The sequence below is a fragment of the Drosophila novamexicana genome, unplaced genomic scaffold (assembly GCF_003285875.2).
Source record: "Drosophila novamexicana strain 15010-1031.04,08,12 unplaced genomic scaffold, DnovRS2.1 tig00000009-arrow-pilon, whole genome shotgun sequence".
Lineage (NCBI taxonomy): Eukaryota > Metazoa > Arthropoda > Insecta > Diptera > Drosophilidae > Drosophila > Drosophila novamexicana.
Genome location: NW_020824766.1, coordinates 1,080,301 through 1,222,157, shown reverse-complemented (window position 1 = coordinate 1,222,157; position 141,857 = coordinate 1,080,301). Strand labels below are relative to the sequence as shown.

Sequence of the window (141,857 nt, the reverse complement as noted above, 5' to 3'; positions counted from 1 at the left end):
CCGCCAGGCGCGACTCTGTCCAACGGTCCGGGGTCTACGCCACGGTCATGACTCATCCAGCGCAGGGCGCTTGGCTCTGGCCGTTGTTGTCAGCATTGGGTTACACGACGGCGACGGCGGGCAACCCAATTTTGTATTTATTTTTTAACATTTGCGGCTTCTTCTGCTGTTTTTTAATGCGAAACTTGTGTTACTGTTGCATTCTTTTATTTGTGTGTTCGGGCTGGAACCGATCACTGATCAGCATTTTGCTTGCCGTCTTTAGTCGGAAATCGACAAATTATGAGCTCAATTGCTTTGTGGTTAAGAATTTAATATAATAATCCATTTTAATGGCATGTCGTGAATCTTGCATCTAAATTTCTTAATTAAAAACCGCTAAAAGCTGATACTAGAGTAGCTTTAGCCACAGATCGGCTGTGATCTTTGATTAAATATGACATTAATTGCGAATATTTTCAAAGCATTGAAACAATTCAATACGATACGATTACTGCAATTGCCTTGGCTTTCCCAATTGTGATGTGGGGGTAATTAATTTAAATTATTCTTCAAAGTTTTACCCAATTTAATGGTAGCTGTAATAAAAAGCACACAAAGTGCTTTAAAATTGCACAAAAATTAAAAGAATTGTTGAAAAGCTGAAACGCCGCTGCTGGCACATTGGCCTGGCCAAGTCGCGCCGAGGGGCTGGCAATCGGTCAACTTGTTTACACTTTGCCAAAAAAAAATATATATATATAACCAAAGCAATTGACATACAGTTTCCCTCCACACCACATCGATTATGAGCTGTGCCTGAGACCGTGCCGCTGTCCAAGAAGTTGACATCCTTGGCACGAGTATCGTTTTCAGCTGATTCAGCTGGTCCCCCACTCGGCGTTCGGGGCTTGGAGCAGTCGAAAATTAAGTATTGACAAATATGCCGCGACGGGCTGTCGATCAAGTGGTACAATTTTTGTGGAATGGGTTCTCCAGTTACTGCGATATCGCTTTGAATTATGTATGATATCACATGATCGAAGGTTACATGTCTAATTACAAGACTTGCAGTTGCTATAATTAATTTGCACAGGGTATAATAAAGTATTATTCCATTCATAAGCGATATCTTTCAATAATTCGCACTAAAACACGCTTCCGGATTAAGTTGGCATTTAATTTAAATTTACTATTCTGTGTTTGTAGATTTTAAATTCTAGTGTATCACCTGACCTGATGTGTTTACAATCTGTTGCTAAAAATTTAATCAAAAGCAAAATGTGCAGACACACGGCACAGTGGACAAGTCGCCGCATAACGCCCATGATCCAAAGTGTTGGGCAATATTTTTCAAAAGAACCGCCCCGTTGTCCCCGCCTATTTTTCGCTTTGAATGCTGTTTTGTTTATTTAGAAATACCCTGCGGGAAAACTTAAAAGGGGGATAATGGTTATCGCAGAAGTATAACTCGCATTTGACATTTGTTATATATTTTAATATATGTTTAAAAAGTCTGTGCAAGATTTTCTTTGAATTCCCATTGAAGTTTTGGTTCTGTTTAACTTCTTAATTTCAAATTTCTTTCCCCAATCATCTACTGGGTATGTTGCATTTGAATGAAAACTTTCAGTCTCTCTGAGAGAATTCTCGCTTTTTTTTATTTTCCTGCTCGCATGTCTCTGTTGCATGTTGGGGCTGCAGTGCAAACATTTCACACCTCAAATTCATTGAAAAATATATTGCAATATATTTGAGTTGTGTGCACAAAATGCGCGCTGTAGCTGGAGCTGGAGCTAACCATTCATGTGAGCGACACAAACGAACTGGAAAAATCTTTAAAAATAGATGTGTGTTTGAAAATAACGGCAAACAGTAAAAGCGGCGCGTGGAAATCTAATGTTGAAAATTTAATTTGGCAGATGGCGGCAAAGTGCAGAAATTGCAATTGCTCTATGAATCTATCAACAGCTATGCAATAAATTCTATAAATAACCAAAGTGGAAGATGTCATGCCCCAACAAAATGCTTTCAATTTCATTACAAATATCATTGTGAATACACAGCGAATAATATGACTTATGTACTTTATTACCTTTCCAAAAAACGTACTTCCTAATGTTGCCTTATAATGCGATTTTCATCAGTTCAAGTAATTTCGGTTGAAGATGACGGTTTGATTATAAGCGGTGTGTATGATCTATATGTGTTGCCAGTCTTAACTAACTTAATTATTGTATTTAAAAAAGTATGTAGTGTGCAACACATATATGAATCTATGCATGTATGTATGTGGGATTATTTATAAGCAGACGCTTGAATGCAATTCGCTGCAAATTTAGTATTGCCCTACTAAGTGATTCTCATGAATTCAAGTAAGCCCAGTGGATTATGATGTTTTGATTATATGCGTTAATTGTATTAGGTAGAAATGTATATATGCATGTGTGCAAGACCGACCGTGTATGCATATCTGTATGGGTGTATACATATATGTATGTAGGGGTGTGTATGCCGATGTATAAGATGTATGCATGTATGTACCCTATTAACTTTCTGATGCGCAGCAAATTTAAAATAAACGTTCTCTTTAATGTTGCCCTTCTATGCGATTCTCGTAAACTCAAGTCAGTCTTTCTTGTTTTCATGCTTTTATAGTAAGTGAAGTGTTACATGTGTGTTGCTGATTTGCTAAAGTTTATTGGTGCATGTGTATATTTAATTTAAGCTCTCTCTCTCTCTCTCCGTCTCTCTCTCTTTCTTTCCCTATTTTTTTTTTCACTTTCTTTTGCTTTTACTCTTAACTAACTCTCTTCTCTTTTCTTTTCTTTCAGTAATTTGGGAACATAAAACACTGTAATTTTTCTTCCAATAGATGGCAATTTAATAACCATGAGTGTCTGCATGTCAATTTCTGGGTAAGTACATATTTACACTTGCACATATATTTGTGTATAGAAAAGTGTATGTGACGCCTCTCATGCCATCCATTCGGGCAATTTGTTGACACCACACACTAAAATTGGGCATACAGCCAAATCGCCAATTCATGAAACGGGTATTTATAGTTGCTGCAGGCAATTTAGCCGACTGCCTGATTAGTTTAGCAGTTGACTAAGTACTGAAAAACAAAATGATTTTAATTAAAACCTAATGAAAAATTAATATGCCACACTCGTTACGCAAAATAACTTGTGACACACAAATCGCTGCGGAGAGATAAACAAAATTTGACATACTTTCGGTTGAGTTTTGAGGAGCGCTGCGCCGCCCACATAAAAGAATAAACCATTATGAATAAGAAACTCTTTTGTGGGGCCTGAACTTTGTTAATTACTTGCTCCCAGGCTGCTGCTGCTGCTGCGCTTACAAAACATTAAAATATTTTATCAGTTCCTGCGGTCGCTTACAAAATATGCAATGCCTCCGTTCTCTCTCTCTCTTCTGGAGTTCTTCGAATTTTGAAACATGTTTCCAAATGCGTCGCGTTGGCCTTGTCTCGTTAATCAGCTGCCAAGTTTGTGTTTGTTGGCAACAAAGCTCTTTGCTCAGCTTTTACGTCTGTGTGTGTGTGTGTTTGTGTGTGGGCGTTCGAATGCTGTCTGCCAGGTCTCCAAGCGGAAGCGTTGCCCGTTTCGCCTTTTGTTTTCACTGTCCCATGCGTCGTATGAGTGATGTATGTGACATCTGTGACGCGCCCGGCTCGGCCGCCTGCCCTCTGTCTCTGGCCCAATATCTCGCTCAAGGGTTGTCCACTTTGTTCAATATTTCACAATGTGTCATCGAAAGTAGGCTTGTTGCTGTCTCGCCTGGGCAGCTGCTCGCACTTTGTGTGCAGTGAAAGTGGGTCATTTAGCTTAGGCACTTTTAATGGCCTTGTTGGGGTAGGTGGCCCCAGAAGTTTCTGGGTCGCATGAAAATCACTAAACACATTTTAACGAGCTTTTGAAGGCTACTTTTTAAGTAACTACACAACGAGTTTGTGCAACATCAGCTGTTCAGGAGCCCATAAAAACACTATTCTGTTTTTCACAGTACGCCCTCGGTCAATGCAACCCATTAAAATCAGATAAATTATGAATATTGGGTTTTTGTAAAAAATGTTAAATATTTCTAGTAGAATTAAAAGAGAATCCTTTCGCTGGAACTGAAATTAAAGTAAATCAATTTAAACTGTATATTTGAATCATAATTTTGTTTTATTAAATTTGTTTATTCAATAATCTGCATAATAAAAGTAGCGTGTATCAAGGGGCTGTGTTTACCAAGGGCGTACTGTATCTTTAGGAGATGGTTATGATGAATTTTATTTGTTTCCAAAATAAAAATCTTATTTAGTGATGCTGGCCTGATGGCGGTGATGGCATTTATTATTATTATTATTATTATTATTATTATTATTATTATTATTATTATTATTATTATTATTATCATCATCATCATCATCATCATCATCATCATCATTTTTATCATTATCTTTATCATTATCATTATTATTATTGCAATTATTAATTATTATTAGTATTATTACTATTTCTTATATTATTTTATTATCATTATCATTATTATTATTATTTATATTTGTATCATTATTGGTATTATTATAACTTACCCTCGACTAAGATTGGAACATGCTTTGCCTTTTTTAGCATTTTTCTATCACAACTTTTTATATTTTGCATATTCCAGTTAAAGTTCTACTACATTAGAAGATATCTGTAAGACTCATTATTTATATGTAGAGCGTAGTTTTTTCTTATTTTTTTGTTGGGCGCAATTCAATTTGGCTTTCAGTTATTGAACCTTCTCACTCGCTGCCTTCTCAGTTGTCCAGGCGTCAGCGCACTCCACTCATCTGCTTAGTCTTTAAGTCCACTCATCGGCGCACTGGAGTTCTGACTGACTTCCTCAAGCACCAATACGTTATCGCCTCTGAAGATCTTTGCTGGCATTGGCTCTTGCCCCTGTCAGACTCTCTGGATGGACGGGGGACGTCTATCAGCAGTACTCCCAGAGTCCGACTCATTCAACTGGGATGGACGCAGCGGGGCGATGTTTCGATTGTTTTACGATTCGCAACTGTTGTTGTTGTTGTGATTGTTGTTTTTGCTGCTGCTTTTGCGGTGGCTGTCAATAATGTGTAAGGATAATTTTTATTTTAGTCATAAGACAAGCTGCAAGCGACTTTTATCGCTGCAATCTGGGGCCGCGTCTTCGTTTGCATGCGAGGCAATTTATTAATTATGCATAAATGCCACACTCGGTCTGGTCTAAAGAGGGCGGAGGGAGGCATCAGTAGCAAGGGGGGGGTTCTTACGTCGGAAAGTTCAAAAAGCAATCAACGGCAGCGTCTCGAGTGGCGACAGCCAACAGTTCTCATTTCGCAGTACTCTGTATCTCTGAAGTTCTCGTTCGAGTGTACAGTTATATGTGTATATATATATGCACATAAACAGATCTGAACGAGGAGGCGCTGAGTTGAGCGCCTTATGGCCTCATATTGGCCGCTTTTGGCCAGTTAAGCCTGACAAATACAATTTGACTACACAGCGCGTTAAATTGATTTACCTAAAATGGAAGTCGAGTCTTTTGTCATTTCATTTCAGAGATTTTAATGTGCGATTTCTTGGCGAATATTCTGCAGAAACAATTTCGCTGGACCGCTTTTAAATTGCACGCCTCGTCAGATACCTATATAATAGGTTTCTCTTTTTCGATTTATAGATGCTGCACCATAAATTATACGAAAATGTCTAGTCCGCATCCTCTGTCTGCAAAAGCCGCTGCCAAAAAAATTGAATTTCAAAAAACCTTTGAGTCAAACAATAAACCTAAACTAATGCCGAGTCCCATTCCGTGGGCTGGTGGACGACAGACACACACAGGGTCAGAGCTACCCGGTACCAGTTACCATTTACCATTTAACATTTACCAGCTACCTGCTAGCTGTCTACATTTATCTAAACTGCCCAGCGATCCTCAAGCAGCAGTGTACCATGTGTTCTTAAGTGGCTCCGGCTCGTCGTCTACACCCTAACACCATTTTTTTTCTTTGGTTTTCGTAAAGTTTTAAATTTCTTGGAAATAAAAGCCTGGCCATTAGTTTTCGTCCTTCTTCTTTTCCATCGTATACGCTCGGCTGCCTTTTTATTCTTTCGATACAGGACAGGCAAAATTTTGCAGCTACATATGGAGTACCTAGACGAAAAATCTAAGACGCGTCACGCCTGCATCGTTTTTTTTTCTCCCGATGTACTCTCATTGTGACGTAGGGCATTCTGAATTGTCTATGCACTTTGCAGTTGATGGCAATGGATCTCTTGAGCCTGATAATGAAACGATACTTGTTCGCTTAGAGCAGGACACCCTCTCAGTGGTGGGAGCATAATGTCTATCTGTATGATCTATTGGTGGACTATTTATCTATATATATTTTGTGATTTTTCTTCATTGAGCGTATTTACGCTTCGACTTGAGCGTTCTGTTCTCCTCTCCAGTTATCGCTCTCGCGCTTATCCCCACGTAACCGTCGTTGAGCCGTTCGCATCCGTCCCGCCGTCCAACTGTCGGGTTTTTGGGCTTCACTTGTCCCTCATACGCCACGTTGTTGTTGTTGTTGTATTTGTTGCTATTGCTGTGATACGAAACCGTGCAGGTGTCCAATATTTTCTTTTATAACGCGTCATTGGGTTGAAGAGAAATACGTACATGCATACATATATATGTACATATGTATACACATCCATACTATATATGTGTAAGAAAAAACAAGAAAGAACGGCTGTCACCGGCTCGCCGAATGTTAGATACCCTTGCAAGTATTTGGCTTTTCAAAAAAGAAAAGTATAGCTCGTGAGTATCTTGTATCTTTTCAGTCACATTTGGTATAGGTTTTTTAGCATAGAGCTATATGTTATTTTGGTACGATCCTGATAAGAATTGGCTCATACGTAAATGCTCTAGTTTTCTTGATAAACAAAAAGTTATTTATACAAGTACATACTCTCATTTCGAACGATCGTTCCTATGGCAACTAAATTATATAGTTATGTTCATTGAGTTTCCCCATTATAACTAGATATCCTAATAAGCAAAAAAGTTGTTAATACATTAACATAGTTATCGACTGATCGTTCCTATGGCGGCTTTATATAGTGGCCTGATGTTGATAAGGTTTTGCATGTATCTAATTCTAATCTTCAACCTTATTAATGTCAAGCTTAGACAAGATATCTTGAAAGACAAACAGGGTTTTAACACAAGAACTAAGTTTTGGACTAATGAAAGTTACTATATAGTGATCATCTTTAACTACAGTCAACATACATATGCATGGCGTGATCATGTTGACTGGGCTGTTGATAATCAAGAGTATATATGTATATATACTTTCTGGGCGTTACATAATTGATGAAAAAATTATAATACCCTCTACAAGGGCATAAAAAGCAAAACTAGTTCTAGATTTACAGCCGCAACCCGTCGACTACTTCGGCTTTCGTCGTTGACGTCGACGTCGCCGTCGCGGTTGCCCCCTTTTCCTCCTCCTAACCCCAAAGCCAACGTCTCTGAGCGTCGCTTTATTTCGCCCATATTTTCGATTCGATTGCGTATAACAAGTTTAGCTGTTCGGTTCTCGTTCCCGCGACTGCGCCCGCGCCCCCTCTCCCTTTACCGAACCCTCCACGATCCGTTCTTTAACTTTATAAAGTGCTTTGCATCCATGCAACGTTTGCTGTGTGTATGTCTGTCTGTCTATCTGTCGCCCCCTTCCACCCGCCCGCCACACCTTCCTAATGCTTTTTCTCCACTGCGCTTTCTTGTTGTTATTATTGTTGTTGCTGCTCTTGGATTTTTAATTTTTGTTTTGATTCTTCGTTTTTGTGCTTGTTCTTTTGTGATTTTGATTAATATTTTATACATGTGGCTGGGTTATGGTCCCATGCGGTGACGCGGTCGCGGCCGTGGCCGTAGCCGGAGTGTGGTGCGGTTGGCCGTCCGTCCGACTCCTCGTCTGTCCCATGTAATTACCCAAATTTGGCGTCACTTGCCGTTAAAGGTTTTTGGGCTTGGAGAAATAGACAACGGTATACTGGACTTAAATTTTATTTATGGACTTGCGTTACGTTACAAAAAAGGCATTAGCTATTGGCTTCTAAGAAGGGGTGGAACCTCGCAGCGAGTTTTCTAATCGACTGGGCCTAATATGAGCCAAACGATCAGTTCTCAACTTCGTTGTAACCCTTGTGTTGCAACTCGACTGCTTGCCAAAAGGTGTGCGATCCGAGGAGCTCCAGTGGCTCGACAAACCTTTCGAAGGGATAACCGTGGGGCAACTCATCCCAGCTGCTGATGCCGTCACCAAAGTCACAGTACATCTCTTGGCCCTGCCTCGCCTTATAGGTATAGGGCGTGGCCAGTATCAGGAGTCGCATGGAGAGCGGTTTTGCCGTGCCGCCTCGGGGCAAGATCAGACGTCTGGGAAAGCCGCAACTTGGTGTGGTTATGTTCAGAGGAAAGTCATATTGTTCCTGTTCCGCCAAGCTCAGGTAATGATAGAGCTCTGTAAAGCTAATGTGATCGCCGATGTTGCCTAGAAAGTCTCTAGACGCTCGCCGTATTGTATTATTGCCCTTATAAAGTATAGTTAGAAAAGAATCCAACTGGTAAAAGGGCTCCTCATTGATGGCGCCCCCGGATGTGGTGAGATACGTTCGCAGAATAACTGACTGCGTCCTATTGCTTTCCAAGTGGAAAGTGATCGCAAAAGGTTGCTGCTGCAATCGATGTCTTCGAGCTTGCAGACTGTGTGGCCACATAAAATGCTTCTCATAGAAAAAGTTTCTTGCATGCAGTACGTTGCTGAGATCCACATCAACGGGCTCGTCAAATGTGATCAGCGGATCAACTAAAACCTCCTGAATGCTCATACCGATAGGTCTCACGGACTGATGGTAGCTCGGTTGAAACTCAGTGCGATAGGATCGATAGGCACGGATTAATCGATCGGCATATGAGTAAAAGTTGGGCTCCCGTAGCATTGTGTGCAGCTCCAATAGCTGCTGCGACTGTCCAGCGAATGGCAGCTGCAGTTGACTCAAATCGTATGGAAAGAGCTCATCTAGACCCAAAAGCCAGTTCTGATCCTTGCGCAGATCGAGCACTGTGCCGTTGGATAGACGATAACTTTGTGTGGCAATCGATTGCTCCACGTCCAGCTGCAGTTGGTGCAGCAAATCTGTAAGATGCTGCCGCGTGGCCTCACTCTCTGGCTGATAGCGTTGACTCTGCCAAGTCAGCCAGTGATATTTCCCTTGCTCCTGCATGGACAAGCGTTTGTATTCCATTCGCTGTCCGTAGCGTTCCAGCTTGTAGCGAGCCAGTATCTGACCCAAACGCCAGTACCACCAATCCCGAATTCGCGCAGTTTCCGGCTGTTGCTGCTGTAGAGTCACGCCCATGTTGATGTAGTACCAATATGCCAACCAGCCGTGGTCTTCGATTAGGTGGCCAAGTTTTTGTTCAGCTAAGTTTGTTGCCGTCAAGCTTAAAACCTGCACTTCAGACATTGCTTCGGACCACTTGCTCGTACTACCGCGCAGGTCTCCTGTCATGTTTGTGGGCAGCAGCCTCTTGGGCAGCACCAGTTGTACGTGACTCTCGTTCCCACTGCCCATCAGATGTTGCCTGATCCAATTGATATAGTTAAACTTGCTCGCTTCCCGCACTACCCGCTCACTATGATAGGGCGCCGGCAGCAGCTCATAGATCTTGGGCATAATCAGAGGTTGGTAATCCTCTCGCTTGAGCATGGTTTGCATCAGAGCGTGCAGAAAGAGAGCCGGATTCACATGCAGCCTAGCCCAGCATATGTTCTGCATGAGAGTGCTCCATTCGCGCGTGTTGTAGAAGAAGTGAAAGAGACCCAAGGTTTCCCGATAATGCTCCGGCTGCTGTGGATTATAGTATACGTCCCTGGGCAATAGACGTCCCGTGCTTAGGTACTGATAGAACTGCCGCATATGATCGTTGTAGTGCTGTCAAGCAAAGCAAGTTATACATCTGATCTAGTTTCTTATTTTATTATTAGCTTATCACTTACCACATATTGACTTTTATCGCTGACAATTTGCTGACCCAATGCTATCCACTGCTCGTGTAGCAGAGGCTCTTGCACATGATGCAGAATCTCCAGCATGAAACGCTGCTTGTTCAGATAATATTGGTTGGCTGTCGATGATAAAAATTGTAATCATATTTTACACGCAGCCACGCCGTTAGCTACCCACCTATGTTGCCCGGAAAAATCGCCTCATTGTGGCTCAGCTGGTGCAAAATATTGATAAGTGATAACACAAAGGCAAATCTCATGGCACTTGCTTGCGTTTGACAGCCCCAAAATATACTGAGCTTGGAATTTGTTGACAAACAACTGGCAAGTCAGACTGCAGTGGACTAATCGCAATGAACTATTGACTTTTCGCGGCATCAGAATTTCTTGAGGGGGCATCCGAGAGTCGTCACGTGAATCCAGGTCCATTTCAGGCGATAATTTGGGCCTTATTTTGAATAAAAATCTTAATTAGTTGATTCAAGGTATTATATATATTAGTATCATTTAGCTTCCATAGAAACGATCGGTCGAACAGGAGGTTCTTGCATTTTTTAGTTTCACTATGTTATATTATATATACGAAATCTACTTAACATCGGAGTACTATTTCGCATTTTTGTTTATTAACTTATCTTGATCAAACTCGACATTTATTAGTTTACCTACCCGTATATATGCGAAATCGGATCACTATATCGTATGACTGCCATCAGAACGACCGGTCGAACAGTAAATTCTTATATTGCAAAATATTATATTTTCCAAGGAATTAGAAGTGTTAGTGTGAAATCTTATTAAATAGTTGTTTACCTTATAATAGTTAATCTATTTTGTGTGGTTTGATAATCTTAATAATCGTACAGTTCCCACGCTTTACGCTCATCTGTAAGCATACGTTAGCAGCCACTGTACTGACAACATCGCGAATTTCTGCAACAGACATTGCCATTTGTTTATTAGTCATCAAGAGTGGAAATGAAATGTGAAAACATTTTTGTTATGATTTTTATTTTATTTTTTTTACTGTGTTGCTGCTGTTAACTACCTCGGATTGTCTCCACATCCGTTGCCACCGCCTCCTGCTGTCTCGGATCACTCGTGTTGCTGCCTCACAAATGTGCGCACATTAAAGTCCAGCTCAGCTGGGCTGAACTCCAGTGGATAGCGGAAGAAAGGGGCAAATTATAATGCGAAAAATGTTAATTACAGTCACTTGGCAGTCGGCTCGACTTGGCTGGGCCCAGATATGGGCATTGTGTATGGGCCTTTTGTAACGAAAAATTGGCGTATTAATGTAAAACGGCGGCCAGGCGTAACGGATAATAGGAACTCGTCCGATGCGTCGAGCAAATTAACGGTCACTTACGAATATATATACAAGTATATATTATTACACATGCGCTGGGGCTCTTTGTTTGGTCTTCTTCTTTTTCTGCTGCCTGATAGGTGACATAGTCGTATGACAAGCGCTTGGCTTGGATAAGCTTAATGACTCGGAACTGTCAATGCAGAATTGCCTAATAGGGTGCACAAAAGAAAATGTTTAATTTTATTGTTAGCCCCCTTAATTTTCAGTTTCTTTGTTTTTTAATTGATTCTTATTATTTTTTTTTTAATTTTAACGATAACCAATTACATAAACAAATATTGAAATTGACAATTGCTTTAGATTTGAGCCGGCGACTTCATATTTCTTAGTTCAACGCTTAGACAGCAAAGCCACACGGCTCATAAAGGGAAGCTACAGCTTATTTTTATTTGATTCATTTTCATTTTTCTTATGTCGATAATAACAAATTGACTAGAACAAACCTAAAAATTGACAACTGCCGTTCGATTCGAACTGGTGCCTTCACTTTTCTTAGTTCAACTCTTAGACAGCCAAGTCTCACTGTTGTGTTGTTTATGAAGGTTTTCATATTTGGTAGGATAAACTTAATGGCTCGGAACCGAATCGCCTAATAGGTTGGACAATGGGAAAACTCTTTATTGATATTCGGCTATGCTTTAAAAACAATTTTCGCTTTGACTCATGACAAAGAGCCCAACAAGCTCGTTAACTCAAAAGACCGTTACGGCTGAGACCAACTGCAGCCTCATGAAAACTGATTACAAAATGTTGCCCCCCTGCTTGGGCCTCTTTTTTTTAGTTAAGAACATACCCTTTCCATTGGCCGTGGCCAAGTGTTAACTAAACGTGACAAAAGTCATGGCAAATGTTGTCTAATCATCGCAGAAGGCCTTCGCCATGTGCGCAACATGAATATAAAGTGGATGAGGCTGATGACAAGAGACAAACGCTCTCTGTTCAGCCCATAACTGATCGCACAATGATTGCAAATGCAACAGCAGCAACAGCAACAACAACAACAATCTGGAATTATACAAAGAACTTGCATTTATCGAGCGCCGCACGTGCAAAGGGCCAGGCAAATGATTTTGCATTTTTTTTCTGGTTTTTTTCTTTTCTAAAGAGCCAGCGCCTGGGTCTACGGAACTCTTGTCTTCGATCACGAGTACTTTGCATAGTATTAGCGCTGAACTCTGTTTTGCTGCAGCGAGAGGGCGCAGAGAGGGGCCAGTGACAATCTTATCACATAATTTCCATAGTTTTGCAATCATCAAAAACGCATAAATCGTTTTTTGTCTCAAGCCCTCGAGGCGTGCCGCGCTCGGGTTTCTCTAATGTCATCATTGGGCGCACTTTTTTTTGTTCCTTGCTCAGAAGCTTATAAAATGCAAATTACTATTCAATAGGCATTTTTTTCTGGCTAGTAGAGAACTGGCTTACCCCTTGGCCCGTCGATCGGCGACTTTTTCTCACCTTGTCGCGCCTCCCTTTGTCATCGCTCGATTGCCCCCTTTTAGCGCATTAGAATTGTATTTAAAAAGTCATTATCAGTCCCCTTGGCGAGTGTGTGGCACATTAATCATTTGCGCCTTTGTCAAAGTTTTTATTTATTCATATATAGGTATGCATAAATATTATTTTTTGTTAATACAAAAGTATAAGAGAACATATAAATTGTATCTTGACAATGTTGATTTTACTAAAAAGTGCAAATTATTGTACGGTGAACGCTCGTTAATTAGAAATATATTAGATAATATCGGTCAATAGAAATATTTCTTATTATTATGTTTAATTTTATATTTATCTTTATTTATCTATTAAATGTTTTGTAAGTTCGCTTTTGGCTTATGCGCTACTTGTGTTTCTTTGGATACAAATTTATGGGAAAAACAACAAAACACCCTCTTTGTAAACTTATAGACTCCAAAATTTAAGAGCATTGTAGAATACAACTGTCAATTGCGTTCATAATTAAATAACTTTATTTTAATAAACGATAGTATAGTCAAGAAGAATGATATTTTTGAGCTTATTATTATTATTATTATTATCATAATCATTATTATAATTATCATTAATATTATTATTACTATTACTATTATCTTTATTAACATAATTTTTATTGTTAATATGATTATTTTTATCATAATATTCATTATTATAATTATCAATATTATTATTTAGATTACTTTCATTATTATTATTAATATGATTATTATTAATATTATTATTATCATTATCAATTACACTAATATCATTATTATTATTACACATTATAGTGTATTAAATATATTATTAAACTATTTACAAAAACAAAAACATTCTAAATGATAAAATTATGAACATTATAAATACCTCTGGAGCCTAATTAAGCTTATTAACGAGTGCTCACTGTACAAAACCTTATTTAATGATGAAAACGTATGTCGCAGAATATGTTTATTTAAGAGTTCAAGTTTGGAAATTCACAATAAGTGTGCTTATCAGATGTTGATTTATTAACAAAAAATTTAGATAATAATTATTCAAAATAAAATAAACTTTAATAAAATTTTACAAAGTGTAAAAACAAAAAATATGTATAAGTTGCATTGCCGTCCATTATTGAAAACTAGCAAGTAATTTTCCACGAGTTAGCTTTTTCAAATACTTTGTTGGCAATGAGCTAAAAAAATAATAGAAGAAAACTAAGATATTGTCTGCCTACTGCTATGCTCCGGCATCTAGTTTCCGCAACTGCTGAGCTCAGTTACTCACATTTCTCATCGATGCTCAGACAACATTGTCAGAGCCAATGCTCGTGTCCGGAGACTCGCGTTCTTGAAATGGCTAAGGTCTGACGCATAGAGGCCCCAACGGGCAGTCAGTGGTGCATACTTTCGCATACCCCAAACGAGCGGCCAATGCGACCGACAGCCGGTGGCGAAATGTAACCAAAATGAATCATCGATGAAGTCGCAAGTTTTTAAGCAGCCGCTGAGCCATTCCAGCGGCCTGGGTGGCGATTGGTAGTCGCCCTGCCCGCGTTTAATAAGCCATGCGACACACACCAAAAATTGGGTCAAGTGAGATAAATGCATAAACACCATATTTACAAAAAAAAAAAAAACAGAAGGTGGGGGAGAAAAAAAGTAAGAAAAGCACTGCACACAAAGAAAGAAAATTTTTGCTGCCCGTCTGAGCCTCGGAAATTTAATACACAGACAGTTGCTCCAAGTTGGCCGGGAACAATGGATGGGCTTTCATGCGAACTGTCAACTTGTCACGACAATTAAGCAACCCGATGACTATCTGGCTATCTATCGTTAAACGTATTTTCCCCCATACTCCATACCCCATGCCCCATGCCCGCAGTCACTGTCACTCTTCAACTTTGACGCCCACGCGCGCAGGCATTAAACAAATTAAAGTGGAGAATTATTGAAATATGATATTGAAAGACGACAGAACCGAATCTGATTTCTGGACAGGTAGCCCGACCCAATTCGCGTTGCACTTGCGTGTCACTTGATTAAACAGAGTTAAGTTTTTTGTTGGATCCCAAACCCTCGCCATTGCCCCACACATCAAATTGTTTGGTGGCCGTGGGGCCGCCTTGTCACCTTACAAAGAATCAAAATTTAAAGCTCTTCTTCACCCAAAATTCTCAACGTTCCGTTTACCAATATTTGTTTACCATTTAGTTTATTATGCTGCGTACGCCGCGGCACTGTGTTTTGTTTGATTGCCCTTATTGGGGGCCTCCTCGGAGTTCGAAGTACTACATAATTTCCAATTCGAGTTATGATTATTCTGCTTATGTTGGGAAAGTCAAATAACGGACGCTAAGGTGCACGCCAGGGGCATTACGTATACACAAATTGTCGTGCATAATTTCGGATTGATGAGTTTTCAATCAGCCTGTACGATGGGTTTATTGATCTTATTCTTTATGCAGGTGTTGGGAAAATTGATATTACACCAAATGCTTTACAAATATTATACACAAAATTTCTTTGTCAATGCCTGGGAACAAATCTCAAGTTTTGTAAATACCAATAAATTAATGACCATTATGCCCTTAATTTATGCAGCCCATTAGATGTGAGGTGCCGAAATTAAGTAAAACATAAACATGGCACATTTCAGAGCAGGCTAAACATGTCAAATAAGTGGCAGAAGCATAACAAAATAATGTGAAGAAGCCGACACTTAGCCTAAAAAAAGTACAAAGTGAATATCTGGCGGAGGGAGGGAAAAACTATGCTAAAGCTAAAAATGTGTGGATCAAGCGACACAATGTTTTTGTCTCAATTGATTATAGCTTCGGGCTGGTAAAAAATGCTTGCAAATCTTTTGGCGGTAGCAATGTCTGTTGACGATAGATCCGGGAATACATAAAGAGCTATACAGGCATTCTGATTAATCTAACTCCAAATGTAGTAAAACCATTCAACTCTAACTAGATTTTGTATAATTCTTCTCTTTCTATCTGCCAGATCCAACAAAAATACATGCTTACAATTTCAATCGCAAATCAAATCGCAAATCCTGTATAGTAAAAATCACATAGTAATAAAATCAGCCAATGATTGGAAGCTGGGGGAGTTGTCTACGAATATGTCCTAGGAGACTACCCACATTGGCTTTAGTTATTAGATATTTTCATTTATATATGTACGATCTGTTACAGTGAAATTTGATTACCAGTTTCGATACAGTATTCATACCAAGTCGTATTATACAAATTGCGCGCTGAAAGCGTCAAATCATCGCGAGGATTAAGTCCCGAGTTTCAGTTCAAGATTCTCTTGCTCCCATCTCTGAAGGCAGCTAAGATTCATTAGCTGCCATGTCAACGGCAGAAAAGTTCTCAGGACGGAGAGCTGAAAAGCAGTTCACATTTTGTGTTGCGTCATTTTTTTGGTTAGCTGGTTGACAAATTTCGTTGCATTTTCTTTTTTTATTCTTTATCAAATGTGATATATGCCGCGTCATGTCAGGGCTTATGGCCAACCGAATCAGGCATTGATAAATGATCGCGTACAGAAGTCGTTCTGGATCCATTAGGCCGCTTCTTATGTAAATCTAGCTGCTGTGCGATTCTAATGAGCCAGACAAAGAAAAGCACAATCAATGCACAATTGTCAAGATCTCGGTCATAAAGCCTGCTTAGAAGTCCGCGAGCAACGCGTGTCGCAGCGGAAGTGAGGCTCTGCCCCTGGGGCCAGCAAAGCCCGTGTCTGCCCATTAGTCGGAGGTCTTCCAGTGAAAAGAGGGGCCCGCAAAAAGTGTTAATGGCTGCATTTTAATGAAAGACAGTGCAGGTGCGGCGCTTGGGCGGTCCCTTCATGCATTAGACATTCCGTTAGCTGCGCGGCCGCGCCTGATGTCAGCAGCCAAGAATAAACAACCGGCAGCGGCAGTCGCAACGCGTGCCAAAGCCAAAGTCTCCCCGATGTCTGCCAGCGCTGAAGAGAGCCAAAAATAAATATGCCAATTTCCAGATACGAGACGAGTTGAGCTCCAGCAGCAGATCCCTTCGCCAATTGAGCAAAATTCCATTGTGCACCCATTTAGTTTATAAATAAAACTGCCGCTTCACTGTCAAAGTTGACAATTTATTTTTAATCAACAATGTGCCAGCAAGCCGGGCGCGTTCCGCTCACTCGCTCGCTCGCCCGCCTTATCGCGCAAATGTATCTCACAGATACAATCGCCAGAGCTCACGCTATGCGCGAGCTACTCGCATCTGACAACTGCACAACAACTCGCACACACACCGTTTTTGCCATTTATGAAACGCTAAATGCATGTCGCGTACGCTGTCCAGGCTTATAAATACCAGCTATGTTCTTCGCAAGTGTATTCCAGTCGAGGGTCTATGATTAGTCGCGAGTTACGGGTGTAATACATAGAGTGTTATGCAAATTGGTTGCATAATTATTCACGTAATGTTGTTAAACTGATTGCGACTTAATTTTTATAATGCTTAAAATTTAAATAATGCTTATCATCCAGCCGTTTACATTTTCAGAAAACTTGTATAGTTTTATATTGGATATTCAAATGCGCCTTTTCTTTGTGTGCTCGATTTTTTATCTAAATATTAAAAGATTGCATGGTAGAGAGATTGCTGAGATATATCAGAATATAGTTTAACTTTATACAATATACTTACATTATGCTCAAAATTATATGTACATATGTATTTATGTTTATTTATATTTATATATGAACCTGACTTTGGTCTAATACAACATAGACGTATTAGACCAAAGTCAGGTTCATTTTGCTTTTTGCTGCGCTGAAAATTTAGAAGAAACCCATTTTTAATTATCGCCTTACTATGCGATTCTCATGAATTAACGTAAGCCCTGGCCAGTTTTGTAGACAATCTAAAATAATTGATTCTTGAATGAATTTCCGCTTGTGTGTATATTTATGGTTTATATTCATATATATCTAACTTCTATATTTGAATGATTCATAATTGTAACAAAAATACGTATTACGGTTCCATTTTGTGGCTTATACTTTTATCAGCAGTTGCAGACATTTTATCATTGCCTTGCAGTTGCAAAGTACGCACCAAATAGACAGTCAGCGTTTGTATCCTCCAGCAACAACAACAACAACATCAATTAATAAGAAATAAAACCCGGAAAAACAATTTTTAAATACTAATTATAGGGGTTTCTCCAGCAGCAGCAGCAGCAACAGCACCAAGAGCAACAGATGCCTGGATACAGATACTAATACAGCTATAGATACAGATACAAATGGTGCTGGGCCACAAGCAGCAGAGTGACTGAATCCGCAATGCAACTGCATTTATCACTCAAAACAGAAAACATAAGAAGAAGAAAAAATAAGAGTAAGAGCTGATTTTTTGTTGCTGCTGCTGCCTTAATCGAAATGTATCTGCGAAGTCTTCCTTTTTAGCCAAAGATACTTCGAAAAAAAAACGCAGCGCCTGCAGTTATTAGAATTGTATGGTAAAAGTTGCATAGAATGCCTGTTGCAGCTTCCGCTGCAGCAACTGCTGTGGCAGTAACTGCAACTCACATTTGTTGCTGCTGCAGCAGCACGTTGATTTCCCCCCGAGGGCAATTACCAGCTCCATGTGCCAGCAGCTACTGCAGCTCCAACTTCAGTTAGCTAGCAGTCCGCAGTCCGCACTCTTTGCAATTTATAATTGTAGCCCCGAATCTAGAGTTGGATGCAGCCTACACCCAACCTGCTACTGGTTGCCAGCAATCGCCCCTACCCTCTACCAGAGGGGGAGAGGGGACAGTTGTTTAGATTTATCATTTCAGCTGGCAAAGCATCTAGATATAATAATTTTGCGTTTTCTGCCGTGTCAGTGGCGTGCTGTTGCCTTTCGTATCTTATGGATACTTTTTACGCTTTCATGCTAATTTGCGTGTGTGCGTGTGTGTTTGTGTGTACAGCACACTCACTCAGCAGAGCAGAGCCTCGTTGAGTTTAAGATTTGTGGCATGCAACACGCGCCACAAATTAGAAAAAATAAGTGCCTACCGAGCGGTACAAGCAGCAGGGCTGTGGCAGAGGGATAGGCGACGACTGCTGCGTATTAATTGGAATTACTGTAATTGCTGACAAACTGGCCGAGGTGTGAGTCGGTCCACTTGCTGCTGCAGCTTCTGCTGCTTCTTCTTCCAGCCACTGGGCATCCAGCTGGGCAGCGCCTGTCAATGGGTAGGCGGCTGGCGCTGCTCTTGGTATCTTATCAGCGTGCTTCTCAGCTCATCAAGCGGCATGATTGTCTCTCTTTCTTGGATTTCTAGCGAAATCTTTACGAACGAAAGCGAAAAATGAAGCCGCCCCACGTCCACGTCCTCTATGCTCCAATAAATCTTGACCTCAAAGACTGGCGACTGGGATCAAAGCATATGCAACCGCTTACAGACTCTGGAGCAAGCGCTGCGCTTGGCCAATTTACTGTATCTCTGGGTCAAATGGGCAAAACTGAGCCTTGTCACAGTGAAGCTATCAACTTTCATTACAAGCTGACCTGAAAATAATTGCACACATTCGCATTTATTACTTTCAAGACAATTCTGAATGCGCGCTAATGTATGTTAGCATATCGTTCTATATATCATATATATAAATGATTTTGTTATAACTGAATGCTGAAACTTTCTTGTTGAGTTGAACCAGCAAAAGTAAAGTCGCGGGTTCGAATCAAGAATAATGTTTCAATACTTCAATAAATAATATATAATTTGCTATACATTCTCAACAATCGAACCAAAATCAATGCATCCCACATGCGAGCCCCTCGCCTGGCCCTAATCGAACGCACCAATTTTAGTATGGCTTCGCACTGGCTGCCTGCCCCGCCAGCTGCGCAGCCCTCGCCCTTTTGCAAGCTCAGGCATATAATTTGGTTGACGCGCAGAATAAATGATAAATGCAATCATTATAAAAAGCACGGCAACAATCTACAACAACAACAGCAACAAGTTGGCTAAAATCCACAAAAAAATAAAGAGAAGACAAACCTAAAACTTGGCGAACACGAACGCATGATTAAAACTTTGCTGCGCCTCGCAGCCCGCAGTTTGAGGCGTTGATGCAACAGTCAAGATCGAGAACTAGCTGGCCGGTCAATGGTAACTGGTCGGTCCCTGGTACTGGGTTTCAGGTCCCAGCTTCCAGGTCCCTGTTGTCCAGCTCTCGATGCGTGTGCCCGAGTCTCGCCCCTGACACGCCCCCTCCCCCCTCCTCCTTGTTCCCCTTGCGCAGGCGATCGTGATACGCAGGCTGCTCGCACCGAGGAGCCTGCCAGAGCTCTTGGGCTAACACAAATGTTTTATGGCCGGGCGAAGCATAATTTGTTAGCCTGCTTGAGCAGTTGGCCTGGACGGAGGCAGTGTATCTCTGTGGAGGATGTGCTCGCCTGTCCGCCTTCTCTCAATGCAGCTTTCGTTTTTTTTTGTTGTTTTTATTTTTTTTGGCTGCTGCACAGAAGCTGCTCGCTGGCTTCGATTGCGTATAATTTCAGCTGTAGCTGGTGCCTGCTTTCAGGTTTATTTTTCATGCCATCATTTGCCTGCGGGGCATAATTTTTGATGAGCTTTTGTCTGCTTCTCTGGAACAAAAGATGCTGTACCCGGGAACCTGAAGGGTCGCACAGTTTTAGAAAACTTGAACTAAATGCTCGAACCACACTTGACGATGTCATTTAAATAATGATATAAAATGGTAAATTAGTGCATTCAGAGTAAAACCTACTTTTCTTTTTGCTACCGATCGCAGGGCATGGGCTGTGCCTTTAAGGCCTGCCCTCTACACGCCCATGCATACGAAGTATCATCAAAATATATGCTACACATTTTCACTTTATGAAGTTCTCCTCGCTGATTGTACCGGCAGACCCTCCCCTCAGCCCAGCAGCTGTGGCCCCATCACCAGCGGTTGCCCCAGGTCTCAAGCCGAGCTCAGCATGCATATTTTATTGGCGAAAGGCTCGAGGGCAGGCCAGGCTTCAAGTGGGGACTGGCTCCGAGAGTGAGACCGGGACCGGGACCGAGACTGGGCCTGGGCCTGGGCCTGGGCCTGGGCCTGGGCCTGGGCCTGGGCCTGGAACTCGGCCTGTGCTCAACTGTGGGCAGTCTGTCAGGCAGTCAGCAGGGTCGCCGCTGATGAACGCCAGTCGACGACGTGTTTCGTGTCTGGCATCTCAAAGATACTTTTTTTGTATATTTATTTTCTTTTTTTGTTGGTTCGGTTCGACTCTTTTTCGCTACACGCGGTTCGACGTTTGCTGCGCTGTATTTTATGCTCATTTAATCTCGCTGCGCGTTTTTTAACACATTTACGGCAGAGCCGAGCGTGGCGGAGCTGAGTGGGGGGGCAGGGTGGCTACAACTACAACCACATCATCGATTATGTTGATCTTTTTCTGTCTGTGGGTTGCTCCGGCGACCGATTTTTTAACTGCGCACTTTTCAGTGCCAGTGCCAGCTCCGAGCCCGAGCCCGGACCGAGATCCGAGGACCGAGCGGCAGACAATGGCCGGAGTCGAGCGGCGACTCGCCAGCTACCTGTCTTACACAAAATAAACGCACGTCCCGTTCCCCAGCCCCCAGCGACCCCTTGGCCGGACTCTGTTCTTGGCAGTTGCCCAGTTTCTTAGCCAGTTTCAGTTTTTTTTTCCGCTTCTTCTACCATTTTGAATGTTTTCTTTACTCTGTCTTTGTAACATAGTTTTTGTTTTTTTCTCATTCGATTTTCCGTCCGTCCCACTGTCCGTCCATCCATCTGTTGGCCTGTTTGTATTTGTGTGCGCTGCGTGAAGTTTGCGGATCGGCTGGAGTAGGGGCGGGGTGGGGCGTCCAGTTTGTTGTTTTTTAAGACCAGATAAAAAAATAAGTAATACAAAAAAATAAATAAAAGAGCAGCAAACCAAGTGCGACGACGAGATATATGATTTCTTATTGTAAATCATGACATTTTGTTGCTTTTGACTCGGCTGCTTGTCCGGCTACTGTTTCAATGTTACGGCGGGGCACGGAGGTGGGGCCGAGACGAAGGGGCGGACAGGCAGACAGTCGAACGGCCTTAAGCCCATGTGGATTTTACATCTTTGAAACGTTTAAGCTTACGAGAAGTCATCGATCTTTAAATGCAGAAATTAATTAAAAATATTTTCAAGACTTCGATTTTTTATAATTTAACCTACTTTTATATTTGACTGGTCCACTTATTTTTTAAAAATAAAGATATAATATTCAACCCAATTCTTTTTAGTGGGGAAATTACAACTTAGTTGTATCACCTACTGTAAAAATGTGTGAAAAAAAAAATATTTGAGGTAAAATATTATGTTGTATTTCAAGTTTTCGGTCCAGTTTTCCCCTTTCTATGTTTTTAACTTGACTGTTTTCGGGGTTTCCAAACGTAACCCGGAAAACTTATTAAAAACAGCTAAATGAAACAACTTTTTAACATCCAACCCAATCATCTTCAAACTTTCTTTCAAAGATCTTTGTACACATTTTTTATTCACACAGAAGTCGATATATTTTTTATTTTGGACTATATATTGGAATATGTATGTTGTATGGGCGTCTGTTAAGCTTCAAACTGTTTTAAAGATCTTTACGTATAAAATTAATAAATACGTGCTATGATTTAGAGTAAAGGTAGGTAATTCCGTGGAAAACTTTAGGCAGATATTAAAAATTTTCCACTCTTGGAAAATGAGTGGAAATGAAAGGGTCTGAAAAAAGCCCATCTGTATGTTATCTTAGGATGTGACAATATAAGTGTGAAATAATAGATTTAACTAATAGACTAATAGATTTTTTCTCTCCCGATACTCTTACGGTCATCTACAGTTTTCCATTTTGTATAAATATGAATCTTCATTAATCTCTTTCTCTCCTAGTCTATCTCTCACACTATACTTGGTCTTGCTCGAACTCTAATTACTTTCTTCTTTTTTTCAGGGAAAGTCTGCCACCCACCCACTTAATAAAACCCAGTAAATAATCGTGCCAGTGTATGCGGAAGTATGGGTAATTACAAATTTTAAAAATATTTGTATATTTATAATATATATTTTAAGTTAGTTTAGATGATGTGCGTTGTATCTTAACATCCCCTGGTAATCTCTAAGCTTCGATTGTAGCTCATTTCTTTCTTTCTCTTGTAGAAGTTGAGCCCATTTACTGGTGAACCCTTTTTTGTGGACTTGTCCCCTGTCGGTGCTACAGCAAAGTGGCTGCAAAAAGCTCAAGAAATATATAAAAGCTAACTAACTTTGAAGCGACCCGTTGCCAGCTTGTTGCAAAGTTAGTAAAAATAAAGAATTACCCTAATTCAGGGGCCTACTTTTGATGTGACCTGACCCTGCAGCATTGGGCAACCTGCCAAAGTCAAAAGGCGCTGGGCAAATGTAAATAAAATTGCCACATTTATTCTCAACACACACACACACACACACACACACACATAGAGAGAGAGAGGCGCGCACATACATTAAAATCTTGAGCTGTTCGCTGGCCCCTTCGCATTCGCACGCTTTGACACCTAAAGTGTGCGCCCATACGCCTCCACAGCCCATGGTTGCCTAGCCCCAACCCCGCCACTCCTCTATGCCGCCAACGAACCCTTCGCTCGGCTGGCAACACTTTTCGCTGGGCTAAACTCTCCGCAGCAGCAAACGGCAACTGCAACTGCAACGGCAACGGCAACGGGCGCCCCCTTCGTTTATTTTAATTTTTTGTTTCGCCTGCGCTTTCGTTTTTATGTATTGGAGAGGAGCATTTTTTCAGCGTTTTTCCCGAGTTTTTCTGTGGCGCTGCCCCTCGGCAACATTTGCTGCCACATTTGCCACAGCCGGCACACAACCCTCTCGCCAGCTCTCTGGGCTCTCCCATTTGCCTGGCGTGCTGCTCAATAGGTCTTGCACTTGATAGGTCAGTGACCCAGTTGATGTGGATGTGGACGTGGATGTGGATGTGGATGCGGATTTTCTGATGTGCTCTGCTCTGCTCAGCTCTGCTCAGCTCTGTTGTGGCAGGGCAGTGCCACGCGGCAGCCAGGCGAGGGCTGACACTCAGCTTTTGTCGTTGCCAGATCGGGATACGATTGAATGTTTTGTCGTTAGTTATGACTGTGAAAAATCAAAACGAAAAGGTGTGGCAACCCCAACCACTATTAGCAATTGTCAACGGTCCAGTAGATAACTGTATGTGCAGACTGCGGTTGCCCCCGCCCAACCACCCACTGCGCCCTGCTCTAAGTACACAGAGCATCGAGTTGCATAAGCCTGCGCGTTCCCTTCCTTTTATTCCAACTCATTTCGTAATTATCATCATCATCATCATCAGCCTCTTCATCATCATTACTTCTATCATTATCTTCATCATCTTCATCATCATCATCATCATCGTCTTATGCCTTTTCTATATCGCCTCGTGTTGCTTTTATTGCTGACTTCTTTTGCGCTTTCCACAAAGTCAACGTTCTTGGCGTTTTCGCAGCTGCCTCGCCAATGCCAGAGTGCTGCCCGTGTCCCTAGATAGGGCGTTGGGCCAAGGGGGCGCAATGTGTGGTGAAGGGGGCAGCAACATTGGGGGCTGGGCTGTGCAAGACTGCGGCACATGTGACGCTGTGGTCGCGTGCTGCTGCCTCTCTTCATGTTGGCTGACTTGATGCCTGGCTGCCGCCTGGCCCTTAGCCCTTGGCCCCTTGCCCTAGGCAGAGCCCACCGAGTTCGACTGAAGGCAACTTTTGCCGCTTGCGCTTCATTTGAGTTTGTTGCTGCAATTGGCTTGGGCGAGGGCAACTGCTGCTGCAGCCTGCTCTTATCAAGAGCAGGTCATCAAGTTGCGGGGTAAAAATGGCAGCAGGGAGGCCATAGAAAGTGTAATATTTATTTTTATGGCCAAAGTTTGTCAGCAGAGTTTCATGGCGATAGCATTTTATCGATAACAAACTGAGCTGTTGATTGCCCTGCGATTATTCAATACTACTGCCCCAATGACATAAGCTCTGCTATAATCCAGCCTATCCCCCCTCTCTCTCTCTCTCTCTCTCTCTCTCTCTCTCTCTCTCTCTCTTTCTCACTCTAGCGTGTTTAAGTGACTGAAGGCGAGCTCTTAATTTAACGGTAATTTGTGTCGAACAGACAGCTCAGCTCGCATCTTTGTCATGCCCAGCCCCCGCGCTGCTGTCCCCCGTTTCACTCTACTGCGTTTGTTCTCCGTTTGCATTGCGACTGCGCAGCCGCTGCGCAGGCTTTTCTGCAGCAGGCGCACAATTTACAGTTGTTTAGCCACAGCAGCGGCAACGCCTAATTGGTTCTTGTTGTTGTTGCTGCTGCCGCCGCTGCTGCTGCTGCTGCTGCTACTTATAGTAAATATGAATTATTATTTATTTTTATTGAAGCGGGCAGCGGCGTTTTCGTCACATTTTGCGTGGCTGCTGCCAAATGCAAAAATTTATTTGTTTTCATTGTTGTTGCTGCTGTTCGTTGTTGTCGTTATTGTTGTTGTTGCGAAATTGTGTAATAAATAATTTACGCTCGCTTTTGCAGCGTGCCACATAATCATATTCAATAAAAACAACAACAACAACTGCAGCAGCAACAACTGCCATAAACTTGGGTTGGGCATTGGACACTACTTCGCATACTCCTCGATCCCCTTCTACCCGCTGCCTGCCCCCCGGTTCACTCAGTTACTCTGTTTACTGCGGCCGCCTCGTTTAACTCTTTGGGTCGCTGACCCAGAAATGTCAACGGGGAAGTCTTTTAATTTGTATACATCGTTTATATACACACATGCATGCATGCATACATGCATACATGCATACATGCATACATGCATACATGCGTATGTATATGTTATTATTATTTGCTTTCATTTTATCATGTGAGCCTTAAAAAGTGATTTAAATTTATTTTTGACATTATTATTTTATTATTACTGTTCATCATAATTGATATCCATACATAATTGATGTACATACAAAGTGTTGCATATTTAGAGCATAAAGGATTGTGTCGTCATTTTTTCAGCTTGCTTACAGTGAAAACTCTCCTAACGAACACTCCTGTCAAGCGAACACCCCTCTTGAGCGGACATTTTCTGACATACTATCAGGCTATACCTATTGCCCCTCTATAGGATTGACAACAATCCTCTTGAGCGGGAAAAGAGTTGTCACTGTATATGCATGCACATACAGACATTTGTATCTTTTAATCCGATGGATTCATTACATTGTCTCTAAGCCAGTTGTGAATAAGAACTTACATTTGTACATAGTACATACATATGTACGTACATAGCTTCAAATATCTGAATACTATTTTGTCCATTATGTACTATCTACATACTGACATATGTATGTACATATACTTATACATGTATTTTGGTAATATGTACATACATATGCACATGTGTATGTAAATATTATAAAGTTATTCGACTAAATCCTGCCACATAGTCCTACCTGTACCTGTCTTTGTCAAATGCCCTTATCAATTCGAACGGTGATGCATCAGATCGTTCGTATAGGCTTGCCGCTTGACACCAAAAGAGCTACAGGGTAACCCTACATACATGTACACACATGCATACATATACATACATGCGCATGAAAGACAGCGCAATTCAAGTTCTAACTCTAGATAAGATCCTAGAAGAGGCTTTCATGCCATCTCCCCCTCGTGAGGTAATACTTAGCGGTCGTTCCGCGAAAGGGAAACGGAGAGTAGGTGGTGGTTTTAGTGGGTGAAAGTCCCACACTTTTCGGCTTTAAATGCTTTCCCCCCTATTAAAAAAAAAAAAAAAAAAAAACATACATGCGCATGAAATAAAAATAATAATAATTTAGTGGGAAAAAAACGTAAATCTCTGAGGCAATTTGCGACCGCATTGCTCTCACATTACGCTTAATCAGTTTCATTGCAAAAACAAAAGAAATCAACAGGCAGCTGCAACAACAGACCCGGCCCATACATACATACATATACATACATATATGTAACACCAGTTCTCCAGGCCATACACCGATACAACTCCCCCCGCCAAGAATCGTAGTCAAGTAATTGGAATCCCTAATGAAAAAGCTTTGTGATAAAGCCAGCAAAAACCAAACGAAAAAAAAAAAACAAATCAAACTAAAGCAAAACGAGGCAGAGTATAAATTATAACAAGTAGGAATGTTACAGTCGGGTGTAGCCGACTGCACAATACTCGTTATCAGTTCAATAACAGCTTTAAAGGCGTTAACTGTCAAATTGATGCGGCGTTTCCGATTTGCCACGCCCAATCGCTAGCTGCTGCAGCACCCGGACATAAGGACAGCAGGGCAGAAGGACTGCTAGACGAACATGGCGTATAACTAATATACCCCACTCACTTTGGCATAGAGTACAAAAAGCGAGCCCCTTTTTCTGTGTGCTGCTGCCCTCTCCTCTTCTCGTCCTCTTTGAACCTCTTCGCTTGTTGCATGCGCATTCATGTTCATGTTTTTTTTGAATTTCATCATATTGGGCAATCCTTGCATCACGCGATACGTTATGTGTGTCTCTTATCTTTATCTGTTGTTACGGCTTTATCGGCATTTTCTTTACCGACCTTCTCCAAGTTGTGCAGTAGAAAAAGTTGTAGAAACTTTGTCGCATGACTTTTCGCTGTGAATTTCAGTTAAGTCAAGATTAGACGAATTATTTTAGATATACAGCATATAACTGTTAGATCGAGTTCTTTAACAGATCTATCTATACATAACACAGACATGTGCATAAATACATACATATGTATGTATCAATATAAAGATATTTATCCGCAATAAAAAAAAAACACAAGTTTCGAACAAAGAAAGTTATTATATATTATTTAAAATACATATGTACATATACATATGTACATATGAACTTATAACATTCATGTGCAGAATTATTATTATTAGAATTATTAGAACCTTAGCTAAATAAAACCCATTTCGTATTATTTTGTATTTTCTTTCGCATGAAGTTTCGCGCGCGCAACAAAAATGTAAGAGCGCAGAGAGAATGATTTAGCATAATTTGAGAGCCTGTTATGGAAGGTTACGATTGTGGCTCAATGAAACAGGTTTGGAGCGCTTTAAGGATATGGTGAAATTGTTCAGATTGTGACAGTATAGAGCAAATGGGGCTTAAGAACTAGGAATAATAGTCGATATATTCCACTGATCTGAGAATATGTACATTAAGTTAGGTCAATAGGTCAATAAAGAAACATATCAAGAAATAACTATATTAACATAAAATAAAACCTATGCCTGCATATGTACATATACTGTAAGTTCGTCAGGCCAAAATATTATTGCCAAGTTGAACTGCCTTTTAACTACCTTTTTCTACTACCTTTTTCAGTTCGCGTACTCTGCTACACTTTTTGGCGCGTAAACTGAGCTCAATCGCTTCCAACCTCACACGTTATACCACGTACTTGCAGCATATTGGGATACTTGAAATACAATCTTGTCTAATTGAAACATATATTTGACCAACAAATCTTTCGGATAATTAAAAACAGGGAAATTTGGAATGTATACATGTGCCCAGGTATATTCATTTAAATTATGTTTATAGCATGTCTAACGGTCGAGCCAGCGCGTACTCGATTTATTTCTAAGAGCAAAACCTTTACTCTCGCTCGTTTCGTGTTCCTTTCTTTTTGTTGTTGCTCCATGACAAAACGCCAACAACAACAACCACAAGCGACGCAGACTTTGTGCCTGCAATCGCACTTTTTGTTTTGCTTCGACGTTCGCTGCTCTGCCGCGTCGCTGTTTGTTGTTGCTGAGTTACCTGCTCAACAAGATCTTTGTGCTGCCTCGCACTCGCACTCGCACTCGAACGAACAGACACACACACACACAGACGCACGCTCAAGCAGACACAGACACGCCGCCTACTCACTCGCTCTCATAGTGAAGAGCGTAACGCTCGCGCTGAATTTTTATTTTGTTTTTGTTGTTTCTTTTTTACTCCGCTCTTTGCATTGTATATGCTGCGGCGTTGGCGTTGTCGTTGTCGTTGTCGTTGTCGTTGATGTCGACGTCGACATCGACGTCGACGCTGGGTGCCCCGCTGCGTCCCCACAGCCATAACTACTCACTACTACCTGCAGCAACATGCATGTGCATAAGCATAAAGCCTAGGCAGTCCGGCTGCACTCTGGAAGTGTGGCAGCGACGCCGCCGCTGCAGAGGCTCTCCCTCTGCTCCCATGCTCGATGCGGTGCTCTCTTAATTTGAGTCGTTTTTTAAACGCGCGTATCTTGCAGATACGCTGCCTCGCATTGCGCCGCACAGCGCATTCAGTTTAGTTCAGTTCAGCCGCGAAGCGAGTAAAGACGTGTTTTCTCCTCAAACCCAGCCAAGTGGAAATCAAATCGCAGTTTGAGTTTGCGACACGTTTTAAGTGCTTCGTGTGTTCTTTCTACGCGACTTGAGAGTTTTGAGAATTGTTTGTGTTTTTAAATAAGTTGCGCGAGCTTTATGAAAAATGCGAAAAAATCGAAAAACTAACTAAACATAAATAACAAAACAAAAAGAAAATTAAAACAAACTTAAGTGTACAAAATAAATACTAAACAAAGATCTTACGATACGACAAATGAAAATAAATAAACAAAGCAAAGAATTGAAATACTTTGAGTGTTTGTGCTGCAAAACATTTCTGAAGTTTAACAACCTAAAATGCTGCAATTTTTAATGTTCAAAATATTGCACAAGAAATACAAAATCAATTGAGTGCACGCCCTGAAAAGTGTCACTGAGAGACAGCAGAACAATACGAAAAGCCAGGTCAGAGCAGGACAAAAGTCCCAAATTGAAAATCCAAATCAAACGCCGAAGCACCGCACAACAAATTTACGAACTTAGCCAGCCCATACACAAATATTCACACACGCACACCCACCCACACACACACACACACACATACACAATGGCCGTGCCCTTTTATCTGCCCGAGGGCGGCACCGATGACATTGCCTCGAGCTCATCGGGCACCTCGGGCGTCTCCTCCTCCTCGTCGGCATCCTCCTCGTCAGGCGCATCCTCATCGTCGGGCGTCTCCTCCTCGTCGGGGGCATCGGATGGCGCCAGCAGCGTCGCCTCACAGTCACCCAACACAACCACCTCGGCCACGCAGACGCCGATGCAGTCGCCGCTGCCAATGCAAACGGACCAGGTGCTAATCGCCCTCTGCGAATGGTATCAGCAGCATCAGCGACATTACATCGGTCAGGCGAATACCTCGGGTAAGTTAATGGCTAGCAAACCCTTTGAATACACTGACTCCCTAAATGGGTCAGTTTTTTTTTTTTTGTTATTTTTTTTTACAGCTCTAATTAGCCAAGTTGCTGTCGCTGGCCACTTGACTGCATTTCCTTCTGTAGGTTTCACTTTTCAAGGTTGTTGACTCATTCCAAGTTTTATGCCCCCGACTATTGTCGTAGCTGCTCAGTTTGTTTAGCCACGTTCGCGATTGTTTTGTTTTTGTTTTTCTTTTTTTTTTTGCGTATGGTCAGCACATTCAGTAGGGCATCATGTTACCCCAAATTCTGTATTAGGGTTGAGGGGAGGGTTGGACTTGACAAATTTGCTTTAAGAAATTAAGATATTAGGCTAGTTCTTAGCTTCAGAACATACTTAGGATATACTCATTGCTCTGCTCAAATGTGAATACTATAAAGTAATTCCGACTAGAAAATATCCTATATTTTAGACCCATAAAAAACGTATAGTATTTGCCTATTTGTCAACCTTTTTGCTGACTCAGTTCCTTTTCATAATATGCTTAGGACATTATTGCAATATTAGATAGAAATTATATATGAATCATCTAAAAGTCAGGGATTCCTTTGAGAAATATTACTAAGAATGTTGTAGTATTTCCTTTCTTTAATATTATTTGTATTCCCCAATGGATCATCTCAAAATCGATGCTTCAAATAGGGATTCCTTTAAAATATCTAATATGCATGGTTCTTAAAGTAATTCCCTTTTTTAAACCGCAGCATAATCCTTTCTTTAATTGGGTTTTCATTCTCCAATGGATTCATTCAATATAAATGAGTATGTCCTTAATTCCTGGCTTGTTTCTTGTTCTTGAATCATAGATTCTTTCTATTCATATATTCCCCAATAGATCATCTGCAAATCATTGGATCATCTCCAAATCAATGCTTTAAAAAGGAGTTCTAGATGGAACTTGTAGTAGTTCCCAACCGCAGCGCTGACTAATTATAGTCTCTATATATATATGAATCAGCTGTAGAGGCGGTAAAAAACGAACACGCCCCTGATTAGGCTCAAGCAGTCGCGATAAGTCAGTTCTATTGCCAATTTAACGAAATCCAAGTTGATTTTCAAGTGGTAAGCCACAAACTTGTGCTAGAAAAAAAAGCGAAATAAACAAAATACAAGAGACAAAAGGTGGGCGTGTGCTGCCTGTTGCTGGAGTGTCCATAAAAAAGAGCTCGGCACGTTTAATTGGCACGCGCCAAAAATACAAAAATACTAAAGCGCCAGCTCCAGTTAGATACGTCGATTGCAGTCGAATGTCTTATTCGAATTGTGTATCCATGAGATATGTATCTTTGTAACTGCTTGTGTGTGGCACGTTTCTAGCTGCGGCCAGTTGCTGCGAGCCACTAACCCAAATTATTAAACGCCATTTGACCTTAGGCGCACGTCTGGCCCAGGCAGCAGTTGCAGCAGTTGCAGTTGCAGTTGCAGCTAGTTTCGGCTGTGTTTACAAAGCATTTGACTTAACGGTAGTTTAAGTAGCCTTTGACTGCGGTCAAAGCATTGTTGCATGTTGGCTTTTGCGGTCTCTCTGTCTCTCTCTGTCTCTCTCTCTCTGTTGTCGCGGCTTTTGCGTAATGGACCCGGCCCCTTGTCGTCGCCTGTCAGCTGCGGTTTGTTACGCCGGACATTGAGAATGGCGAGAAAAACAATTTTCAGTGTTTGCTGGTTTTTTCTTTAATATATTTTTGGAATTGTGTTTTTCTTAGCTCAGCTTCAGCTGCGACGCCCCGCGCTGATTATTATTTATGGCCGAGCTAGGCAAAACCCTCGAGAGCTCCCTACCTCGAACGGCGGGCGAGTCATGAGTCACATTTTTGCTGTTGTTTATTAACTGCAATATACAATATATATAAAATAGATATGCACTCTTACATATATATTGATTATAGCAGCAAAAAGCAATTTTTTTGGCCTGTCCAAAACGCGTTGGCAGTCGCCACCCGTTTGCCTAATTGCCCTGGTCGTCGGTGCTGCAAGGGGAGGGGGCGGTAGCTTGGAGGCCTGCCTCTCGGGCCAGCCAGCCTGTCTATCTGTGTGTTGCAATGCGACTTGGCTTACGAGTTTTTGATCGAGCTATCCAGGCACTTGCGTTTTCTATCAGTCCATACACTTGGCTGACGCAACTCGCTTAGCCACACGAATTGCATTTTCGCTAAGCCTTAAAGCTGCTATTAAATGGCATTTCAGGCCAATACTAATACATAGTAGACTCTTCCCAAGTAAGTTAGATTCCATTTACATAGCTTAGCTAAGGCCAACCCTGCACACAATTTGGCTTAGCCCTTGTTTGCACTCGCTGGGCCTCAAGTGCATAATTTATCTAATAGTAACACATTTGAACAACTAGGCAACACTGCTTTGGGCACTTGACAACACTAAGCTAAGCTCGAGCTTAGCCTAACCCTATGCCGTTATGCATTTAGCTTGATGACGAAACCCTTTCGCACACATCGTTTTTTTTTTGTTTTTTATTTTCATTTTTTGCCGCAGCATCTTCAACGCGCACCCAACTCCAGCTCGGGAGAGTCCCCACAGTCGCCACGTTTGGGGCAACGCTTAGTCATCAAACTACCAACCCCAAAGCCTAAAATATGTGTGTGTATATAAAAAGTACCAATTCTCTGCCCCGCAAGCCGCGCAAAAGCTTCAAGTTCGTCAGCAGCGACAGCAGCAGCAGCGTTTGGGCGCCTTTTGTGCTGCCTCTGCTTCTGCCTCTGCTGCTGCTGCGGCTGATGGGCGGCTGTGCGCCTAAGTTGCTTAAGCGGCTCCAAAAACCCACCCTTAAAATTGGGGCCTAACAAAAGGTGCAATGACAGTGCGGATAGTCCCCCCCTCCCCCCAAATGCCCCGCTACAGCGAGGCACAATCAGGGTAAAAGCGACGCCGTTTTGGCAGTTCCCTTTTGGTCTGGCCATTCGCGTCATTCGACGATTCCTTTCGGCTTGTTGCCAACAGCTGTTGCTGCTAGGCGTTGTTTTTGCTGCCGCTGTCGACGTCGCCGTCGGCTTTGGCTGCGCTGTCGCTCTTGACATTTTCCACCATTTTGTTTTGCTCAGCAACTTCGCAGTTGAGCTAGCGGAAATCAGCGAAGCGCCGCACATATAAAAAAAATGGCGGCAAACATGGCGACCTTTTGGCGTTGCTTTTCCTGTTCCTGTTCTATTGCTGCTGTTGCTGACCTGGCAACAGCTGACGGCGCATTGGATTTTGCGCAGAGAGTGATGACGCGAGGGGGGGAGAGGGGGTTGGTAAGAGAGAGAGAGAGAGAGAGCTAGCTGTTGATAGATAAAGAGAGCTGATTCTGCTGCTGCGGCTGCTTATTATCTCATTGCCAGGCTCGCTTCACTCATTTTGTACAGCCTACACAGCGACTTGTGTGCTTCAGCACCAACTTCATAATCATCTACATCATCACAGCTTCATCATCATCATCATCATCTGCATTTAGATTTCCTTTCTGCACTTTGCGGCTGAACAAATGCAAATTTACTCGGCCCTGTTGCCAGGCCAGTCTCCGATTTATATATGTGCATATACACGTGTGTATATGCATGTGTGTGTACATGTGTGTGTATGTGTGTGTGTGTTTTAGCCATGGCTTTGAGTTGCGGCTGCCAATGCTCGGCTTCACTTTGTGCATTGTTTTCTTGCTTTTGTTGCTGTTGTTGTTCGTGATTTGGTTTTACATTGACCGTGAATTTATTTGCCGCTGTTTTATGCAAATCTGAAATGTTGCTTGTCGCTGCGGCAGTTGCTTCATTAATTGCTTCATTCAATTTGAGGATTGCGTTTCCACTGCGGATGTTGCCTGTGGTGCCAGCCAGCCTCCTCTCCCCTCCCCGCCTCCCGCCTCCCTGTGCTCCTCTCTGTGCATCCTTGTGCTATGCTTTTATATGCAGCCAGTTGCCATAAACATTTTGATGACCGAAAAATCTATCAACGCAGCTGCTCAGCTGTGGCATGCCGCTTGGTCTAGCTGATACACAAAAATAATATTTCTACTTCCCATTTTCTGGTGCTCAAGTTTTTTATGACATATTTTTTGTGGGCATGATAGCTGCAGGGTCTGCGATGATAGCCCAGCTGTGCTGCACATTTGGGCTGAGTTTAATGCGGGTAACACAATATCCAATACCCTTTAAGAGAGTATCGCATTTCTAGTACCCTTTCAGAGAGTAGCACATTTATAATACTGTTACAGAGAGAAGCATATTTCTAATACCCTTTCAGAGAGTAATACATTTCCAATTCCCTTTCAGAGAGTAGCTCATTTCCAAAGCCCTTTCAGAGAGTATACGACTTTAAATATACAATTATAAATTTTAAAATTATTTTATATGCAACACAAGCCAATTACGAGAAGGTAATTAAATGATGAAGTAGAGGCTATGATCATAAATATCCATATTATTGCAATAAATGCGAACGATCGTAAGTTGAAAGTTGTTCTATAAACAAAAGATTTGCTTAACAATTATCATTCGTAAAGTGAAGGGTATTTAATTTTCGACTTAGATTGCGGTTCTCTGCTTTATGTTTATCTTTTGATTTGAAAACTATGCATCTTTAAAGCAGCCCGGGTTTTGTTTATTATTCACACCATTCAGCGCAATGAACTTTTCACATTTCAAGTTTAAATGCCCGCCAGGCACTTTGCTTAATAAGTAAAGCACGAAAGCAGCAGCAGCAGAAAAAAAATGAATAAAAATAACAAAAATTACCGTTAGCTAGGTGCATAAACTTGACACTAGGAATGAGCTACCTATAGGCTCTAACACTAAGTAGTAGTATGTATCCAAGTGCCTGACTGTCTGGTCTTGCCCGTGTGCATGTGTGTGTGTGTGTTGTGTGTGTCTAGTTGGCTTTTGATTAAGTCTCACACGTCTGAGGCCGTGCTAAATTGTTTGCATTGAAGCATTGCACTGAACTGAACAGACTTTGTGCTGGGCTGGGCTAGTGGTCTCGACTTGGCTATATCTATGTGGAGGAACGTGCTCAAGTTTTTGTTATGAAATTGAGCCTAGACACAGCCGGCGCTGGGCCTGCCGCTCGAGCGCTTGAGCGTCAGACAAAAGAAATGCGCCCGGCAGCCGCTCAAGGCAAAGTGGAAAAGGATATATGTATCAAAAGGAAGAAAACTAAGAACAGGATATGCCAGCAGACTAAAGCCACTTGTTATAATTGGCAACAAGCGAAGGCGTCCGCAGAGACACCCAGATACAACGGAGGGCAGAATCGGGGCCCAACTTTAAGCCCACCAAAGATGCCCCCATGGAGCAGTTTGACAAGCACACTGTTCTGCATTTTCTTAGCAGTTAATCTTATCAGTTAGGGGCAGACAAAGATTTGTAGCTCTGACTAGATTTGCATGCACTACGTACTTTGTCATTAAGACAAATGCTGTGGGAGCATTTAGCAGTTGTTAAAGCTCGCCTCCTGCCGATCAAGCTATCAGCACATGTGCTGCAATTAACAACGCAAATAATAAACATTTTACAATTAAACAATAAATGAGTTTTACAGCAAAACGCTGGGCAGCATTCGAACAGATGAAACGCAATTAAAATAATTAAAAAAACGGCAAAATGCACGTTTTATGTGCCACCAGCACAACAGCAGCAACAATAACAACAATACAAAAAAAAACTTATTAATAAATGAAACGAAATTGCAAATGAAGAGCAACAACAACAGCAACAACAACAACAATAATAATAATAACAAGCAGCAGCAGCGACAGCAAAAGTTGTCGGCTCAACCAGACGCGCTGTCTTCGCTGCGTCATCCGCCAGCGGCTGCGAGTGGTGTCCACTCGACGTTGGCGTGTCCAAGGGTTGCCTCCCTCCTTCCCCGCCCAACTCACACGCTCCGCAGTGTCCACTCGACCGGCTATACGGCGAAGCCCGCGCATTGGGTTTCATGTGCGCCGTTAATTGTTGTTAACATTTTGCTTGCACATTTACTAATCGCATTTGATTGTTTATTGAAGAAGTTGATAGCTGATTGTGCTGCTTGGGCCAACAACTTGTGCAACTGCCGCCGCTTGACGCTTCTCACATTACGTGTCCACACGGGCCAATGAATCAGTTTGCTGAACAGCAGCGCTTTGTATGCGAGTGATCATGATCATGTGCGCCTTTATGTAATCTTCGAAAAGCTACTTGTTTCCACTTAAAACATTTCCGATTTACTTTGAGTTTTATCACAACTACGCTCACATCAAGCTGCGCTGCAAGTTGAACTTTAACCTTCCCGTATGCTAAGCGGCTGTCTTGCTTCTCGAGTTAATCTGCAGCTGCTTGCATTAAAAAGAAAAGTAATAAAATAATATTTTAATAACTGAAAGCTGATTCATAAAATAAAGTAAATAAAATAAATGACATAAATAACATAAATAACATAAATAAAATAAATAATATAAATAAATAAATAAAACAAATATAATAAATAAAATAAATAATATATTTTTTTAAATTTATTTATATTTTATACAAAATAATATATTAAAAAAAAGCAACGATAATTAAAAAAAAATAGAAATAAAATTAAATAATAAAAATCTAATAAGATTTAAATTTTGACGCTCTCTGATTTTGGTTTAACACATTTTGATATCAGAAATAGTTTTGCATTTTACTCAAGTACATATTCTCAAAAGTTCCCTTGTTCTTAGCCCAAAAAGAAACACTTGTTCAATATATTTTATATCGGTACGTGGTAGCTGTACCTTCTAAAGCCCAAGTTTTGCACAGCTAGCTTTTGGCCAAATAACTATGCAAAGACATTTTCCGCTGGTTCGCACGACAGCAGTTTTCTGCGTCAGCTTTTCTTTTGCTGCAGCAAAATCAATGGCTTTTGGCCAAATCGGGTGTGTGTGTGTGTGCGTGTGTGCGTCGTCTTTGGCTCTGGCAGTTTTTTATAGCCCTTTAAGCTGTGTCGTCGCGTGGCTTTGTGTGTGCCCAACTCGAGAAATTGAAAAATTGCATTTGTCTGTCGTTTATAAAATATTGAGCATGCATTTTGCAGTTTGCTTGCGTTTTGTTTGTGCTACGTAAACGAGGCACACTGCCAGCAGGCAGGGTATATTGCGCAGTCCATGTGCTGTATACATAACAATAGCTAAAGAGCAACTCGTCGTCGGCATTTGACTTCGCCTGTGTCTTGGCTGTGCGCTGTGATAAGCGTTTGAGCTATTTTGAGACATTTGTTTGATATGCCAGGCGCTTGCAATTTCCATTCCAGATGAAATAGTGGGTTGGGTGGGGAGGGGAAGGGGAAGGGGAGCGGGTCGCGTGCTTTGCAGAATTTAAAGCTATGCGTAATATTCACAAGTTTTCGCTTCTGGTTGTCCCTCAGTTGGGGAAACTGCCTCATTCCATTGAGAAAACAAAAGGCATTCCGTACGCAAAATGTTTATTTCATTGAACCAAATCCCCGTTTAATTAATGCTGCAATTAAATCAAACTAAGCCAAAAGATAATTATACAACGCACACGATTGCGTGCTACGTGATCTACCAACGGAGTTCAATTCGAAAAACCGCTCGACTCGACTTGCCACTTGGGGCACGCGTCGCGAGGCACGCAACTCGCAACTGACAACGGGCAACTGCCGCTGCCCGGCCGTCTAACCTTGCACATAAATCAGTAAAAAAAAAACGCGAAAATTGCTCAGCTTTAAAATATAGTGTTTATTTTTTGCTTTTTTATGAACAGTTTGTTTATTTTACGCGGCTGTTCGCACGCTCAGGCTTGGCCAGCTGAGCTTGAAGTCGAGTGGAAACAAAAGATGCCTCATCAGCCTCATTAGATACACGATCTGGACGCGGCGACTATATAAACATATATGCAGCTTAAAACTGACCTCGCTCACTGCGCGTTCTTAATTCATTAGGCACAATTATGCTGCTTTAGCATTGGGTGATATATTTAAAAGAGATATAAAAATATAAAGTACAACTCTTGCATAAAAACGCTGCAATCTTCGCTTTGCTCAAGAACCTTCTGCTCAGACATTCCAATTATATTTCGTCAGTTGATGATATATATATATATACTATATATGAGATTGCATGCATCAGCCAACTTTTACTTCTAATCCAGCAAAAATCTTGCTCAAGAACTTTCTCCTTCGGGTGACTCACATTCAAACTCACACTCACACTTTCATCAAAATTCTTGAGGTGATTTCCGCATTTTGAACAGCTTCCAAATTTGCGCGTCTCATAACGGTAAAGCACATTACACAAATGGCTAATTAACGCTACCAAAATTGGTAATTAACAGTTGAATATGGCAATCAATCGATCGATCGATCGCTCGACCTGGCGACACCTGCTGATTGACATTCAACTTTGCATTGTTCGTTGTCTCGTCCGCGTCTCAAATACGTTTTTTTATAACACCAAAATGGTTTTGAGCATTTGTTATATATAGACAAGAATCTTGTTGACAACTTGGTCAACAATTTTGTCGACTGCGATTTCTTTTTAAGTTCGCAAACTGGCGACTTCCTGAATAACAAGCACACACACAAAAAAATGGCAATTAGTCACTTGACCGCATTGGGGAATTCGAATTTGGGTTGGATCATTACAAATTGTACCGTTAACACTTTGGCCCTGAATCGAAAGAAATAAAAACAAAAACAAAGCGCGAGCTCATGCTGCAGCCTCGCCTAATTAAAGCCAAGAGCCTGACGATCGACGAGCCAACAAATTTGTAGCTCGTCGCATCGTGACAGCCAGCAAATCGCCTTAAAAGCCCGAATTCAATTCCACTCGATTTGGTTGCGTGTTGTTTCATGTGTGCGTTTGTGTGTGTGTGTGTGTGTGTGTGTGTGGGCGTCAGGTGTGACACAACAATGCAGCGTGTGGCATGGCGCTGAGGCGAGGCAACATACAATATAACATTTTGTAATGCCAATTTTTGAAATTTCTTGGTTTTTTTTTTGGTTTTTCGGGCAGAATTAAGCAACGCAACAAGCAGCGGCTGCTCCTTTTTGGATACCACAGTCATTCCTTTGTGCTGTCAGTCTTGAAGTTGCAGTTGTTGTTGTTGCCGTCTGGTGGCATCATTAATAAATGTCAGTGCTCCAGTGACAGTTAACAAAGTTTCGTTTTTCTGCAAATGGTATTTAGAAAAAGAATTCACATTTCGCATGTATCTTTAGCTTAACCTGAATTATACAAATTCATATTGTGGCTTACAACAGGAAGAATTCACATTACACGTGTATCTTTGTCTAAGCTCTAATGATGTAATAGCATACTTTATATTTCGAGAAGAAGAACTAGCATTTCGCATGTGGAAAAAGAAGAATTATGATTTCAGAAGTATCTTTGCCTTTGATTTCATAAAGAAGAATTAAAAGTTCGCATGTATCTATGCCTTAACGCAAATTGAAAAATGCAATATATTGAATTTCTAGTAGAGTTAAGATTTCGCACGTACTTAAACCTAGTTTATAAACCTGCATATTTTGAGTTTGAACTGGCACACATTTAGCATCTGATCAGCGATCGGGGTTTCAGGCCCAGTGACCAACTTAGCCTGATGCCAGATCCATTGAAACTCGTTTCAATTTCGATTTCTGCGGTACGACGCAGTTGTTGCCTGATATTCATACTCGCATTTAGTTGTTAATGTTGTTGTTGCAGTTGTTGTTGTTGTTTTTGTAGTTGTTGTTGCTGCTGCTGTTATTGTTGCTATTTTTCAAACACTTCAAGGCCATCATGAGCAGTATATGCTGCTGCGGCTCTGACGGTCTCGACTCTGGGCTGACATGTAATCAACTGCAAAACTGCAAAACTAAATAGAAAGAACAGCTGCAGTTCGCTTAGCCGACGTTTAAATACCCTGTTGTGCATTGACTGATCCTTAACATAATTCATTTTGCGTTAAATATTGTAACAAATACTATTTTTGAATACAGATGCTTTTTTTACACAAGAATTTGATGTAACAATTGTGATAAAAGATATGTATTTATGATAAAAATGTTTACATGGGAAGTGAAATAATAATATCCATTGTTAGGGTATACAGAGTGCATTTGGTACGTCGTCAAACGATTTGTTCTTTTGTGGCAAGCAAAGCGTAACACACACACACACACGCACACAGAGCGCTCAGCATTTTTCACGTTTTACCGCCAGCCTGCTCGGTTTTTCCTCGGGCCGCGTGTAAATTGTTCTTTAAGCTTCTAACGTTCTGCTTAGTTTAACTTATAGCTAGACTTGAGCTTTGTTATTGCTGTGTTTTGCCTGATTGATGTTTGTCAGCTGCTGCTGCTGCTGCCGCGGCCCCAACAATAGTTGCAACATTGTCGCAGTCGGCAGCAGCGCAATGGCGAGTATGAAAAATTAAAGTAAATTACACACATAATTGTTGTTCTAAGACAGCTCACAGATGCGACAAATGCGGCCCGTACACACCCGCAAGTCCCTCGCAATAATCGCGATTCAATTAAACATTTGCCATATTGCCAGGCCATAAAAATACTTGCATTCGTCCAAACAAATGCAGAAAGCTAGCTAACAATTGGTCACGTTTCGTCACCAGCTAACAGCATTAACAGCAACAATAACTACTTACTGCAACTGCAACAATTGCAGCAGCGCCCGCACCGAGATGCGATCATAAAAATTGCTAAGCTGCCATAAAACTCCTAAACGCTAGAGGTGGGACAGAAAAACAAACAAAGAAATTGATTTTCCAACTGCGATCCCGAGTCGTTATTGTTCAACCTTTCAGTAGCATTGTAGACTTAAATAAATACGATACATGAAGATATTGTGTACTGACTATCGTTACTGCTTACAACAGCAAAATAATAATTATAAATTATTTCATATTTTAATATTGATAACAAATTTAATAAAATATATATTCGTAAAGCATCGAAGACAATCGTAGTTGCATATATCATTAATTACTATAAATAGTTCTTAGTAGAAAAAATTATTTTAAAATTAAATTTACATAAATATTTTTAAAATAATTATTAGATGATAATTTCCAAATTAACGAAGGCTATCTTAATTGTACATATTATCGATAACTAGAACAACTTGATCTTAAAAATTATAATTGTTTTTAATGCAGCTTGAATGTATTTAAAAAGTATCAAGAACTCACACATATTATCGATGTTTTTTTATTGAATTTGTTATCTTAAAAATTACTTATTGGCTTAAGCACAGCTTTTTGCATAGATTGAGCAGTTGAAAAGATTCGGATAAGAAACTTTACAAATAATATCTTTCCATATATATCAATATCGACTATCGAACTATCGACTATTATCGAATGGTCGCACTATCGGTGGGTTTTCAACTACAAATATAAATACCGTAATAATTGTCTTATATGCAGCTCGGTCACAGTCAGTCACAGTCAAGCGATATCACAGCCTAAGCTCATCAACCTGCACCACACCTAATCGCACACACACAGTTGTGCCCACATACTCATATGCAAATGCAATTTTAACACTTGGCAAATAATTTTCCACACAATTTGCAATTAGTAGTAACATTTTCAATGCGCCTCATCATAAAGGCACCAGCATGGCCCAGCCAGACTTCTACACATAGAGCTGGCTAGTTATATAAGCTGGCCAGCAGCTAGCTAACTACAAGATACAAATGCGAGCCGTAATGATGCCTGACTTGGGCTGACTTGGGCTACAGCTGAGCTGGACTGGCAGATTTTCAAGGTTAAATGCGACGTTGGAGCGCGCGAGCGTTCAGCGCACGTGAGCCGCAGTGGAGCTTCAGGCAGCTGGCTGGCAGGCAGGCAAACTAGTTTCAAATGGCATAAAGTATCTGTAAGATACAAATGCGCGCATGAGCACAAGGAGTGGCGCTGTGCAGTTGCCTGCAATTAAGCGCAGATTTTGTTTTGCTTTGCAGCAACTGCAATGCAACTGCAACGGCAACTGCAACAGCAACTGCAACAGCTGTGAGCCACTCGATTCGCTTCACTGCGACCCGCTGCGCTACGCTGCACGCTATTCGAGTTCAAGGCTAATGGGTCAATTGCAAATTAGTGGCCTGCAGGTTGACGTTGAATGACATTATTTGAGCTTGCCTCTGGCCGTATCTGTATCTATGTATCTTAAGCTATTTCAAACTGTCTGCCCGCCAAGCCAATTGACTGACTGACATGCCAAACTTGCCAGTTACGAATGCTGGCCATACAGCACCACACAGCACCACTCGCAAATAAGTTAGCCCTAGGGGCAATTAGCTGCTTGAGACATTATCGTTTCGGTCAGTCGGCGTTGTCGGGTGATTTGTATAAATTTTGCATTACAATCAATCATATGTCGCTATTAAATTGCTTTTTAAGTAAATAAACATTAAGAAATCATATGAAAATGTTTCCCCCCCAAGCACAAGACAAACTGCCAGGCAACAACAACAACAACAATAACATTAAATTTATGCGCATATCAAGTGATCAGCTTAGCTATCAACGCTTTTCTGTTCTCAATTTGCATGAGATGGCAGAAAAAGAAAAAAACAAATATATATACAAATACATATTGCATCAATATGAAATGACATTGTACGGCTAGAACTTAGATACAGCTACTTATTTAGCATACATAAATGATGTTGCAGCTGCTGCACTTGCTACTTGGCAACTTTTGAAGACACATTTTAGCTGAGATATGCCTCAGAAGAAGATCAGATACGTGTATACTATAGGCAGATACTTTTAACTTTTAAGATACTTTAAAAGCGCTGCACAAAGGAAGCCGCTGGCAAGGTGGGCCACTTGATGATTTTATGATAGGTTTTATGATTGGCATATAGTGAGGACTTGCCGTAATTAAAATCGCTTTTATGGGCAGACAGCGCCGCTAAGTGCCCAGTCAATCGCAGCTGCAGTTGCAGTGGCAGTGGCAGTTGCACAATGGCCGACGACCTTAGACACTTCCTTGCATTGTCGCAGCCGCAGCCGCAGCCGCAGTCGAAGGGCCAATGACAGCGCCGACACCTTTGTTTACATAGTATTAATAGTATTATTGTAATTGTTGCTGGCGATCTTAATGGCCATTTTATTTATATGCATTTTCTTGCTCTTTCTCTCCGCTGCAGCGCCGCAAATCTTTCAGTATCCGCCACCGCCCAGCCCCTCGTGCTCGAGTGCCCAGTCGCCCAGCTATACGGGCGGGGATGTATTCTTTGCCCATGGCATTCATGTGCCGCCGCGCACGCCTCGCACTAGCATCAGCTTTGCCGCCGGGGAGGAGCTGAACTTCTTCCGGCAGCCATATCCGGCGCCGACAACGCCACAGCCAATGCCACCGCAACCGCCGGCGCCGCAGTCGGCGCCACCGATGCACTACAGCCACAGCTACCCGCAGGCATCACACTTGCTGCAACATCATCCGGCCTCCTACGGGCACCCGCTGCCGGTTGGCGCCTACTATGCAACCTATACGCCGCCACCCACGCCGAACACTGCGAATGCCTCCACCTCGACCTCGGGGGCTGCATCGGTTGCGTCTTTTGGCCGGCACGGTTATGGGCCGGCCATGGCATCGACTCCATTGGCGCCAACTGGTCCCAAGATGCGTCTGCAGCGCAGCCAATCGGATGCAGCCAGACGGTAAGTACTTACACCCAACCCAACCCAACCCAAGCCTCCCCAAACGAAGCCAAGCAAAAGAACATTTCAAATTTCATTCATGTTTCGCGGCTCGCTGATAAGCAATGCAAAGTGGAGCATATATAAATTTCATTGGAGGCCGTAATTTACATGCATATAAAAAACACTAGAACAACTTGTGGCCCCGACTTTTTAATACCCTCTACGCTGGGCAATAATTCAAAGATTATATAATATTGTTAAATTTAGCTAAACATTTTTTTTTTGTCGAATTTTATAAAATTTAAATAATGTTTTTTGAGTGTAGTTCAATAGTCTATATGAAGCTTTATAAAAAGCGATTCTCACAAACAACGCAAAATTCAATTAATGAAAATGAAAAAAAAAAACCTTGCAAATTAATCACAATTTTTTTCATTGCGCTTACTTAATTATGCATGCACTGATAAGAGCACACACAATTTATGATAATCATGTTCTCAGCCTATCTCTCTCTCTCTCTCCGCTCTAATGATAATAATGTTCTCACTCTCTCGCTCTCTCTCTCTACTTTTTAGCAAGCGGCTGACCTCGACGGGCGAGGATGAGCGCGAGTATCAGAGCGATCATGAGACCAGCTGGGATGAGTTTGACGATCGCTATGACAATTTTACGGCCGGACGCGAACGGCTGCAGGAGTTCAGCGGACGCATACCGCCGCGCAAGAAGAAGACCAGCAATCCGGGCAACACCAACAATACGCACCTCTGTGGCGGCGGCGACAATGCCAACGAGAACGGCTACAGCCCACAGCGCGAAAGAACGACCAAGGAGAAGGTAAGCAACGGAATTCCATTACGAATTTTAGATTCCGATTACACAAATTAGGGACAAATACGAGTTCATTAACTTGTCGCAGCTGCTGGCAAGTCCAGATGGCACACGTGCTAGCATTATTCAAAGCCCAACTAGCAAAAACATGCGCCTAAAAATAGTCGCAGGCAATGACAAATTGCCACAGGGAGGCGGAGTCGGAGTCGGAGCTGGGACTGGAGTTGGGGCTGGAGTTGCAGCCACAAGAGTCGTGCATATTTCAAATGTTCTATAAGGCAAAACTTTGCACATGCTAAAAGTGTGATAAAAATTAATTGCGCAGCGCTGCTTCTGCTTTCTGCTGCTGCTGCTGCTGCTGCTGCTGCTGAAGTCAGCCCAACGCCTGCTCCCACCCTCTGTGGCTTCGGCACCGCTGCTTTATGTTAATCGAGGCAAGTGTCGTTCCCGTTTCCATTCCCGTGCCCTCCTCGCCCTCCTGGAGCTGCCACTACTAGTTTAGTCAGTCAAAGAGTCAGCCTTTGTCAGCTGCCACATGTGTGTGTGTGTGTGTGAGTGTGTGCATTACAGCCTGTATATAATATATATAGTTTATATATATGCGTATACTATGCATGTCTATAAGTACTTTAGATTGCATTGTGACACAAACTGGGCGCACTTTTATTTACATTTCTTTTTGTTGTTTTTTGCCTGCGCAATTAAAAAAAATGAAAAAAAAAACTGCAACCTTCAAGAAATTCAATCGCATGACACAGGCTTAAGGCACACACTCATAGGCAGCAGCTCCCACTTGATACCATTTTATTTATAATTTATTATTTTATTCTGTCCTTTTGTTGCGTTGCGTGTCATTTGTTTGCATTGCCTGCATATTGCCCCTTATCGAGACTCTGCGACACTCTGGAGGCCCGTTGCCAACACTCTTGGGAAGCTGCGCAAGTTGTCGCGATTTGCCTTATCGGAAGAGTGCGCTTTAATGAGATCGTGAGAATATTTGCAATCTGACGTAGGCGCCCCGTTTCCCATTGCATCTATATATAAAAGCAGTCAAGTGCTTGTTGCATATGCTCATATACATATCTATGTCGCAATACAAACACATGTGCCAAAGTGCTTTCAATTGATTTAACAAATGCCGAAATTCTATTAAAATATGCCCAAAATATAATAATCACAATTTGCATAATATTGCGCGCTGCACGAGCTGATTTGGCTATCAAGTATCAGCCCGGGCCACCACGTGCAACACACAATGGCCATTCAACCGTGAATGCTCTACAAATAAATGGCATAAATTATGATTTTATATGTGTCCATTGAATGCGATAAACGAAATTGTTAAATGATAGTCTGAGCGCTTTAGGAAACATAATTACGCCGACTATATTGACCAGCCATTAACCACATTTGGGTCACTTACATAAGTTCCGGTCCATGATATACGTATCGGTGTGTGGTGTTTGTGTGTGTGTGTGTGTGTGTGTGTGTGTGTGTGCTGTGCGGGCCGGGGTAGCGAATGCGGTCAAACTAGCAGAGGGCACGTGGCTGTGTTATGTTATTTATGTAACCCTCGGGACTTTGCTACCGTTACAATTGTGTTAGCCACATGATGAGTATTAGATGTTTAGTAAATCCTGAAATTATTTAAAAAACATATACTCAATATATATATATATATTTTTGGAATTCTTTTAGAAACAGCAAAGCTTCACATGGCCAACAGTTGTCACCGTTTTTGTGCTTGCCATGGGCTGTGGCTTCTTTGCAGCGCGATGAGTGCCAAACAGCAGCAGCAACAAGAAGAATAAGAACCATAAATAACCATATATACTTAATCCATAGTGAAATCAGCTTACGTATTTTATTCCCGTGTGCATATATATATATATATATAAATACAGTGAAGAACTTGCTGATCTAGAGGAAAACGAGTCTTGAGTGTGTATAAAGTTAAGGAGGTTGACGGGACACAAGAACAATATAAATGTATTTGTATTTGTATTCGTATTCATATATTCATATTTCTCTATCAAATGATAAACTATCCTTTAAGAAAACAAAACATGCAACAACAATTCAAACTGCTCAATTGTAATCTGTAGACTGGCTAAAGACTAAAAACGACAAATGATGAATGATAAATATTTTTGCTAACATAAATATACGAGTAGAAATATTTAACACATATTTTTTGGTAACGCTTTTTCGATGAAACAAAAAAACAAACGCGAGCATATTTTTGTAAACTCTATAAGAAAATGTCACATACTATATATATATATTAAATCTATATGTAAAATTCAAGTAAAACTGTAAACTGCCATCTTTTGAGATACTTTTTGTAGGCCGGTCTTCCAGCAGTTCAATGTCTGAGTTTGATTATTTCTTGCTACTTTGCATTTAGCTTTGCATTTCGTAAAATCTAAAAAAAAAAAAAAACAAAACTAAACTAAAAACTTTAAAAGATAAAAAAAACAAAAATCTTGTTTCCAAAATATTTTCAATATATTTTAATTGTAAAAAAAAAGAACAAAATCTAATATCTTGCTTCCAAAATATTTTCAATATATTTAAATTGTATTATATTTTTGATTGTCAAACAACAAATTTTCAACGTCTTCACATTGTAATTTCAATTACAAGAAAATATATATATATATATCTTAAATATTTGTAGAAATTACACAACTTAATTAAATGTTGCTTTAAATTAGTTAAAATCTTAAACAAAATATTATTTGAACATAAAAAGTATTTAGCTTTAATTGTTATAAATGAAAATCACAGAAAAAATCCCACACAAAAGAAAAAGAAAAAGAAAAAAGAAAAAGAAAAAAAAAAAGAAGAACAATTTTGTATATAGTTTATATGCCATTTTTGTGATGATTTTGTCTATGGTTTATTATAATTGTGCACACATGTTTTTAGTTAAATTTGGTAGTCTGTAAGCAGGATATATTTTCATGAGGATTATTTTGTTCATTCTTCAAATTGGTCTCACAATTTAGTTTTTAAGCAACATTGTTCAAGAAATTTGCGCAAAATGTCCATTGAAATTGTCCAAAGTTTCACGACACGTTTTCAGGTTTACCTTTGGTTAACACTCAAAGCCAAGCGTTGAATGATCTCTTAACTGGAAATTTATAGAGGGCGCAACTCAATTGATCTCCATAGCTAGCCAAAGTCAAAAAGTCAACACGCAGCAAATCAAATTTTTGTTTGTTTTTTTTATTATTTTTTTTGGTAAGTTTCAAAGCATTTTGCCGAATTTCTTGACGTTTCAATGCTAATCGAACAGTGAAAAAATAGTAAGGAATTTAAAGAGCAAAAAATAATTAAGAAAATGAACATATAAAAAGAAAAGAAAAATGAAAAAAAAAACTATTCCCAAAAATCGCATTGATCTCATGGATTTTTTTTATCATTTTCATCAGCAATTTTTTACTTGCATTAAACGCGATGAGAAATATGTAAATTAGGCATAATTATGTAAAAGTTTAGGTTTAGAATCGCCAAGCGTTTTAGTTTACATATTCATTTACATATTCATAGCCTTAAGTTTCTTTTATGTAAAGTTTTCCGCTTGTCAGTTGACAAATCAAAGCAATTCAAATTTAAGTAAAAATATTGTTTATCATATGTTAAATGCCTGTAAGTAGAGCAATATTTTTTGGTAGCTTAAGAGTTATTCATTTTACAGACGAGATACAGAGAGATAGGGAGAGTTGCCCACACATACACTAGTTAATATAACAGCAGCAAGCAGCAAAGGTAGACAAAATTTGTTTATTATGATTTTTCTCTTACTTATTTTTTTTATACACATACCCATAATTTGTACACAACTATTCCACACACCCAAAAAAAAAAAAAAAAAAAAACAAAAACAAAAAAACACAAAAAATCTATGAAAATTTTTGTAAATTTTTCTAAAATGAACTCAACGCAAAGTTGTCATTGGCCAGCAAAATTTTTGTGTTTTGTTGCCAGTGCCCAGCCGCAGCGATGGTTCATTCTAATTAGTTTTCACAATGATCTCGGTAAAGTTTTGTGGCCGCGCGCCCAAAAGTCAACAAGATTTTTGGTTGCCATAAACTGAAACAAAGCAGAAAAGCAAGAAACAAAAATAAAATGAATCACATAGCGAAAATTTGTTTATTTTATTCCATGCGAACTTCCGACATTAAATTAAGTAATTCGTAATTTGTATATAGCGCAAAAATCAAATGCCATTTTGTATAGATTGTTGGTGCCAAAACAGTGAAAATGTGTGTTAAATATGTGCTGCCAACTTTTCTTATTGAAAGCTGCGATGAACACATATTCAAACTTACATAACTTCAATTACGTTTAGACTTAAGTCCCCAATATTTTCAATATGTATTCATAAATAAAAATGCATATTTCAATATGTATTTTTCTTTGTGTAAAGCTCAAGCGAACACGAAATATAACTTGTACATTTTATCTTATGCTGTAATAATTTAATATATATAAAGATATATATATATATCTATATATATATATAATATCACTATGATCTCATGAATATGTTCATAAGACAAAAGTATATATGTAAATGAAAAGCAAAACAAAACAAAACGCATAAATACATGTAAGAAGAATTATAAAAACAAATGCACAAAAAAATATATATATGAAAATGAAATAAAAATTTTAAAAACCATTAATTAGTGCTTACAAAAAAATGACAACATTTAAAATGATGTCAATTTATTTTAAATGAATATTTGTATTCAACGATTTTCTATGTTATTTTTGACTTTACTTATTATGCCTTAAATAATTGTTCATAATCAAAATCTCAATAAGCCATGCACTTTCAGTCTATGTTGCCGATTTTAGACCTTTTGGATATAAATCCACATCACTTGCTCGCCACATATCGAGTCAAACTAATCGAAAACACAAAATATCAAAAGTTTTCAAGATTTGTTTTATTTTTCTTTTTGTTATAATCGAAATTATTGTCAAGCATGGATGTCTCGGCTTCTGGCGCACCTAAAGCATACACTCGGCATGTGCTGAGAGCGATTGCATTGTTACAAAGAGGTGAATCTATCTTTATCAATGCGGACGATATCGTTCAGCAGGTGATGTTGCAGATGCGTCACAAAAGGAAGTTGGATGTGGTGAAAGGCCACGTGCTGAAGTCGTTGAGTAGCTTGACACATCTTGGAATATTATCCCGAAGCCCTAGCGCCGAATACAACTTCTATCAGTTTCCCGTTGAGCGCGCCCTTATTCCGGCAAGGATTAGATGCACTGTAAGTTCCACTTGAGCACAGGCTTAGTTTATTCTATTCCGTAAAAGTTTCATACGTCTTGAGCACAGAAACGCAGCCGCTTCATACCACAAAGGACGCGTCGCGCGTTTAAGCACAGTTGGAAAACTCACAATGGCAAGACTGCCAGAAAAATGACATTACCAAGGCCAAGGCGACAATGTCCATTTAAGGACAAGTACAAAACTAAGCGTTCATACGCCTACAGTTTACGCAATCATGTAGTATGCACATGCTGTCGCTCGCATGTTGTCCCTCACGTTGAAACGTTCAGTAAATTAAAGAATAGTTATTTGGAGGCCATGGCTGACGAGGACTCGAACGACGCGAATGCCGAGCAGTATGACGTATTGATGAACGAAATTGAAGATCTGCCCATTGTGGATCAGTTACCTGTAGAACACATTCCCGAAGATTCGATTGTTTTAAAGCGTTACTCGTTCGATTCCCCAATACCTATTGTTGTGGAAAGCACAAAATAGAAACCTAATGAAATAAATGCTGTTTGAAAAGACTGAATTTTATTTTAGGCGCTTAAAGAGGAATACATAAATGGTGGCACTGTAATACGCCATCTATTATTGGAAGGAGTTTGGCAGATTGATTGTCAGCTTCTCACTCCCATCCCTACTTTCTGGTGAAATGGATTATACAGCTAGCGACAGCTCAAGCATCGCACAAATATAATTTGACAATAATAAAGTAGAGTAATACAGATCTACGTTTCTTAGTGTCGCCCTCCAATTGTCAATCTTATAAATTTCCAATATAATAGCATACGTAGGGGATCAGATATAATGCCCTAAAAGTATGCTCCCGTTTTCAGCCGAAATCAACTTTATCAGTATCTGGTTCCGTGCTGGTTCCAAGTACTGATTCCAAGTAAAACTAATTTGTATAGTTTCTTTAGTATAAAATCATTTACAATTTATAAATCATATTTATTTCTTCCTTTTTTAAGAAATGTTGTGATATTATTATTATTTCTGCTTTGCCTTAATCTTAATCTTCCGTCGTTAACCAACCGTAGAATATTCCTCGGTGTTGTCTTGTCTGCTTAAGTTGTGTGTTGTCAATGGAGATTCATATTTTCTGTTAGGTGATCTTGAATTCTCTGTTCCCTCCAGACCTACCAGAAATACTATTTTTATGTTTGTATAGATTACAATAGCCTAAACCACGTTTTCCTTCTCTTCCTCTAAAAAAACCCTTGCTTTCAGGATACCTTCAGCAACTCACTAACCACTAACCACTAACTTATGAGTTGGAGCATAGTTTGCCAGATAGTTTTCCCCCCACTGGTTCAGTGATTTCCCATATCTATCTCTTTACCCTATCTACTTAATTTTCTAGATATTATTTAGTACAAATTTGTTCACTCTTTAAAACTGTTTTCTAATTTATTATATTTTCTTCATTGGGACAGATTTTAATATTAAGTTAAGCTTTTTACTTAGCTATAGATTTAATTAACATCGCTGACAAAGTTATCTGTGAAAAGAGGCAAAAAATACCTCTAACTTGAGGATGACGCTTTAAGAAATTTTTTTATTGTCATTAGTCTCTTTGGCTTAGCAGAAATAAACGCAAACAACTGGCCAGCAACACACAATTGCAAATCTGAGGGGTTGAAGTCGCCACAATACACTAGGATATGTCCGAAATAGTTATTCATTTTAGATAAATCAATAGTATTCTGTTTTGGGGGGTCGTCTGTCCGTTTTGCATAATAAACAGACGAATAAGAAGATCCCGCTCCGGCAGACGAATCTTGGAAAACCTTAAATGCACATTCAAAAATATGAAATATGATTTTCATTCATAATTCACATTTCGAATGCCGATTTTCAACCCTCGCTTCGGAGTTTTGGATGGTGGTGCGATTGCTGGCCACTTAACCATCGAATTATGCTACCTAAGCCAATTTGTAGTTTTTGTGGTCACGGATTAAATGCTCATAATTGCTGCACTGCAGCACGCGACTCAGTAACAGGATACGGTGCACGGATGCGGGGCAGCGTGTCACAAAAATGATATGTTATTAAGGGCTTAAGCAGGCGATGATAATGTCGGCGGCACGGCGCGTTGCTGCTTAACTGGGCCGGCTTGGTTTGGCCTGGCGAGGCCTGCTATTATTATTTTGGCAACCTGCGCCCTGATTTGACACATCCGTTTCCGCCTTCGGCATGCAGCTGTCAATCAAACCGAGCCCAGCAAATTGCTGGCATATTTAATTTGAATTGCGTTTTCTAAATCTGAGCGTTTGCCTTCACAGCCGACTGGTTATCGCTTACCAACTGCAGAGTATAATTTGACATTTGAGCGTCAGCGCGTGTCGCATTTGCAGCTCTTTGTCCGGTTGTTCGGGTCGTGCGAACTGTCCGTCAAATGGCCCACGATGAATACTTACTAGTTTTCAATTAAACTTTAAGCTACACTAATCAATAGGCCGCCCCCAACCAGTGTGACAGCCTAGTTTATGATAATTACTTTTTGGTCCAACACCTGCCGGCAGCACCAGGCGAACTGGGAAATCGGCTGTGGGCTGCCATTGTCATACATTGGCAATTTTATTATCCGCCCATACCAAGTGTCAAACTTTACCACAAAGGCAACAACAACCCAATCGACCCTTCCTCCATCCAATTCTAATTATTAAAATTATAGAAACAGGCAACATGTGCGCGCAGCCGTTTTCCGCAAATTTAAGTTAATTAACTCCCCGCGGTTTTTGAAGCCAGAAAGTACTGTTAAATTTAATACTATGAACGCCTAAAATTTAAGTGAAAATTAAATGAAATACTTGGAGCTATCAAATAGCCCAGCAATGTCTTAGTTAAGAGGTATATTGTGTATTGAATACATTGGCTGAAGAAAGTAAAGGGGCTTTTTCTTTAACCTATTTAAATACCTTTCTATTAAATTGTTAATTCTGAAAAAATTGAACACAAGTATTTAACAGCTTCAGTTTAATAAATATTCTTCACACCCCTTGCCAAAATAAGTAATCAGAATTATGTTTTAATTAAAAGTTGCTTTGTGCAGCTTGAAAGCCACTTAAAATTAATTCAATTATAAATTAAACATAATTATGGTCGCATGTGCTTGGCTTCTAGTTCAAGTGTAGGTAATGCCATCTAATTGGCTTTCAGCATAAAGTAGCAAAAAATTAATTTTGTTACACGCTGTTAAAAACCCCCAAATCGCCCCCAAAGCAGAGACTTTGTACATGCTTGCAAAATGCTCTTGTAGCAAAAGTGCATTAAAAATTCATTACAAAGTGCACACGGAGGGCAACAGTATCTCTTTCCCCTAGTTCGTATATTTAAGAAACTTTCAACTCATACCCCGAGCGCCGAAAGGCATGCAACATACTTTGCCACAAGTATTTCGCCTCCTTAGAAGCTCCTTGCTACGAATATGTTGAGCATTTGCGACTTAACAGCAGTCGGTCTCTACAAAAACGGATGATTGCAAAAATGATAGCAAAGGATAAGTAAAGGATATATATTCGCTTCAATGTCTGCTGAAGCCTAAAATGGTCTCAGCCTGCAGGTCATAAGCAAAACTCATAAGGCATTGGCCGAGTGGATGACGGCAGCAGCGATCATAATCAACGTCTTTTGGCACTTTATTGACAAACTAATAAAAGCAGCGCAAAGGAGCCATGGCAAGGACTGGCGGCAGCGCAAGGACTAAGGGAGAGGAAACTCGGACAAAACGATTTATTAAAATCCCTGTGCATGGCATACATAAAAAGCAGCGCAACTGACCGTTGATATGATGAGTAATTTGCTTTTGGCTTTTAATGCTCCAGACAGCGATGACTGCGCTGAGGATGAGCATGAGGAGAAGGCCAAAGGCAGCGATGTCGGAATAGTTGCAGGACACGGAAATTAGTGCGGAAACGGTTACTACGCTTAGCAATCTGTCAAAAAGCCAAAATGTAATAAATGAGACGCAGGACAAACACACATACGAATGCTGGAATCGTTAGCTGTTGGCTCCTGTATCATCATCGTGGCCATCAACATAATTCATATAACATGCCAGAGCACGACAAAAGGCTTCCACAAGAGGACAAAGACGCCAACTACTGCGACTGATGTCAAAAGGGATGTCTTTCATATATGGCGAACACATGTGCCATATTTCATTACACGTTGATAAGTGGTCATTTGTCCACCCAATTGGGGTAGGACGACCGAGTGGAATGGGAGTGGGGCATCTGGCAACGGGCAGCGGGTATCGGGTCGGCTTCCTGCATGCCAACAGGCATTTCATAATAATTTTAACAACCTTTTTACGCAAACATGAAGCGGACTCAGACCGAGCCTGATATTAATATTATATGCGTCAGTTGGATCCACCATTAACTGGTTCATGCTCAGTATTCATTTTCATATTCATATCCATATTCATATTCAAATGTTATGTGGCAGCTATCGGTATGAGATGGGGGACACGATTTTACAGAGAAAAATCAAAGTTTAAATTTCAAAAGCGAGCTCCAGACAGACATTCGGCTCAGTCTACATATATAACTGTTTATCCTGACTGTTTGACTGATTGTACTTATTTTTTTTTATCGATCTACTTAACCAAAAGTACACTTAGCTTACGTTTAGCTGCGCTGCAATTAACAAAAATATTCTTTTAGTGTTACTCTACTGTACGATTCTCATGAATTCAAATAGGACTTGCTGTTCTTCATGCTTTGATTGGAAGTGATGTTTTGCATTAGCAAGTGTATTGCCAGTCACCTCAACATATTTGTGAATGTGTGGATGTGTAAATTATGAAATGAAAGTTCATGTTTGCATGTATGTATGTGTGTCTGTAGAATGTTTGTATGTTTTGCTTGTGACCAAATGCAGAATAAGTTTACTTGCCTCTTCCCTGCATATTTGAAAAACAAAAACAAAATTGCATTATGCTCTCCTATGCGTTTCTCAAAAATTCAAGTAGTTGTAGTTCTTCTTACTTTCAATGCAAGTAAAATGTTTCATTAAAAAGTGTGTCGGAAATTAACTCTGTTTCTTTAACTTTGAACTTACTCTCAATTTTCTAATTCTCTGCTTTTTTCTTTTCTTTTAGTTATGTGGAAATAAAATTCGGCCTCCCTCTAAATAATAGATGCACATGTACATATGAATTTTTGAGTAAGTGTACAGTTATTTATTCACTTATTTAATTATTCAGCTCTGACTACCTTTAAGTTATGTATATTATTATTATATATTTCTATATTGAAATTTAAATCATTTGAAACTCCTATTCTGTTTCATTATTATCATCATCATCATCATAATCGACAAAGTGGAGCTGTCTTTGTTTTAAAATTACAATAGGTTGTTTCCGTAATGTTGACTGTTCCTGCTGAGTTTGGGTCTGAGGAATGTTCTCCTGACTTGGCAAGTGCATAAGCTGAGTTTCAGGCACATCGACCTGCTCTTCAGTCAGCCTTCCCTTAGATTTGGGCGAGTACTTCAATTGAAAGCGCTTGAGAAATTGCGGCACTGGCGGCACATTTCCTGAAGCATGAAAGGCAACTATTCCATTTATATGCAGTGGACGCAGTAGACTGCACAGCTGAATAAGATTCATGCGATTTGGCACTGGCGACCACTGAAGTTTTTCCAGAGGATGTGGCTTTTCCTGTGCATCGTAATCAACGCTGTTGGAAGCTACAACATTAGCACGAACTACGTAGCCAGCCACCTCAAATCGCCGTAAATCTGATGTCAAACACATGAAGTTATCCAAATAGGCGTTCGACATCTTGATATGACCGTAGAGTGTCAAGGTTTGGGCTAGTCTTCTGATCAGATACTCATAGCCCAGCAGGGGCACCTGGAGCACAGTTGGCCTTTTCATAGACTCTCCATATATGTAGATGCCTCTGGCGATCTCTTCGAAATCTACATGGTTGAACTGCTGATCCACTGCCTGGAGATTTAAAAAGAGAACCTCAGTGCCCTTTGCAATCCATTCCTGGTAGGTTATATTGCCCATCAGCTGACAGAGATCGTCCTGTTGCACAGCTGAATAGTATAAGAGCAATCTGCCGCCCTGCACTTTGCGGATGAGCAGCATCAGACTGTTGCCCAGGTCATTGCCGGCACAGAGCATCAGCTGCAGACGCTTGCCATCGCTGAGGCGCAGTGTGAAGGGTTGCGCATCCCTAAGAATATGGAAATCCTGCTCCGATATGTTGGCTCCACGAGAGCGTAGATAGTGCAGCAATTGACTAGCCAGCGGTTGGGTCGTGTACATCTTGCAGAACTTCTTAGGCAGTCGGTCCACCTGCTCCTCCATGCCATATAGATGTGTAATGAAAACCTTGATATGGCTCTCATATAGCTTGGGTATCACATCCACAACTATTTCTGGATACTCCTTGAGGCGCATGTTGCTGTTTTGAGCTGAAAAAAATAGATTAAATTGTTGCAGTATTCCATTTTATTCAATAACAATTTGATAGCTTCGCCCACTTGGTGACCTTTTATAAAAAGTTTGTTCAACCATTCAAAAGCGGATACGTTATTTATGACCTATAATTGATCAATATGAAGCCGCGACTTTGACTTTGCGTAATTTCCCCAAAACCGAAACAAAACAATACCAAAACAAAGGTTGAATAAGGGGTAAACAAGTCGAAAAATAACCGAAGCTGGTTGAATGACAGGCATTGGCATAGATCCGAAATTGGCAACAATTTAGCTTGGTTTAACTCGTGAAAGACGTTTCTGGCACAACCCACAATCTTGAGATTTCGGTTTCGCTTTCAATATGACCGCCAAAACGGGCCAAGAGCCAACTGCTGGCTGGTTACCTCACCCAGCCTCAGTCAGTAAAGCAAAAAAAAACGTGTAAATTATTATTACGTTGCTTTCAGAGCAAGGGAAAAGAAAGCAGCGTGGGGGGACCCACTGTGGTCTGGGGTCTCTGACTAGACCAGAAAATTACTCAATGTCGCTTAACTTAGCTGCAGCTAAATGCCATCGTCTTGTTGTCTTCCTCTGTCTGTGAGGTCTTGTAGCTAGCTGGCAGCTCTTTCGGTTTCCACCCGGTTTCAACTTTCACTCTCCGGACGACGTTTTGCTTTAGCGACTAATTTGCTTACCTCTGCTCGCTGGTTTCTGCCTGCAGCTCTTGGCTCATTATGATTAAGCCATTTAACTGGCCAGCTCGCTGTCTCGGCGGCACCCAGATTCGCTGCGAGTATTGTACAATAATTCGCCTGGCTATTTATGAAGCTTACAGAAAAGTGTAACAAATGGTTGATCAACATGTAATGCAACTGTCTGATTTAATTAAAGTAGTTACCTCTGCACAATAGGTTGAATGAACTATGAACTATCTGCTCTCCCAACGAAACTCAATGTGAGAAACAAGCTTATAATTGTCAGCCCATTTCTACATATGCGATTCCAAACAAATCATTCGATTTTAATTGGAATGCTTCAAATATATAACTTTTTCTGGCATCCATTGAAAATGGTAAAAAGCAAAACGGGGAAAAAATCTTTAAAAATATACACGATAGGGACTCCAATTTATATGGATTTCAAATTAACTCTTGTCTGAGCAAATCACCTTTCCATGCGATTTTCATTAACTTAAGGACCTATAAACTATGAGCATAATTAATTAATTATGTTAACTTTTATTTTATGTGGAAAATTATGGATTCAGTTAATTTTATTTTTTTTTCTACACAAAAAACAATTGAGAATTGTAATGTAAGCTGCTGACGCACGAGCTTTATTCATACTCAACTTCTCATTTCTGTTGTTACTCAATTGAAATCTCTCTCTTTCTCCGGCTCTCCATCTTTCTCAATCTCTGCCATCGCAACTCTCTAACAAACAGCTGCTGATCGTTTCGGCAACGTTTTTACTCTCCGCTGGAGCATCTTTCTCCCGCCTGCTCTGCCCTCCTCTCAGCAACCAGTTGGTAAACTTGGCTGGGCCGGGCTTAGCGCATACTCAGCGCCGGCGTCGCGTGTCAAACGAACGCCGCACTCACAGCCGGAAAGACGTCGCTGGCGCATGCGTCGTCGAATAGGCAGTTAAGAAAACAAATATAAATTTCGTTTCGATTTCGTTGGTGGTTTCTATTTCGCTGTTGCCACACAACGCGGACGAGAGTTACCGAGAAGTGCAGTCAGTAAGTGGAATCAAAAGCCGAAAGTGTGCAAAATCGGAGCCGGCTAAACAATTATGTGTGTGTGTCTGTGCGCGAGAGTTAAACAAAGCGTGGCAATTGTGACAATAGAAGCGGCCCGACTATTTTTAAGTTCAACCAGCCAAGAAAAGAAAGTTGTCTGAGTCGTTTAGTTGTGCAAGTGAATAAAACATTGCATAAAAATTAGCCGAAAGCAAAAAAAAAAAAAAAATAAACAAATAAACAAAACAAATAAATGACTCATTTTACAGTTGAACCCCAAATCGAACCTCAGCACGCGTCACGCATAAAAGACAAGGTGGCCTTCAGTGTAAGTGGATTTACCAGTTCCGCCCACGCTGGCCATGCCCAGCTGCTGCTGCGACAGCACTAAAGAATGCACAACACGTACGCTGCTTTTTGGTTTCCGTGTCCATATCCGTGTTCGTCTTTAGCCCAAAATTGAAGCTCATCTCAAGCGTAAAGTGTCCTTTCGTGTAGTTGCCGCTTACTGCGAGGGGGGAAGGTGAGAACCCTTATAGCATTTCGGTGCCATGTTGTTCCGCACTTGTGCGTGCCTCGACACACAATCGAAATATTTTGTGATCCTGGCACCTGCGGCTGCAACAAGGGGATGGCAGCTCCACCTCCACCTCCAGATGAAATTAGCTGCTGCCGTTTCTTGTTGTAAATTCCATCGCAGTCTGTTGCTGCAGCTAGTCTTCGTTTTAGTGCAGCGCCCTCTGTTGCCTGTTGGCAGCAAATGCAATTTTCTAGTACTTGCTCGTTGCGGCGTCTCCGCCGTTGCTTGGACCATAAAATTTTGGGCAATTACAGTTACAGCTGCAAGCTGCATGCTGCATGCGGCATGCGGCATGCGGCAAGCTGCTGTGGCAAGTGAGTCAGTCTGTCCGTCATTTAGTCTCTGTGTGTGTGTGTGTGTAATTGCATGAAATTTAAATTTTATATGCGACCAACACATTTGGCATAGTCGTTTTTATATTACGACAAGCATAAATAATAAATTTTGCTGGTTTTCCAGCTGTTTCCATCTGCTCCAGCAAACACTTTAAAGCATTTACGTATTTTTTGGAAACTTGTTGTGAGGAGATGTGCTTTAAATTCAACGTGAGCAACACACAACAACCTTGACTTCATTTAAATGCAAATCGATCGACGCCAAATGAGGCCCTAAAAAAACAAAGGCAATCTTTATGGTGAAATTTATGGCGAATGCTGCAGCAAAAAAGTGTCAAATAAACAATGATTGCTGTAAAATTAATGAATGAAACGTGTGCTAAAGTTAAGCTAATATGTAGCTGAGAAGAAGGCCATCAATAGAATTTATATTGATTAATAATGCGATCATATTCTGCAAAACATACTTAAGGCCATTTAGAAATGACTTTCACTTTTTTATAAATGAATATCAAATTAACGGAAATTCGTGAAATTTTATTAATCAAATGAGAATACATTTTAGAGAAACATTTCGTAGTCGACTGTCTTAGGCTAGTGTATGGTTAATGTGAGATCTTAACTCCGATTTAAATAACAACTTGCAAGTGCTTAGTTGAATCATACTTTGCCCAATTTGAATGCATGGCTATTTCTTGGGCTGTCTGTCTGTTATATGCACTTGCAGCATTATAATATTGAGTATTTTTTACGAGAACAAGTGTAGACTGCATCATTTTAACTACCCAAAGCTCAGCAAATAAAAATCCAGAGCAGTGAACGTGTCAGACTGTGTGTATTAAACTTTTAAGGCCTGTCAACGCTCTGGGGCAACAAATGGCGACAAATAAAACGTCACAATAATATGAATAATTTAGCACTGGGCTCAAGGCGCAGTGCACTAGAGCAAAGCTAGAGTCAGAGTCAGACACAGACACAGACACAGAGACGAGCACCCAAAAGAGCTAAAGATTATGGATATGATTATACGGCGTAGTCATCGTCGAAATAAAGCTGATGATTACGGTGGCAAGTCGAGTCGAGTTGCGGCGTGCGGCTGCATAAACACGGCGCAATCATAAAAAATAGAATTAAACAAATGTCAAGTCGTCGTTGTCGTCGTCGTCGTCGTCGAGATCTCAACGAGCACGTGAGAATTGCATTAATATGAATGCAAATGTGCTGCATTCCCACTCCTTCGATGGGATAAATCTATAAATTTATGTGCAAATGTAGCGAGAAATTTGCCGCGAGGACTCTAGAGAAATTCGCAATCTTTTCCAGTTTGTAGTCAAGAGAGCTGACAGCAAGTTTTTATGTTATTGTTGCAGGCGACGTGCGAAAAGTGGCTTACGCTTATGAATTGCTGACGTTAGCTGGGGATTTCCAATTGCAAGAAACACAAAGGCCAAACTCCTCACACCTACTCACACACACACACAATCGCACACAGCTCGGCAGCAGCATGCAGTTTCGACAACAACCGCAAAGTATGCTATGGAAAATTGCATTTCTAATTATCGCATTAGTCGGCGACGTGTCGTGCATAAGAAATGGCGACGGAAATGACGAGTGAGTTCACGTCTACCTTAATTTATGCAAATTTCACTGCTTCCCCACCCCACCCAAACTGTCAACTAAACCAATGTCCTGCCCACTTCCTGACAGGCAGAAACACATTTCCGCAAAGCTGAAAAACTTTTTTCCCTCGGAGCCGCTGATTGAAGTGACCGCCAATGCTGCACAGTCCTCCCAGACGTCCGCACGGGTAACGAACGGCGGTTTTCGACCCTCACAGATGCTGGAATTCACGCCCTCGGATGTGATGCACGGTGGCATACAGCGTTATCCGCCCAGTTATCTGGAGCCCAACTATAAGCATCAAGTGCCCAGCTCCTTGGCCAACCTAAATCCTCAACAGACGGCGATGGACAAGCAGTTCTCCTTTCCAGACGAGACCCGACCACAACAGCAGACCATCTTCCATAGCTATACCAGCACCCAAATACCCACCACACCGGTGGTCAGCTATTTGGATCCCTTTACACAGCAAAACTATCGCTATACGCCTACGGTCACGCCCACGGCCACACAGGCTACGCCCAGCTACATTCAGTATCAACGCGAACAGCCCGAAGAGCAGGGGGATCAGGTCTACACGGTGCAATCGTCGCTGCTTGTAGGCAACCACTCGCCGCAACATTCACGCCCCGTTGCTGCGGACGAGGTGTACTTGAAGCGACCCGGCTATGTCTTCGATGAGAGCCCCACGACGCTCTATCGCCGACCTGTGACGGCACCCACAGCCTCCACAGCGAATAAAATTTCATACGATTCGCATGATTACCCGCCGCCCAGCTATGCCACACAGCAGACATCCAACTTTGTGCCACAGCAATCGCAGCAGCACACACAGACACAGTCTCAGCGACCCCGCGAGCACCATCGGCCGCCTTACAACCGCCAAGACGTCAATGACAACCGACCATTGGCAGGCGGCTCATCGATAAATGTGCCGCAGCCGCAATACACGCAGTCGTCTAATTACGCAAACAACTTTGGTAATTATTTGCAGCGACCCACCAGTTACCCCGCCCACTCGCACTCCCCCTCGCAGTCGCAGTCGGAATATAAGCCCACGCACTATCAATATGAGCCGCTGCCTCAGCGACCGCTGTCTCAGCAACAACGACCGGGACACAATTACTATGAGTATCAAATTGGCGAGACACCACCCCAGCCGCAGTTCAGTTATCGTCCTGGTCCGCCACCTGGCTATCGACCGCCTTACCAACAGCCAGTGGCAGCAGCAGGGGCTGGAGCTGGTGGCCTGGCCACTCTAGCGTCGCTGCTGAGCTCGACGCAACAATATGCGCCACAGTTTACAAATCTGCTTTTGGGCGGTGGCGGTGGTGGAGCATCCTCCTCTTCCTCCAGCAGCAGCAGCCCATTAGGCAGTCTCTTAGGCGCTTTTGCCGGTACGCAAAGCACAGGGCAGCATGCCCGACCGCCCAACACACAACTCATTAGAGCCCTGGAGAACATCGCACGCAACGACGATTTGCAGTGTGTGCCCAAGGTGCTCTGCCAGATGATTGCCGGTCAAACGTTACGTGGCCAACTGCCAGGCTTCATTACATCGCCGGCCATAACCAAGTGAGTACCCAACCAGAGCTGGCGCAATTGCCATCCGAAATAATGTGGCAAGGGCTTTACTTGCAAGTAAATATTATTAAATTTACATTCCCATCCGATGGCAACTCCCCCCGTTCTGTGCTCGTTTAATTTCAAGCAAGCGTTAACTGGGATTAGACCTTATTCATTATGCAAGTCGATCTGGCCCGACCATATTGATTGTTCTATGAAATGAGCCACGCTCTGATTGAGACATGGCCAGCGGGCGGGGGTTGTGTGTGTCTGAAGCAGCTCGTCTGTAAATTGATATTGTTTGGCTTTTCGTTGCAAATTGGCATTTACTCAATTAAGTTTTATAATCAGCCTAAAAGGCAGCTGGGCAACATTTGTTAGATAATGAGGAATATAAAAACCCTTGAATTTAAGTGAAGGTATTCAATATTCCACCATAAATAAGGAGCACAGGGAAAATGAAATGTTCCGACTCGATCGTTATTTTGAAAAACTGAGAAGATTTTCATACAAAACTTCATTTTTAAGCGATCGTTCTCTAGTAATTAGATATTGATAAGATCTGTTGATTCGATTCAGGAATATAGATACCTTACGGAATCACAAGCATATTCTTCGATGCGATACACAGTTACGCAGAATTATAATACACTCTGTAAAAAACAGCCAAATGAAGGGACGGATATAGCTATATCACCTCGGATATTGATAATGATCAAGAACATAAGTATATGTCGGGCCGGAGATGGCTGCTTTTTTGCATTATAATACCCTTAACAAGTATATACAAGAAATAGAAATTAAAAAAGGATTCCAAAAACCAGTGTAACAAACCTTCCAGTACCTTGGTACTCGGATACCAGGAAATACTTAAATTGAGAAGTTTTTAAAAATTTTTCATTAATTTCATTCCCAACAGCTTCTTAGCTGGCTTCCCAGTCGCCTCGCCAGCTCTCATTTATGGACGCGCTGCGCTGCTTGGAATTAGCGGGGGCGAACGAAGCTGTGTTCGGACCTATGAAAAATGCCCAAAGAATGAGGTGAGCTGATGGCTGTGAGCATACCAATCAAGGGTGTTTAATGATTATTAAAAACTCAAACTGTCTAGATGGAAATCATTCACTATCTGAACAATCATCGCGGAGGGTTTTTTAAGTTCTTCAGCGAGCCGGAAGAGCAACCAGCTGTAGCACAACAAAGCGAATCTGGCGGAGGCTCATTGTTTAGCATACTCGCAGCGCTGACGGGCGGCGGGCAGGAGCAGGGGCTGGGCCAGGTGACGCGCACAACGCCTCGCCCTGTGCCGCGACCCACACAAAGACCCAGTACGGACATTGCCGATGGCATCGGCAGCTTCTTTACCCGAGTGCTGTCCGAGTATTTAAGCGGCGTGGAGTATCAAAGACGTCGCCGAAGGAGAAGGAGTCTGTTGCCAACGGAAATTAAACGCAACATTCAGACGGATAATGGCCGCTTGATGCCCGTTGATTTTCATGATGAAGAAGATGACTTGGATACCCAGACACCAGTCAAGTTTCAAGATGATGGCGAGGCGGAGGCAGCCCAGGCACACACCGAGCTGATAGGTGTGCTGCAATTTCCCGAAGACCAGGTTGAGGGCGAGGGTCGCATACTGCACTTCAAAAACGAAGAAGGCGCTGAGCATCATGACAACGGAGTTGTGCGATTTCCGGATGCCACGCCGGAAGCTCTGCGCGACAACGAGCGAAAAGTTATCTACGAATTCAATCGAGATGCAGCTCAACGTAAATTGAGATTTCCCCAAGACCAAAGCGAAAGCGAGCGGCAGGCCAAGAAGTTGCAACTGGCCGAGGGTTGGACAGCTGTGCTGCCCAACGGACTTGGCGAGGAAGACTACGGCGTGGAGAAGAAGCGTGGCAAGCGAATTGTTTTTAAGGATACCAATGAGGAGCTCGAGGAGTTTGATAAGCTGCTTAGAGAAGAGCAAGTGCAGGAGAACAGGGAAGAGGAGGAACGATTTAGAGAAAAACAGTTCAGAGAAGAACAACAAAGAGAACCACATACACCACCAAATGCCGTATATGAGGATGCAGCACCACCTCAACGCGGCGCCAGAGTCCTATTTCCCGATCATTACGAGCGTCACATACGTAGAGGTAAGATCCTGAACCGACCCACCTATGCGCCCAGCTACGAGTACAATGATAGGGGCGAACAGAAAGATCAACGTTTGGTGGTCAGTGATGAGCATAGACCGAGTTCCTATTATCGCCTGGAGACGGACACTTCAGCGGACTATCAGACAAGTCACAGTCAAAGTTTTATGAACTATGGCGAATACCTGCCGGGGAATACCGTGCGATTCGTCGAGTCGAATGACAGACCCAGCTATAATGCACAGTACAACTATCCCAATGCCAACTATATAAGCGACAACCGATATAGCAGCGCTTACCAGGCTACCTCGACGAGGAGACCCAAACACGAGGATGATAGAAATATATATGTGACTAATTCACAAGGTGTGAACGAGTATTACATAAGGCCCGACGGACGCAAAGTGTATCTGGGCAGCGGTTGAATTTCTTGTGTATATACGTCAGACGAGAGGCAAGTTCCCATTAGTTTAAGGTCTGTAAATATTTGTTATCGCTTAAATGTCTTTAAATATTTATTAAATACTTTTTAAATCACAAAAACAAGATGTATCAGTCGCAGTGACTGCAACAAATCAACAAGTATTTCAAGCAAATGAAATATGCAAAAGAAATGGTACATAAATCTAGAGACAAACGGCGTCATCGCGGGGAATACGTTTGAAAAATTAAATGTGATAAACCAAGGGACACAAGGGAGATAACCAACAAAAAAACCTCCCACAGACAATTTCAGTTGTTTTTTTGTTTTGGTCCCAGCTGCCAAATGGGACGAACGTTTCCCAGAGCCAAATCACACAAAAATGCAAAGTGCAAAAAAGTGCAGCGTACTTTTGTGCGGCGGCACACACAGCACACAGCAGGGTTGTCAACGTCGCCAAAGCTCCAAGCAACGCTTGTTGCTGCGCTTGTCTACATTGCGTCGCAGTCATGTCGTTTTATTTACAGCACTCGGGCAGGGGCGCTCAACAGTGCCTGCAAACATATGCAACGAGTTAATAAATAGCAAAGCGACGACCAGCTCTCTGGTGCGGGTTTCTGCTACCAATGTGCGGCCAGGGTTAGGGCTGTGTATTTTACCAAAAGCTGTAGTTGTAGTACTTGAAGCGAAACAACTGAGAGCTGTTCAACAGTGGGGGGCATATACAACAAAAAGAAGCAGACGTCCAGATACCCTGTAATCGGCAATCGAACAAAATAGAAACTGCATTATATCATATAAATTTAACATTAGTTTTTAAAATATCTCACATATTCAATACACACATTAGCATATCATATTCTGCCTGCTTGTTTACAGATTATCCACAAGAAATAAGGAGGATAATACAAATGATAGTGAATAAATATTAAAGCAAAAATGTCAAAAATGGGAGCAAAAAAATATTCTTTTTGCAAGGACTTTCAAAACTAAAGTTGCCAAGGGTAAGTTACTTATTGAATCCTATTTATTTGGCAGCTTAAGTTTCCATTGAACACTTACGTATCAAATATAAAATACATAATGGGTCTTACTGGGAGATATTATATATAACAAATATTATAAGAGAAATATCTCCTGTTTTTTAAAGCAATCAAACAGAGTATCCAAAAGAGGTTGGAAATAAGTTAAAGATTGCTCCATTTTTTCTATTACATTTCGTGCACTTACAAGGGCAACATAGCCTTTCTGCACGGTTACAGGGTATTCACAACGAGTCTGCAGCTTAATGCCTTGCGTCAACAATTTGTGCGCGCCGCTGCAAAGTATGCATGCGTTTTTTACCGTTGCATGCTTTTTGGCGTATCAATTTTTGTTTGCAACCAGACAAATGGTTTGTTAGACGGGGGGCAGAGTGTAAAATGCATTGTCCGAGCAGATGAAACTTCGAACTGGACGGGGTCTGTGGGGATAAGGGGGCTCTTAAAAGCGCAGGCATGACACGGCATAGGCACATACAATTTTCATTTGATTTTTGTTGATTTATTTTCTTATTCTTCATACATACTTATATAAGTGTAAGCCTATGCTGTCTGTCGTTTAAATTAAAGCCCCTAAAAACAACTAACAGTACGAATTGATGAAGAGTGACGATAGATGGAGACGGAGTTGAGGTTCGAAAGAACGTAACAAAGATGTCCATGCGATTGACTGACTACACGATGTGATGCAGATGCTGCAGATGCCCCCGGAACTGCGACGTCTACAATAAAAAATAAAATAAAGCCCGCCCATGTTCGAGTGCCGCCTAGTCCGACAGGCGACCACTACTTAGCGAGGCTGTGGCGGCGGCAGCGGTCCAGTGCCTGGACATGGCATCCGTTTGGCCAGGTGCTTGCATAGCGGCACATCCCGCACAGCATCGCCGATAAAGACCGAGAGCAGATACCATTGTTTCAAGCCGTCGGTTGATTGCACTTTGTAGTTCCTGAGTGGTTGAGTGGGACGTGTATGCAAAGAGTTGTTGTTCAGTCAGTCATCATCATCATCATCATTATCGTCAGGCGCAGGCACAATAGTCGGCAACGAAAGCGGATTACAAAAATAATTACTTATAAGTAGCGGGTAATATACACAAGTCTCTGGCAGGCTCCCATCACAAGACCCTTTCCACGCACCACCAAAACCAGAGTCTTGCCCTGGACTGGGGCCATATTAAGAACAAAAGTAATTTTCGCTTTACCACGAGCTCTACGTGCGCAGAGGCAGGACCAAGGCTCATAGGTTTTATGGTTAAATGGTGGGTTGGGTCGAATTCAGTGACATGTTAAAGACATGCGATGCGTTGTTAATATATTTTTTTTTTTGGTTCGTCAGTGCGTGTTAGTACTCGTATTAATTTATGAATTATGATTCTGTACAAAAATATACAAGTGATGTATGTATGTTAAATACACAAATATTTATGTGCAAAAGAAATAACCAGGTGTCGCTCAGGTCAAAAGAATGAGGCTAAAAATTCATGTGGTAATTTTTTCTGTCATTCGCTTCAATTTCAATACAGGATGCATAGTACTCGCCCTTTCGCGATTATTTAAAGGGATTATTATTTTGAAAATAATAAGAAATTTAACTAATCAAAATAGTTTACAATTACTGCTTGAATTGGCAACTTCTCGTCTATTAGTTTTAGTTATTAGCCTGGGAAACTTCAGTAAAAATGTCAGTTTGGTCCCCATTATCATTCATCTATACAATTTTTACATATACATATATCCTATTGTCGATATATTTGAAGAATCACGCGCCCATCTCTTGCCAGGAGCTCATGCTCGTCCACTTAATTTGTTGCTGATTACCTTGCAGAGCGCTCAAGCACAAGTCACATCTGGCCACACACACACACACAGACGCACACACATAGCTCAAATTTCACACGTCTGCAATGGGATAATTTAATCAACTCAGTAACAAACACATCTGCAGTGCCCTTAAGTCCATTCCAGAGCCGAAAGAGTGCCATGTGAAAAAGGTGCAACAGCATCAAAAATACAACTGACCAGTGCAGAAACTAAACTGAAACGAACCGAGCTGTGCTGGGACCGATTTGCACTGTGCGCTTGCATAAATTTAATCAAAAACTTTAATCATATTTTATTATTACAAAACACGTCGTGGGCAAACGTACAAAACTTCTAATGCCAATTACATTTGCAGCGCAACGAAAACTAAACAAACAACACACAAAACGAGTAGCTGAAGGGGCAAACGGAGGTGAAGGCAGCAGGACAGACGAAACGACAAACCGACAGACGTTGAGTACATTTCAAAAATAATTTTGAATATTTGCTCTTGACACGTTGGGGGCCAGCACTTGGTGCTGATCTAGGATGACTGCTCCACGTTCGGGTCTGGGCCTGGGTCTGAGTCTGGTCAGAGACCAATGACGGGGGCAAAAGAAACTTTGAGTGTTGAAAATTTTGCATGTTAAGTGTGAAAATGTCAGATGCATGTGCAACACATTTGGGCTGAGTCGAGTGCGATATGACACAATATTAAATGAAATTTACAACAATGGCCAAAACTATGAATGCCAAATGTTGCGCATACGACACGTATGCCAGAGGTATCTATGCAAAAAGCTTTTGTTTAAGGTTTAAACTATCTTTTGTTTGCCAAAAATAAACAAGCATTAAATATTTAAAATAGTTTGCTATAAAAAGAAGAATACATTCACTATCAGTGAGCAGCCAGGCCAAAACTTAAGAGTTCTTTTATTATACAAACTCTAACCAAAAGGGAGCGAGAGAAATTAATTATGAATCACTGCGCTGCGACGGGTGTTTCTGGGAAGGAAGAACTAACTGAAAGAAAAATAAATGGCAAACAGTGCGGAAAAGAATAATTTCCTCAACTTGCAAACGTTGTGCATTGCATTGCATTACCATGACAATAGCGACTGCAAGGGCAACTAACTCATCAGGAACTGGTAAAATTTATGTAAACTTACAAATTGAAATCCAAAGCCAATGCCAATGCAATGACATGCACATTTAAGCTTTGGGAGTAACAAGTACGTGAATCTAACTGCAGACAGACAGGGAGAAGACATTAAATTATGCGCAGATGAGTTAGCATGCCCAATGACAATGAGCTGGAGACTGCGACGATGGGCTATCGGGGGACAGGGAAGGGATAACAACAACGAAGAAATAATAAAAATTGATTGGAAAACATTTTCAACTAAAAACAAGCCATTCATTTGCCAAATGACAACAACAGCAGCGCCAAATTGCAACGTAGCAATAACAAATGCAATCTGAGATGCTCATTTCAAAGAGCGAAAGACAGAGCGAGCGAGAGAGAGAGAGGGGGAGAGGAATGCCAAATGAGAAAGAGAGGGGGCAGCAAAAGTTCAAGTTGTTACTGTCTGTCAGTCGCCAGTTGGGAAGCCATAAAGTCAGCGTTCCACTTGAACAAGAAATAACTAAGAAAATTATCTTAGCTCTGACAACACCGACACTCCGATGCTCTTTGCAATGGAGTTTTTAGAGAACTTTGACTATGCCTTAATTCACTTTATATATATGCAGAAAAGCCATCTTTGGCAATACTATCTTAATATCCATTGATAATAATTGATAATGTTGCATTTATTGATTTTATTTAATAATAATAATCTTTGCAGCAAAACTATCTAAAGATCCATCGATCTTAATTATGTTGCCATTTGTTAATATTAATATATACAAATTTAATAATGCAGCTGAACTATTTAAAGATTTATCCGTATTAACTATGCTGCATTTTTTTTAAAAACATTTTAAAAATATTTAAAAAAAAGTCCAGCTAAACTATTTAAATTTGTTGGTTTAAAATATTTTCATGTATTTTTAAGCTATTATTGTCTCTTCTCTGAAGTTCCCTCTGGTTTTACGCTTTAAGTCAAGATTTAAATCCTCTAGTAATACTTATCGATTATGATTATTTGGCATTATATATGAAAGTTCCAGCATATGCTATAAGCACCATTACCAACATATAGCATGCCCTTTGCAAGCAGATTCATGTTGTGAACCGAAAACTTTGACCTACCTCAAGACCTCAGACCAGGGCGCATGCAGCTTTGCCTTGCCGTCGCTACCAGACTGCCGTTGACTGCCTGGACGTGAGGCATGCACACGACACGGCTCCTCGAGTATGCAAGCCTGTGGCCCGAACTCGCGTTGTATCTCCTTCTGGGCCAACTGGGCGTCCAAAGCTAGCGGGTGGGCGGCGTCACGTCTGCTACGCGAACGGTACGTATCTGCAAGAGTGGCAAAAGGGAAGTTTTATGTTAGCAGTTGGCAGTTAGCTGTCGTTGGCTGCTTGCGTATAAAACGCGAAATTAGTCAAAGTGGCAGCAGATGAGAATGCCAAAGTTACCAAGCTGTGGTTGATTGCACAAGTTCGCATTGGAGTTGAGAGTGCAGCACAACTCAATGGGCAGCTTTGGTAATTCCCTGTTAGCATTCATGATTGCTTGTCATCAAGCACTTGGTTTTACCCAAAAAAAAAAATAATAATAATAAATAAAACGTTGCCCGCAATTCAACTGACAACTAGCCAAACGGCTGATTGTAAAATATTCCGGCCAACAACTTGGCTGACTTCAGTTGTCGTCTCCACAGCCTTGACCCCATTTGGCTTGCTTAAGTGGACGTGCACGACGAACTGCCGCCGCCAGCTCCGGCATTTGAGCCAGTCGCCCGCCACTTTTGTCACACATTTGGGTCTGGTTTTATGCGATGCGGCGCAATGAGCGCGTTTGCCTCAAGAGTGCGCCTACCGTGATGAGATGCACAAGAGAGCTTAGTTTGTCAACAGATGTTGCAAGACTCTAGGCAGGCGGGTTTTGTGTTTTGGTTTGATAGTGTCTAGTGTAAGCAAACATTTAGTATGACATTTCTTAATATAGCAAAATTGTATTGATTATTTACTTTACTATTTTTCTACTTATTTTTATTGTTATTTGTATATTCTTCTTTAATTATTTTTTAATATTGATAATATTTTAATTTATTTATATTTAATTATCTTGATTTTCTATTTAATAATCCACTAGTATTGTCTTTTAATTTTTTATTTCCCTCATCAATCTATTCAATATGTTTATTCTGTCGTTGGTAAATAAACCAATTATCCGGCATTAGCTGTAATTAAGCAAGCTTATTAATACAACAAGAAAAAGTAAATATTGATTTGAATACCAGGCTAGGTAATAGAAATTGTTTTCTTATGCCCTGAAAGCGTGTGGTGTTTATAAGTAAGGTTTTCACTACAATATTTTTGTTGTTGTTATTTATGAAATTTATCTGTTTTCTTAATTCGATTTTGCACGCACACACACACGGGCCGATTTGAATAATGGCAAATTATTAATTTATGCACACTTTTTGACTTTCACTTAAGGAAAATAAATTAAAATGCCCAACAGCTGAATCATGCCCCAATGCGGCGGTTGCACTTTCACACTCAGCAAAGGGCCAACTTACTTGGGTTGAGGGAGTAAGCCAACTTTTTGGCAAACTGCGACAGACGCACCGACAGGACAATAACTGGGAAACCGACCAGCTGCACGGGCAGCTCGAACAACGGATCCGGATTTTGGGCGAGGCCCTGCTCCACATACTCCAGCAGCAGCACCAGCAGCACATACAGCGTGGGCAGCAGCGACAATGTGCAAATGTAGCGCAGATTCATGGCGTATGCTCTATGTTGAATCCACACAAAATCGAAAGAGGAGTCGAGTAGTCGTGCAGCCGAACTAGGCAACTTGGTGCGTTTAAAGTCTTCGAATGACTGACGCGACTTGGGGCCGCCTCACGCCGCCAAAGCGCGGCAAACAAAAAACTAAACCAAAGAGAGAGGATGACAAAATGATAAAGTGTAAAACTATAAAAAAAAAACAAAAGTCAAACACGACTCTCTTCGAGCTGTGTAAAGTTGGCGGCCAAGTTTGCTTTGCATTTTGACCAAGTTTCGTGCGGAAGCAAAAGAAGCCAAAGACAAGTGAAAGTGAGCCAATATGATCAAGTGGAGGGCGCAGGCCGAGCCTACTATCTTATGAATGAGTGTGTGTGGGATGCGTGTGAGTGTATGTGTATGCACACACACACACCAACAACACCTTTAAAAGTGGACAAACCAGCTATTGCTCAGCTGTTGCCCCCCTCAACAAAGTTAGTCTCTCTTCTGTGCATTTCCCTCTCTCTTCATTTTATTTTATTTTTTTTTTTTTTTGCCTTTAATTATGAAAAGTTATGAAATTTTCCATGTTAGTGGCCATTACTTTTTCACTTGTGATTTCCTTTGGCGTGTCTGCAGTGTACGGTCTGGTATGCGTTACTGTTGGCTTTGCATATCAATTACTTAATCTGCGGTTGTTTAAGCCACGTTTGCCCAGCCGCTCGTTTCCGTTAGCTGCTTCAACCGCGCTCAGAGATTTGTATAAGGCACAGCCCGAGCCCAACAGCTGTTAAATAGTTTAGCAATTTTCATGGGGCTAATTGTTAAGAAAAAAAAAAGAATAGTTAAAAAAACAATAAAATTTGTTTAAATGCATGTACACACAATTATATAGGCTAATACCCTGAAAAAAGGGCATGCTGAGTTTCACACGAAACTTGTGAGGTTTTGAAGACCGTTTACTCACGTTTCTATCAATGCTGCAAAACCCGGCAAATGTTTTAGTGATTAGCGGTTCGATACAACTTCCTGCCCGTTTTGTCATATATATTCAACATTTTATGGAACAATTTAATCTGTAATTTAAATTTGCCCATTGTACTGAAAATATTGTAATTCGGTCATATTTTCATACACAAGATTCGGGCTATATTTGACCTCTACCCAAAATATGTTTAGATAAATACCATAGTTGGGACCAACGCTATTTTTACTTTTTGGTTAGCTCTATCTCAATAGTTTTTTTTATTTGATTAAAATAGTTTTTAATAAATAAATCCTATCAAGGATAACAGCCCCTTTAAAGTTAATGAAAACATTGCAGACAAAAAATGTTTGACAGACTAAAGCTTGATAGTTATTCAATTATATAAGTAATTTGGCATGCTGATAAGGCGGAGTCTTAGCAATTTTAAACAGTATAATTACTAAATAATAACTAAATTAATAAAAAAAATCGACTCAAAAGACAGGCCCAATCAATAGCTAGTGCTAAAATGATTACTACACGTCCCATTTCAAAACGTCTGCGAGCCGAAGCTATTCATGAGTGTTGTTTATTTTTCCAATTGACACCATTTGCAGTTTATTTGAATAACTTAACTTTAGCAATTGTATACCCAACCATTTGTCAAGTGCGTGGTCTGATCTTTGGAGCACGTGTCATTGTCCACGCTTTTCGTTCGGAGCAACCTGTTCAAGCAACCGCAAATTTGTCTCTAGCTTGTAATTAATGTGCCACATGACTTTACAAGCTCATTTGTTAAATGCATAAAAAATAAGCTTCAAGAACGAGGAAAACCAGCAGCCAAATCCAATCACGGCTACCCAGTTTATTAAGACTGCAAGACCCGCAATCAGTGCGGTCAGTTGGTCGACTAGCTGTGCTTACAGTTAGCCAGACAATTGAGACCATTAGCAGACAATAGCAAGAACTGACACAATGACTGTTCATCAGTCGGTCGATCAGTTTTAAGCCAAAACTTGACCGACAACATGTTCGCCCCACCCCAGCCCCGAGCTGCAATTGGCCAGTCATTCAATCAGTCGGTTGCCCGGTTACGCAAGACGGCGCCTGTTAACACTTGCGACTTAAGCCGCAATTACAGAGCGCTGCAGCTCGGCAGCTCCCACTCTTGGCCTGGCTTACATTTGCAACAAAACTTTTTTATGCGCCTACTTCAAAGTGGGTGGGAAAGGCGGCGCTGTCATACCCTAGCAAAGGCATGGCATTGGGCATTTCTGCTCATAATCTCTTGCACTTATTTGTATTGTATGGTCTTTGATATTGGAATGGGAATTGAAATGGATTATTAGGCTCTACTCTTTCTATTATTTTATCAAATTATATTAAAACAATTTATAGTTGTAATCCGAGACTTTAAATGATTGCATTTGCAAGGGTATTTGGTTTTCGTCACGCCGGCAAAACTATTCCTTCTTGTATTTTTTTCTTTGTTGAGCCGCGTAATTTTCGGGTTTTACCAGTTGCCTGGCACTTGTTGCCGTTTTGGTTGCTCGCTCGCAGGCCCGGATTTGAGTGGGAACTGTTGGGGTTGTTTGGGGAGAGACTTTCCTTTGTTTTGGCAATGCAATGCGGAAATATTAGGCAACCTGACAAATTGATAGAAGTTTGAGTACCGCCAACAGCTGTTGAAAGTCATGTTACGCATAAGCTGCACTCGTCTGCATCTGGCTGGCATTGCACAACAAACAGCAATAACAATAACAACAACAATAACAATAGCAACAAACAACTTGTCAAATGTCAGACCAAAAAATAAAGTGCTGCTGGTCTGTCCCAAAATCGAAGCGCCCGAACGATACAATGAAAGTGCACCAGAGTCCACTTTTGGCACGCAACGAGCGTAACAACTGGCAAGCTGACCCAATTCCATTGATATTACAAATTGTTTACTTTTATTGTTTATTGTTTTTGTGAAGCCATCCAATGGAGGCAAAAACGTAATTTCGCGCTTGTTTTTGTTTTCTGGTTTTTTATGTTTTACCCCCCTTTGGATTTGTCTTTGGCAACTTGAAAACTTGCCAGATGCAACGTGTTTGCAGCGCCTTGATAATTAGTATACTATAAAAGTAGTTTGGATTGCAGAGTATCAAGAAGTGTCGCAAATAAATCGGACAGGCAGCCTTTTCAGCAAGAGCACGTGTCGCTGACTGATTTATGTGCTTGAGAGCGAAAGAATTGTCAATCAAATCGAGTTGTTTACTTTCTGTTTACTGTCTACTGTTTAGCTATTGTTTAATACTTAATTAGCCATTAAGTATGTCTGTCATAATCCCGCAATTTCGCTCAAATTCTTCCCATTTGGTGTGTGGCCATTTTTACGCCCCAAGCATGTGCAATGAGGCAATCATCGAACACAAATATTGTTTTGCTTTTTTATTACCTTTTCGTTTGAGGTGCGCAATGTCAACGATCCATTTGCATGTTAAGTGTATTCGTTTTCTGTATGGTGTATTTTTGCATAACGCCCAAAAGTATGCAATGAAAAGGTTCAGATTTATATGAAAATTCAGTATAAGCCTTATTCGGTGATCGTCATTCAGATCTACTTCAGTCAAAAGGGTTTTCAGAGCGTACAAAATCACAATGAAGATGAGAGTAGTTGGAACTTATCCGATTTTTCCAGGATTATGTCTGTTAAGAACCAAAAAGGGTATTTTTTGTACTGTATTGTATTGTATCCGCTCAATGCATTTAAATTGCCATTTTTAATTAGTCTGAAATTGATTGCACCGAATAAAAGCTGTAAAATCAAACCAACAATTCCTCAAATTATAATAGAAACAAAAGACTTTTTATGCTGTGACATGGCAGAACATTTAAATGCACTGATTAAACGCAGTCTATAGACGGGCTTAATATAATGTGAAATAATAATTATGACGAGGAAGTCAGTTGCATGTACTATCATTAAGAAGTCGATGTAAAAGCAACAGGCACACTACAAAAAACTATTCGAAACTCATTATGGGAATTGCATAAAACAAATTGAAAGTGTTTAGTCACTGTTGGGTTATCGTGATTGGGGTTTGGTCACAGTACAAACTGGATTTTAATCACAGATTTATGTATTCATAATACGACCTTCCAATCGTATTACAATTTCTATTAATATCTACACAGCTGTTAAATTCGATATTTCCTAGCACTTGAAAAAACAATTATAAAAACATTTTCAAATGCATTTGCCATTTAATGCCCATGCTAAGGCGAAGGGCGTTTACCGCGTAACAGTCTAGCAGATGACGCAGCGCAATTAATATAGTACATGCAAAACCCATAACTATCATTAGTAAACCGACAAAAATGAAACAAACAGAAGCACTCAGGTTTCATATTAAATAACAATATGCATTTTTTACAATTATACGCGCGCCTCGAACTAACATTAGGCATAATGCTAAAACTAACACATAATTGAGATAGACTAGCCACACTTAAATGACTACTTAGCACTTACAGCTAATAGATACAAATTGCAAATTGTCACATCAGTCATGCCGCAGGCTCCATTATGGCAAACTGCAGGCACTTTTCTTTCAGCCAGGTAGATGACGGCTTACAGCGTGAAAACATATAGTACAATAGGTGAGTCTGTTCAGCGTAGAGCCCCAGATAGATGTAATCGTGTGTGTTTGTTGTGTACACTTAAACTAGTTCTTAATTAAATACGCTATGATCACATTAGCCGGCGCCTAAGCACGCACCTTGTAGCTAAGCTTCATCAGCTTCTTGGAACTGATGGGGCAGTTCGGCCAGAGATTGGCGCAACCCATGGGACCGCTCAGATTATCGCCTGTATGGCGCATTAGCTCGCCCATGTGAGCCGCAAAATACCATTTACTGGGCGGCATATTCATCATCCAGGGCATGGTTGGAGATCTGCAAGACGTCGAAAAAAATACGGAAATCACATTAGTACGTTAAATGTATATGAAGAGCAGCGCATTTTTCAGGGTTTTATACGGATCAGCGATTGTTTTTGGGTCGCGTCATTTTAGCTGCTTTGTTTGAAATACCTTGTAGACACGACAGCTCAATAGAACTAAATACTACAGCGATTCTGTATAGTAAGTGAGTCGGTTTAACAGTTTTTTACGACGCTGCGCTCACCTTCGACTCAAGTGCGAGGTTACAAAACGACAGAGCTAGCTCAGCGTGTGCGACGCGTCAATTTTGTGAGGTAGGTTATGCCTGGTCGCCGAATCTGATTTTGAAATACACGTTTAGATGCGCACCTATTACACAAGCCAATAGTGTGCATGAGTTTGTTCAAGCAAGGCCAGTCCTAAGATCTTTGTATGCACTAAAATCAACACACCTGACCAAGTTCATTGAACGACCCGACAGGCCAGAGATCAGCAGTGAAAAAGTGATTATCAAACAGGTAAAACCGCAATTGAAATGTTTTTAGTTTTAGTTGTCGTCCCATAAAAGGTGTCTTGTGCAAAATACCCAAGTTAAATGTTAAGTAACTTTACAAGCTCTGATCTTTATATAGTGCCTGCTCAGTCACGACTCGCCTTACGACTTACCTTATCAATCTAAGCAGCTCGCGCTCCTTTTCGCTCAGTTGATACTCCGGCTTGGCGGCCAGTTCGCATAGCATTTTGGGCAGACACGATTCCTTAATGGTATCCGTGAGCTGTGACTTTGTCTTCAGATTCGCTCCGGTCACAACCCCAGAGGCTACTGGCTTCAGAGCAGCTGCTGCGGAGAACTCATCAAAGTCGTGCTCTAAAATTTGTACATAATTGATTAACTCGATAAACGCCATTTATTTATTTTGCATTGCATTTCGTTTTGGCTTAAAAATTTGGTTGTTAAGTATTTATTTCTAGTTAGAATTCTCATTAATATCGCCAACTGCTTTCTAATTAAGACTTGCAACTACGCAACAAGATAAACATCAAGGCCACCGAGCCGAATATTCAGCATAGCGAAGCCCAAATGTTGATAAGTGGAATATAGAATACACTGACAATTTATTTACACGGGAAATTAAGCAAGATCATTTAGAGAAGACTAGCTTTTATAATAGAAAATAATTAAATATGAAATTGGAAAAAGTAGGACATTATAATCTAGAATATATTTTTGTATCATCAAAATGACTTAAAATACCTTACTGTTCCGTGGCAAGGGTAAATAGAATTCGAATGTGCAAAAATATTAATTCATCCACAATATTTTAACATTAAACGCGCATTTGTTGCTTGTCAAATTGTTTTTGTTCGTGAATGTTTAAATTTCATTTAACAACTACGCAAATATTAAACTGGAAAATATCCCTCTGAAGTAAATAAAGACGCTGTGGACGAGCATAAGATGCCTATTTAATCAATTGCTATTAATCATGAATATAGCCATTGAATACATGGAATCAAATGTTCATAAACAATGCAAATATTTCACTTTTTATTTCTGTTCGGCTTCAGACAAAGAGCCAGAGTCAAATATTTGAATATAACTTCGTATTGTATCAGATGTTGCGAATTGTTTGCACATTTTTTCTTAAAGGCAACGGCGAACGGTCTGCCTGATGACAACTCGCCCCCAGCAAGGCCAAAACGTGCGTTGAACTTTGATTTTTTTTCTATATGAATATAAACACAAATATTTGCTTAGTCATTTGGTCGATGTTTAGTTTCATTAATTATGGTGCTGTATAAATATTAAATTTAAGTCCAAGCCAACTGGCATTTATTGGTAATTAACCACAAATCAGAATCGCCAACTGTGCTCTTTGTACGCGGAAAAGACTTAAATTTGATAAGAGCTCAAACCTGTGAAAAGTGACGCAAATCTCTGGGGTGGCATCTTATTTGTGGTTTTTAATTTATAGCCGTATGAATATTTTAGCCAACTCTATTCCCAAGAAGGTGCAAAGTCAACTGATTGTATAAATAATTTAAACTAAACCTGATTGCCAACGGATATCCCAATGCACCTAAAATGAACCTAGGAATAGACAAGTTTTATATTTTAAAAATCTACGAATTTGTTTGATTTTAATGCTGAGTTGAGGACAAATAAAACAGTCTCCGAAATGAAAGCACTTTATGCCTAAATGCACGTACTGCCTACGGGTTGATCAGCCCTGGAAATTCTGAAATCAAATTAAACGCAAGCTCTGCATGTTTATCACGCACTGCATTTGTCAGCAACTTGAACGTGAAGTTCATGCCAAATTCGGTAAATGCAGCGCGCCGGGAAAAAGAGTAAGAACTTTGACATGCCTTTTTAGTCAATGAAACCTGTAGCACAAAGAGCCTGTTTAACTCTTTATCAACCATTTACAAGATATTAACACCGTTATTATGCAATAGCGCAGAATTAATTTCAGGGCACTCTCGATTTCCGTAGAACTAGTTTCCAGCTAATCATTTATACACAAACCGGCGCTCGGCGCTCGACGCACGGCTTGATTACGTATTGGAACTGGTTCCAATCGGCATTTACAAGTGTTTCTCAAAACTGCGTGAATTTTTAGAGCGCTTTGCTTGAATCAGTTCAATAAATTAAATAGCGCAAGTCAAGTTAAGTTTTCTTAGTGCTATTTCGTATTGTCATTGTTTATTCTGGCAACTTCCTGTTAACTTGACATAATCAGCATTGCCCTGCAGTTGCGTCTAGACAATGTGCACAGCATTGGAATTTTAACTCTGGCGAATAAAAAAACCAATGAACAATTGCGAAATGGCCCCTGCAACTGCAGCCTGTTGCAAAGGCATACGTAAAAAACTTGTCGTTGTCGCTGATTTTATTACGTGAAGCTTATTTGCTTGGCATTTTTCCACTTTCACCTCTGCAAGCAAAAACAGAAACCCAAGCGCACACATACAAAATCAGGCGAGACCAGACCACAGATGAGATCATGTTAATGACCTGGGCTAAATTCCAGTTAGACACCACTGAGGAAGACCACTCAGAGGCCAAGATTCTCATGTACTTGTTAAATGGTAAGAAATTAGAGTGACAGTGTTTCCACCATGTAAATGTGAATGTTAATTCGTTCCGATTAACATGAAGTTTGACATGAGCATGAAAAGCCGTTGTGATAATTGAAAAGCTTTTTGACCTCAACTTAAAATACAATCAACATATTCTCCAGCTCTATTGTTGACTCGTCAAGCTGCCTCGAGCTGCACTTTGACTTTCCGATTGATTCAATTAACTTTTTTCTGTCATTGAGGTTTCCTCTTATTGCAATCGACCATATATATGTATGTATGTGTATCAACTCGTGGCATTCATTGCATAATCAAAACTCATATCCATTTGTTTACAAAAAAAAAACATTTGCGGCTCTTATGTCACTTTCCTACGAGTTTGTCTATAAAAATTATGCAAATCGCTGGGCATTGGAAAGTGGTTACCAATATGTTTTTAGCTGTTTGCCGGTACGAAAGCTACAAACATTTGTTCAACCTGGGCTTTCCGTGTCCGCTAAGGTGTTAAATAAAATTGTTTATTTATTTACTGTGAGACCTTTTGATATTTGTTGCGCAACACGCAAAAGAAACCCAGCTAAAGCTAACTGGCATGAATAAAGCTCGAAAGATGATATTGTCTTAAAATAAGAACAGATTTTTGTTTTTAAATTACATAAGAAGCGAACTTGTATGTTTGTAATAGGTATGGAAAATTTTTGACTGCCTACTTAAAATTCGTGGCAACGTTTTAGCCAAGTTAAATAACTTGGCCGTTAAATGTCAAAAACTATGGCTCGTTAAATGATGATACATGGGTATTTTTTTTGGAAACTGGATTATAATAATGAAATTTTTGCCAAAAATAACTTAAAATACACGTTAATTCCGGGTACCAGGTAAAGCTTTTTATCAATTATTCGCTTACACGTGCTGCCAGCTTTTTACAAATTAATTGACTAAAAAAAAAGCAAGAAACATTCATTTATAAATCGAAATTGACCTTGATGAAGCCAAACAAAGCGCCGCTTATAAAGACAACAAAAAGCTGAATTTGTGAAACAAGCCATAAAAAAGATAGACAGATATTTTGCAATGCGAAGCGGCCCAAGTGTATACAAATTTGAGTTGTTAATGCCAAAAAAAAGAAAGAAATAGCGTATAAATATAAATAAATAAATTTAAAAAACGCAAGAGTCTAGTTAAAATTTGCGTATAAAAAAAGAGCAACTCGCTTACAAAATTGAAATGCAACGCAAATGGGAATACTGGAAATGTCACTCACCTTCGCCTATGTCGATTTCGGCATTCTTCTGCTGAAACTTGCCAGCGGCAGCCGCGGGACCAGTCGGCGGCCCCCCGCCCTGCACGCCCACCTCGTCCGGATGATCCGATTTAACGCCGCGCACGCTGTAGCCCCCATAGCCAAAGAGATCGCCAACCAGCAGCAGCGAGACGACGCCAAAGATCATGAGGCGGCAGCGCCAGGCGGTGTCCATGAGCGCCATTCGAATAGGTTGACTTCAGTTGTAGTTTGTTGCGCTGGTTTGTTGTTTTTTTTTTTTGGGTTGTTTAATAAATTCTGTAACTCTCGATTTTTAGCACCTTTTTTTGTATATGTGGAAATTTCACAACTTTGACAACGACACTTTTTTCAATGAAAACTTGTGTGTAAGCAAAACAAAAATGAAAGTGGGAAAAACGAAAGTAACGATTTGCGTTTTTTTTTATATCTTTTATTTTTGAAAACGTTTTCAAATTAAACGCTAGCTGCCGTTAACGTTAAATGTTGTTGCTGTGGCACACTGGCAATTAAATTTGGCATTCAAGCGCACACACAGCACGTTTGTTAATGTAACTGTAAATCCGCAGCTAACACACGCGACAAGCCACAGACCGACGCGTCCAACCTGAAGGCGGCTTTCAACAGAACTGAAACAGCAGCCGCTTCGCTTAGCTCGGCTCAGCTCAAGCCAAGCCAAGCGACCAAGCGACCAAGCGGCCAAACAGCTGATGGCCTGCTGAGACAGAGACAGAAAGAAAGAGCGAGCGAGCGAGCCAGCAATCGCTTAATCTAGAGAGCGACTTACCTGTTGCTCACCTGTTGCTGCTTACTTTTGGCGCTCAGTGTTGTGTTAATTAGATGCGAACAGTCGCCGTAGCAGCTGTTCATCAAAACAAATCAAATATACCATCGCGTTTGATTTTGAAATTGTACATATAAGGTGTATATATATATATATACCTATATCGATGTATATATGTGCATATATCGCTGCATGGTTTGATGTATATGGGGCGGCCACAAATTTGGTTTTGTTGAGTTCGATTACCTGCCCGGGCTAATGGCCGCTGCTGATATTGGCAAAGTGCAGGCTGAGCCGCAGCCCAAACGCACAGTGGTACGAACACAAGCTGCCAGGCGATTATAACAAATATATAAATTTGGAAATATAAATCAATGGCATTTGCGACACATTAAGATAACAAGGTTTTTAAAAAAAAAAAAAAAAAACATTCCAAAAACATCATAAATTAAACAACAATTCAGTGGAATATGTTTGAGTAATTTAGGGTATTATCAGTTAAAATTAAGAAAATACAATCGCTTAGTCTAATTACAATAATTCACAAACTTAAACTTATATTATCAGCGGGAACAGCTGGTACGTCAATTATATAGATTCAAAGATACAAAAATATAACTTCTTTTGATTAGCTTTATCAAGTTTATTAAGTTAATTACGGGTGAAATGGACTCTTCCCTTTTAGACTAACACGCAATTATATAACTCTTAGCTTTAATGTTGTTCAACTAACTATGCCTCATTACAGAGTATTATTTCTGTTCGAAATCTTCTCTTTCTCGTGTAAAGGCTTCTAATCTAAACTGCTTAGCAAAATGATAGTCATAGTCTAAGGTCTAAGTTTGTTTTCATTTATGTACTTCGTGACTCGGCTGCAGCCCTAGGTTCGTTAGATGGCAGGTATATGCAGCTCATTGCATCGGGAAAAGGCTAGAAATAATATATGCACCTTTACTAAATGTATTTCGGATGTCAAGAGATGAGTTTAGCAAGAGTTGAGTACACATACACTTAAGATAATTATTTACATTGTTGCATTGTTTGGCGACAGGATAATGAGCAGGAATGCGTGCAGCACATGTGCCTTTTGTCACGTACGCACTCGCAATGTAAATATTTGAATGGTATACTCAAATATGCGGCCCATGTTGCGAGCTGGGCAGCTGCAAAGTGCGCGCCTATCAGCAGGTAAAAGGTCACTGAGCGACAGCCGCTAAAAGTTTTATGATTGCACACATCCATTACCTGGGCCAGAGAAATAACCAGTCTGACCCTGCCAGACCCAACGAGTGAGCGACTGACAAGCGTTCAGTGCTGCAATTGCCAAACATATAACAAGAACCAGAATTCAACTTAAAAAAACCGGACGGACAGTTGTCCGTCCTGAACGCGCGGCTCGATGCTAGACGAAACGTGACTTGGCTCCGCGCAGCCGTGGCCGACAATCACCGAAAAAGGCAAATTAAAGGTAATAACAAGAACGGCGACAACAACTTCACAGCAGCAAATTGCAGTCAAGTGGGGAGACGGCAACTGCAACTGCAACTGCAACTGCAACTTCAATTGTAATTGCAGTGTTAAAATTGACTAACTGGGCAGTCGCTGTAGTGCAAGCTGGCAACTGCACCGAGAAAAGCTGCCACAGATCTCCAGCAGTTTATTTGTTTGGCTTGCCTTCGAATGCCGCCGACGTCCTTCAATTAAAAACTCGTACTCCCATAACACAGCCATGCCCTGACCAAAACGCTTAAAAAAACTAAACTGAAAAACACCTTTAAACATTTTGTGCTGCCAGCGCAAAATAAAAAATAAACGCACAAAAAATAAGTACATACAAAACAATTTTCGCATCGAAGGTTAACGGCAAAGTCGACGCCAAAATAAAGAAAGATAAAAAATACCTCATTGCTGTCTGTGCAGCGAAGCATGCGGCTAAAAAGTACTATTTAAAATTATTATTTTTACTTTATAGTAATGCCACAAGACCACGCTGTAGACTAAGCCGCTTACATTTTGTGGCATGTCTCGGAATGACTCAACCGCCAATGTTATCATATTTGGCCAAAAGCTAGCCATTAGCACATAATTTTGATTAAAACGAATTTTATTTTTAATCAGTTATTAATATCAATATCAATAATGATATATCAGCTAAAGCACTAGTATATATATCTATTGATGTTATCTTTTAATTATTCTAAATTATTATCCATGAAATAAGAATATATATCTTTTAATTATATACATATATATAATTTTAATCTGTTCATATACCATATTATAACCAATGGCTATTTAAGCTATATTATTATTTATAATTTATATATATTAAGATACTAAATTATTATCATTAGATATTTATGATAATAAATTAGTTTGATTAGCTATTTTGATAAAAATATAAATATATTTATATATATCTATTAATTTAGAAATATAAGTATATTAAATCGTTATCAATAGCTATTTTTGATAAATCTGCAATTATGATAATTATTATCAATAGCTTTTTATGATAAGATTTATAATCGGCTTAAATACTAGTCAATTTCTATTGATTTAATATATAAAAATACATTCCATATTATTATCATATCTATCAATAGTATTATAGACTTTCAATAATATATACATATATATGGTATATTATATTATCAATAGCCATTTGTGAAATTAAATTATATATATGAATTTTAATTTTATAGTCAATTTTATTATAATTACTATTATTATTTTTTTTTTATTGTATATACATTGTATATATTCTTCAGTCAATGCTAGAATCGCTATTGTTGAGTTTAGCAACAACTGCTCCATCAAGCATTACTTGGGAATTGAAGTTAAAATATATATTTATAAAAGCATTAAAAATGCAAATGCTTTTATAAATAAAAGCATTAAAAATGCAAATGCTTTTATAAATACGTTACGAATGTTTCTGTACCTTGTATATACGAGTACGTATACATAAAATATATATATTTAACCATATATAAAAAAAACTTTAAAAAGAAGCAAACATGTATATAATATTGAAGTTCGATTTGCTTTTTTTTTTACTTTGTTTACGTCAACACATTGCACACTTTTAAGGTACTACCGAAAGCAATTTCTCTGACTTATTGCCGAGAGCAAAACGATGAGCACGCACAACACATGTTTTTCAGTCTGGTTTCGGACAAAACCCGAACTTAATTCCAATCAACTTCATATGTTGTTGCAGCTGCTCTTGATAAATGTTAAGCGTCTTATTCAAGCCAGTTTTCACTTGTCTATCTGCTATGAAAGACTTTAAATCTGGTTTTTGGCAAATATCTTGGCTAATTTAATTAAAGTGAACAATTAAAGACACTTAATTCCTTTTGCTTAAATGCATTAGACGTTCACGTCAATTAAATTACATTTTGCAATAAATACACTAATGGAAAATTGCTACCCATACCAGCACAGACGGTGGCAGGAAGGGGGAGGGCCGGAAACGGAAGCGCTGACTGGCGGCTTATTTGGTGGCACGACACCTGAAACCAACGAAGCAAGCCGAAATTCCCCCCAGCCCCCTTCAGTTCCAGGCACCCTGCGGCGCCTACTTACATGCTGTTAATTTATGCTAAACGCATCGCGTCTTTGCATTTAATTGTGAAATTAAATTTGTTGCGATTAATGTTGACACAAGACACGATTCGACGCGAGTCGATTTTCTTCATGTACAAATTTCTAAGGTGAGGTCTTAAGTAAACCCCTTTAAGTGCGGCTTTTTATAATATAAAATGGTATGCATTTATTTTAAGGATGTTTCGCAGTTCGTCCTGGCGCTACCCAGCCTTATGCTGCTTGCCATATTAGGCAGCGCATTTGGCGAATTATCTTCGATGATAATATTGAAATTGTGGATCACAGGCCACAAGCCTTGCATAAACAATAATTAAATGTGACCAAATTTAATTTCACCCACATGGTCAAAACTCAATGTGACAGTTGGGCGTGGCATAAAATACACACATAGAAATGCTTGCATAATTATGCGGTGACTGCGCCTGTGTAAGTGCTTGTTATACATATCTATACCTGAGTATGTGTGCGTGAGTGTGTGTGAGTCTCCCGATAATGTGCAGTTTAATTACAGAGGGCTACATGCACACGGACAAGAATAATAACAAGAATGGAAAGCCAATTGTGAAGCACCGAAAGAGAAATACCTTTTAATTGGAGGTTTACTCCGCAAGAAATTTAATTCTACTCTAAAGTATATATTACAAATATCAAATGGGATTATTACGCTAATATCTTAATATATCTAAACTATTAATGATATGCTGGAGACAACACTTTGAGCCCAGTTATTTTTTATTATCTATACAAATCACGTTTTTCATCAAACAAACCTTTATTTGTAAGCCGAGTGTGTGTGACCCTCCTGATAATGTGCCATTTAATTACATAGGTGGACATGCCCACAGACAACAATAAGAAAACAAAAGGAATGCCAATTGTAACGCTAAGCACCGAAAGGGAAATACTTTTTAATTGGAGTGACAAGCTTTGCCAAAGGTAAGTCAAGATATAGAAAGTAACTTAATTGCAACTACAACTATATATTACAAAAATCAAATGGATTGAGTATATTATGGATTAAATATATATTATATATCTAAACTACTAATATATTTACGATATGCTGGAGACAACACTTTGAGCCCAGTTATTTTTTATTGTCTATACAAATCACGTTTCTCGTCAAACAAACCTTTATTTGTAAGCCGAGTCTGTGTGACCCTCCTGATAATGTGCAGTTTAGTTACATAGGTGTACTTGCCCACAGACAACAATAATAAACAATTGTAAGGCACCGAAAGGGAACTACTTTTAAATTTGAGTAAATGCTCTGCCAATGGTGCTCAAAGGTGGTAAGCAATTTAATTCTTCTTACAACTATATATTACAAAAATCAAATGGGATTATTATAATATATATAATTATTATATCTAATAGATCTAAAATATTAATATATTTACGTTATATTTAGAGCTCAGTTATTTGTTGTTATCTACACAAATCACGTTTCTCATCCAAAACAAACCCTTTTATAAAGCTGAGTTACCCCCCTTGTTAGGCATTATAATAGGCAGCTCGACATCTTTGCATAAATTCAAATTAGTTTGCATCGTTTCAATACCTACCCTTGCCCCCTCTCTCTATTGCCATGCCATTTTCACATCACTTTTAATTTTAAATGGGAGACAATTTCCTTGGTCCTGTCAGGTGCACAACTGTATCTACATCTGATTGTCTCTGTCTCTGTGTCTGTGTGCATGTGTGTTTATTGGCATCCATTAGATAATGGAATTTATGTCAAACATTTGTTGGACCCCACATGCTGACAAAGTCAACGCATAAGCAAGTCGCATATAAGCATATTATTGAGTTAATGCCCAAAACACTAACAATATTTAATATTATTTAATGTGTTTGTGCTATAGCATATAGCTGCCAGCTGCAGCATCTAGAGCCTTGATGTGGATTTACTTTTCGACCAACTGTCATTCAATTCATTTAGACTTTTCAACATTTGCATATCAATAGAGCCTCGACAAGGGCTGTGAAAAAAATGACCAGGCAGGACTATGTATTTACACTAATTAACACAAAAGTTACAGCGCACAAATGAACATGAATAATTGTAATTAATGTGCTTGTGTGGATAGCATGATATCATATCATTTGCGACTGTGTAAATATGTATGTGTATTCATAAATTTGAATGCTGAAAGTATAAATATATATAAATATATATATATATATATTTCCTCTCAGTCAACATTCAACGTCCACTTGTTTCAATTCAATAAAATAAAATGCAAGCCGTCTGCTCGGCTACCATTGTAAATAAAGAGCACTGCATATTTTTTTTTTTGTTTTCTTTATTTGTTAATAAAAAGTGCAAATAAATGGCATATACTTAATTTATTAATTAATTTGACAACAAAAAAATATGCACTTTATACATTGAAAATCTGCAATTACATTCATAAAAGAGCTACGACCCGTGCAAAAACTTTAATGAAGTACAATTTTTTGTGTTAGGTCAGTTTCTGCTTTATTAAAACGGTTGCAGGAGAGCTTTAGCTTGGCTAACGATTCATCAGCAAACGATCAAAACACATTTCAAATTTCACACTCTTTCCAACCTTGAACTTTATTCTAAACATGAATATCAATTAGCGTACTGACAATTCTGGGAATTTCAAAATGTTAAGAAGCTTATGGTCTGCGACAATATAAGCTATGAGAGCACAACTAAGAACGTTGCGTCCGGCTGTAACCGACTGCGCAATGCCCAGTTCTCTATGTATATGCCGATTTAATTAGCCGAAAAGAGTCTTCTTGCTTTTGGAACGAATAGCATAATCTTTCTTTTGACTGAGGAGAATATAGGCAAGTATGGTATACTCCAAGTTTCAAGTCTACATCATCTATCTCAAATAATTACAATGTCGCAAACTGTTCAAAGCCAATATACTCTTTTAACTTCGTGAGCTTAGTTTGCAAAACAAACAGAAAAGAAATGCGCCAAAAAGCAATCTGTCTTCGATGCTACCCACATTGAGTCGGTCTATAATTGGACTAGAATCAATTGTTTTTTAAATTGCGTGTTCTCGCCTTAAATGTATCTTGCAAATACAAGCAGGGAACATGTCCAAGTAAAGCCAATAAATAAGCTCCACTGAAAAGTGCTCGGCCTAAAATCACCCTAACCTGAGTCGAAACGAAGTACTCTTCTGCATACTCCTTTAAGATACAGGGTATCGAAGCAAATAGTTATACTAATCACAGTTTGTCAACATTCAATTGACAGTGAAGATTTGTATACAAACAAATAACCATTCGATGTCATCAAATACTTTTAACGCATTCGTGAGTAATTAAATTAAATATTTAAAAATAATTGACAAACTTGTACCTGTACCTGTACCTGTATCCGCAAATTACCAAGTGAGTTTTCTTAATTTTCTGGGTGGATCCGAACACTGGGCGCGATTCTATGTTTGTGAATCTAGTGGACCGTCTGTCAATTTCACTCGCTCGGGGCACATTTGTATGCACTGGGCGCGACCACTCATCAAATTTATAATTTTGCGATAATAATATTGAACTCATTTATTTGCTGAGTGGAACTCGTTCTAAGCACTTTGTTGTGTACACTCAATGCAAATTTATGGCAATATACCCTTTCAGTTGTGATATTAATAGTGGTGCGTTCATTTCAGCTCAAAGCCAAACGACTTTAGTGTATGTTAAGAATGTAAGCTCAGAGTATGGATGGACATGGCAGATGAGAGTTATCTTTAACAACTTAAACTATGCCACGGGTTTTTTGTTAACAAATGTTTTGAAATACTTGAATATATTTTTTAAGATAATGCTGGACAAAATTGAAAATTCAAGGAATTCCAAAGGTTTTCTTCTGGATGATAGAACTCTTTTAAAAATAACATACAAATTTGAACTTTAGATTATATTCATAACAATTAAAGGGTATCCAGTATGAGGCCATACCCTGGTTCTAAAGACGTTTATAGTATTTATTTACATTTAATCATTTCGCTTTCGGAAATCCAGGCACTCGAGTCTGGGTATTTAAACGCGGCCAGCCGAGTAAAAAGACTCACTTCTGTTTCGCATCCAGAGATTGACAAATCAAACTATTTGTATATATCTAAGCGCTGTGATGAAAACTGTGCCCAGTTCATTAGTGTCAAGCATTGCGCATTTAAAATATATATAAAAGAAATAAAATTATATATATAATAAATATACTTTTTGCTCAGTTTGTGGCACTTTATGAAGAAGTTGCACAGTGATTTGTTAAGTGTCAACAGGTGGCTGCGACTTGACTTAAATTCGCAAATGCCCCGAGACTTTAGGCCAGTTAAATCAAAGAACTCAAAGCATTATGTTGGATTCGCTACTAATTTGGCTGCTCCTTAGCGTAGTGTTTATATATCTGGTGAACTCGTATCGGTACCAGGCGAGAATCAATCGACTCACCAGCAATTGGCCGGGCCCACCTTCACTGCCGATTATCGGCCATCTGCACATCTTCGCGAGAATCATTGGCCCGCGATCGTTTAAGCGCGCCACAGAGCTGATCAACTGTCATTTGAAGGAGCATCGCGGCAAACTTTGGCTGGGCACTAAGCTCTACATGCTGGACTGCAATCCCAAGGATATTCAGGCGCTTTGCAGCGCACAGCAGCTGCTAAAGAAGACCTCGGACTATCGCGTGTTCGAGAATTGGCTGTGCGAAGGCGTCTTCACCAGCGGCGTCGTGAAATGGATGCATCGTCGCAAGATAATCTCGCCCGCTTTCAACTACGGCATGATCAAGCAGTTTGTGAACATATATGAACGCCAGGCACGCATCTTGCTGTCTAGACTTGACAAGTTGGCTGACACGAATCAGCCCGTAGATTTCTTTCAGCTCGTCAGCTGCTTCACGCTGGACACCATTTGCGAGACGGCGCTGGGTACGTCAGTGAACTCGCAGTCTGGTGAAAAGTCGGAATACTTCGATGCAGTCAGAGAGTGAGTAGGCTAAACCGTATGAATGCATTCCTCCAGCATGTCTGCTTTACAGCATTTTTCACGTATTCGACTGCCGGCTGAAGAACTTGCTGTACCGCAGTTCACTTATTTATCGCTTTACCCCGCTGGCGGCACGCGAAAAGAAATATCTCAAGATACTGCACGGCTTCACGGAGGGCATTATCACGGAGCGTTTGGATCAGATTAAATTCGATCTGGCCAATCGCAACTGTGTGACGACTAAGAACGCCGAGTCCAATCAAGGCAAAACCCTCAGTCTTCTGGATACGTTGCTGCTGGCGCGCACACCAGAAGGTCAGCCGCTGCAGCTGAAGGATATACGTGAAGAAGTGGACACGATTATCTTTGGGGGTTTTGATCTGACGGCCACCGCGCTGAAGTTCTTCATGTACAACATGACGTTGCATGTGGCATATCAGCAGCTGTGCCGTGAGGAGATCTGGCAAGTCTGTGGCCGGAATACAGATACGGCCATAACCATGGAACAGTTGCGTGAGCTGGAATACTTGGAAATGTGCATCAAGGAGTCCATGCGCCTGTATCCCTCAGCGCCACTAACCGCGCGGCGTGCCACCGCCAATTGTACAATCAGTAATAAAAACCAGCTGTTCCAGAGTAAAGTAGCTTGGATTAAGTTCCCAATCTTTCCAGATGACTTCTTCATACCGAAGGGCTGCGATGTGATCATCTCCCCTATGTATATGGGCCGTTGCGAGGACTTTTTTCCCGAACCGCTGGCATTCAAGCCACAGCGCTGGGCACGTGATGCGGAGCCAAAGATCGAACCGTCCACTTACATACCCTTTATGATGGGCGCTCGCAGCTGTTTGGGTCAGCGTTATGCCATGGTCATGATGAAACTCGTGCTGGCCCACTTATTGAGAAACTTCATTTTCGAGCCTGTTGGCGAGCGACAGGAAAAGACGCGACTTATGTTTGTCATTACACTACATACCAAAAATCCCTACTACTGCAAAGTTCGAGCTATAAAGTAAACTATGGCAAAATATGCACTTTTTATATAGAGTACTCCCACATGGCAGGCAGTTACAAAACTATTAGAGTAAATTGAGCTGAAGTGTTCAGCTACTCTGGAATGCCGAACAGCTCTTGGAGCTCAGATCCGCTCATAGCGATTCAAGAATCCCATCTCCGTTAGCCATTGAACCTTTTGTTAAGCCCTTATCAATTCGTTACGCTTGCCGCCATTCAAAAATGTTGTATTGCATATATCGCGGCGCACAAATTACGCATTTACATTTTCGTTTTTAATGACGGCGACGACGACGTTGTATATAAAAAAGGAAAAACGAAACAAATGTTGTCTTTAGGTTGGCAAAGAATAAATACCCTTGCCGAGAGACGCCAAATAGCATACTAGTTAGTTTCTTAGTGTTATCTTTTGATTTCTTCTAGTTTGATGTATTGTAGCTGATTTTTGTCTACTTAACAAATGCATTGTTTTATTTCGGATTCTAAGATCTTATCCATATTAACAACTTCTCTCAGAAAAGAATTTTTTCAAACCTCGAAAACATGTTCTTAACAGAGAAAATATTAAAATTGTTAATATTCTCTAGAGTTTTGTAAACAATAGCGTAATCATTTGGAAAAAGGATTTCTTGTCGAGAATATTTTTCATATATATCAAGACCTAGTTAGAGTACCCTCTGTATGCTCTACAAAAAACTCTCTGTACAATTCGAAAATGTTCTGGTTTTTTATTCGAGCAACGCGCGTTCGTCTAGAAAATGATTTGTTTTTTTTTTTTTTGTTGCCCCGATTTTTATTGTGCGCGCGCTGCGGAAAATCAACAAACATTTCCTGGCAATACTGCGTGTAATAAATAAAAATACATAAAGCAGCCAGCCCGTCGCCCAGTCACAGCCACATATCCAACCGTCATATTCCGGTGCAAATTATGGCCGTTGCCTGCTTATTATTACGACACGACGCCGAGGATGGCGACGACAGCATCGCATATCCTAGCCGAGCGCATAAAATGCAATTTATTTAAATAAAAATCAAGTTTAATTTGCAGTGTCGTAAATTTGTGTTCGTCCGCATTGAATTTCACGCTTTTGTTAACAAGCACATAAAAGTTTTCTCCTCTGCCAGCTGATAGCTCGTACCGTGTCCAGTGGAAGGGGGTTAAGTTCCTGCCGAGGGGGTTAACCGAGAGCACTGAACTCTCTTTTTTTTTTTTGGTTGTTTGTGTGGGTGTCGATTGATGCGTTGCTGAAAGAGCTCAATGTTCTAAGCAAAATTTCGTTTAAATCAATTCGTTGATGGAAATTTAAATAGAGTATTTTACCCAATATCACAATTTTAGACAGTATTTTATAAGAATAATTCATAATATTCTCAAATTAATTGTAGAACTATTTTAGATACTTCTTAATTGTTAATATGATTATGAACTTAGTATAAATGAGCTCTTTCTATGAATGGACCTTCTATCACATAGCATATATATCTATTTGTCTCATACGAGTTGGCAAACTTAAAGGATTACTAGCTTCCTTCACGTTTATGGCACATTTTATTGGCTTTCAATCAGACAGCCTCTATGCACAGCACAATGTAACTCGATGCCAATTCCTCAAGAAAATTGTAACACGTGATTCAATTTCATTCGTCAATTTTAATTGATTGCTTCAATTGGGTTTTTCCGAATGTCGATTTTACTTTTAGATTTCCTGCTTGTTTTTTATTGTTTTCATGGCCACTTTATGTGCCGCTTGTTGTTATTTGGCAATTCAATTCTCGATTTTTATGCGTTTTTAATGTGCAAATGCTGTTACTCCTTTTTATTTTGCCGGTGGCCTTATCCCGAGCCACCCCTTTGAGACGCAGCACGAATGCGAGGGCATTTGTAATTCGACTCCTAAATGTATGCTATGATTTTTATGTGTTTTACAGCTAGTTTATGGTTTATTCTGGTTGTTGTTGCGCAGAGCAGGCGGCACTGATTCGCTTTTGGCATTGGCAAAAGTTTGCCATATGGGTTTGTGTCGGGCTATTAAACTCCATGAAATTGCAAAGCCTTAAAGCGCTTTGGAGCAGCTTTAAGCATTGGGCGCTAATTAGCATATGAGCCGGGGCAATCGTACGCTGGCAGCGGCCACAACTTACACAAATCCTTATCACAAACACTCACTACAGCAACTCACCCATTACCCAGGTTCGCAGTGCCCATTACCCATTAGCCATTAGCCATGGCACAATATTGACATAATCGACTTTAGGCTGACGCACAGCACACAATTTGACCACAAATGAGGCTTAGCCTTAAGGCAACGTCGGTGGCGATTACTTCAAAGAGACGCCAGCCATGATAACCCACCTGCCTATGAATGCAACCGCAGCAATGCGTCGCAGTTTGCAGTTGCGGCATGTGTGGCTGCCCTTTGGGGCGCCTCCCACAAAACAATGACAAATGCCCAGTGACCCATGAGGAGCAGCGCCTAACCGCAAAGACAAACGCATTTTGGCTTGGTTGGCATGCCGAAGAGAGTATGTGGGGTATATGGCGTCTTATTAAAATGATGCAAGTGTATAAAATTTGCCGAGCACATTATTTCTGTAGGCAGCAGACCCTGGCCGCAGGCCTTTAAACTTAACGGCTGAAACAATAAACTTATGATGATGTACAGCTGCTGGACATAAAATTGTAGAAATGGAAAACGTCGGCAACAATAATAAAACATTTGCCAGACGCCTGGGACAAGGCTCGATTTGATGTCATTTTAATGAGCAGGCCCGTGAAGATCTGACGATTTAGATAAATAAAAATATGACAGCTGCAAGAGCTGAACCCGAAGAGCCCACCAAGTACTCATCATAATTAAAATGCCGACCTGCTGCAGGATAAGGCGCAATAAAACTGAAGGATTCATATGGATAATTAAGTTATGGCGGGTGCCAAAAAAGGGGTTGGGAAGGGTTGTGGACTAAGCAACAACGTCCATAAAATGTCCAAAGATCGTAAAATATGGAGCATGCTTTGTTGAGTTGAGCATTTTAATTTGCAACCCTATAACAAGTTTGAGGGGTTGGGTCATAAAAGTGCAACTGGACCATAAACATTTATGCATAATTTGTATATATTTTTTGGGCCATTTTTATGTTTTTTTAATTTACAACTTAATTTATTAAAAAGAAAATTAAAAAGACTTTCTTAAGCTGAGAAAAGATTATAATTCTTAAATTTCGTAATATTGTAGCTTAAATTTAGGCAAAATGCATTCAGACTTACCTTTTCTGTTCTGCGAATTTTTTCTTGAACTTTGTCAACAATTCGGAAAATGAAATCTAAATGCAAAACAGCAATGGGCGGGCCTTTGGTAATGTAATTAAGCAGTCTGCAAGTTAAATGTAAGTGTAAGGGAAAAAATTAGCAAATATCTCGAAAGGGTTACGGCAAACGCGACGACCAAATTACAAACTGTTGCTAAAAATGTCAAGTTAAACTTTTTATGCACAGCAATTTTGGCCAACAGACAACAGACGGCAGCTGTCTTGTCCACAGCCACTGGCCAGGGGGGGGAGCTACGGCAGGCGGGGACTGGGGCTAATTACAGTGCACAGCAAATAACAAAAATAGAGAAAGAAAAATACTTAATATAAACAAATGCAGCGATGCAAAAAAAAAACAAACAAGAGAAAAAAACAGAAGCTGGAGACGCCCCAGAGACCGGTGCAGACTTGCCCAGTTAAGACGTTAAACAGACGCCACACGAATGCGAAACACGTTCCCAGCAGCAACAAAAGGAAAGAGTAAGGAAAGTAATACAGAATTAATTAAAAACAAAAATTGCACAGGGAAATTGTATTTTATCTATGCATGTATATTATTATGAACGCAGCCCAGCCCGGCTGGGAATCGAAGATGTCAGCTGCACATGTAGCCCAGCTACTCAATGCAAAATAGCCGCAACCACAAAACAATAACAGGACACAGAACAAAAACAAACAACTGAAAGTCAAACTGCAACTGCAATAGCAACTGCAACAGTTTCCCATTGCGTTTTTGTGGGTTTTGCATAAAGTTTTGTTTGTAAACATTTTACATGGCAGTCGCCGCCGCAGCCACAGCCACTTGAATGAAACAAGCAAAAGTTAAACCCAAAGTTTTGCCTACAGTGCCACAAACCGTTCCCGTTTGGCAGCAGCAACAATGTTGCCCGGCTGTACACGTATCTGGCCGCAACAAGCAGCACACGTATGAGCCAAAAAGTTTGCCACACTTGCAACAGTGTTGCAAGCCCTTGTTGGGGTTTGGGGCGGGCAATTGACTGGCCCAAATGGGCAAACTTTGGGGCACAAGTTCAAACAGAGTTCAGCGTTAAAAATGGGTGCAATTTTATTTTTTTAGATACTTATATACAATCGTTTGTCTCAAGTGCGATCGAACAGATCGTAAGAACGGACCTGTGTGGTTGGCGGGCATTAGAATACCTCCACAGAATGTCACCGCTTGTCGTACGAGGCGACTAAAAGAGACACTTTCCCAATGCCTCAAATTCCAGTCTGTCACAACTAAAGTAGGGATGCCATCCAAGTATAGTATAAGCCGTGGCTGCAATCCCTTATGAGGAACACGTTATAAGACAATTATGTATTCTTATGAGGCTATTAGCTTTTCATTTTTATACCCTAGCCCCATTGAAAATGGTTGAATAGGGTATAATGGCTTTGTGTAAATGTATGTAATAAGCAGAAGGAAGCATTGCTGACACCCTTAAGTATATATTCTTGGTCAGCAGCAATATCCAAGTGGATCTAGCCATGTCCGTTTGTCTGTAACCATGGGAAATAGTCGCTCAGTTCTAAAGCTATATCGCCTTAAAACTTTCCGGAGATCCGTCTTTCTGTTGCAGGATAAATTGGATTGCTAAAGAGACAATTAAGCATGAAGAAAAGGTAAAAGGTTTTCAAAATTGTTCGCAAGTAAAGGGATAGAATGTTTGACTTAAGTAGACCGTATGATAAATCAGCAACTGCTTCAACAATCAAAGCACAAATGGGGATTTAAGGCATTATCGTTAAGTGTTTCAGTTTTTAATCCTATTAAACCGCAGTGGCAAAAGGATTGTGAACCAAAGATGACAAGATTTAATGACTAACAAACCGAAATGTAAAAAAAAATTAAAATAAGGGTAGAGTTGCAGTTTTAATTACTAGCAAGCAACTTGACGCAATTGGATACAAAACCCATTAAAAATTGAAAATGCAAAGCGGCGGTGCGTGGGGAGTATAGGTGATGCCTGCCCATGGCACCCCAACAGGCAACAACTCAAGTGGCAAGCTGTCATGGAGCAAGAACAATGCGACGACATTGGGGAGCAAAAATAGAGATACAAATACACACACAATTGGAGAGCTGAGACTCGAGTCAGTCAGATTTGAGGCGCAACTAATGAGTGACCGAGCGGCGGAGAAAGACGGAACTTAAGTCCATTGGTACGGCCGAGCACCTTGCTCGAAGGGAATGTCTCAAGTCAACCGGGTCCAGCAGCCAACACTTATTTTAATGAGAAATTCTAATTTCACCAATGATACAAAAGACCCTTGACAGCGAGGAAAATGCGCAAAAAAATGTGGCTGATATTTGTGTTTATTTTTTGGGGGGCTGCAACTGCTCTGTGATTGCTTTTTGCCACTCGTCCGTGACGAAAACAAAGGGCCAAGTTTCCTCTTATGGACCAAAACAAAAAAATAGCAAAAGCAACTGCAAATAAGGAAAAAGAAATTGCCTGCCTGAAAAATGCTGAGTATTTGCTAGGCTGCAATTAAATGAAATCCCGCTTCGACTTGAAGGTGCTCGAAGCAGGCAATTTCTTGATTTGAGGGTAAGTCGAGCTGGAAAGATTTCTGCCAGTTGCTTGCATAGTTTCTTATGGTTTTCCTTTTGATTTTTGGCCATTTGCAAATTTATGCAAAACTCAATCAAAATTACAGGAAATTAATATGCAAACGTCATGTGTACAGGACATGGAATACTCGTATTTACCGTGTACAGCAGTTTAATTAAACTAAATCCCTTAGAGCATGGACAGAACATCCATGCTGACCACAGGAGAGCATATTAAAGGGTTTGACAAGTTGTCAATGCAGCCGTAACAACAAAAGGACAGCAGGACAGCAGCAGGACAACAACAAGACACAAACGAGCCAGAAAATGTTGCGAAAAATCTCAAGAAAATCAACTTAAGGTAATATTTGGCGACACAAAACAAGCAAATAAATAAATGAACGACTTGGCCACACAAAACACATAAAATTACTTAAATTGTGATAGCCTTGCTGTGTTTGTTTCCTTACAATTGGCTGTCAAAAATCAAAGACATCCCAAAATGCAATGCAAAAATTGTAAGACGTCTGCAACAGCTGGAAAAATGAAAAGGAGCTGGGCGTAACTACCGGATAAAGTTGTCATGTAAATACTAAACTCTATGAATCGATCTACCCACTTCACACGGCACAATACACGGCCAAACAATGCTCGGAATTTCTTGTATTAAAATCGAAATTACTTGAACCACCCTCAGTCATGCACAGCTATGTCTGCTCCTAGACGGAGCTATAGAAGCCCCAGAATGATTGTTGTTGTTGGAGGAGGAGGAGGAGGTGGTGGCAGAGGAGGATATTTGGATATGCTGCCCTTACAGCTGTCAACATGTTTAATTGAAACTGACACTCAGTGTCATTTTATGGCCATTGCCATGCGTTACCTTAACTGTAACTGTAATTCGACTTGGCCCAAGTCTTGGCTTGATTATTGTGGCAAATTCCTATCCACTCAGCGAGTGGTTCGGTGGTTGGGTTGATGGGTGGTTGGCCGATGGGCATGTGAGTCAGTTGTATATTAGTTAAATTTATGGTTGACAATCTTGCGTATGTGGCCGCGTGTGTGTGTGTGTGTGTATTGGCATGTGTGCTTCGACTTAGTCTTATTTGATTTTGTGGGCATTTGATAATAGAAAACCATACACTGTACACATAAAATATATATATAAAATATATAGAGCGTATACTAAAAATATAATTGTTATAGGGACGCTATGGGTTTGAATTTGTTGTTGAACCTAGGGGATAGCAGAAGGGTGCCCCAGCTTGCAGCTAAGCCAAAAAGGAGCTATTTCGGGAGCGTAAATAGTTCTTTTGATGGGGCTAGCGAAAGATAGGCGCTTGGTATCTTTTTTTTCTCTCTCGCTTTAGGGTTATTCCGTTTAGCAGCAGTCCTCGTCTTAATTTGAAGCAAACTGTGGTTCTTTATGCCAGACTTAATTTGACGTTACAGCGTCAAGTCTAGTTGCTGAAAAGGTCCAGGTAATCCTGAACTGCATCTGCCGCAAGAGTTTCGGACCTGACGCAGTCGTCGTCGGCATATGAAGCCATGCGCAATTGGCGCGAAGACAGTCCGAAAGCATGTGCGTCTGGTGCTGGCATGTTTGGGGACAAAAGCAAGACCAAGGATGACCCTAGTGCAATATCTTGTGGAACGCCAGCTTGACTGTAGTGGTTGGGGGACTGCTCCGCCCTTACTTTAACCCTGAATGAACGACCCTCCAAGTAGGATCGGATCAGGGCGAAGGCAATCCGCAATTCATAAATTTGCTTTTTTTAATTTCGAAGGAGAGTACTTGTTTTTTATTTATGTTTCTCAGTTGCGCTCAAGTACTCAGCACTTCGACTCTGACAAGTATTCCGAATTTTTTTGTTTAATTTCGAGGGTGGTTGTCAACCACTTGATGTCATTTTGACGCCACTGATTCATATTATTTGCTCAAAATATCAGCGTAATTCCTTTGACAAATCAATTGGCAAATGCCACTCGATGGTGCCACAGAAGGCTAAGGGCTTTAAATGACCTATTGGCGATGACACCTCGCCACAGAACTGTTTGCCGAAGTCCTTGAGACTCTATAGACTCTGCCGGAGTGTAAAACGTGACACTTGTTGGCGCAACAGATCAAAGAGGAAGAAGCTGTGCGCGAAGTGCATACAAAATGCAGAAACTTTGCGATGCAAATTATTTACCGTTGTACATATATTATTTTAGATATGTTTATAGGAAATTCAATCAGCCTTAAGCAAACATATTAGGAATTTCAATTTATGCAAAGTAGACACAATTTTTTACCCACAAGGGACAACTTGCAACGTGGGAACGCTTCTGGCGAACCATAAGAAACCCTTACAAAAAACAAACGCCAATTTATTGTGCATATTTTTGGAGAAGTTTTACAAAAATAGGAATGACAAAAAAGATTTCTGGCAGCAGCTGACGACACCTGGCAACACATGTTTCGGCTAGTTGTGTCGAAAGGGGAAAAATCCCATGCTCAAGTTTTCGTTTGATTTCAGATCTCATGTGAAATCAAATATAGACAAATAAATATTCAGTCAGCGAATGTATAGTTTAAATTAATTTTCAATTTAATATAAACCCAAGAGAACAAAAATATATTCTATAAACATAGCTATAATTTTGACCTGGAGCTTTATGTACTTGCCCCCACATTTTAATTGCGAATAAAACTCAGTTGCGCGCAAGTGAAAAAAAATATACAAAAAAAATAAACCCAGTTGGCACCTCTCAGTAAATACAAAAATAATAATTCACTTGCTGTCTAAACAGATCTAGATATTAATATAAACTATATTTAAACAGGGTACAAATAATGGAACTTAATGAGCGCATGCAGGAAAATATTGCCGCTTCATGGAAGGCGTGGCAGGCGCTGCTGCTGTGGCACAACTGGCGCAAGACGGCACTATTCTTCTGCCTCATGTTGACGCTGCTCCTGGACATGGCGTCCAATCCGGTAATCAGCGTGGTGAGCGTGGCCGGCGCGATAGCCATCTCCATAAGCATTTGCTATTCCTGCTATGTGTGGGCCATGCGAAAGCTGCGCAAGAGTAGTGCAGTGGAGCATCCTCTTAAACGCTATCTGGACATGGATGTGACCATTTCAAAGGAGACCGCCGAGCATCTGGCCTATGTCTTGGCCCTGAAGCTCAATCCAATACTCTTGCGCCTGCGCTCACTGTTCCTGGTCGAAGATCTGCTCGACTCACTGAAGCTTCTGATGATGCTTTGCGGCCTTAACATTGTGGGCGACTATGTCAATGGAATGACTATCTTGGTGCTGGGTAAGTGAAATAATTCCATTTTCGGCAGGCCAAGGCTTAACTAGTAGGGGAATTGTGAAGCTCGTAACTGCTGCGTTTCTACACAAAGGGCATAAAAATTAGATTTATTATCCCACGCTGTTACAGCTTTCGTGCTGCTCTTCACGCTGCCCAAACTGTACGAATGGAAGAAGAAAACCATCAACAAGAAACTGCAACAATTGCAACTATTCAAGAACCAGCTGCTGACCCCCAAGAGCAAGATCAACGCGGTACCAACTGCCACTGTTGACCCACAGTTTATGGAAACAGATCTCAACCAGAAGGCCAATTACATGGACAACGAGCTCGACAATAACACTGGACAGTTTATTTCCTATGAGCAGGATAGCGGGCAAGACTATACATCCGATCACAGCTGGCAGACTTCAGACATGAACATTGAGGCCTTTCAGCACATCAAGCAGTCGTAATTATCAAACCAATTCTAAACGCGTTTGTCAAACAGAGGCTCCCAAAGCGTAGGCAATCGAAATAAATTCAAATTCTGCGTCAAAGCCTCAACAACTCCGTTTCTTGATTGCAATACACAAAAAACAAACCCATTTTTTTCAATCTACTATTAAAGCAGTGTCTGTTACTCAACAATATTCAAAAAAATACTTTATTGCTCTTTTGAAAGCTGTATCACGTTTTAAAGAAATCATATTAAATAGCAGTAAATGGCAGGCAAAAAATTATTTAAATATTTTTACAGACTTCAAAAAAAGAGGAATTTAAAAGATTTCTAAGGAAAAAAATAATTACTTTTATTTCGGCTGATAATATAAATCTGATTTAAAAAACCCTAAAAACATATTCCTATCTGATGCTGAACTCATAAGAATATAAATTAAGTTTTCATAACTGGGTTGCATAAAGCAAACTAAATTTATTTATAAACAAAGCCTCTTAAATTTTGACTCTGAATGCAAAATTCAAAGAAATAGCAAACTTATGTGCTAAATTTATGTTTTTTTTTTTTTGGCAGATTATAGAGCACCTTCTTGGAAAACATCTCGAAGGGAAAACGTCCTCATTACATTAAAACTAATAGTAAAAACTAAAGCCAGCTGGCAAGTCATAAATTGTGCAGCGCCGCCCACAAGTGTCAAAAACCTTTTCACACATTTTGAATTATCATCGAAAGCAACAGAGGCAACGATCTAGAAAGTTGGAAGGGATTTTACTATGAATAACATTTATATTTTATATTTGTTACACATTCCCAAAAAACTTGAAGGCTCTTTTATAGTGGCGACGTTGCGTTTTAATGCGCCAAATTTGCCGGCTTGTCTGTCGGCGAGTGTCGTTGATGCCATTAAAAGGGTCTTCGTTTTATCGATGCAGTGCAGCAAAATGTAAATCGTATGCAAAATGCCATTAAAAATATGTATATACATGTACGTTTATATTACAAATGCCAAACCGCAGCGTCTACGGCTCCGTCTATAAAGCGAGCGCCGTAAATGTCTGACGAGCACTGTCCCAGGTCCAGGATAGGTAATTAGTTTTTGGCCCATGTCTGTGGGCCGCATAAAAGCCGTCCCTCTTCTCGTTACAGCTGCCCCTTCATGTAAGCCGTTAAAATGCTCAACAGACTCAAATCTAACCCACAGTCTGTAGGGCAATTCATCAATCAGCTGAGATGAAGCTGGCGCCATTCGCATGAAGGATTTGTTTAGTTTTTATTGCCGCGCGTAAATGTCATAAAAATGTTCTGTAAAATGCAACCAGCTCATATAAACCCTCATCCGGAATATGGATTTATCTCTGGCGCTTTTAAGGTAATTGCATTAGATTTATTTGCTTAGTTACGAATATTTTACATTTTCAGTTTGGATAAATGGAAATCGCAGGCAGCAATAAGCAATGGGTAAGCCTGAGGTCTGAGTTTGAATAACACTCACACATTGAGGTAAGTTAAATACACTCACTCATTTTGTAATTTACTAATTTACTTAAGACACGAGTATTATTTTCTGATCTCAAATAATTATATACAGTCTTAATAAGTACATGTTACTATATTTCTAATATTGCGATAACAGAGGGAGAGTGAGTCAGAAAAAGAGAGCGCGCTGGTTCGAGTTTTCCTATTTTAATCGGAATGACTTTGCAGTAGCAGCAGCAGGCGTTCATGTGGAAAATTACATATGCAAATCGCACATAATTATCAGGAGAAGCTCTTATGATACAACCACTTGGTTTTCAGAAGCTTTTCAAGCTTAAAAGCAAACAAGAAAATTGCGTTAATTTTTCATTCAGCTGCAATGCAAGAAGTGTTTGCCAGAGAAAGGGCCTGCGGCGTCGTCACTAGCTCATTTATCAGCGTTGTCAGTAAGTCAGTTGGTAGAATTTAAATAATTCCAAAATGATGACACGAGCTCTTTTCTACATGTCGTGTTTCATTTTAAGTAATTATGCACACATGCACATTTGGGGCAGTGGGAGGAAAATCGGGGGGTGTTGCGCTGTGTAAAAGACGTAATGTAAATTAAAAAACATTAACACTTGCTTACAAATCAGGCAAGATAAATTGTGGCATCATTAGTCATTAGCTGTGTGAAAAGGGCTAGTCCAGCCCCCACCCGACTCTCGAATGGCAATCATGTGTGCTTGCTGTTTGCTATAGCTGTCCAATTTTTCACAACCAATTGGCTGGGGATGGCGTTGGGAAAAGGAACGACATGTCCCGGCCGTAAGATACCAGGCATTCATATGTAAATTCTGTGGGTTCTTTTGTTGTTGCGTCGCAGCTTTGTTGGGCTGAAAATTATTTATTGAAAGTCATTAAGCCTCAACTGGTGATGACATGCACGGGAACCGCCAAGTACAGAACAGTTTAATGAAAATAGAATTTAGTTACTCGCAATCTTAAACATGCTCAAGTGCCTTCTATTCAGTTAATCACATATATTTAAAACAAATCAAAATAGTGAAGAAATCCCAGAAAATGCTTAAATGTGCCTAATTGAAACTGTCATCCATTAAACAAATGCACAGAAAACCAAACCAAAAACCCTGAACAGATTTGCCAAACGGAAGATTTATGGTGTGCCAGAATACATTTCTGTTGATACATATATTTTAGTTTTATTTGAATTCCGTTCCGACTCGAGTCTATGTGACGCTTGTAGGATGTGCCCAAAGTTCATTAATTATGATTGGAGACAGTTGTACAATTAATAAACGAAGCGAAGCCTTCTCTGGTCAAGGAGGTCCTTCGATTGGGGATGCCATACATTTCCAGCAGCGGAAGTAAAGTTCTCGCTAGCCACTTTTTCCCCACATAGTATTTGTTTTCTTTTGTTTGCGCTTTGCGATTATGATCGGACTTTGATTTATGGTTTTATGTGCAAATTTATTGCCTTTAATTGTGTGCTCGCCGCTTACTTAAGTCTCTCTCACTCGTGCTCAATGGTGTTAGCTAATTGAAAAAACTATGGACCACTGCGATAAGAAAATAAACTGATTTACTAAACTAGCAACAAAATGTATACAATATGCCCATTCAATATGAGCAAAAATTGTTGCGCAGAGTCTTCTCTCAAACTGCACTTCACCCTTCTATGCGATTTTCATGTATTGAAGTAGCCTAACAAATGCTTTAATAAGTGTTCTTATATACATATGTGTATGTTTCGAAAATGTACATTTATATTATTTCATGGGGGCATATATGTTAAGTAAATGCAATGAAGTCTTTTAGACACAATAGCTTTTCTGCTGAGTATCTTATTATATGTTCACAGATAACCAATCCTAATATTTAAATTGATAGCATATAAGACAAACCCCTTAAGCCAATTTCAGTAATCGTAAGCCTTAATTAACATTGAAAACAAACAAATGCGTGTGCGGCCAAAGCCAGCAAACAACCAACCACCCCACCATTCACAGGCCTTACGAACACCTCTTAATGCAAGACGAAAGAAAACCATAAATCTATTTTGAAATGCATTAGACCAGAGGCAGGGACTGGGCAACGGTCAGCCCGTTGCTGTTTACATTGGGCGAGTCAAAATGCCCGGCAGCAAAGTGCATGCAAATTTCAAGGGGTGCAAGCGGTTTAAGGTGCATCAACTGAGCTCCAGACAGAAGCACAGGTCAACTTTCTGCTGGCCAAAGGAACTGCCAAAACAAATCAACTCGCTGTCAAAGTTGCACCCATGCGTCAAGTCACAGACCCCCGCACAAATGCGAACTCCAAAGTCGACATCACCTTCCAATTAATGCATAATTCTCCAATGTCATGGCTGGGATGCTGCTTTGTTGCATTCAACTCCCGTCTGAGACAGCTACTGAGCTGGGGGTTGATTTTACTTAACGCCTCGCCTCAGCACTTAACTTCCGTTTCCTGTTACTTTGCCGACGGCTATGCTAGCAGATGGGTGGAAGTCGAAGTTTAGGTCGGAGTTAAGGCATTTGCAACTAATTGAAAGTGCAATGTGATGCTGCAGAATGCAATTAATGCCTGCAAGCAGCAGAGACCAGTCGCCAACGCAGGGTTACGTGTCTTTGATTTGTTTTGCCATACCACACCAAGTGCAATGCGAAATGCAGTAGCCAAAAAAAAAAAAAAAAACTCGAAAGACAAACTTGCAGCTCTGGGTTTTGGTTGCAGTTTCCGCTTGGAGTTCAAAGCCAGAACAACTCGGGATAGAGTGAGGGCACGGTAGGAGACACGACTCAAATTGCCCAGAGAGCGGGTTGACCAGCAGAGCAGTTGGGCACATTGCATTTCCTGCATGGTATTTAAGGCAGCTTGCAATAGGAAGTCAAGTAATTAAAAGAAAAAAGCGTTCTTTGATCACATAATGCCCAATAATATGACCAATGTCTACAGACTCCAAGAAATCGTTGTAAGAGTAAGAAAAGTCGGTCCAGACTTACTAAAGCACATTGCCAGCCCATAAGGATGAGGTATCGGAGTGGGTTTAGGTACCTGCGTTTGGGTAAAACAATAAATTGCTTTTTAAACACTTACAACATACATGTTGCAGGGTGTCAAGTGCATTTTGGTCTGCTTACCATGCCACGCTGTTGCACGCTTGGCTTAGCTGCACTTGGAAACTGACAACTTTCTAAGAATAACTGCAAAGCGATTTGCATATTTTGCACCTCGCCAGAGTTGCGGGCTAGGGGAATAGGCGATGCCAACTTTATCGCACACTATGCAGCCAAACAAGGCACATGCAACACACACCCATACACACACACATACGCATTCAATTGCCATCTCTTACTCGTAAATCTTGGCCAGAAACTTTGGCAGACATGAAATTTATTTATAAACACAAGTTGAAGCACTTGAGTAATGCAGGTTGTATAGCTGTCATAGCATAGAAGAAGCTACCCAAGCAGAGGATAAGACCCTCAGACCACACCCTACATTTAAGCGCACATGTCATACCCTCCTGAGCAGCAAGCACATGGAACAACCCGTAGCACAACCAGTTTGTAAGCGAAGAAAACGTTTATAACTCAATTTACAGGTCTATTTTAACCAACAGATATGTATATAATCACTTTTAATATTTTAGATAAGATTAGGTTTTGCTGGCAAATGCAAAATGTATTCTCCGTGGAGGGATTTCGCACATATAGCATAAGAAATCAACTTTTCAACGATCGTATCTATGATATATGATATAGTGTTACGACCCCTTTGACCCCATCATATGTGAAAGAGAAAAATAGAGACGGGCAACAAACAGACATGACTATATCGACTCAGACATTGATACAGTTCGAGAATTAAATAAAAAACTCTAACTTAGGACATCTAACATTTTCAAAAACTTTCTATTTAGAGTGAATCACGTACCACTCTCTAAATACTTTCGGTGAAACAAAAAAGAGTAGTGAAGTTGTCTGCCTTTTATAACGCATTTAGTATGCCCTGTTGCTCAAAGTGACCCAAGGTGGCTTTCAAAGTCTGCAGCACACGTTCGTTGGCAAAGAGCTGTTGACGCTTCGCCCTTATGGCCTCGGCGTCTATGAAAGTGTGCACAGTGAAATCCTCAGCGGCATCCTTAGAGACACAGCAGATGGGCAGCTCGCAGACGACGCCATAGTAGCCGTAGAAGAGACAACGTTCCATTTCATCAAGCAGTTGGGCATAGCTTGGCTTGCTTCCAGGATAATTCAGGGCAGTTAGTGTCTGGCAGAGACTTTCGTTATAATGCTGCAGCAACTGGTCGCGGTGATGCAGTAGCACGTCCAACTGCAGGCTGGTATAGCAAAAGAATTGTAGATCGATAGCCGGACTGCCAACAAAACAGTTCTGGAAATCCACCTGAAAGCGTACAGCGTCAATAAGGATTAACATCCTGCTTCCTTTATCTAGAATACTTACAATAATTGCCTTTTTCTGTTCGGCATTGATCATTATATTATTTAGCCACAGGTCCCCATGGGCAATGACTGGGAAAGCTGTGTTTTTGGCACTGACCGTGGCACGTAAGCGCTCGGAGTAATCGCCCGACAGCTGAGCCCGCATTTTATCCGCTATTGGCGCCATGCCCGGCATCTCAGCCACCACATCTGCCGCATAAGCCGCGCCATCCAAGCAAATGACTTGGGCGAAGGGATCACTCACACCATTGGCATAGTGTGAGGGCGACAGTTGAGCCACCAGCTGGGGCTGCTCGTGCAGCAGCATCATGGAGGCGGCATGGAACTGTGCCAATTTGTGTACGCTAATCCTTGCGTCCTCCAGAGACAGGCCTTTTTGGCGGTTTAATGATGTATAGCCCAATGCGCCAAGATCCTCTAGCAAATAGATCTCTTTGGCTGCGGCACGCTCCGCAAAGAGGCAACTGTGAAAATACTTTAATTAGATAAGTTAATTACAAAACTGAAAGGTTAACTTACTCAGCACTTAACTTGCGCTCCTGCAGCGAAGTCTTCTCCAATAACTGCGCCATGGCGGGCAGTATCTGCTCGAACATGAATTTCTCATTGGAGCCCACCTCGGCCACAATGGGCAGCAGGTCCTTAAGTATATAATTTCCCTGCTCTAGCGGCGCATTTTCGCTCTTGCGATATGCTACTTTTATCCGATAGATGACGCTACAAAAGTTTTCGCCGCGCTGACTAACTGCCTCGCTGTGAAAGCTTTCTATACGCAAATTTACGCTTTTATACGCGCGTGCCAGAGCTTTTTCTATATAGTCGGAATCACAGTTTGTTTGCGTAGCTTCTACTGCCTGCTGTGCAATTGGATCCATGCTTTATTTTTCTATCGCTGCTCCGTCTACGTCCGTCGGCGGCCAGTTGTTCCGAAATACTGACCGTTTAAACTTTGACGCTATTATGAAATTCTAGCCGTTCAATTGAGCGGCCCTAATCGTGCCCACGCTTATCAATCTTGACTACTTGTTTTAGTTTACAAACAACATAGCTCATTATTCATTGGAACAATTTCATAACATTTCAGTCTGCTTTGTCTCTCTCTCTCTCTCTCTCTCTCTCTCTTTCTCTCCCTCTCTCTCGCTCTCGCTCTCTCTCAATCTCTCTCTCCTTGTTTTAATGTATATATTGCATTACACTTATTACAGAAAATGGGGAACAACCTTTAACAAAATATTCAGCATATACATAATAAAATTATCCAATTTATTAAAAGTATTTAAAGTTAATTAATCAAGCTAGGTCTAATAAATACAGGATTTATCGAGTTGATTATCAGTTGAAATAAACGATCCACCATAGTATGTTTGTTCAAAGTTCAAGTAGAATATAGCAGTCATACGACTTGAAAGCCGGTAAAAAGAACTCTGCTAATTTGGCTTTGAAATTTTAGCGGTTGCACGTGTAAATGGCAGGTGAACATCTTTATCTATACAACAGCAAGAAATAACAGTTATTTTGGTGCGCGAAAATTGCATACCCTCGCAGACATAATGGTATGTTCGCAGTCCCATAAGATTATAAAATGATGTTCACCGTGACAGCATTGTGAAGGTAGTATTTGGTGAGGTTGGGTAAGAATATTTAAAAATTGAATATTTAAAAAGAAATACAGTTTTCATTCATACATACATAACTATGTATATATATATACTTAATAGGGTCGGATAGGTATTTTGCAGGAAAAGATTATTATATATCCCAGTGCTCGATTGCAAAATACCCTGTACAGACACACAATCAATATGAATCTACAGAATCCATGTTTATGTTATCACAAGTGCTCTTAAAAACCATAAAGGAACCCGTAATTGCATATTGTTTACAAAGGAAATTAAAGATTAATAACGGAAATAAATTACTTACTATGGTAACAAATAGAGTTGGTCGATCGGAGAGCTTAGCACGCAGCTGCGATTTATTTGATTGGGTAATTTAAAACACGAGCTTGTATGGTTTCATGCCCAAACACAATTTTAAGTCAAGCACATAACACTCTCAATAGCATTAATAATATAATAACGCATTTCATTTAATAAGCAAATTTATTTGCCAAGGCGCCAACACCATTGCAAAATATTTATCGATATTTGCACTTTGAATATCGGAATAAGGAAACAGCTGATCGACGTCTCAACAAACAGACGCGCTACGCACAATTATTAAATTTGAGACGTGCGTCTGCATATCTTCATGCAATGACTTAATAATTCAACCGCGCACATCTAACAATCATTAAAGAGCACAGAGCACATATAATAAAACTTAATAATTTAATAACCATGAATTATTTATTCGCCAACAAGCACAAATGCCGCGCAGACTGCAGTGGTAGCAAGACAAATTATTTTGAATACGGTAACACTGGTATCGTCCATAAGATATCGATACTTAAATCCCATTTATCGGCATGTGCGTGCGTACTACTTTTGCAACACTCTTCCAAATAACCTCAAATCATCGTCCAAACCCAGCTCATTGAATTTATCAATAAACGACAGTTATTATAAAGGACTAACTTGGCCGCACATGGCCAGCGGCAGTGCCAAGCGGCAGTCCACGATGCCAGCCAAGAGAATTCCAGCAACAGCGCAACCAGTTGCCGCAGCCAGTAGCAACAACAGCAATGCAGCGGCAACTCCCGTTGCAGCGCCCCTGAGCAACATGTCAAACGGAATGTCACGTCTAACGCCAGCGAGAGACTTGACCCTGGGCGGCCGCGGTGCCAGTGCGGCTGCTAAGAAAGTCTTTGCGCCCAATTTAAATGCAGTGCGCAACAAAAATATGTGAGTAGTTGGCGGCAGCTTCTCAAGGATTCATCTGATTACAAACTTTTACTTTTACAGCAATGTCAAGACGTCGAAGGACTTTACGCAGCCACGTGGTGCTCGTCGCGGAGCACGCGGTGCTGGTGGAGCAACACGAGGACGTGGAGCTGGCAATGGCAACTCCACGCTCATACAAACGACCGGCGTTTTCTCAGAGGGCGCTGGTGCCGTGCATTTGCGCAAATCCTCAAGCGGTGGCTCGGCCTATGCACGCGCCGGCGATGAAGTAACTATATCCCGAAAACGCAAGGATGACAAGTCGCAGGAACAGCGAGTGCGGGAGCTGATAGGCAGCGATGACAGCGATGATGGCGATTCTGCCAGTGATGAAAGTGAGCTTGATAAGACTGAACTGAACTTCAAACCGGTGATGCTAACTGAAGGTAGGTGCAACCAGGGAGCAACCATCTGGACAAGAAATGGCGGATTCATACTTTCTTTACAGGACTGTGGCACACCCAAAAAGTCAACATAAAACAGGAAACAGTGAGCATACCGAAACCAAAACCGGACGAAGAAGGTAAACATTAATCCAATTAAGCAAATGACAGATCGTTAATCTGTTTTTTCTTGCAGACTCGCTAGCTGTAGCCCAGCATTTGCAGACCCTGCATGTTGGTGTCCAGGCTAGCATGGAGGAGCCACCCGCACAATACGGTCGTTATCCGCGCAGTATTGGCGCCTTTCTCGATGCGCCACAATCCCAGCTGTTTGTCATGCAGCTTCCCAACGTTCTGCCCTGTGTGGCAGACGAAGCCGAAGATGCGCCTGTAGCCACTGAGCAGCCAGCGTCTAGTGCCTCGGCAGAGCAACCCAACAGTCCAACATCTACAACCGCGGCAACCGGTACGCCCAAGCCCAGTCTATTGGCACAGTTGGAGGAAGGTCAAATTGGCAAGATATTAAGATATCGTTCGGGCCGCGTTAAATTGCTGCTGGGCGACACACACTTCGACTTGGATATGGGCCTGGACTCGGGATTCTTACAGGTATGTCAATAAACTTAAACCTTTTAAAGTTTATATGGTATAATTGCTTTTTGTAGGAGCTCATGTCCATCAGCAGCAATCGGGAACAGCGCAGCGGAAACATGATCAATCTGGGTCCAATCCAGGCCAAGCTAAAGGCAACTCCCGACTGGGTGCATCTCTTTCAGCAGCAAGAGACAGCCGCCAGGCAACCAACATCCGCGACAACTAGCATACCAACAGCAGCAGGCTCTGCCGCCACGTAGCACTCACTAGACTAGGGCTGAGTCCTTTTTTATTTAGTTTAGTTTAGGAGCATATAATAATTCTGTAAATAGGCCGCCTAAGTCTAAGTTATTTAACTGCATTGATTACAAGTACTCTTTATTTTTTAATATAAGAAATATCTAGTCTTAGCTAGTTAGCGATTGCGTACTACGCCCCCTAAGCATGTTGCCCTCCAGATCGAGTGCATAGTTGTGATCCACGGGATTGGCCAGTGCCGTTTCAATGGCCGCATCCAGATTATCACGTGTGATGAACGTCTTGGATTGCTCGATTTCGCGGCGTATGCGCTGATCGGCACGCTCGCGTTGCTCCTCAGCACGTAGTTTACCCGCTTCAATGCGTTCCTGGATGTAGGCAACCTTCTCTTCCCGTTCCTTGGCCAAGCGGACTTCGCGCTCCTTAGCAATCTGGGCATTCCATGCGGCATTCACTTCGAGGCATCGCTGGAACTCTGCTTCCTCCTGCTCGGGCGTGAATACTATGTGATCCGCCGTCGACGTCTCCTGCTGCCGCACCACTTCCTCCCGCAAATATTGCCGCACAGAGCGCAACTGGGTTCTAAACGTCAGTAATTATAACCATCAGTCACTTGTTAATTGTCATACATGTTTTCTTTTACTCACTTGTAGTTATTGTGCAGCCGCATTAGCTCCGTGCGCTCCTCTTCTGACTGCTTCTTTCGCTCGGGCACGCGGAAAACTTTGCTCTTGGCCACCGGCAGCCAACGCGGCTTTCGCCGCCAGCGCACGAATTCCAAGGCGAAGTTGTTGCTGCCCGTCTTGGCTGCCGCCACGGTGGACGGATTGAACAATTGACAGCCTGCGCGCAGCATATTCTCCAAGGTATTTGTTTTTCTTTTACAAAATTATTTTTTAATAATTTCGCGTTGTTACGGCATCAATCCCCGTTCGATAAAACGTGGTGAACTATCGATAGTTTGTATACGCAATACCCATTACAATCGACAAGATATGGGCATGCAGTGTATATTATATTTATGTGCGTTCATACAGTTTTGATCTCAGTGATGAATAATGAATTAGTTCTATCTTATTTTGGAAAATAATCTTACTCTGAACGTTTTAAAATTTTGTGTGGAATATGTTTGATAAATAACAAGAATTGTGTGTGGGATGTGTGTAAGCACAGGGTATCTCCTAGTGAGTGTTCTTCACCAAACCTGTGTTGCGTATATTTCAATTATTAGTGCAGGTATCGATTAATTTTCGGCAGCATGTCATCAAAGGAACTATGGCAACATTTCAAACAAATTGATTTTGAATTTCAAATCAATTGCAAAATCAACATTTTCAGACTGAATCGCATGTAATAGAAAATAGCTGGCAACATGGACAAGCCCCAGCTAATCGAACATTTACACGAATCTGTGAACTACACGGTTTACGATACGAAATGGATACCGCTATCGGCAAAATTTGTGGTGCTTGGCTGCAAGCCGAATAGCCATGGAATCATGGACATCTACGAGCTTAACGAGCAAAAGCTGGAGAAGGTCAAGACGGTGGAGAAGAAGGCGGCCTTCAAGTGTGGCACCTTTGGCGCCTCCTCCCTGCGCAATCGACACATGGCCATTGGTGACTTTGAGGGACGGCTGCAGGTGCTGTGAGTACATGCATTTTGGGCCTGCTATCAATATATAATACCTGGCTAACTCCCGAAGTGATCTGGAGCATCCGGAGCTGGCCGTGTACAACGTGAAGGCGCATACCGGCATTATAAACTGCATCGATGCCATTGGCGGCACGCAGCTGGAATGTGGAGCACCCGAAATCGTGACTGGAAGTCGCGATGGCGCTATCAAAGTATGGGACATACGTCAAGGCCAGGCACCCGTTGTAGACATATCGCCGCCCTCGCAGATGGGAGATGGTATAAACAGGAGCAATCTACGGCGCGACTGCTGGGCCGTGGCATTTGGGAACACCTACAACGAGGAGGAGCGCATAATTGCCGCGGGATACGACAATGGTGATCTAAAGCTATTCGATCTGCGTGCGATGGCTGTGCGCTGGGAGGCAACCATTAAGAATGGCATCTGCGGCCTGGAGTTTGATCGTCGCGACATTCCAATGAACAAGCTCGCGGTGACAACACTGGAGGGTGGATTGCTGGTCTATGATATGCGCACACAGCATCCGACCAAGGGCTTTAGTTGCGTGGAGGAGCGCAATGCGGGCCGCAGCGTGGGCAGCAATGGCGTCATTAGTGGCCCTAAGGCCACCGTCTGGACTGTGCGCCATGTGCCCCAGAATCGTGATATATTCTTGACTGGCGGCGGCACCGGCTCCATACGTCTCTGGCAATATGAATATCCCGATCGTCGCGTTATTGAGGATGCTGACGGCAACAAAGAGGGCGTCGCCGGCAAATTGCAGATGATCAGCGCCGTGACCCTAAGCTCCCAGCCGGTGCACAGCTACGACTGGCACCCCGACAAACTAGGCCTAGCCGTCGCCGGTGCCTTCGACCAGAGCGTGCGCGTGCTCATCACCACAAAATTGAATACGCTTTAGATAGATTTAGAAAATGATAAAAATGCTTTAATAAAGGTTTACACATATGTACAAGGAGCCGACGGACTAGTTGCGTTGCATACGCTGCTGCACAATGCTGGTCAACTCTGTGAGCTGCTGCTCCAGCTGCTGCATTTGATCAGCCTGCTCTTTCGGCACCTCCACTAGGCTGGCACGCTTCAACGCATTCAGGCAGGAAGTGGCAGCTAGGCGGCTGGAGTTGAGCTGCGATGTAATCATGGCCTCACTTTCATCCGCTGCATGGTCCTTGATGGCAGCCAGTGCCAGCTCAGCTGCTTCCAGGCACAGGCTCAACGCCTTCTTGGCGTGTGCGGACTTCGTCTCCCAGTTAAGCTGTTTTGCCGTGTAAGCGCGATACGATTTGACCAACCGCTCGGCCTTTTTAAGTGGCGTCGCCGCAACCAAGGCGGACAATTCCCAGACCATTGGCTCGTTGCCATGCTGCACACATTGTTGGCCCAGCAGCTGAGTGATGCGGCGTTGCAGCGAACTGGACATGGCTTCGGATGAGCAATCGGACTGCATTTGCCTGGCAATGCCGTAGACAATGCGCGTGAGCACCTCCTCATCCAGAAAGTGCTGCTTTAGCTCGCCGAGGCGCTGATACGCACGCATCGCATCCTCCCAGTGGCTGGTGTCCACCGACACAAGCATATAGTTCTCCCACACCTTCCAGTTGTTGTAGTTGCACTTGAGCGCTTCGCCGAGCAGACGATGTGCCCGCTCCTTGTCGCCCAGCTTGATAAGAGCCTTGGCCAGATTGTTCCAAGACTCAAAACCATTTGGCTCCAGATGCGTGTAGGCGAGATACCATTTGACAGCCGCCTCCCAGCGCTCCAGCTGTATGGCAGAGTACCCGCAGCGCAGTAAAATCGATTCCTGTAGCGCATTGATCTCCAGCGACAGCTCGTAGTGCCCGATGGCCTGCGTGAAATCCGCGCGCCTATAGAAGTAGTTGCCCCAATAGGCCTGCGCCTTGCCGCTCGTTTGCTTGGAATGTTGCCACGCTTGCTCGTAGCACTGGGGATCATCAACAGCATCGCCCAGCAGACAGTACAGTAGAACGGTGGGTTGCTTCTCTAGCTCTTGCCGTATAATCTCTGCTGCTTTATGGCGCAGCTCAAGGCTTGTATAGCACTCGATGACCTGCTGCCAGGCGTGGATCTGCAGGCATATATCCAGCGCAGTCTTTGTCATGCCCAGCGAACGCAGCAGATCGACCAGTTGCAGCTGTACCTGCCACTTGGGCTGCAGAAAGGCGGCAAAGCCGTAGGATAGCCGTGTCCGCAGCGTATGCTTCTCCACGTTGTCCAACAGCTTGACGCACTCCTCACACTGCTTCCAGCTGCGCTCGACAGTGCGCCGCTGGCCCGATTCTTGCTGGCAGTTCAGCAGCAGCGCTGCTTGGCGCACCTGCAGCGGTCCATGCTGCTGATAGAGAAGCGTTTGCGTATAGGGCTCCAGCTGCTCATCTGCCAAGCGATCCTTGGGCTGGGAACGCTTCAGTTGCTTGCTGCAAGCAGATAAAAAACGAGGATTAAGCAACGGTTACAGGACATAAGCAATATATATTGAATCCGAAGACGGGCTCAACTAATACTCACACCTTGGCCAGCACGAGCGCTTGCAGAACGCTAGGAAGTGTCATCACCTCGTTGTCCTTTGGCTCGATAAAGCGTATGCGCTCCAGACGCGTATCATCCTCAAGGAGCAGCAGTTGAGGCAGCGCTGTCTGCGCATTGCTCAGCAGTGCCGTTGGCAAGCCCAGGTCCACCGACTGCTGCACCACCTTCAGGCAAAGCTGAGGCAGTGGCTTCTGCTGGAACTTAGTGCGCACGCCCAGTAGGCCCTCTACCGTCAGTTCGACCTGCAGATGCTTGCATAGCTCATCCAGCGTCTGGCATGCTAAATCGGAACGATGAAATTGCAAATAGCCATTGGCTAATTCGAGTAGCAACAGCGCCTGCAACTCCTTTTGGGCAAAGGCTGTCACGTGAGGACGCAGCTCGACAGCAGCCAATTTAAATTGCTCGTAAAGAGCGCTGGCCAAGTCGTCCAGTATGTGCTGATGCAGGCAGACTATACGCATACGCCACCAGCAAAGCAGCTGTGAAGATGTGAAAAGGGATTAGCAAGGACTCAGATTTATGCCAAATGAAACTACCTTCGACGTGGGCTGAGCAGCAATTAAAGTATCGAGCATTTGCTTTGCTATAAGCAACAATTGCGCAGTCTTCACATTTGGATTCAGCTCCTCGCCGCTTGCTTTTAGCTGCTCCAGGGCATCGCTCTGCGCCAGCTGCAAATCTGTCAGCATTTCTGTGCAGGCCGCCAACTTATCGAAGGGTCCGGTGAAATTGTTTTGCACAAAGGCGAAAATTAATTGCAGAAAATCATTTAGCAATTGCGCTGCCTCCTCGTTCCCATTAGGCTGCTGCTGTGGGCTGTCCTGCCAGCGTTTGATAATTTTCTGTAACTCATCCACGGTCCACAGCTCTTGGCTGGCCCACAGCTTTCGCAGACGCTCGTCAGCCGGCAAATCTGTAAGACAGTCTATAAATTTTTGCTAGCGCTTTTACTAATTTCACGTCTCACCCTCCAGCTGCTGTGCATCGTTGAAATTGCACAAAAAATATTCGCTTAGCTCTTCCTCCAGCATTTTAACATGGAATGTAAAAGCTGAGCAAACGTTTTGATTCTAGGGTATATTTATACGTTAGCGTCACACGTGCGCGTTGATTGTGTTGCCGGCTTAATCGCGAGTAGCGACAATTGAATCTTGTTGACACAAAATTAAGTTCACAGGGCTAACAAAAGTCTTGCCAATTCAACTTTATGCACTGACAATCAGCAGATGGTAAGAAATTACACAAATTAAAACCACGGACCTGATTGGCTATCCGCGAATTGTGTGGAAACAATTATGGGCTATCGATTGTTTTCGTTTATCTGTCCGATAGTTGGTGGAGGCTAGCCGATAAATCGTAAGTGTTTTTGTCTATGCTATATATTGAGGTAAATTGGGCATTTCGAACTCGAATATTTGATTATTTGATTTGAACAGCATAAGTTGTGCCAAAAGCAAGTTATATTCAAGGCGTTGGTATTTTTATACTTGTCTAACACTGGCCACACTGTACAACTTTTGCGCGACATCTTTCCATTTGACCTGTAAATTAATAATGCCCACTTTATTTCCTTTATTCTATATTAAAATATTGTGAACGCTGTTGCTTAAGATCAGGAGCAGAATAAGATCGTTAATGTTGGTACTCTGAGTATATTCTAAGTAACACATCGATTTTTTTATAGAACGGTAAAACTTCTACTCAACGATAAGTTTTTCTGCACGGACAGTTATTTTGACGCTTCAGTCATGTGCTCGTGCATAAATAATTTCGATCTTTAAATTTGATGGTAAGTTTATTTTATATCCTAATAAGCGACTTGATACATGTTTGTACATATGTATTCAGTTGCTTCTCGTATACCTAGACTATTAGCATAATTGCATGCTAGTTCGAATTTCAATTAAAGCGTCTGGCGTCTGCAGCTGATATAAATAAAATTCGAATTTCACAAATAGCTCAAAAGCACACGAGACATTTGAGTTGCATTCGTATATAAACATGCATGTGTATGTGTACGTTTCTATTCAGACACACACACATGCATGTTGTTGTCTTTGTTGTTGTTTTCCCGGTGGGCAGGGAATACCTGTGGCATTTAGCGCCTGACGCGCCATTCAATTACAATTGCATCCCATACATACAATTACAAACATATGGCTGCTTATTAATAAGTATATACATATTTATTCATGTATGTATTTACATTTACACTTACACAGAGAAAGCCAAAAGCTTTTTGCATTTTTTACGTCGTAGCCGGCCGTAGCTTCTAAATTTAAATTTCACGGTCAAGGTCGAGTTTGCACTCGCTGCCGGCGTCGCTGCCGTCGCTTAACAATTAGCTCGAAGCGGTACAGTTAATGAAAACAACATAAAAGTTCAAATATCCAGTGGAAAGATGCTCAGTTGTGGACTTTACTTAATTTTATATGTCTGCGTCAGTTGTAATTGTATGGCTTTTAAATGAACTAATTAATATAACAATAACTTTATAACTATATTAATTTCAATATCCCTTCAATTTAAGTCGCAGCAGAGCAATGTGTTTGCCTCTTAACGGCATTTTGTTACGCTCTTGCAGGCAACCAAAATTTAAATGCATTTAATTCACCACAGCGCGCACGCTCAAGAGCTTTTCCCTGTGTGCTCTTTATGCCGCTCTCTTTTGTTCGAGCTTTTGCTTTTCTCTTTCCTTTATATAGCTCAGACACTCTTCGGCCTCTCTTCAGCTAGTTTTTGCGGCCACAGCCGGTGGCTTTTATCACGCCGGCTCCAAGTGCGCTCGCAGCCCATCGGCGCATGCAAATGGAGTTTGGCTGCGTCAGCGGCACCTGGCTTCGGCGTGGACAAAACTGTTGCAGCTGTTGTTGCAATAAATTTATGTAAATACAAATTGCACATAAATTTATTGAAATGAATATGTCTGCCTTATGAGTCATTTCATTTAAAAGCATCAGAATTTGGCAATGTCCATAGCAATCGAACCAGCTTCTTATGCAGGCTTTTGTTCAAACCTATTTTGTTTGTTATGTATTATTATTAAAAGCATAGAACCCAGTAACTATATTTACTAAGATTTGAACCAGCTTCCTATGTTTTGGTTCAAACCTTGATTGGGCTTGGATCGTTTTTCTCAGCCAAGTAGTTCGGTAAAGGTTCGGTTCATATTCAAAAATTGGTTTTAATTTTTGATAAATATATAAATTATTAACTATATTAACTGAAATGCATCGTCTAAAGACTGTGTTTATTCTCTATATGATATTAAAATTAATATAATTTAACTTGATGATATCGTTTTAACAAATTTAAACCGTGATATTAACTTAAATGATGATTCTTGATGCTTCTAATGGTAGCATAAGTTGCGAATTAACAAAAATCAGATCCGTATTTTATTTTATTGGTTTCTAATTTGCATCCTGTTTAAATTGAAACATGTATAATTTATAATAATTGCCTAGCTGTGCGAAACCAGTTGTTAATTCATTTTTAACATTTACTGACTCACATTTCATTTGTTTAATAATACTTATATTAGTATAATATTTGTTTTCAAGGTCGCGCAGGCTGTGTGCGTGTGTTTTTGTTATGGCAATAAATGCACAAATAAATATTATTTTAATAACTAATTTAATTGCTGCGACAAAACAGCGACCGCCAGTCGCCCGCCTATTCGCGACAGTTGTTAAATTATAGTATTTATTTTATTTGCAATTTATTGTCGATTTTCTGCGCCGCCGCGGCAGCTCTCACATTTCCCCAGCCCTGCCCCGCCCGCCCCGCCTCGCTACCCGCCCATTCGCTCGACCAGCTGAAAAGCCCAAATTGATGTCAGTGGGTTTTCATGCCACGCAGCATTTCCATTTCCATTTTCACTTTCACAGGCCGTAACTTTCACAGCTGAGCCACACTCGCCTCCTTTCCCATTGGCCGCATGTTGCATTCCACGCGGCGGCGCCGCATTCGGTTTCGGTTTCATTTTCCCGCTTGCTCGACGCTTGATGATTAAAAAATAATAATAACATTAAATGGAATATGAAAAACAGGTATCTTCATGATAATTGGAAAGGTTTTTGTGCCTTATAATTAATTTTTATTAATGGGGACAAGGCCAGGCCAAATCGCGTTTAGCTTAAAGACTATTCTGGGTGGATCCTGGTGGAGAGGATCCTCCTAATGGCATACTTATATATTCTTCATTCTTAAAAATTCTTTTATCTATGTAAATGCCTGTGAATGGCTTAAAGTTAGCTTACTTTACATTATTTCCTATTAGATATTATTTTTTCCTACCTTTTCGCGTTCAATTATTCATCACTCTAATCATTATCTTTGCAATCCATACAATGCCATGCCCTCTTCTTCTTTGATCATGATACATTTAAATAAAATAAAATAATAGTAGCTTTTAGCCCAATTAATATCTTTAAAATTTTGATATATACATATATCTAGAGCTCTTATTTCTCGATTTCTCATTAATCTGTGCAGTTTTCTCTTTCAGTCCAAGCCAATCTTCTTTAGTGTTATTCAGCATTATTTTGAAGTAAATTCGAAGCAGTTGGAACATGAAACACCGTTTACCATAGAGATAAATCTGTTTTTATATAACTTGGAAAAGTTCTGTCCTCAGACTTTTAATGGGAGTTGAGAGATACCAAGCGTGAGAGATAGAAGAAGGAAGAGGGTAAGTGCTTAAGCAGCCTTTTCATTAATTATGTTTAATTATTTAATAAGCATCGTATATCCCTTCGCCTTAACTGCCAACATTGTCCATAAAAGGTGAAAAGGTCAAGCGAGTATTTAAGTGTCCATATTCGTTTATCTAATATGTCCATTCAATTGCCCAAATGCGACTAAATATGGGCTGCGCATGCCGAAAAGTTCTACTGAAATTAATTTATTTCGCACTTAATTATTCAAGTCGAAGCATGCGAGAAGAGGCAGAAGAGCAGATGAGAAGACGCTGACCTTGGGCTGCTGCTGCCTTCGACTTTGTCTCTGTCTCTGTTGCTGCCTCTGCCGCTGCCTGCGCTGGCGTCGACGTTTCTGGTCGGCGATCAAATAACGCGCAAATGCCAAAAATCTGATCATAATAAATCCGTAATGCTTGTACGCAAACGAGTACATCTACTCGTATTACTCAGTCACCAGCTAGAAGACGAAGAAGAAGAAGGGGAAGACTTGCGGTTCTTATGTGTGTGTAGTTGTGTACACTCAAAAGTATTCAAAAATAGTTTTTGTTTTGAATAAATAAAATACATAGTTGCGCAAAGTGCGCAGTTTTTGGGATAGAGCAGTTTCTAAGCGAAATCCAAGCGAATCCAGTGAGATCACTTTCCATAGGAGGATCAGCACAAGTTGTTGTCAGCTTGACAGTTGAATAGGTTCTTAATCTTTATTACTTCCAGACGATTTCCTTTATGTTACACGCCTATACTCTTAATCATAAACCCCATATATTAATATAATTCCACCCAAGTCTCATCAATGTGTGTGTTAGTTAGTTCATCGGAATTCCCATTAGCTTTTATAATTTTCACACTTGTTGCTCGTTTCACTTCATAATATTCCACCTGCAAACAAATATTTGCCTGTGAATACACAACCACCTACTTAAACCTCCTGCCAAGCCCCCGTCCAGTGTCGCTTAAGTAGCCCCAAGAACACGCCATCAACCTGTTGTTCCCATACCAATTACCCAACGCCTCCTCAGGCATATTATGTGTATGCATTTAAGAAATCCCCTATTTCCCGCTGTCTTGCTAAAACCACTTGGGAAATGAAATGTGTGGATTTGAATACTGTTAAAAGAAAATTGAACTTTCGTGAAAGTTAGACTATGCAGTAGTATTTGGCAGACTTGGACAATATTGAGTACAGGGTATTGACAGGCCTATCAAATTTGCATATTTATTTATTTCAACGTGTTATTTCACATTTGTTTTGTTCTAAGCTAAATTCGCATCTTGACCTTGAACAATTATTGTTTATTAATATTGCTGTTTGTTATTTTTGCTGTTTTTGTTGTTGCTAGACACACACACACACACACACACACACATTTGTATTTATTGTTTTTATTCAAGTTTGATGCGTTTTGCGTTATTCCCGTTTAAATACCCTGTAACTATGCAAATGAGCAAACGAGGTATTAAAAAACTGTCGATATGCATGGCCTAGGCATGTTAATAGATCTGAGCTGTATTGAGTTTTGATCCACATTAAGAGATTAATTTTGTACTGGAGACTCGTAAGGTAATATGTGATTTATATAGATTGGATATCTGACCAAGCATTTGCAGGGTATTTGGTAGCCCCTCTCGACCGGAGCTTTCCCAGTTGCTAGTTTCGGGTTTCGACTCAGACGGCGTACGCCCCGACCTATTCGAAAATCAACCCGTTCTCGCCTAGCAACAATAACAAAGAGCGTAAACGCGAGTATATATGCACGCAAACACATAGATCTTCGCACATACACATAAGTCTATTGAATTAATCAATTTGAGACGCACACGTGTCGATATTTGTGGAAATGTTCATTATATTTTAACGATCTGTAAATCAAAAAGTCGACGCATCTGCGAGCATGAAAAAATAACACAAAACGTGCGATTTGCAACATAAAAATTTGCGAAATCGAAATGTTCCTTCTGATTTATGATGGATTTCAAAGCAATACAAATGGGCACTGCATTCATCTGGAATTAAGTAGAGCGGCAAATTAGCGTCAAGCGGCTAGAGCTCAATTAAACGAAGGCTAAAAGTGGGCAGAAACTGCTCCAAAGTTCCATGTTCAGTGACCATGGAAAAGCCCCAATTGCGAGTCGCTGAATAAACGCTTTCTTTCTGCCCCACTCCCCTCCGATCTGTGGGTGCAAGAGCAGTCCTTGAACTCGCTGCATTCGTAATTCCCTGCACTTTACACAAAAGCGGATCCCAAACTGAAATTAAATCACAACAATATAGAAAGCCTATCGTTGGCACCTCGAAGATTCAATACCCTTATGTAATGCTCGTAATTGCCGACTTTGCTCAACACATCATGAAATACAGACAATTTCTCATGTTTCTCAGTAAAACTATATGATATAGAAGTCCGATATCAATACTAATTAATGCCCAGTTTGGTCAAGATATCTCGAAACGAATAATTTCTCATGCATGACAAAATTTCAATACCTTTTATAGAGCTATAAAAATAGTATAGGAGAGTGCAATATCAAGTGCGCCCAACTTTAAATAGAGAGCGCGATTATTGTTTACCCTGTAAATCAATACGATATGCATATATGCATAACAAGAATATAACTGAAACAAATTTACATTTACCTTCTAACAGAATATTTGCCTCTATACACATGAAAGTGTTGAATCTTCTGCTTGTCTAGCTGTTACAACCCTGAATTGATATACATATTCCCTACATATATATATAAAAACAACGTAATGTCAGGCACTTTATAATTCCTCAACCGTTTCGCAGAGTCCGCATTTTGCACAAGTGTTTACGTGTAATATAAAACTCTTTACATATATAGTCTGTAGAATGTTTTTGCATTTCAAAAACGATTTGTTTCATATAGTATATATGTATCTATATTTATACCCTGTGTACATGAATTGAGCTATAAAGGGTTATATAGAGCGTCATATTCCCTATATTATTAGAGATATTCAAAGGAAGCGTTGATCTACCACAAAAAGTTTAAATTCCATTCAAAATATATACGATGTGCTAGATTACCATATGCCAAAGATAAAATATGTTAACTAAGAGTTAAAAGTTTTATATAAATTAGCAGATCATTATAGAGCCTTGCAAATTTCTTTGCATCGGCTGCATCCTGTTAGGGATCTATATTTGATTCTATATTTATATTGCACTTACGAATTAGAAAACTGGGTATCATCTAGTCGCGCCAGACTGTTCTTCCTATTTTGTAGCATTTGCAATTATTTGACAATTCTTTGAGCATGTAAAGGCAATTGAATTGAAAAACAAAATTTGTCCACATACATATTTAGATAATTTATATATAGCTAATTATTCTTGGGCGTGCAGTTTGCGATGTCGTCGTCATTCGATGCGATGCATTGTTGTACATTTAGCGACAGTTACTCACAGATCGCACGTTCCACATCCCACATCCCACGTCATACGTCATACGTCATGTGGCTGGCTATTTCTCTTTCGTCCAGTCCTCAATCTTTCTCTTTGGCTCAGGGGTAAGCCCCCGCCCGGTAGCCCCGCCCGCCCTTATGCCGCGTCTGTGCAGCCGTTATTGTGAGTTATTTGCGTCGACGCTTGAGTTTAGCGGCCCTGTCGCGCGATTTCAAGGACGCGCCGCTTTGTTTTGTTATTGTCTGGAGTCTCTTTGTTGTTGCCTTCTGATACGCGCTCTCTCTCTCCCTCTCTCCCTCTCCCTCCCTCGTTCTACTGCGAATGTAGCTTTGCTGCAGCAGCAAATGCTTTTGAAACAACAAAAAGTGCATTGAAACCACAATCAGAATTTGAATCAAGCAATGGAATTTTTAATATGTTTATATATATATACAATTTTTTTTTTTTTTTTGAAATGTACTCGAACTTTGCATTTATTTAGCTTTTGTCGCTGCTTTATTTTCGCTTTGTTTATTTAGAATTTTAACGCTTTTTTTCGGGGCATATTTTATGGCCATCTTGATTTACTTTTGCCGGGCGCAAGCGAAAAAAAAAAAAATACAAAACAAAATCTACCTTTGCCTTTTGCACATTCAAGGTTAAGCTTGATGGAGGGGGCTGCAGGGGAGCTGGAAAAAGTCGCCGCACCTCAGTGCACATAAATAAAATTTCTATTTATCTAATTAACAAATTAAACTCCGCAAATGCCGTACTGAATAATAAGCGATAATTTAGCAAACAAAAAAGCAGCAGCCGAATTGCACGCAAAAACAGCTTTTAAAAGAAAACAGAACTAAACAAAAAAATAAATAAAAGAAACACAATTCAGGTTTATGGTCAAGGACACGAGCTAAATAGCTGTTTAGAACCACGATATCTAAATGCCCTTTCTTCGCGAAAATAAAAAATGAATAAAGCCCATTAACATCTATTTAAATCAATAGAAAAACCCCTTATTAAGTTATTTAACGCATTTGTCAAGAACTCTTCATTCGAACTTGAGTTAAGCCCATTGCCGAACCGAACCGCCCAGAAGACCCCGTGAAGACCATTAAGCGCATGGGCTGATATATCATGAATGACAGCAACAAAACACGTTGTCGCCTCTGACGCTCATTTAAAAACAAATCAAATCAAATACACACACACATACACATATGTGTATATATATAATCAACCGTGGGGGCTCGTGCTTTTTATTAATGAGCTGAACTTGGACAGATCGGACGTTCGACTAGTTTCAGTTTCTGTTTCTGTTTCTGTTTTCAGTTTCCAAAGTCGTTGCAAAGCGGAAGTCGAAGCCGAATGCAAGTTGCTCTTATCGCGATGCTCTGACGCAGTCAGCTGTCCGCCTTCGTCGGTCGCTTCGTCAATTTTTTTCTCTTGGCTGATTAGCGCGCCAGTTGGCCGACCAATTGCTGGCCAGTATGAGAGAGGTGGCCAATGGCTAGGTGGTGCGAAGGGGGAAGGGGGGAGCAGCTTAATTGAATACGCAGACTGTTCAAAGTAAATGCTAAATTTGTTTTCCAAGCAAATTCTAATAAACACGGCGCGACCAAAGTAAAAAGGCATTTAAATATACACACACGCGGCAACAACAAATGCGCAACACACACACGACCACACACACACACACACTCATACAAACAACGACAAAAATCAAACACAAAACGTTGCTCAAGGTTAGGGTTATCATATTGCCAAGATCAAGGCTATACGACTACTAAAGCTGTTGTTATAGCGACAGACATTTGTCAGTCGTTAGCTATACACACACACACACACACACATAAGTATTCATATATATATATATTTATGAGTGTGTGTGTGTGTGTGCTGTTCCATACTGCGCCAGACAGATCGTCGAACGTGCAAAGCTTCTGAAAACTGGCTCAGGAGAGAATTATGTATGTAGTATTTTGCCATTTAAATGTTTTGGGATTTATGGTAATGTTTTATATATATATTTATATAATATGCATGTTTTATATACAACAAATTTATGTGCATATACGAAAACGTTTGGCATTTGAGCAATATACTTGCTCATAATTTTCTGGTCTACTTTGGAACCGAATAGTATATAGAAATATCAGGCATTTTACATTTGTCACTTGTCGCTGATAAAATAACAAAGAAATACTGTGATTTCCAGTAGATTATATAGATAATATACATATATATAATTAGGTAAGTTAATCATCTCTGTTAGTTAGCTGAGCGGCCTATTAATAGAACTGAGTATTGAGGGTCTTGGCTCGAATCCCTTTCTAGATATAGAGCCAAGGACCTCAGCAGACTATGTCTGAATAAATGTATTACTCATAACTGTTATAATAGAGATAATATTTTCACAAAAATCGCTTTTAACCACGACTGTAATCCAGTTTGTGATCGAATACGTATGCCAAGTTCATCAAATACTGATCAAGGTTACATTTGCCGAGTGGTGGGAGTGTACGTCATATTGAGTTTCTTATAAAGTCTTATCGATTCGCGATCGATCCACATTCGATCGGCCCATCAACATTGATTAGCAGTGAATTTATTGGTTTATTTTATGCTTGATTTTCGCTATGAATTTTGATTAATTTCTTGAGGAAGTCATTGATATCTTAGCCCCATAGCGAAGTCCACGCTCAACAGCTTCGCAGTTGTCATTGGGCGTTGCGAATTAAAACGGAATTAAAAATAAGTATAAACAAACGAGCAAGGGCTGTGCCTCTGTGGCATATCTCGGAAGTGGATTTAGTTTATTCACGTCTAACGGTGTTTCATGCATTAAATACAGCTACGATTTTGAATGAGTATGCGTATCTGAAGGAAAACTGGTTTCGATTTGTGGACCCTGACTTTGAATCTGTAAATGTATCTGTATCTCCATCTGTTTCTGTTTCTGTAAATGTTTTTGTGTCTGCACTGTATTTTTATCTGTAGTTGTGTCTTAATTCGTAACTGAATGTGTAAATGTATCTTTATCTTTTTCAGTATCTTTATCTATTTAACTCTGTATCTATATCCTTACCTGTATCTGTGTATCTGCATATTTGGTTCTGTATTTGCAGCTGTATCTGTGCCTGTGCAATATATGAATTTGTATCTGTATCTGCAACATCTGCATATGTATCTGTATCTGTATGTGTGTTTCTGTATCTGTTTATCTGTATCTGTAAAAGCATCAACATCTTTATCGGTATCTGTATCTATATCTCCATCTGTATCTCTATCTTTATCTGTCTCCGGTAGTGTACAATGTATCTGTTAATCTCTATATGCGGGCGAGTGCCAAACTTGTAAGTGCTGCTACCATTCGGTTTAGTTTTTCAATTTGTTTGCACCTCTATTTATTCCATTGTCTATTTGAACTTGTGTTTGCTGGCTGTTCAAGTTCAAAGCCCAACCCAAAGATCAGCTAAGCTCAGCTCTCGGCTCTTTGGATTGCTTCGCCCTCGGCGACTAAATGTATAGTTAGCTAAGGTCAGTCCGCGGCGTTGAAATTGTTTCGACTGTTTGGCGACGCCCAGATCCAAATATTGACGCTGACGCTCTAAATAGCCGACAGAGCTGAGCGTAGTGCGGAAAAACCTTCACTGCAAGCTATGTATCTCATCGCTTGCTGCTGTTTGTGTAGCCGTCGACACCTTGACTTCAATTCAACGGCTCTTAAGCAGAGGAGCTGCCGCGGAGTTCGCTTGGCAACCAAAACTTGACCTAATTTCGAGCGTGGAAAATATGCCGCATGGCCTGTCGTTGTTGTAAGTTTGGAGTTGCTTGTGTGTTGTTGTTGTTGTAAGTCTGTTGTCTGGCACAAATTTAGCCATAATAATATTTGGCTGCCGCTCCGGCCCCTGACCCTGAGTGGATTTGGGGCTCCTGTCGCCGCGATGGTGGTCTGCGGTCGGGTCGCCAGTGACTCAGAGATCTTTATTGTTGTTGGGTTTTAATACGCTGCCCAAGGCGGCTCACGTTTCAGCTCATTTCCTGTTTAGCTTTGGCCCATGCAGACCCAGACCGAGACCCCAGGCAGCGAACGGGCAGATCAAGATCAACAAACTGTGCGTTTGCTCGCTTTTGTAAACTTTTGTAAACATGCGTTGACAACTCTCGTTTCTCGCTGAAGTTCTTATAAACAGCGACCTGGCAAGTGTCCGATAAGGGATCAAAATTGCGCCAAGTTTAAAAATATACAAGTAGCTGCAATAACAAACAATATAGCTCTCTCCGGGAATCCGGCGGTTAATGGACACCGCGTAGCTCCAGCAGATTTACATAGCTGTCTTTGTTTCTCCCCATTCTATGTATGTGTATTAATAAGCTCTGGAAATGAGTTCAATGGCTCGTTGCGGCCTGACATTGCGTTTTTTTTTTTGTTTTGATACGATTACGCCCACATTCCAATTGAGATTGTCACTGAGCCGCCATATGGTAATATAAGGGCATTGCCAAGCACAATTACAAAGACAACCTCCCTTCCCCCAACCCATGGATAATTGCCCATATTATATGTCCTGAGATTCTGGTAGGTGACGTGCCCGGCATCAAAATAAACTGCAAACATTTGCATAATTCACAAAAGAGTCTCCGTAAATCACACCCAGAAATGCGAAGCGCTGGCACCAAAGAAGAAGCCTCTGCAGGCGATGAAGAATTGCGAATTTTGCTTTTCAAAATATGCGAATATTTATGTCAAGGCTAAGGCATAAAAACAGACAGTGAAAAAGAACGAAAGTGTGCATTAACAAAATGCAGCCTAAGTTAAATAAGAAAGAACAGAGATTTTTATGAGAATGAAGGGGATTATTTGTAAGAGTTGGGCGAAAAGTTTTCGAGTTGGGCTTTACACGTTTTCACAACTAGCTTAAGTTAATATATAGATAAGGAATCAGAAGAGTTTTCGAAGTTTTGATTGTGACGTTATTTATTATTTGAAAGAGATGAACGTTATTGCGAATGAAGTTATTAAGTAATTTGAATGGATTATCAGGAGATTTATCAGGAGTTCAAGTCAAATATTTCCCTGAACGAAATAAACAGTCAAAAATGTGGAGATTAATTATTTATATGTAATTATAGTAAATGAATGAGTAATGATGATGATAGACTTTTATATATAGATACAGATAAAGATACAGACACAGGTATAGATATAAATACAAATACGGATACAGATACAGAAATATATACAGATATTTTTACAGATGCATTTACAGATACGTTTACGGATACGTTTACACATACAGATATATATATATAGACACATATAAAGATTTTTGTATCAGCAGATACAGATACAGATAGGGATACACACACAGAAGTAGAAACATATATATATATATAGATACTGCCACATAAACGGATACATTTACAGTTACAGATAAAGATACAGATATACATATATGCAGATACTTTTACAGATACATTTACAGATATATTTACAGATACGTTAACATAAACAGATATATGTAGATATAAACTGATTTCAAGGAATAACTAATTAATTGACTTTGATAGTAAACAACAAACAATTAAAAAACCAATTTATTTGTTCATCAAATAAGTATCAAAATGTTAGTTTCGATTGGCCTCCTAAGTCTCGATGTGCCAGTTGTACTTGCAAATCAAAAATATGTTTTCATATGGTTAGGCATCCGGTGAGCCCACACAAAGCCAGCGCTGACCACACAAAACTCATCAAGAGTATTAATGCAGCCAAGGACAACTTGATTGAGCAGAGTCGACGCTGGCAAGAGATCGTCGCCGGGTCGCATCGCCAACATATTTCCGGCGTCAATATTCGGTTTTTGTCTTTTGTCTTGCACACTGCACTTATTAGCTGCTTCCTTTGCAGAAATGCAGACAAAGAGCCAGCTGCAGACCCTGAACTTTGTCGCCTCGGCTCGCCTCGAGTGCAGAGTCAGTGGAGCTTGTGAGATTCCCAGATTGAGGTTCCAATGCCAATTTCAATTCTCTGTGCCCGGCCGGCCACTTGCAGCGTGCTTGAGTTTTGCAGTAGCCTGCGCTTCGCCTTGAATTGAGTGACTGAACCAACATGATTAAACGCATTTCCTGCCCCCTCACCCCCTCACCTCACACCACCTCAACCTCAACCCCATGCCGCAGCCCTTGCCTTCGTATCGTGGTCTGCATAATGCTCCTAATGCATAAAGCGCACAAGGACCCGGGCTTCTCGGCACCCTTGAACCGCACACTGACCGCTTAATTAGGGCGTGTAAGCACTTCTTTCCGACATGGTCGCCATTCTGCTTTGTATGCGTCACTCGTCACTCGCCGTCGTCAACCCCTCGCAACCCCTAAAGTAAGTACAATGCCCAGCCGTCTGATCGGCCGCTCGGTCGCTGAGGTTCTCGGTCTATGGCCTGCCACGCGCGTCAACATTTTTAATTGTGCGCTGCATATCATTTGATATTAAATAAATAAATACATACATATATATATATATATATATACACACTCATATATTAAGCCCATGTGACGTACAATGGAGCTCTGGAGCCGTGCACGTTCCCGTATATAAACAAGTGCGTGTTATCAAATATTTAATACCCTTGTAGACGTAATCACATTATAGAATATAGTAATTCGATTATTAAAAAACGCTTTCACAGATTTTAGAGCATTTGCATAGGCCTAATTATAAAATTTATAAGCGTCTACTTTTTGATCTTTTCAGCTTTTTTTGCCATCTATATTACACAGACAAAAGCTTAGATGGGACCACTTTCTGGCTAATTATTCCTTGAGAGCATCTTATTGTGACCATTTGTATGAATCTTGCTTGGAGTGAGGAGTTTGGTAAGTAAACTATCTTAAATCAAGCAATCCGAGTGGTTTCAAGTGTTTATAATGCAATTGCTAAGGAAATTGCTTGTGTAGTCGCGCTTTGAACCAGCGATATCTTTCTTACTGATTCGACGTTCAGAGACATAGGCCAAGGTTGGCGCAACGTTTTCCCCAATTTGAAATTGTAACTAATCAAAACCTGGCTCACGTTTTACCCAAAGCGAAGCTTACGTAAAAATGAAACCATTCGAGGCCCGTACCGCTTAGGCTGGTCGTAGATTACTAAACAGTCAGGACAAACTCTTCAAACGCTTTGTCTAAAAAAAAACATATAGGTCAAGTTTCGTTAATGTTGAAATCATGTGGCTGACAACAGCAACACAACCTGAACAAGAAGTAGTATATTTTAACACAAGAATGGACATTATAAGAAACTCACAATACCCTATGCAAGGGTATAGAAAATCAGTTCTGTTGACTTTTGTGCGTTGTCGATTAATTTTTTTGCCCTGTTGCACTTACGCGATGATTAAACGGCGGGGAATGTCCAAAGTTGGCTCATTGTTCGAGAACTGTTGTAGCTCTGCCTGGCATTATATGCGAATTTTGTTTTATCGTAATTTCTATAAAAAGACCATGCACAAATCCATGGGTAAGGTTGCATTTGGGCGAATCCAATTATCTCATTTCAAGTGTCCCTTTCACTGCTGCTGGCTGACAGCTGAGATCCTTCGTGTAGGTGTAGAGGTGGGTGAGTGGGCGCCGCCCAACTAATTTGATTCAGTCTTATTACGACAACAAAGCCACGACCGTGCACTTGACCCTCAACAATTTGCGTCAATGTCAATGCGACAATCGCCCCAACGGAAAATGGTTGAGCAAGAGGTTCGGGTTAGGTAATTACTGTGCATGTTGCGGCTGCTGTTGCCACTGCGCTAACAGTTGTGACTGCAGCAACGACCTTGAACGAGGCTGGGCAAAAACCCGCACACCCTTAAACGAATGACCTTTCGAATGCAACGAACGGCTCAATGCATCCATCTCGCTCGCCCGCTCGCTCACTTGTTACTAAAAATAAGCTCTGCGTGAAAAGCTCATGCTGAAGGTCAAAAACCCACACAGCAGCACTGGCATTAGCGCCACTCAATGAGCCACATGCAACTGCCGCGTGCGCAAGTTCAAGCGCAAGGGTTGCCATTGCACCCGAGCAGCCAACGCAGCCATTGCAGCCATTGGAGCTCACGCGGCATTGGCCTTGTTGCACGCCCCTTCGCATTGACGTACTGACCCTGGCCGTGAACGTGGCTATAGTCCCAGAGTGGGTGTGCCCAGAGCCGGGCCAAAGTAGCCGCCCGGCTTCCTTGACATTTTCATAAAATTTGATGTGGCCGGCCGGCCGGCCGGTCTCTCGGTCGGTCGGTCGGTCGACTAATGCCCGTTTTGTTATGGTCCTCACGGCCAAACTATATTCCATTGACAGGCTTGGTGCTTGACCATTTATAGCGTCCTCTCCAGTTTGAACTTTAGCAATTTATTTGCTTCTATCATTCATTGAAACTTGAGTTTGTTTTGTGTGGAATTGCGTCAAAGCTGTGGCTAAACATAGCTGAGAGCTGCTACCTGAACGGAAAAATTAACTGGCAAACTATTTTTCTTTCGCTTTGAATGCCAGCTGAATTCATGTTTAATTTCCACTTCTTATCCTCTTGTCAACTAACTGGACGACTATTTTTCTTTCGCCTTGAATGCTAATTGAACTCAAGTTTAATTGTTACTTCTAATTCTCTTATCAACTTCACTTTATTCTATTTTCATAAATACAAATGGCATTTTTGGCCTTCCGAACCCGAATTTAATAAATATGGTGACAATTGGTTAATGCATCACAAATCTACTGTATGCACGCTGTAATTTCTTTTTTTAATTCACAAGTTAAAGCTACAAAAGGGCGACAAGGCATTTGCATTGCAAGATGATAGAACCGAGTGATTCTTAACATATATATCATTGTTTGTCATTGTTTGTTGCTTAATATGTTCATATAAAACATGTTTAACGCTGGCTAGTTATTTGGCAGTTATTTTCTAACACCTCGATGTATGAAGAACTTCTCTGCTCAAGCAGAAAATCTCATAAGGCTGTCCTACTGCCCTACCTCTCCGAAAGGTTGATAAGTTAATAAAACAAACTTCAACGACGATACGTGGCTCAATGCAGCTTTGTTGGCTGTCGACTTGGTGATAATAAGCCACCTGAAAGTATCGTCCTTTTGTTGACCTTTAACGAATATACGGTTCGGCAATTTTGCGCGTGGGCTAACAGCCTCCAATTTCAAAGGGCGGCTGAGAAGAGAAAGAGGGGCAGAGCGAGCGAGAGGAAGTGGTTGGGAGGGAGCATGGAAAAGCGAAGAATCATTTAAAAATCAAATCAAAGTCACGCGCCGCAATGTAATCAACAGTCGGCCCGTGTTTAGTGGGGCGGGAAGGGGGGCAATGACAGTGACAAGCAGCAGGCAGTAGGCATGTGGCATGTGGCATATAGAAGCTCAAGGCTGCCGTGCTGCAGGTGTAGCAGAAAGGACCGGGTCCAGCCAAACAACAGGCAGCTCCATGTGACGCTAAGTATGAATAGAATAAATAGAGGCAGGGAGAGGGAGAGGGAGAGAGAGAGAGGGCGAAAGCTTCTGCTTCCCAGTCACAAGGCATGGCCACGAGTGGGCTAAGCACGGTGCGGTGCATGTGAGGGCATGTGAGGGGTGGGCATTGGCAGTGTCAGCGCAAGAAATCCTTCAGCTTTAACCTTGAACTTCACCGTTGCTAAGGCAACTCGAGGTGGCAGCTCTCTGCCGCTGTTGCCAGCCGTGCTGTCTCTTTCGCACTGTGCTTTTACGTTAACCTTGTCGCGTTCTGTAGTGACCGAGTCCTTGAATGTGTGTGCGCCTACGCGCTGGCTATGGAAATTTTCGCCTGCTTCTTGTCGCCGTCTCGCTCGCGCCGCCAAGTTGAAGGGCATTTAACGTTGATTGACGCTAAATAATAACGGCATTTTGTTAAGCCTTGGGGTAAGTACCCCTAAAAAGCTCTCTCTCACTCTCTGTCTCTCTCTTTCTGTCTCTCGCAAAGCTTTCGCCTCAGTAGGGGAGTGTCTTATGCTCTGCAGCTCGAAAGCTTTGTCCAGCGCCGTTGGTTGACTGTACTTCTGTGACATTGCTCGAACTTTCGCCTTGGCATTGCACGCGCTTCAACTTTGTGCTCTTGCAGCTTTGCGCTCTCTGGCAAGGCCACACAAAAGCCGCAAGTTTGTTGCCATTTCACAAATTTTATTAAGTCGGCAAAAGCTTTTCGCTCTCTCTCTTTCTCTCGCACTCGCACTCGCTCTCTGCCTATCTCTTTCTCGTTTTTTCTGTTGCGCATTTCATTTGGCATTTCGGCCATTTGCTTTGGCGCCTGTTACATTAACAAACCCAAGTGCGTCATCTCTATTGTTGTCGCTATCATTCCCTGTCTCTTCCACTTCCTCCTCCTCCGCAGTGGGCCTACCATTCGCGCCACGCAAATTCAATTTGCATTTAGAATAATACGAGCATTTTCCAGGAAACTGAAAGACGCTCTCCACGTGCGTAAAAAAGGCGCGGGCTTTTCTATAGCATACAACACGGCAGCGCGTGTGTTTGGCATTTGGTTTTTTTTTTTGGAAAGTTACTTGCCACACGCTGCATACGCATGCCCCTCCCCCTTCTGCCAGACTTGCCTAACACGCAATTTGTTAGCCGCCTCGTAAAAGTGCCTTCCAGTTAGCCAGAAAACCAGGCCCAAAATTTATGTGAAACACTTTTGTGAATGAAGTTCGTAGCTCGTTTCCGCGGCGTTAAAAATGCTGGGAATGTACGAGAATGTTGCTCCTGGCGCTCTGCGGCACCTCGGCTAATCAACTCGGCGCAGCGTAGGTCAGAGCTAACGCTTGTTTATGAAGCATTGCTCTTTATGGCCACCCTGGCAGCCATTCCATTAACATTTCCCTGACATGCTGGGCTGTTAGTTTGTTTACCGTAGAACTGAAGAGGTTCAAAAAGTCAGGCAATACGGGAAAATAAACGCCACAATAAATGAAGACTTCTTGACATTCCTGATCACATTTAATCGTAAGCTTATGATTTACCAGGTGGTTAGCATTAAGTTTATCATGTGGTTAAGAATCTTCCTGCTGTTAAAAAGAAAAAAAAAAAACATTTCTATTCTCTTTCTATATATTGCGATGTAAACAGTCTTCGGATGATTTACAATTATCACCTGGTTTATTATCTTGGGTAGCTTGTAAGGCAAAGTTGAATTCCAGTAAATTTCTTAATATCAGTTACAAAATCTTGGATTCGTATCGCACCTCTCATGTCTCTGTCGTATTTACTGCAAAGCAAAGCTGTGCACATTTTAAAAGTATTATCTTTTGGATACTTGAACCTATTATCGATTCAATGTCAAGTGTTTGCCCTGAACTTATGCCTGGCCCGCTTCACAGTTCCACAATTTGCTAGCGTCTTCTTGCAAAAAGTCACCCTTGAAATGTTTTTGGGGGCGCATTTGTCTCCGACTTCGCTTGTCAGCTTCCGGTTCCAGCAACAAAATGCGAAAGCTTCCGGCAGGCAAACGTTTACCCCCGGCCTCTCTGCAGAGCTCACCCCACGCCCAAGCGTAAACTGACGCACTTCCAACACGTGTCTGGGCAACGGTTTGGGTTGGAATAATTTGGAGACGGGGCAGAGTCGTGTTAGGGGCCTTTGACTGTCCGGGGCATTGGCTCGGATGCTTCGTTGGATGCGCAGTTGGAGCTTTGCCTTTTGTTATTGTTGTTGTTTTGGTTTCTGTTTCTGTTTCGGCTTCTGTTTCCCCTGTCATCGCTTGCTAAACTTCAAGGTTAACTTCCTGTTGTCACTGGGCTCCCTTGCGCAACACTGGCCAGCTTGCGCGGGCCTGACCCAAACTAAGACGCCATATTGTTTCTACAGTCATTATGTAATCCGAGTCCTAGTCCGATTGTTGCCTGCGTAGGCGTTTCCGCTTTCCGCTTCGCGGGTTCGTTCAACTCGCTGCCGCTATTTATCTTGCCAAACCCATGCTCGCACCCTGGATCTATATCCCACTCTCCCATACTCTCTCCCGTTTGTATGTATATGCAGCAAGGGTCAATGTACGTCAGCACCGCCACCTGCGTGATATGTTTGAGGTCAATGTCTTGGCTTTGCTCACTTCCGTTCTTAGTTCACATGCCGCATTGTTCTTGCCGCACCCCGCCTACACATTTTTGCTGACGCCAAGAATTACTTTTATTACCAAGCTTGGGTTTTTATTTTATTTTTTTGTTATAGCTATTAAATTGATGAATTGATGTTTGGATTTGGGCTGGAGCTGAAGCTTAATAGATCATTTATTCGCGTGCTCACACATTTTTGACCTTAAACGAAAGTTCCAAGAAAAGGGTGTAGTTGCTAGGGTCATGACCTTTTTACGTACCTTATTTCGGATTTTTAAATAAAATAATTTCGCGCAAATCTGCAATCAACCGACAAACACTAGTGAGGTAGTTTCAATACATAAAATATAATGAAGCTTTCAATTCACATTTAAAATTATCTCAATAATATATTGTGTCCAAATACATCGATTTTCGGGTGGTCAAAAGTGAATACTGCTTAAAATCGATGGAAATCGCTAAAAGATTCCTACCCTATAAAATCGATCATTTTCTAATTTGCATGTCTTTGCAGTTTTAGCAGCTATGTGGACATAGAGAACGTGTGCACGTTACGAAACCCAAGTGGATGAACAATTATTCTTTTGTTCTATGTCTGGAGAGCAGAAAGGCTTTGACATAGACAGGACTATTGATGTAATGGGGCGCTATACCACATCAGGTTGCTCGCTGTGAACGAGGTAAGAAAGTAAGCTTAAGGTCTTTCTGTTCATATTACCTTATCCAACCATTTCAGGCACGTCTTCCAATTATCGCAATTCTATTGTGCAATCGTAATTCATGTGCGGACGACTCTGCTGCTGCCACGCCCTCTACAGGAATCCACACTAAGGTATGTCTTCGCTGAGTATCATTGTTTTGTCAAGGGACATTATTGTATGTCGGTCGCATTTTACCAAACTGTCCTGTGTCAAACGACTCGAATAGGTCTAGTATTTGGCCGAAGGACATCTTCATCACGCTTAGAAAGTAGCTCATATTCTTGTGGATCCAGACGAGTCCTAACTTAAACGACTCGCGTGGACCACGGGTAACAACTGGCCAAGAAGGCAACGAAATTGTCAAGTTTTTCATAAGTGCACATTTAACACAAAATCGGACGCAATTTGGCCATCTCCCTTTCCCGCCAATTTAAAATATACAACAAAAAGGACGATAGTCCGTACAGAAAATAGGACTAAGCTCGAATATATTTTCTGTATCCTGGCGAATCCTGTCGTCCGTGATGTTTTCGATATATGGCTACATCAAAAAGGACTGAATTGGCTATTTCACTCACAAGTCTGATGTCCCTTGGCCAATATGCAGTGCTTGCGTTGCCAACTGAGAATATGTAATTAAAAGGACGAAAGTCCTTTAATGAGCTGAGAAAAGAGATATTTGTCTGTAAAGAACTAATGCTGTTGATCGGCAATATCCTTGCGTGTCCTAACGAGTCCTGTGTCCAACAACTTTATGGACAATGGCTATAATCTGTCCAAAGCACATAAATATCGTCCTTATAGTTTCCATGAAATTCCTATTTTTTAAAAGGACGTTAATAACCAAATCGGCCATAAATTGGCAACCTTACGTAACATTTTGATGTCCTTTGGCCAACATGTAATCCTTGCCCTACCAACTTAGATTGTGTAATAAAAAGGACGAAAGTCCTTCAAGGAGCTGACGAAATTAGATTTTTGTCTGTAAAGAAAGAAGGCTGTAGATTGGCCGTATCATTACGGATCATGATGTCTTTTGACCAACCGATACTCCTTATCCTCCCGATTCAGAATATACAATGCAAAGGACGAAGGTCCTTCAGACAGCCTAGATTTGCGCACAATTCTTTCGTAAATGAAAAAAGCCATAACTCGGCTGTATCCTTGCGGATCCTGACAATTATTATGTCCAAAAAATTGTATGAAAATGGACCATAAACTAGCCAAAGGACATCAAAATCGTCCTTGTAGTTTCCGATTTATGGCCAATTTTCTAAAAAGGAAATTTTTTAAATGGCCATAACTCGGTCAAATCCCTAAGGATATCGGAAGGATATGCCTTTTTGAACTCGTGGGAGGCGAGACTATCGATTGGCATTCAAGGATTTTAAGGATTCGACAAAAAATTTCACCAAAATTTTTCCTAGGGGTTTAGTCATAAAATTGGCCAAAATCGAAAATATCCGGGCTAACTTCGCCATTTGAAGGACTATCGGGATGTCCTTTGGCCAGCAGATAGTTCTCAACCTCCCATTAAAGAATTAACAACCCAAAGGACGAAAGTCCTTCAGACAAAAAAGTTTTAAGGACAATTTTGTAAACAAAAAATAGGCTATAGCTCGGCAGTATCCTTGCGTATCCTGGCGAGTCATATGCCAAAATAATTGTATTAATTATGACTACCGCCTGGCCAAATTTCATTAGGATCGTCCTTGTAGTTTGGGAGATATTCAAGGATATGTGTTTTCAGCCCATTTCCGTGCGCTCCGCGACTGAAATTTTACAAGTGAAAGTACAAGTCCTATGATTCTTAGATGACCCCATATTTTTTTGATGCAGATCGATGCAGTGGGTCTATACGATCCTAACGCACCATGTCCTTTGAAAATCTGCAAGGATATGACCGAGTTATGTCCTTTTTTCTTTACAAAAAATGCTTTTATATATTTTTTGCCTTGTTTAATTTAAATGTGTTTTTATGTTTTCAGGTTGACAAATTAAGGACCACAATTAATTCCAAGGACCTCCACGAGTAACAAAGCAATTTTTTCCAGGATCAGACTTAAATTAGTCCAGATATAGCTATATATAAGCTCAATTTATAATTTATGCATGTTTTGTATAATTTTATGAGAAATAATTAAGAGCATTAGTATGGAAAACAGCAATTTTGTATATACCCACATAAATAAATCAATTATTTAAAAAAAAAGAATAAAACAACTGTTTTTTTTATTAATCAATTCAAAAATCAACGGAAATTGGAAATCCATTGCATACCGCTGGCGCTGGAGCTCTGTTGTTTTGGAACGTCATATCTCCATCGGCAACCGCTGACGCTGGAGTTATGTCGTTTTGGAGCGTCATATCTCCATTGGCAACCGCTGGCGCTGGAGTTATGTCGTTTTGGAACGTCATATCTCCATTGGCAACCGCTGGCGCTGGAGTTATGTCGTTTTGGAACGTCATATTTCCATTGGCAACCGCTGGCGCTGGAGTTCTGTCGTTTTGGAACGTCATAGCCGGATATAGTTATTTTAAGTTTAAATAAGCAATAATTATAATTTATGCTCGATTTGTATAATTTAAAGAGAAATAATTAAGAAAATTTGCATAAAAACAACAATTTTATAAATTTAAGCATAAATAAATAAATTATTTAAAATAAAAAGGACAAATTCCTGTTTTTTATTAAAAAATTAACGGTTTTAAGAAATCCATTGCATACCCGCCAGGGGCGTCCGTTGGCAACCGCTGGCTGCCGAGATTTTTCTTAAAATCTGCCAAAATACCAGGCGAACAGAAATGACGAGAAGGTCGACAACAAATATTTTTAGCTGCCGAAAAAATTTCGTTGCATACCCAAAAGGGCGCCCTCGTCGCCGGCTGGGTCCCCAAATTTTAGCTAAAATTTCCCAAAAACACCAGGCGAACATAAATGCCCAGAAGGTCGACTAAAAATAATTTTGCTGCCGAAAAATGACGTAGTAAAAAGGGCACCGTCGTCGCTGGTCCCAAATTTGCACTAAAATTTCACTCAAGTACCAGGCGAACAGAAATGCCCAGAAGGTCGACGAGTTCTTCGAACAAAAATTTTCATTGCATAGCCTTAAGGGGCAAAAATGTAACTCATTTAAAATGAGTAATGTTAAATAGCAGTTGATGTAAAAGGAGTGCTGTAAGGCGGCTGTTAAACAGTAGCTGCAGTTGCAGCTAAGTAAAAGGGCTGCTGAAAGAAAAAGCATTCATGTTTTTGGAACATTTCACTGCGCATTTTGCAGGGATCTGATCCTTTAGGTTCCCAAGGACTATATCGATGGTATGGTATAACCAAGGATATGGTAGTCAACTAGGAACCATCCAGAAGGCGGGGCAGTTGCTGGGGCGGCTGTAAAAGGAAAGAATACATATTTTTGGACCATGTTCTTGCTCAATTTGCAAGAACTTGGTCATTTAGGCTCGCTAGGACTATATCCTTGGAATGGAATAACCTAGGATACATTTGTCAACTAGGTACCAACAATAGTGATTATTTACTGATCGTCGGCAAACTATAAAATGCAAATTCTTAAATTGTTCCTCCATGGAAATAACTCCGGAATTATGTCTTTTCTAAACCTCGTATCTCCGTGCGTAATTAATTAAAGCAACATAATCCGCCGTAGGAAACTGGATGTGCTGTTTTTGGATCGTTGACCTCCACGAGATTATGGTATTTTAAAGCCACGTAATCCGGCCGATCTTGAAACGACATAATTATCAGTTGATTATATGTTGTCCATGCTGAAAAATACAAAATGAAAACTATATAAGTTTGTGTAAACTAAAACACATCGATTAAAATATGTTTGACTTTGAAAAGACTTGCCTTTTTGGATTCGTGGAAGCCCTTAAAATCGACAAAACAACCAAAAAATCAGTGTTTGGTAATAAATTAACATTTTTTAAAATGTCTATTCATTGTAAGGATCAACCAAGAATACTGAATATTTTACTCTCCATGGACGTGGCAGAATTGGCTGAAAGATAGCATGAAAAACGAATAAGTATTTGTAAGCTTGTAAACAATAAACATGTTTATTATAATAACAATGTAACCATTACCATTTTGCTCAAAATTTAGAAAGAGCATTTCCTGAATGTGGTATGAAATAACAAAGGTCATCTAGGTGACAACGATATTGAATGTTTTCTTGTCCATGACATTTTTAGCTGTAAAATACAAAATGAATTAGTATTTTGTAGAAAATTATTTGTCCCCTCTGCGCTGGCGCGATTAAATTGTGTGTCCGTTTAACTGCAGTAGTTAATTGCTCATTGATGCAAGCTGGGGAAGCACACAATATATTTTATTTAAACATTAAAAATAATAGTTGTTGTTTGTGCGTTTCCACAAAGGTATATCATTCGAAAATAGTACCGCACTTGCCCTTACTCATATGTTAATAGCTTTAATAGACTATAGCTCGCAACATAGCAACAAGCCCAATTGACTAATAAGGCCCCACTAACACAGAATAAAGTCACTCAAGTACATAAAATTGGCGCTCAGAAAATAAAGCAGGCGAACGACCAGATGAGAACTTTAGTGCACGCAATTATTGATTGGACCAATCAGCGATCAGCACCAAAAAGAGTCGTGAGTGCATGAGCTTAGGAAGATAAATCACAGCGAACAGACACACAAACAGGTGACTGCCTGCTTATCTCTGGCTTTGGCGCATCTCTGCGCATACACGTGTTTGTGTGGGTGTGTATGCTTGCCAATGTGTCGCATCGCTCTCACTCGAATTTTGATCGCTTGCTTATTTTCTGTGCGCCGGTTTTTTCGTCCACTTAAGGCACTCAAAATTTAACACTCTGTTAGCTCGACCACAGTAGTCAATATGAACGGCGTTTTTATTTTTAATTCTTATTAGTTTAGTAATTAGAACATTCTATTATTCATCGTTTTTATGAATGGCCTTAGCAATTTGTTGAAGCAAAAATGCAACTAAATTAAAAGAAAGCTTGGCTTTTAATAAAGTAAACGTAGAGTTTTAACCGCCAATAATCAAATTAAAAGGCGATTTATGCTGATGAATGTTCAATGGAACCAAAACAAAAAGAGAGTTACAGTTCTTGTTTCCAGCACCCTTGCGCACACATATTATATACATACTTACATATTTTCATACATATATGTGCATACATACATATATGCAATACAGTTTCTCGGCGCACAGAAATTAGAGCAAGCAAGTGATCTCAAGATGAATTCTTCTTTGAAGCGATAAGCAAAAACAAAAACTCGTAGATAACGCATAAGCAACCACACATAAGCATAAAAAGATATACCTCAGAAAATACACACCCAAACATATGTATGCATAGAGAATCGCTAGATATGTACATGCATATGTGTATATGACTGCTAGTGTGTATCTACTTATGCATATGGCTTCACAAATATTGTCTATTCAAAACGAGGCTTGCTCTGTTTTCTGTGCGCCGATCTTTACTGTCTACTTTATGCTCGCCCATATTAGTTCTGTTTGTAGCCTGAAGTTGTGAATTGTTGCTGGGTGAAATGTTAAGGTCGGCTCATTACTAACCAGATTTAATTATGATACATTGTGAATTGAAATTTATTTATGTAAGCATACGTTTGTATGTATATTATTCGGTGGGTCGGATCAACTCTTATAAACATTTACCAAATTTGACAAAAATCGCGGTTCTGACAAACATTGTAAAGTTTGACTTAAGAAATTAAACCATTCTAAAATCAAAAATTAGAGTCCCGAAATAATAAAGAAATTACACAAAATAAAGAAAGACACAAATCGTAATCTATATGAGCATG

General features: G+C 40.8%; 14 protein-coding genes and 1 long non-coding RNA gene across 17 annotated transcripts; 8 read left to right on the top strand and 7 right to left on the bottom strand.

Moving 5' to 3' along the window:
- Positions 1–8,129: 8,129 nt before the first annotated feature.
- On the bottom strand, positions 8,130–10,350 carry LOC115768706 (larval serum protein 1 alpha chain). The gene is made up of 3 exons (XM_030713398.1): positions 10,269–10,350; positions 10,082–10,209; positions 8,130–10,016 (listed from the first exon to the last, which is right to left on the bottom strand). Exons 1-3 carry the CDS (start codon positions 10,348–10,350, stop codon positions 8,199–8,201), a joined length of 2,028 nt encoding a protein of 675 aa, XP_030569258.1. The 3' UTR covers positions 8,130–8,198.
- A 19,194-nt stretch (positions 10,351–29,544) lies between these two features.
- LOC115769741 (cell death protein hid) lies at positions 29,545–47,154 on the top strand. Its single transcript, XM_030714684.1, has 4 exons — positions 29,545–30,232; positions 43,393–43,906; positions 44,464–44,722; positions 46,415–47,154. Exons 1-4 carry the CDS (start codon positions 29,917–29,919, stop codon positions 46,493–46,495), a joined length of 1,170 nt encoding a protein of 389 aa, XP_030570544.1. The 5' UTR covers positions 29,545–29,916; the 3' UTR covers positions 46,496–47,154.
- Positions 47,155–49,607: 2,453 nt separating this feature from the next.
- On the top strand, positions 49,608–50,537 carry LOC115766970. Its single transcript, XM_030711067.1, has 2 exons — positions 49,608–50,007; positions 50,076–50,537. The coding sequence occupies exons 1-2, from the start codon at positions 49,717–49,719 to the stop codon at positions 50,505–50,507; spliced, it is 723 nt and encodes a 240-aa protein (XP_030566927.1). The 5' UTR covers positions 49,608–49,716; the 3' UTR covers positions 50,508–50,537.
- Positions 50,538–55,299: 4,762 nt separating this feature from the next.
- Positions 55,300–57,867, bottom strand: LOC115768698. Its single transcript, XM_030713387.1, has 2 exons — positions 57,808–57,867; positions 55,300–56,450 (listed from the first exon to the last, which is right to left on the bottom strand). The coding sequence occupies exons 1-2, from the start codon at positions 57,812–57,814 to the stop codon at positions 55,300–55,302; spliced, it is 1,158 nt and encodes a 385-aa protein (XP_030569247.1). The 5' UTR covers positions 57,815–57,867.
- A 183-nt stretch (positions 57,868–58,050) lies between these two features.
- On the top strand, positions 58,051–64,960 carry LOC115768535. Of its 2 annotated transcripts, none has more exons than XM_030713134.1 (5): positions 58,051–58,197; positions 60,483–60,723; positions 60,820–62,307; positions 63,218–63,338; positions 63,407–64,960. In XM_030713134.1, the coding sequence occupies exons 2-5, from the start codon at positions 60,617–60,619 to the stop codon at positions 64,859–64,861; spliced, it is 3,171 nt and encodes a 1,056-aa protein (XP_030568994.1). In that variant the 5' UTR covers positions 58,051–58,197; positions 60,483–60,616; the 3' UTR covers positions 64,862–64,960. The 2 variants fall into 2 exon arrangements, with proteins under 2 accessions (XP_030568994.1, XP_030569004.1); XM_030713144.1 differs by lacking the exon at positions 58,051–58,197 and adding an exon at positions 58,473–58,525.
- Positions 64,961–66,394: 1,434 nt separating this feature from the next.
- On the bottom strand, positions 66,395–71,721 carry LOC115768348. The gene is made up of 3 exons (XM_030712915.1): positions 71,391–71,721; positions 69,952–70,162; positions 66,395–66,844 (listed from the first exon to the last, which is right to left on the bottom strand). Exons 1-3 carry the CDS (start codon positions 71,596–71,598, stop codon positions 66,688–66,690), a joined length of 576 nt encoding a protein of 191 aa, XP_030568775.1. The 5' UTR covers positions 71,599–71,721; the 3' UTR covers positions 66,395–66,687.
- A 4,224-nt stretch (positions 71,722–75,945) lies between these two features.
- On the bottom strand, positions 75,946–81,446 carry LOC115766770. Its single transcript, XM_030710775.1, has 3 exons — positions 80,825–81,446; positions 77,143–77,344; positions 75,946–76,489 (listed from the first exon to the last, which is right to left on the bottom strand). Exons 1-3 carry the CDS (start codon positions 81,045–81,047, stop codon positions 76,303–76,305), a joined length of 612 nt encoding a protein of 203 aa, XP_030566635.1. The 5' UTR covers positions 81,048–81,446; the 3' UTR covers positions 75,946–76,302.
- Positions 81,447–89,415: 7,969 nt separating this feature from the next.
- On the top strand, positions 89,416–91,388 carry LOC115766899 (probable cytochrome P450 312a1). Its single transcript, XM_030710980.1, has 3 exons — positions 89,416–90,209; positions 90,262–90,821; positions 90,882–91,388. The coding sequence occupies exons 1-3, from the start codon at positions 89,578–89,580 to the stop codon at positions 91,223–91,225; spliced, it is 1,536 nt and encodes a 511-aa protein (XP_030566840.1). The 5' UTR covers positions 89,416–89,577; the 3' UTR covers positions 91,226–91,388.
- Positions 91,389–99,854: 8,466 nt separating this feature from the next.
- On the top strand, positions 99,855–101,055 carry LOC115768125 (reticulon-1-A-like). Its single transcript, XM_030712623.1, has 2 exons — positions 99,855–100,391; positions 100,518–101,055. Exons 1-2 carry the CDS (start codon positions 99,920–99,922, stop codon positions 100,841–100,843), a joined length of 798 nt encoding a protein of 265 aa, XP_030568483.1. The 5' UTR covers positions 99,855–99,919; the 3' UTR covers positions 100,844–101,055.
- A 4,816-nt stretch (positions 101,056–105,871) lies between these two features.
- LOC115768115 lies at positions 105,872–107,700 on the bottom strand. Its single transcript, XM_030712618.1, has 3 exons — positions 107,289–107,700; positions 106,771–107,233; positions 105,872–106,710 (listed from the first exon to the last, which is right to left on the bottom strand). The coding sequence occupies exons 1-3, from the start codon at positions 107,642–107,644 to the stop codon at positions 106,294–106,296; spliced, it is 1,236 nt and encodes a 411-aa protein (XP_030568478.1). The 5' UTR covers positions 107,645–107,700; the 3' UTR covers positions 105,872–106,293.
- Positions 107,701–109,276: 1,576 nt separating this feature from the next.
- On the top strand, positions 109,277–110,899 carry LOC115766100 (DNA-directed RNA polymerase III subunit RPC4). The gene is made up of 5 exons (XM_030709921.1): positions 109,277–109,612; positions 109,673–110,037; positions 110,100–110,174; positions 110,231–110,643; positions 110,700–110,899. The coding sequence occupies exons 1-5, from the start codon at positions 109,356–109,358 to the stop codon at positions 110,886–110,888; spliced, it is 1,299 nt and encodes a 432-aa protein (XP_030565781.1). The 5' UTR covers positions 109,277–109,355; the 3' UTR covers positions 110,889–110,899.
- A 50-nt stretch (positions 110,900–110,949) lies between these two features.
- LOC115766119 (probable 28S ribosomal protein S26, mitochondrial) lies at positions 110,950–111,854 on the bottom strand. Its single transcript, XM_030709942.1, has 2 exons — positions 111,534–111,854; positions 110,950–111,468 (listed from the first exon to the last, which is right to left on the bottom strand). Exons 1-2 carry the CDS (start codon positions 111,740–111,742, stop codon positions 111,036–111,038), a joined length of 642 nt encoding a protein of 213 aa, XP_030565802.1. The 5' UTR covers positions 111,743–111,854; the 3' UTR covers positions 110,950–111,035.
- LOC115766128 lies at positions 111,684–138,160 on the top strand. 2 transcript variants are annotated; one of them, XR_004018180.1, is made up of 6 exons: positions 111,684–111,752; positions 119,604–119,786; positions 129,955–130,076; positions 135,826–135,991; positions 136,048–136,143; positions 138,001–138,160. It is a non-coding gene; the product is annotated as an uncharacterized LOC115766128 (long non-coding RNA). The 2 variants fall into 2 exon arrangements; XR_004018179.1 differs by lacking the exon at positions 111,684–111,752 and adding an exon at positions 116,703–116,882.
- On the top strand, positions 111,983–113,500 carry LOC115766108 (WD repeat-containing protein 92). Its single transcript, XM_030709932.1, has 3 exons — positions 111,983–112,070; positions 112,123–112,533; positions 112,592–113,500. The coding sequence occupies exons 2-3, from the start codon at positions 112,259–112,261 to the stop codon at positions 113,442–113,444; spliced, it is 1,128 nt and encodes a 375-aa protein (XP_030565792.1). The 5' UTR covers positions 111,983–112,070; positions 112,123–112,258; the 3' UTR covers positions 113,445–113,500.
- LOC115766093 (tetratricopeptide repeat protein 27) lies at positions 113,492–116,378 on the bottom strand. Its single transcript, XM_030709907.1, has 4 exons — positions 116,061–116,378; positions 115,630–116,006; positions 115,070–115,572; positions 113,492–114,978 (listed from the first exon to the last, which is right to left on the bottom strand). The coding sequence occupies exons 1-4, from the start codon at positions 116,122–116,124 to the stop codon at positions 113,511–113,513; spliced, it is 2,412 nt and encodes an 803-aa protein (XP_030565767.1). The 5' UTR covers positions 116,125–116,378; the 3' UTR covers positions 113,492–113,510.
- Positions 138,161–141,857: the final 3,697 nt, after the last annotated feature.

Coding starts and splice junctions, on each gene's coding strand:
- LOC115768706 (XM_030713398.1), bottom strand. CDS start 10,350: ATGAGATTTGCCTTTGTGTTATCACTTATCAATATTTTGCACCAGCTG. Junction 10,210..10,268: donor GATTTTTCCGGGCAACATAG/GTGGGTAGCTAA, acceptor TATCATCGACAG/CCAACCAATATTATCTGAAC. Junction 10,017..10,081: donor GCGATAAAAGTCAATATGTG/GTAAGTGATAAG, acceptor TTTGCTTGACAG/CACTACAACGATCATATGCG.
- LOC115769741 (XM_030714684.1), top strand. CDS start 29,917: ATGGCCGTGCCCTTTTATCTGCCCGAGGGCGGCACCGATGACATTGCC. Junction 43,907..44,463: donor CAATCGGATGCAGCCAGACG/GTAAGTACTTAC, acceptor TCTACTTTTTAG/CAAGCGGCTGACCTCGACGG. Junction 44,723..46,414: donor AAAGAACGACCAAGGAGAAG/GTAAGCAACGGA, acceptor GAATTCTTTTAG/AAACAGCAAAGCTTCACATG.
- LOC115766970 (XM_030711067.1), top strand. CDS start 49,717: ATGGATGTCTCGGCTTCTGGCGCACCTAAAGCATACACTCGGCATGTG. Junction 50,008..50,075: donor CGGCAAGGATTAGATGCACT/GTAAGTTCCACT, acceptor TCTTGAGCACAG/AAACGCAGCCGCTTCATACC.
- LOC115768535 (XM_030713134.1), top strand. CDS start 60,617: ATGCAGTTTCGACAACAACCGCAAAGTATGCTATGGAAAATTGCATTT. Junction 60,724..60,819: donor AATGGCGACGGAAATGACGA/GTGAGTTCACGT, acceptor ACTTCCTGACAG/GCAGAAACACATTTCCGCAA. Junction 62,308..63,217: donor ACATCGCCGGCCATAACCAA/GTGAGTACCCAA, acceptor CATTCCCAACAG/CTTCTTAGCTGGCTTCCCAG.
- LOC115768348 (XM_030712915.1), bottom strand. CDS start 71,598: ATGAATCTGCGCTACATTTGCACATTGTCGCTGCTGCCCACGCTGTAT. Junction 70,163..71,390: donor GGCTTACTCCCTCAACCCAA/GTAAGTTGGCCC, acceptor CCACTCTTGCAG/ATACGTACCGTTCGCGTAGC. Junction 66,845..69,951: donor CCCTGGTCTGAGGTCTTGAG/GTAGGTCAAAGT, acceptor TCAACCACTCAG/GAACTACAAAGTGCAATCAA.
- LOC115766770 (XM_030710775.1), bottom strand. CDS start 81,047: ATGGCGCTCATGGACACCGCCTGGCGCTGCCGCCTCATGATCTTTGGC. Junction 77,345..80,824: donor CGAAATCGACATAGGCGAAG/GTGAGTGACATT, acceptor TACAAATTTTAG/AGCACGACTTTGATGAGTTC. Junction 76,490..77,142: donor GAGCTGCTTAGATTGATAAG/GTAAGTCGTAAG, acceptor GACGTCTTGCAG/ATCTCCAACCATGCCCTGGA.
- LOC115766899 (XM_030710980.1), top strand. CDS start 89,578: ATGTTGGATTCGCTACTAATTTGGCTGCTCCTTAGCGTAGTGTTTATA. Junction 90,210..90,261: donor TACTTCGATGCAGTCAGAGA/GTGAGTAGGCTA, acceptor TCTGCTTTACAG/CATTTTTCACGTATTCGACT. Junction 90,822..90,881: donor CACCGCCAATTGTACAATCA/GTAATAAAAACC, acceptor CAATCTTTCCAG/ATGACTTCTTCATACCGAAG.
- LOC115768125 (XM_030712623.1), top strand. CDS start 99,920: ATGGAACTTAATGAGCGCATGCAGGAAAATATTGCCGCTTCATGGAAG. Junction 100,392..100,517: donor AATGACTATCTTGGTGCTGG/GTAAGTGAAATA, acceptor ACGCTGTTACAG/CTTTCGTGCTGCTCTTCACG.
- LOC115768115 (XM_030712618.1), bottom strand. CDS start 107,644: ATGGATCCAATTGCACAGCAGGCAGTAGAAGCTACGCAAACAAACTGT. Junction 107,234..107,288: donor GAGCGCAAGTTAAGTGCTGA/GTAAGTTAACCT, acceptor GTATTTTCACAG/TTGCCTCTTTGCGGAGCGTG. Junction 106,711..106,770: donor AACAGAAAAAGGCAATTATT/GTAAGTATTCTA, acceptor GTACGCTTTCAG/GTGGATTTCCAGAACTGTTT.
- LOC115766100 (XM_030709921.1), top strand. CDS start 109,356: ATGGCCAGCGGCAGTGCCAAGCGGCAGTCCACGATGCCAGCCAAGAGA. Junction 109,613..109,672: donor GCAGTGCGCAACAAAAATAT/GTGAGTAGTTGG, acceptor TTACTTTTACAG/CAATGTCAAGACGTCGAAGG. Junction 110,175..110,230: donor ACCAAAACCGGACGAAGAAG/GTAAACATTAAT, acceptor TTTTTCTTGCAG/ACTCGCTAGCTGTAGCCCAG.
- LOC115766119 (XM_030709942.1), bottom strand. CDS start 111,742: ATGCTGCGCGCAGGCTGTCAATTGTTCAATCCGTCCACCGTGGCGGCA. Junction 111,469..111,533: donor CGGCTGCACAATAACTACAA/GTGAGTAAAAGA, acceptor ACTGACGTTTAG/AACCCAGTTGCGCTCTGTGC.
- LOC115766108 (XM_030709932.1), top strand. CDS start 112,259: ATGGACAAGCCCCAGCTAATCGAACATTTACACGAATCTGTGAACTAC. Junction 112,534..112,591: donor GAGGGACGGCTGCAGGTGCT/GTGAGTACATGC, acceptor TAACTCCCGAAG/TGATCTGGAGCATCCGGAGC.
- LOC115766093 (XM_030709907.1), bottom strand. CDS start 116,124: ATGCTGGAGGAAGAGCTAAGCGAATATTTTTTGTGCAATTTCAACGAT. Junction 116,007..116,060: donor CGATGCACAGCAGCTGGAGG/GTGAGACGTGAA, acceptor ACTGTCTTACAG/ATTTGCCGGCTGACGAGCGT. Junction 114,979..115,069: donor GCGCTCGTGCTGGCCAAGGT/GTGAGTATTAGT, acceptor ATCTGCTTGCAG/CAAGCAACTGAAGCGTTCCC.